This window comes from Peromyscus leucopus, chromosome 16_21 (genome assembly GCF_004664715.2).
Source record: "Peromyscus leucopus breed LL Stock chromosome 16_21, UCI_PerLeu_2.1, whole genome shotgun sequence".
NCBI lineage: Eukaryota > Metazoa > Chordata > Mammalia > Rodentia > Cricetidae > Peromyscus > Peromyscus leucopus.
Genome location: NC_051084.1, coordinates 31,928,251 through 32,071,779, shown reverse-complemented (window position 1 = coordinate 32,071,779; position 143,529 = coordinate 31,928,251). Strand labels below are relative to the sequence as shown.

Here is a 143,529-nt window from a genome sequence, read left to right as displayed (position 1 = left end):
GGGGAGGGGAAGAGTCAGTCTGCTACAGTGACCTGAGACCCCTGGTAGGTACACACCACTGTCCAGGGCAAGCCCCTCTCCAAGAGTAGTTGAAGTGGTGGTGGTGGCGGCGGCGGCGGCGGTGGCGGCGGCGCACGCCTTTAATCCCAGCACTCAAGAGGCAGGCGGATCTCTGTGAGTTCGAGGCCAGCCTGGGCTACCAAGTGAGTTCCAGGAAAGGCGCAAAGCTACACAGAGAAACCCTGTCTGGAAAAAAAAACAAAAAACAAAAAAGAAACAAACAAAAAAAGAGTAGTTGAGCCACCACAAACCGAACTCCGTAGTGGGAAAATGAAAACTCAAAGTTGGGTGCGTAGGGAGGTGATGGGGGATGGGGTAGATCTAGGAGGAGCTAGACAAAGGTGTGTGGGGGGGGTGAATGGTCAAACTACATTGTATGAAATTCTCAAGGAGTAAAAATATTTTTAAAGTATTCTGTGAGTAACACTGAGTTACAAAACTCCGAAATAACTAGTATCAGGTATATAATCTCAAAGATATTCACTTGCCATTTGGGTAAAAACAAGTTAGCATTCCTGGGCTATGCACTAGAAACTTTCCTGACAGCTTCAAGTAGGTTGTGCTCTTCTTTATGCATTCTTTCAGCACGTGAGAATCTGGGGCCTCAAAAGAGGCTAAAATCACGTTCTACATGTTTGAGCCAAAATTAAACATATGCTCCTAACCTTTGCAAATAATTAAGCGTTCCCACGTTCAACATTTTTGCTAAAGGACTAAGGGTTTAAAATGAATATGAAACACGCCTTTTCTTTTAGCAAATACCCTAAAGAGATTCCATGTAAAACTTGAAGTTGTTTAGTTCTGATTGACATGCACTCTGGAATCCTTCGGGATGATAAAACAAACAAAACGAAGGAGAAAATTCAGGGGGTGGGGAATGGAGATGCTTTCGCATATTCTCTATGGCCAGATTATGGCCAGCAATGTGGCTTCCTTTGCAGACAGGCATGGGAACGGATGCTCGGAGGAAGGGCACTGACAGGCAGGCAGAAGGCTTCCCAGGATCTTTTCTAGTTTCTATTCATGACAGCAATTTGCTGAAACAATTTAAGAGCATTGTTCATTGGCAACGACATTTAAATGTTTTAAATGTTATTTCTGAACACTTTCACACAAGTCAATAGTTTTCTATTTTTTGCAAGAGCCGGATAGAAAAATGGGTTTGAGTTCTCCCTGTAGATAGAATGTTAGCGTGGAACGTGCTTGTATGTCAGGCTCTGGACGATCCCACTCAGAGGCTATTTTTGGGCTACAAGGTCATCTCAGAATCAAAGTTCAGTGCTCTTCTTCAAGATATATGAGTAATCACATTAACCCTAATGACGGGCGGGAAGAAATGGGAACCAATGTTTCTAACTCCGAGAGTTACTCTCCTTTAATTTCCGGCAGCCCCAAAGCTGAATATTATCTGTGTATACTGGGGCGATTAAGGGCAGTTAAGAAGTGTGGCTTTCCAGTGGCGTGCACAGCTGGGAGCATTCCAACACTGGTCTTCTAGTTTAGAATGTATGCTCTTTTCATTGCTTCCCACTGTCTACTCATGAAGGATAATTATTCAGGTTAGTACAAAGCCAAAAGAGGTTGTTCATCTTGACTTTTATGTTTTGATGGGCAAAGAAGTTGTGAAAACTATTACTTTGCTCTTATGGAGATGGTGATTATTTTACAGAAGTAGGAAGAGAACAGAAAGGATAGTTTAACACACCACACACACACACACACACACACACATTAATAAAATTAACTGGAGCCAGAGCAGTGGTGGTACACACCTTTAATCCCAACACTTGAGAGGCAGAGGCAGGTGGATCTCTGTGAGTTCCAAGCCAGCCTGGTCTACAGAGCGAGTTCCAGCACAGCCAGAGCTATTCACAGAGAAACCTTGTCTTGGGGGAAAAAAAAAAGACTGAAATAGCAAAGAATCAGACACGTTTCTGAGAAACTATCATCTTACTACAAGTAGTTTATCATGGAATCAGTGAATGTATCAAATGGGATGAGCTTGTTGTCAAAAAGGGAAGAGTATAAAGACAAAGTGTGGAGAACCTAAGCTGTGAAGAATGCAAAAGGAACCTGTCTTTTCTGTCTTTATCTAACCAGTGGTCTCCCCCTCCCTAATGCTGCGAACCTTTAACACGGTTCCTCATGAGGTTATTTTCGTTGCAACTTCACAATGATAATTTTGCTGTTGTTATGAATTGTGATGTAAATATCTGATATGCAGATATCTGATCTGTGACCCCTGTGAAAGGGGTCGTTCGGCCCCCAAAAGGGTCACCACACACAGGCTGAGTGAGAAACACTGGTCTAAGGTCCTATTTTTATTTGCATCTGGATCTATCCATTTGGCTTTTTCTTCTGGGGGGTGGGGTGAGGTGGGGGTGTTCGAGACAAGGTTTCACTGTGTAACTGCCCTGGCTGTCCTGGAACGCTGTTTGTAGACCGGTCTGGCCTCCAGCTCACTGAGATCTGCCTTCCTCTGCCTGCCAAGGGCTGGGATTAAAGGAATGAGCCACCTATCACTACCCAACGCCATTTGGTGTTTTCCGGACATGGTAAACTCCCTGTCAGGTAAAGACAGCACACCTGAATGGAGGGAGACCTAAAAAAGCCACTTCGTTCTGCTTTCTCATCCATCCAGCTCATCTCCAAATTACTCAATTCAATTCAAGAATGGGTTATTTAAAGCCTAGTCTAAACAGTCTCCTGGTCCAAGGTAATCACCATGTGTGTTCCGTCATCTGGAGCTCCTTCCCTTCATCTGCTAGCCTAGGTGGCAAACTTCAACTCAAAATGTGGCCACTGACGGTGTCACTAACAGGGACGTGAAAACAGATGATGTTGTAGAGAGCTTTAGACACAGAAACGTAGGGCATTGTTCAGTGACCCGGAAATAAATCTATTTGTCTGACCTGCCTGACAATATTTTAGATTTGTGATCAAGAGTAAGAAAAAAACAACAAAAAAAACCACATCTTGAAATAGCCACACTGTGTCCCACATGCATGTGCAATTGTTTCATGTTTGTTCTAAGGCCTTGGGATAATTGGAAATGTGGTCATCCTGGTCCTGTGACATCAGGTCCCACCAATCACTCTTCTGCACAAATCTTGTCTTCCGCCGACATTTCCCTGTCTCCTTTCCCTATCGCTTTGCTCACGGTTTCTTTTACTTACGATGTAATAAAACAATGAGTGGTTGCCCATCTCTTTGAAATCCTCAACTCCCTACCTCCGGCTCCTAAGCACTAGGATAACAGGCATGTGCTGCCATGCCCTGCACTTCTTATATTGCTGAATTAGACTTTCATTTATACACCCAGGTAAATACCTTGAGAATCAGACCCATAAAAATGTTTTTTAAGCGTTTATTTGTATGTGTGCATGGGTGTGTGTGTGTGTGTGTGTGTGTGTGTGTGTGTGTGTGTGCATGCTGAAAAGGCCGGAAGAGGGCATTGGATTCCCCTGAAGCTAGAGTAACATGTGATTCTAAGCCACTCAGTGTGGGTGCTGGGAACAGTCCTCTAGTCCTCTGGAAGAACAGTAAACCCTCTTAACAGCTAAACCATGTTTGTATTTTTCTCCTCCCCATTTTTTTTTTTTTTTTAAGGCAGAGTCTCACTGTGTAGCCCTGGCTGTCCTGGATCTCACTCTGTAGACCAGGCTGGCCTTGAATTCAGAGATCTGCCTGGCCCTGCCTCCTGAGTACTGGGATTTAAGGCGTGCGCCACTACGCCTGGCTTCCCCATAAAAAATGTTTAACCACACAATTAAATTGTCAGGACATAGCACAAAACAGCCAGGTGACAAACGTTTGCCCGTGGCCTGTCATGAAAACGAAGTATACATTATTTAGTTGTCCTAAATGATTCTCTTAATTCAATACATATTTGCTTACCATTTCCTATGTGTTACAAGAGATCAAATGGCCTAAAATCTCTTCAATGGTGGCTAAGTTATCACTCAGGGTTATGATATGTAATCCATAAATGCCCTGAAGAATTAAGTCAAATGAAGTAGAGAGCTAAAAATGATTGGATATTAGCGGTATACAGGTCACAAAGTGGGGAGCCATATGTGTCATTGGCTCGGTGATTGCTCGGTTTCTGGCATAATTTGAGGAGGAGAACCCTTTCTTTTGGAGATGGTTTGGTGCTAATAGATGTCCATCATGCCCAAGGACTTGTTCAGAGGTGCCTCATACGAGGTCCTTCAGACCTTTGCAGTCTTCTCCAGTCACTACTGATTTCCCTGAACACCTTTCCGAAGACTGTTTTCTATTTGTCCTTAATTTCACTCTACCCCACAAAGGTAAGCCTGGTTTTCTGTTGGTTTTTTGTTTTTTTTTTTTGTTTTTTGTTTTTTTTTTTTTTTTTTTTACTTCCACAGCCTGCTTCTCTTGGGTTTTTGCACTTCCTGAACCTAAGAGAGCAATTCTGTCCTTTCCCATGCCTCATTTTTGGGGAGTCCAACTCTAGGTCCCAGCCAAGCTCTCTATTTGTCCAGAAGTAAAGAATATATTTAAAATGCTGGGCAGCGGTGGCGCACGCCTTTAATCCCAGAGGCAGGCAGAGCTCTGAGTTGAAGCCATCCTGGTCTACAGAATGAGCTCCAGAACAGCCAGGGCTGTTACACAGAGAAATCCTGTCTCAAGAAACCAAACCCAAACCCAAACAAAAGAACATGTTTAAAACTTACATTATATAATATACACTAATTTATATCAAGATTTTAATTATTTGTTTCTGACTCCCGATTGTATTTACTCTCTAAAACGCAGATCAGAAGACCGAGTGTCTTAGCTCTGTAAGTGACGCTGTGATCCCAGCGCTACAGCGAAGCTTTGTGTTTGTTGCTCTAGTTAATATAATGGCTTAATACGACTCAGGAAGTACAGGTCGTTATCCCCATTTTATGGAGGATGAACCTGAAAAAAAATTACATGCCTCCATGTTTTTTGCAGATTCAAGGGTCTGAAAAAGATTACTTCAGACGAACTATGTCATTACCTTCTTTTTATAGAGGAAGAAACTAAAGATCAGAGAAGAAATCTGCACAAAGCCACTCAGGGCTGTGATTCACACCCAAGTCTATTCCACGCCAAAGCCCAAGCTGTTCTCTATGCCAGCAAGCCACCTTTCAGAGGCATTCACACTTGTTAGTAATACATTGAGGAACCCGTTTGGGATTGGGGGAACCTTGGCAGAGATAGGATAACAAGGAGACATCTGGTAGGGTTGGCTCATGATGGTTACTAACTCCCTCCAAAGTTCTCCCAAGTCCTTTGAAATCTGGATGCTTTAGACGCTCGTGCTGGTCAAAGAATCGTCTTGAACGGATTGAAGTGACTCAGTAATAAACAGTTCTCTCTGTATCTGTCTGCAGACCAGGAGGCACAGGACGCTGGAGCGTGAGAGGCTGTCACTCTATCTACAGTCTTTTTCAGTAGACACAGCCTTAGCATTTCACCTTTTTAAGTTATTTCCAGCCACAGTGCCAATAAAAGCAAGGAGCTGGGTGCCATGCTCAAAAAAAATGTAGTCCCAACTACTTGGGAAGCTGAGGCAGGAAGGGTGCTCGGGGTCAGGGTTGGAAAGCGGCCTGGGCGATGTGGTAAGGTCCATCCCGTGCACAAATGAATAAAAATAAAAGTAACAGAGGTGTACTGGCCTTGAAGTTGGTCTTTCTTGTGTTATTTTGTGGGAAAGTTGTGATGACCAGAGCTGTGTGTGAGGACACACTAGCAGTAAAATACAGATTCTCACCGGGCAGTGGTGGAACAACCTCCCAGCACTTGGGAGGCAGAGGCTGGCAGATCTCTGTGAGTTCGAGGCCAGCCTGGTCTGCAGAGCGAGTTCCAACATAGCCAGGGCTGTTACACAGAGAAACCTTATCTTGAAAAAACAAAAAATAAAACACACAGCTTCCCAAGGCTACTGCTCATGGGACTAAGGAGAGCACCTCTGAGGGAACACCCTGGACCTCACCTACAGCAGAACCAAGCGATAAATGAGCGCCAGTGAGATCTGGAACAACACTGAGCAGATAGAACAAGCAACTAAAAGAAACACTGAAAGATTATTTTGTATCTCAAGATAGCGATTGCTATAAACATTATTTTACTGTGTTGTGAAAACTGTGAGAATTAGACTGATTTTATCCATTGAAGTAAGTAAAACTGCTTCGTGAACTGTACTTTAAAGATCATTTATTCCATCAAAAATATATTCTCTAGCTGCTATAGGAAAGTTTCATCTCTAAAGAGAGAATCAGATTTTTTTAAACTCTATTTGCTTCTCCTTTTTTGGACAGGGTCTTGCTATGTAGCCCCTGCTTAATTGGAACTCACTACGCAGACTAGGCCTGCCCAGCTTGTTAGTTTTGGAGGCCAGGCGTCCTGGCTCACATCTGCAATCCCAGCACTTAGCCTGAGGCAGACAGTTCTAGGTTTCAAGGCCAGCCTGGGCTACATAGTGGGCTCCAGGCCCTGTGAGTTATATAGTAAGACCTTGTCTCAAACAATAAACTAAACGACAACCAAAATTTTAAAGCAGAGAGTCAGTGGAAAGAGTTAAATCCCTATGATGAAAAAAGAAGGTGCTGGGGTGCCCATTTGATGGCTAGTCCCTGCGTTTGTGTCGGAATGGAGTAGAAGAGGGTTTTTATTTTAATTTAATGTTATTTTCTCTTCCTAGAAAGTGAAGAACAGAGAATATTTTCTAAGCCTGGGTAATATTTAAAACTCAGAAAGAAAAAAAAACAAGAACAAAATAGATAAGCTAAAGATCATTGTAAAATTCTGGAGCGTTTTGTTTGCTGTCTTAGAGACAGGGTCTCACTGTACAGCCCAGGCTGGAACAATCAGTCTCCCTGTCTCGACCTCCCAAGCACTGGGTTGACCGGTGTCTGCCACTGCACATGGCTTAAGACAGAGATCTTTAAGGACTCAAAAGTCTAGAATGATAAACAAGAACAGAATGTAGGAAATGCACATAATCTCTTTTGGGAACAAATATTAAAAAATAGTACAGGAAACAGAACACTGTAATAAAGTTGGGCTGTTGGCATGGACTATATTTGCTATGGGCATAGCATTTTAAAAATGTATCAACTGGGGTACCTGAGTTCAATTCCCAGAAACCAGTTTTTAAAAAGCTGAGTGTGGGCCAGGCGGTGGTGGCGCACGCCTTTAATCCCAGCACTCGGGAGGCAGAGCCAGGCGGATCTCTGTGAGTTTGAGGCCAGCCTGGGCTACCAAGTGAGTTCCAGGAAAGGCGCAAAGCTACACAGAGAAACCCTGTCCCCTGTCTCGAAAAACCAAAAAAAAAAAAAAAAAAAAAGGCTGAGTGTGAGGGCCTGGAGAGATGGCTCAGCGGTTAAGAGCACTTGCTGCTCTTTCAGAGGACCAAGGTTCAATTCCCAGCACCTACATGGCAGCTCACAACCATCTGTAGCATCTGTAACAACAGTTGCCAGATATCTGATGCCTTCTTCTGGTCTTCACAAGCACCAAGTGTGCACATGGTGCACATGGATACATGCAGGCAAGCACTCATACACATTAAAAAAAAAGAGTGTGAGAGTGTGAGTTTGTAATCCCAGTGCTGGGAGACAGAGACAAGCCGATCCCTGGGACTCCCTGGTCAGCACAGCCTACTTGGCAAGTCCCAGGTCAGGGAGACAACCTGTCTCAAAAATAAGGTTGTGGGCAGTGCTAAGGAACACCACCTGAAGTTGTCCACTGGCCTCCACGTGAACGTGCACACACAGGAACTCACACCTGTACAGTCGTACATCCCACACATACACACGCAGACACCAGGTCCATAGCAAGATGGTCAAAGAAGAAACCAAGTCAGTGCTATAATTGGGCCGAATGTAATTGTATTTAGAGTCAGATTCTAACTCCATCACTTACTATCCAAGAAACCCCTAGCAAGTTATGAGGTCTCTTGACGTTTCTGTTTGCTCATTTCTAAAAAGGGGAAGCCAGGTACAGTGATGGGCTCCTCAAGTCCCAACCTTCTGGAGGCTGAGGTGGGACAATTATTTGAACCCAGAGTTTGAGACCAGTCTGGGCAACACATTGAGACCCTGGGTAAACAGATAAGTAAATGGCTGGGTGGTGGTGGCACACGCACCTTTAATCCCAGCACTTGAGAGGCAGAGGCGGGTGGATCTCTGTGAGTTCGAGACCAGCCTGGTCTACGGAGTGAGTTCCAGGACAGCCAGGGTTGTTGCACAGAGAAACCCTGTCTCGAAAAACAAAACAAAACAAACAAAACAAAACAAAAAGTTAATAAATAAATAAATAAATAAACTTCAAAGGGGAAATGATGGGAACTATTGCCATAGGAGTTCTGTGAAAATTATTGGTACTCAGATCAATGCCTGGTTCCTCACATGTGAGCAACAAATGTTAAGTATGACTATTATTATAGAAGTGTCTCTTAAGCCAGCTGTTAGCAGTTAAGCCAGCTGTTAGCAGCACGTGTCTGTCATCCCAGCACTCCGGAAGCAGAGGCAAGAGGATTGCCACAAGTCCTGGGGCAGTCCAGACCACGATGTGAGCTCGAGGCTAGCCATGCCTATACAGCAAGACTCTACCATTAAAATTACTAAGGTAAAAATAGAACAAAAAGTGAGATAAACATCATCTGGTCCGCTGTGTAAAGTCACAGGTAGTGAAGTTCTCACAGCTGTGCTGAGCCATAAACTTAAAGAAAGGCCAAAGGCTGAATGGGCCACTGAGACTGTTGACTCAGGCAGGCTCGGCCGCAGTTCGGGTTTCCAGACTGACTCAGGCCTTGGCGTCTTTCCTGAGGCTGACAACAAGAATGCCAATTAGTGCCGGAGAGTGATGAGTTTTTGTAACAAGTCTGTGAAAGCATGTGAATCAGGTCACTTAAACCTCGTGCCGAACACCAGTCGTGATCAACGGAGCTCAGACTCATGCCAAAGACACGCAGAAAAATGCTCCTATCTAGTTACTGTGCTCCGGAAACATCTGCTTCTGAGTTCTGGATTGTCAACTGACCCACTGCCAAGGGGCTAAACATAGCTAAAGCCTTTAAATTATAACTTGATCCGACAGGCCAGGTATCAAACAAGACCTGAGCAGCCAAATCGAGTGGTGACAAATATCAGAGCAATATATCAGTCTATGGTATGTGTTTTATGACAAGAAAATAATGGACAGTATTAGTGCGTATCTTTTTGTTTTGTTTGTTTGTTTTTTGAGACAGGGTTTCTCTGTGTAACTTTTGGAGCCTGTCCTGGATCTCGCTCTGTAGACCAGGCTGGCCTCGTACCCACAGAGATCTACCTGCCTCTGTCTCCTGAGTGCTGGGATCAAAGGCATGCGCCACCGATGCCTGGCGAATATATATATTCGTGTATACACGTGTATATATATATATTTTTTTTCATTTAATCTAAATAAAGGATGTCTGTCTAAGTGCAGCGGTCAACACAGGCTCACGAAACTATTCTTCAGTTTAAATGATCTACAGGGGAGAACCCTGGGAACGTAGGGAAATTGCTTCATCTTTTCATGGTCCTGAAAAGATGTCCAAAAGACTAATGTGGATGCATATTAATGCCTCCTGTAAACGAGAGGCCCCACGAGACAACGGCAGTCAACTGGACAGGTGTCAGGTACAATACAGTAGTGTTTTAAGACTATTACGAGAGCAGCAAGAGGGCACAGCAGGTAGACACTGGCGGTGCAAGCCTGGGCACCTGGGTTCGTCCCCAGCCCCCGGGGCCCCCTTTAAAAGATCAAATGTGCTGACACAAATCTATAATCCCCGCACTCCTACATCCAAGTGGGAGGTGGAGACAGGAGAACCATCTGGAAGCTCACGAGCCAGCTAGTCTGTAGTAAATGTGCCGCAGAGCAGACACCAGAGAAACCCTTGAAAAGGGTGGCAGGACATTTACTCCAGAAAATTGTCCTCTGACCTCTACATGTGTGTGCATTTGCCCACACACTAATAATAAAAATTAAATAACAAAAGAAGCAGAGAGACCCTGATTCAAAAAGACAGGAGGCAAGAACTGAGTGACTCCTGAAAGTTGGCCTCTGATTTCCACAGTATGCATGTATGCACAGGCATGCACACACATAATAATAACAAACAAAAATAAAACAGGAAGACCCATTATTTAAAGGCTGCAGTGCTGGCACTACAGTTATTGTTTGTTTATTTGTGGTGCTGGGGATAGAAACCACGGCCTTAGTGCATGCTAGGCAAGTTCCCTAGCATTGAGGCAGTCTCAGTCCCAATAAGACATTTTATTTGCCAGGCGGTGGTGGCGCACGCCTTTGATCCTAGCACTTGGGGGGCAGAGGCAGGTGGATCTCTGTGAGACTGAGGCCAGCCTGATCTACAGAGTGAGTTCTAGGACAGACTCCAAAGCTACACGGTGAAACCCTGTCTCGAAAATACAAAAAAACAAAAAGAAAGAAAGAAGAAAGAAAGGAAAATTATTCCTTATTCTTATCTTTTTCTCATCCTGTCAGTGGTTCTGACATATTTTATATACATGTTTTACATGTTTAGTGTACATGTTTTTACCATGGCAAACTGTCATATAGAAAGGATAATTAGCTTACATCTACATGACATCTCAGTACCAGAAACCATCTGAGCATGAAGTTATTTGCATAGCCTATGTTTATCTTCAAGTTTCAGTGAACTATGTCCACATGCATTCAGTGCCATGCTTCAGTTATCATTGGGAGTACCGCTTGATCTGTGGGCAGCATTTACCCATCTCTGGACCAAAGTCACACAAAAACAGAACTGTCTTAGCAAAATTCTTCTATTTTATTTCAATTTGGGGAGTAGATGTTCTATATCAAAATCTGTTTCGATTTTGATTCCTCAGTCACCTACTCTCTCTTTAAAAAAAAAAAAAAATGGAGCTGAGGGTATATGTAGCTCAGTAACCAAGCCATGCTTAGTATGTATATGGGTCCTAGGTTTGGTCCCCAGAATCACATTTTCTCATATAGTAAGATATAAGTAACAGAATTTTACCATTTAAAGCATTGGGGTTTGTTTGTTTTTTTGTTTGTTCATTTGTTTTGAGACAGAGTCTTATTATGTAGCCCTGGCTAACCTAGAATTCATGAGTTAGATGAGGTTAGCTTTTATAGAGAAATCTGTCTGTCTCTCTCTACCTCCTGAGTACTGAGATTAAAGATGTGTACCACCACACCTGGAAACCTCTATTTTATTTTTAAAAATTCTGGAGTTCAATATTTTAAAGTATTGGCTGGTGTTTGTGTGTGTGTGTGTGTGTGTGTGTGTGTGTGTGTGTGTGTGTGTGTGTGTATGCATGCATGCATGCATGCGTGCGCGCGTGCTCTTCTATATTAAGATGTCTATTCAGGGGCCAGGCCAGGCCAGAAGTCAATATAAGGGTCTCTTTTGCTATTACTGCCCACCTCATTCTCTCATTGAACCTGCAGCTCACTGATTGTCTAGACTGGCTGGCAGGAAGCCCCAAGGGACCTCCTGTCTCCACAACCCCACCAACTCCCACCATACTCACTGGGTTTCAGGGACCACGATGCATCTGGTTTTACATGTGGCTGTATCATTTATGTGGTTGTTCATGTTGTTTTTGTGTAGCTGTGTATCAGAACTCAAGTCTCTGTGCTTGCACAACAGACACTTTATCAAGCCAGCTCCTCGATCCTGCTGTGCTTTTTAAAGCTTCTAAAGCCAGGAGTGGGGCAATGGATGTACTCTCAAAACTTGAAAGGCTGAGACAGGAGGATTTTTGTGTTCAAGGCAGCCTGAGCTATATAGTGAGACCCTATCATAAATACATATTTCTATTATTTATTAGTAATAATACTTCTCATTTGGGTATAGGATTTTGGTTTTTGTTTTGGTATGGTTTTGTTTTTGGGTTTTGGAAACAGGGTTTTTCAGTGTAACAGCCCTGGCTTTCTTAGAACTGTAGACCAGACTGGCTTTGAACTCAGAGATCTTCCTGCCTCTGCCTCCTGAGTACTGGGACTAAAGGCGTGCGCCACCACACCAGTTGTGGGTGTAGGATTTTTATAAAGAGTTTAAAAAAATCTTCCTAATCCCCTCCTAAAGTCTCAAGGACACAAGAAAAAAAAAGAGCAATGTTTGGTTGTAGCCTGAATGATGGGATATATATCCATTCATTTAATGAGTGCATATGTCCTCAGCTCTGTGCTGCTAAATCATAGGAGGCACCTGCTCCAGACAGGGGAGCTGAGAGCCCAAAGTCAATAGCACTGAACCATAGGCCAGAGTCAGTGATTTGTCTGTGCCTGCCCAGCAGCACCCTGGCTTTGGGTTCCTTTATAAAGAAAAAAATAAGTTGGTAAGAAAACATGCCATTTGGCTTACTTTAAAGCCTTTTTGTCTCTTTGTAAATCAGCAAATTGGGATGTGGTGGCACTTGCCTTTAATTCTAGCATTCAGGAGGCAGAGGTAGGAGGATCTCTTGTGAATTTAAGGCTAGCCTGGTCTACATAGTGAGTTCAGGCCAACCAGGGATACATAGTGAGATCTTGTCTCCAAAAACAAACAAACAGGAAAGTAAATTAACAAATTTTAGTTTTGGCTGGAGGAATACACATGAATAAGGCCCTGGGTTCAATCTTTAGTAATGAAAAAGAATTACTTTGAGATTTTTTTTTTTTTGGAGGAAAAACAATGTTTGTGAGTCTGAGCTTGGAAAGCTAAATGCCAGACGGTGGAACCTGCTAATTTCATCATGGTAATTATAAGCTACAAGATCTATGACAGTCAACCAAGTAGACTTCTCTAAAACTCCACCCTGTAATTCAGTGTGTCATATTTAGCATGAAATAAACACCTCCGAGGCAGGTGTGTCTGGGAGACCTTGCCATAAAATAACTCCACAGTACCAACAACGGACATGGCATTTTACCCACAATCCTGTATGATTTCCTCTCTCTCTTTCTGTCTGTGTGTGTGTGTTTTGCATATGCAGCTGTGAGTGAGGGTGAGCATGACCGTGTTGAGTGTGTGCAGAAGCCAGAGAAGGACACTGGGTGTTCCCCTCTGTCACTTTTTGCCTTATTTCTTTGAAACAGGGTCTCTCGCTAAAATGGGAGCTGGCTGGTGGCCAGCAAGCTCCAATCATCCTCCTGCCTCTACCCCCACAGTGCTAGGGTTACGGGCATTCATACACAGCCTTTTACAAGCGCTGGGGTCTACACTCATGACCTCATGCTTATACATAAGCACTCTTAGCCACGGGGCCGTCTCTCCAGCCCTGACACCATACTATTCCTAATCCAGAACTGCAGATAAATTGAGGACCCAAGAAAGTAAGTCAGTTATACCAGATGGCAGTTGATGTTAGTTCAAACTTGATGTTACAATTGGTGCTCCTGGTCCGGAACAAGAAACTATTTCCACGGTTTTTATGAAACAATGTCGCAGCTGTATTATGTGCATATCTATAACTGTATCTCCCTTTCCTGTTTTAATAAACACTTACTTATTGAGTAGTCTGTTTAAAGCACCCTGCTGTGTTAATGTTGTCTTCTAATCTGCTCTGTAGGTTTTTTATTATGATTAGATGTCTAACATTGAAAGGAGAAGCTGGGCCGTGGTGGGCACATCTTTAACCCCAAGCATTGGGGAGGCAGAGGCAGGAGGATCTCTGTGAGTTTTGGGCCAGTCTGGTCTACAAAGAGAGTTCCAGGACAGTCAGGGCTACACAGAGAAACCCTGTCTCAAAACACAAACAAACAGAACGCATAACCTTAGAATATATACCTATGTGCCCTCCCAGGATGTCCTAATTAGATAGGTGTCATTATATCAGGTCTTATCTGAGACTGTCATTAAATATAAATCATCACTGGGACTGGAAGCTGGCTCAGTAGTTAAGAGCACTGACTGCTCTTCTAGAGAACCTGGGTTTGATTCCCAGCACCCACATGGCAGCTCACAACCATCTGTAACTTCAGTTCCAAGGGATTTGATACTCTCTCCTGGCTTCTGCAGACACTGCAAAAATGTGATGCAAAGATATACATGCTGGCAAAGTGCACACACACACACACACACACACACACACATACACACACACACAGTTATAGTTATATATAGTTATATATCTCTTATAAGTTATTGTTGTAGTTCTGAATTTCTGTTATTGCTTTGTACCATCCCTTTAGATTAAACCTAGGAAGATCCTTTTCATTTGCCCTGGAAAGTTTTAACACCACCGAAGATTTGTAACTTTTAAAAAAGAAATAAGACATATGAAAATAAATGCTAGAAATGAAGACAGAAAGCTGTGGACTCACAGAGGGGCTGTGAAAGACCATCTGCCTAAGGTGCTTGAGACCTGGCCTAGAGCTCTGCCGCCATCAGCACAGCTGGAATAAAAAAGAGTGGAAACTAGGGTTGGGGCCTGTTTGTTCCCGGGCTTGGGAGACTGAGGCAGAAGGATCAAGAGTTTGAGGACAACATGAGCCACACAGTGAGACTGTGTCCCGAAACCAGCCAACCAGCCAATGAAGAGTCAATGGTTAGTAACCTGACTGAGAATGGTTCGCTCTCTTTCCTTCCTTCCTTTTTCCTTCCTTCCTCCCTCCCTCCCTCCCTCCCTCCCTTCCTTCCCTCCGTTGACAGGGTCCAAGAGCTGGAGCTCTCAGCATCCGCAGCTATCCTTGCCTGACTACTGGTTCTTTATGAAATAGTACCAGATAAAACCCGAGAGCTCTCGGCAGGATTCTGTCATCCATCCTCAAGCAGCTCAACTTATTCTGTATTTCAACCATGGAAAAAGCCCCCGTTGCCTGACTGGTTTTGTCTGCATCCTGTTGAACCTTTCCGGCTCTGCCTTATCTCACTCCTTCTCTACAGCATCAATGGCACCCTCCTCAGTTCTCTTTCCTGATTTCCTAAGGCATCTGTAACACTTGAGAAAGCAGTGTACCACATGCTAGAGATCCCCAATTCAAAAAGTGAAGTGGGTGGTTTGGGTGAATACGCTGGGTAAGGATGGATGTGAGATTTCTATTATGAAGCTCTTTTTTTTTTTTTTTTTTTGGTTTTTTTGAGACAGGGTTTCTCTGTGTAGCTTTGGATTATGAAGCTCTTAATAGCTAGATTGTTGGAAGCGTCATTCATAGATAATAGCAAATCTTTTAATTCTCTGGATGGCCTCCTAAGAAATCAGTCTCTCTGTCTCTATCTCTGTCTGTCTCTGTATCTCTCTCACTGGATATGGTAGCCCACACCTATAATCCCGGCACTTAGGAGGCCGAGGCAAGCAGATGGCAAGTTTGAGGTCAGCCTGGGCTACATAGTGAGACCCTGTCTCAAAAAACAAAACAAAGAAGCCACCAGAAGGAAGAATGGAAGTGGGGGAGGGGGAGAGGGAGGGAGTGAGGAAGAGAGGTTGAGAGGAAGGGAGGGAGGGAGGGAGGGAGGGAGGGAGGGAGGGATTGCTTTACCCCCCAGTGGGGCCCCTACCTGTCACCAGCAGAGGCTGCAGAGGCTAAGGGGGTTCCTCTGGGAACTCCTCACCAGTTGAGGGCTGAGAGGGCTGGTTGGCTTTCCCTCCTGGGCTTGCCCATCCTGCTAATTTTAGGCTGCTTCCTCATGCGGCTGCCATGGGTATCAAGGCATGTGGCTCCCCTCGGAGGAGCTATTTTCTCCTCGGAGTCTCACTTGTTTGCTTCCAACTTGTCTCCTCCCCCACCCCATATCTGTGGAACTGAGTTATTTCACTTTAATATTAATACACACACACACACACACACACACACACACACACACACACACATAATGTCTTAATATATGTCTTTCAGGGGCTTGTTAGCATATGCAAATCCCCAGGTTCAAGCCCAGCACTAAAACAAAACAAATAACAAAACCAAGCAAAAACCCTTTCGGAATTATGCTCACTCTGATCCAAATTTAATCCTAAACCCGAGACTAAAGCCAACTTTTCACACTGGATTTTAGCTGTACCCGCCACTGGCCGGGTTTCTGAGTCATGTTTGTCGAACAAATATTTACTAGACTGCGCGGAGTCACTGAAACACACTGATGAACCAGGCCAACCTGTGTTTACTGGTGAAATCTCGGTAACAGGACGTTTATCAAATTTCCACTATGTTCTGTGGCAGTAAGTGAAACTCCCGTTCCTCAGAAGGCACACAGGTATTTCACAAAGACCCAAAGGCAAACCTAAGAAATTCCTGCTTCGACTCGGATTTTAGATAATGAAAGGATTTGCTTGCTCAGTTTGTCAGGAAACAGTGCTCAGACGACAAACACATAAAAAATACTGATTATGTTCGGTCTTCTCTAAGGTCTTATCGTTTCCGCTAAAGACGTTACGTCAAAACATCTTCGTGGGCTTGATAAAGTTTTCTAACAATTTATTTCTCATTTTTAAAATAACTGGTTTGGGCTGTTGATCTGCCTCAGCAGTTAAAGGTGCTTGCTGCCCAGCCTGATGACCCGAGTTTGATCCTCAGAACCCTCTCAAGTGGAAGGAGAAAATCGACTTCCCAAAGCTGTCCTTGGACCTCCACACGCATGTCGCATGCTGTGGGCATGTGCGCACACCCATACAACTGGATCTCTGTGAGTTAGGAGCCAGCCTGGTCTTCATAGAGAGTTCCAGGTCATTCAGGGCTACATAATGATGTATGCCCTCTGCTGCCCTCAAAAAGGTTGAATAGATGAAGTTGGTTGTGGGGGAACACACAGCATCTTCATTTGCTTCCATGTGTACAGAATATTTTTTCTTTGATTTCTTAGTATGTACATAGATTTTTTACAAAGCAATGTGGACAGTGTTGCCTTTTTCTTGGTCTAACATTTTTGTTATTTTAATATGGTTAAACTGTATTAGGCAAAGTGAAAGTGGCAAGTGTTAATATTCTGATCCCGCCCCTTGGCGCCACCCTATGCCCTGATGTAAAAGCCTATTCTTGGCTGAGTGGCAGGGGCACACGCCTTTAATCCCAGCACTCAGGAGGCAAAGTCAGGCGGAACTCTGTGAGTTTGAGGCCAGCCTGGTCTACAAAGTGAGTTCCAGGATAGGTTCCAAAGCTTCAGAGAAACCCTGTCTCGAAAAACCAAAAAAAAAAAAAAAAAAAAAAAAAAAAAAAGAGCCTATTCTTAAGGGAAAGCTCCACCCATTTCTCTCTCTTCTCCTCTCCTCCCATGAGGTGCACACCCCTTGAACCCCTCGTGTCCCCCCCCCCCCGTCTCACTCCTTCTCACCCCTCTTTTTCTTCCCACCAAATAAAACTCTTCATTGAGCGCTGTCTGCATGGCATCTCTGTCTCTCACCTGCCGTGGGGCACCTTGGCTCTACCCGCTAGCACACAGGAAATCCTAACAGCAACTATAATTAATCAGCTAGAACACCGTGTCCTTCTGGTCACTCCTGCTCGGTCCCTATCAGTGCTTCTGTGAAGTTTATAAGAGTCGTTTTCAAACTCTAATAAATATCTGCCCATAAACATATCAGCTGGGCGGCACACGCCTTTAATTCCAGCACTCGGGAGGCAGAGCCAGGCGGATCTCTGTGAGTTCGAGGCCAGCCTGGGCTACCAAGTGAGCTCCAGGAAAGGCGCAAAGCTACGCAGAGAAACTCTGTCTCGAAAAACCAAAAAAAAAAAAAAAAATCAATGCTGTGTTGTGGGATGGCTCAGTGGGGAACTAACTAGCTGCTAAGTCTGAAGACCTGAGTTCAATCCCCAGGTCCTTCATGGTAGAAGGCAAGAACCAGTTCCTGAAAAGTGTCCTCTGATTTACACACACACACACACACACACACACACACACACACACACACACACACACACTTGTGTACCTTCCCACCACCACACCACTCCTGACACTAATAAACATGTTCTAAAGTTTAAAAGAATGTCAGTGCTTTATTTATTTCTGGATATTAGTCTTCCTTCCTTCCTTCCTTCCTTCCTTCCTTCCTTCCTTCCTTCCTTCCTTCCTTCCTTCCTTCCTCCCTCCCTCCCTCCCTCCCTCCTTCTCTCTCTCTCTCTCTCTCTCTCTCTCTCTCTCTCTCTCTCTCTCTCTTTCTTTCTGAGATAGGATCTCATTATGCATTCCCAGCTAAGAACTCTTTATGATGAAAATAGTCTCTCTTATGTTCCACCATGTCCTCCCCTCCTGGCAACACCTGGTTTTAGGACAATCCTTTTTGCTTTTCCAAAAGAAGCTGAGCTGGGTCTGCTGGTACAAGAGGATAATCCCAGCACTCAGGAAGCTACAGCAGGAGGCCCAGCACTTCAAGGTCAACCTTAGTTAGCTACAATAGCAAGTTTGAGACCAGCTTGGGCTATACAAGACCTTGTCTCAAAAAAATTCAAAAGATTAAACTAGGCAAAACATAAACCCAGCCAACCAATCAAGCACCACCACTAACTCCGAAAACAAAAAGTATATGTAGACATTGAAAAAGATTTCCAATCCATTATCTGTGTGTATGGGTACCACTAACTCTGAAAACAAAAAGTATATGAAGACATTGAAAAAGATTTCCAATCCATTATCTGTGTGTACGGGTATGTCTGTGGCAGCATACATGCCACAGTCATGAACGTGGAAGTCAAGGGACAACTTTTTGCAGCCAGGTGTAGGTCCTGGGTCCTGAAATTAGGTCCTTTGGCTTAGCCGAAAGCGCCGTTGGCACTGAGCCATCTCACACCTACTCCAGATCCCACACTTGTAGTATTTGGTGATGTTCATTATTTACACTCCCAGAAATTCCATCTCGTGACTATTGTGAGATCAAGCTGAGGGCAAAACATGGTTTAGCATGTACTTAAGTCTTTGGGGTTTTTGTTGTTGTTGACTGTTGTGAACAACAAAACAAAGTAAAAAACCAAACCAACAAGGCAATTTGAGAATGCTGTCTGATCAGACGGTATAGAGGCAGTCGGAGTAATTTCAAGCACATGGCCACATCCCCACATACTGGTCGAGGGCCACATTACATGCCATCCTTCGGGGTTACATCTGCTTGACGGTCAAGGGAGTTTCGGCAACTAGATCATGGGACACAGAGAGTCACACCGTTAGAGAGAGAGAACATTTAGAGGCGGCTCTGGCTTTCACAGCGCAAAGGTTATTGCTGTTTCACACAGAGACCGTGAGAAGAAAATGGAAGTCAGAAATCTGGAGAGACAGTGGAGGCTGGGATAATTGTGAAGCAAAAATTGAGAAGGTTCTTGCAATAAACACTGTTTTTTTTTTTTTTAAATGTTATTGACTAAGTGAAATATTTCATAACATATCAATAAAATTGCTTTTAGTGTGGTAGGAGTTATTTCTCCCATCTCTCTTTTTAAAGTACAGGTTCATATCCACCTGTTATATAAAGAATTTTCCATTTATTTTTTTTGAGATATGTTTTTATGTAGCCCAGGCTAGCCCTGAACTTGGTAGGTAGCTAGCGACAACCTTGATCAGATTGTCCTGCCTCTATTTCTCAAGTCCTGGGAATCCTGGCATGTGGCACCATACCTGGTTTATTCAGTTATGGATGCTAGGTAGGCACTATACCAATTGCAGAACTTTCCCAGTTCAAAAGATTTTTTAAAAATAATAATTAAAAAGAAAGAAAAACAGCCAGGCAGTGGTGGCACACGCCTTTAATCCCAGCACTTGGGAGGCGGAGGCAGGCAGATCTCTGTGAATTTGAGGCCAGCCTGGTCTACAGAGCGAGATCCAGAAAAGGTGCAAAGCTACACAGAGAAACCCTGTCTTGAAAAATTAAAAAAATAGAAAGAAAGGAAGGAAGGAAGAAAGGAAGGAAGAAAGAAAGAAAGGAAGGAAGGAAGAAAGAAAGAAAGAAAGAAAGAAAGAAGAAAGAAAGAAAGAAAGAAAGAAAGAAAGAAAGAAAGAAAGAAAGAAAGAAAGAAAGAAAGAAAGAAAGAAAGAAAGAAAGAAAGAAAGAAAGAAAGAAATACTGTTATGGGCTGGGCATGATTCCTAACACCTGCAATCCCAGCATGAGCAGGCTGAGGCAGGTCCAGTGTCAGGAAGAGGAGGATCACCCAGGCTACAGCAGGAAGTTTCAGGACAGCTCGAGTTCTAGAGCTAGACTGCTTGTGGTGGTTTGAATAAGAATGGCCCCATAGGCTGAGTAGCTGAACGCTTAGTCATCAGGGAGTGGTTCCATTTGGAAAGAACGAGGTGTGTGGCCTGGCTGGAGGAAGTGTGTCACTGCAGGTGGGCTCTGAGGTTACAAAAGCCAACCAGAACGGGCTCTGTGTCTTCCTCTCTCGCTCCCTCCTTCCTAGCTCTCTGTCTCGCAACTACTTTTCCAGTCTCTGCCTATGCCACCATGCTCCCCGCCATGGTGATAATGAACTAATCTCTGAAACTGTAAGCTGGCCCACAATGAAACTGCTTTTTTTTTTTAAAGAAGAGTTGTCACGGTCATGGTGTCTCTTCACAGCAACAGAACAGTGACTAAGACGCTGACTTGGGAAAATGAAACGCGGGGCTGGAGCCATGACTCAGCAGTTGAGGGCACTGGCTGCTCTCGCCGAGGATCTGAATTTGGTACCCAACACCCACACAGTGGCTCAGTTTTCACGGGATCAGACACCTTATCTGGCCTCTGTGGGCACCACACAATCACATGGTGCACCGGCGTACATGTAAGCGAAACACCTGGACACATAAACTAGAAACGAGTCAAAAAGAAACACTACTGTGCATCACGTTGTACCCTTCCCTGATAAACTCCTGTGTTGAGATCCTTTCACTCAACGTGCCAGAGAGTGGCCATAGGTTCTTTGAGGAGGTCATGAAGGTGCAATGAGGTCACAAGGATAGACCCTAACCCATTATGAGTCATCTCTTTACAGGAACAAAGATAGGACCAGGATACAGGAAGCAAACCCGAGGCCATAGGAACACATAGCATGGAGGTGGCTATTTGCAAGCCTAGGAAAAAACAAAACACAAAAAAACTGCTGACACTTTCATCATGGACTTTCAGCTTCCACAGCTGTGAGAAAATAAGTTATTTAGGTTATGTTTTTTTTTTTTTCTTCTTTCACGGTAATAGGGATGAAATCCAGATTCTTTTTCATGCCAAGCAATCACTATACCAGTGAGCTACACCCCAACCCAGTTATGTAAGTTATTAATAAGTTACATAAGCTACTGAAGAAATTCTGTTACTTAGATTTGTGGTATTGTGGTAGTCCTAGAAAATTAATACAAAAACATTCAAGATTTTTTTTTTTTCTCTTGCCAAAACTTATCTTCCAGCTGGGCTTTGTAGCATACACCTATAATCTCAGGGCCCCACAGGCAGAAGCTGAAGGCTTGCTGTAAGTTGGAGGCCAGGCAGGTCTACTTGGTGAGCTCCAGACTAGCCAAGGCTGCATACATAGTGAGACCCTGTCCAAAAAAAAAGCTTAAGCTGCTGGGCGGTGGTGCGCATCTTTGATCCCAGCAGAGGTAGGTAAGGAAGATCTCTGAGTTCGAGGCCAGCCTGGTCTACAAAGAGAGTTCCAAGACAGCCAAGGCTACACAAAAACCCTGTCTTGGAAAACAAAAACAACAACAGAAAACCTCTAAAGCAAAGCGAAACCTCGATCTCCCGTGTCCTTCAATAGTCATTTTTATAAATGGCATTAGTTACCCAGTCAGTTGCTAAGCCAAAAAGCCACAATCTCCTGTTAACCACCTAGTCCAACCCTGTTAAATTTATCCACAGAGTACGTTTTTAGCTTGCTTGTATTTGTTTTGTTTTTGATATCCATTTTATTGTATGAAGAAATACTTTACAGGATTCAGAAAGTAAAAAGAGGTGAAGGGTTTAGGCTGGACCTCTCGACTCAGAGGCCTTCAGTTCTGTTGTTAAGTTTTATTTTTTAAACTCATGTTATATGTGTGCCTCTGTGTGAGTGTATGTCGTGTGTGTGTGTGTGTGTGGGGGGGGGTGCTGGCAGAGACCAACGGCATTGGAACCCCTGGAACTGGAGTTGTGAGCCGCCTAACATGAGTGCTGGGAATCGAACTCCAGTCCTCTGGAAGAATGAAAACACTTTTAACTGCTAAGCCATCCCTCTAGCTCAAGCTCTGGAATTACTAATGGAGTTGTGTGTCTAATGCATCTGATAACTTGATGTCTTGTTCTCAGCTTCTTTCTCAGATCACATTCCGAGAACTGGACTGGAATCTACTTCTAAAATATTTTCTTGGTCTGAGTTCTGAATCTGTGGTCTCCTTGGCTTCTTCCAGGAAACTGAAGGTAGCTGGTCTCATCCCTAGTAAAGGATGCAGAAGCCTGTGTGCTCTCCTAGAATGTAGGTACTGTTGCCTCTGAGTCTAGGTCAGTGGTTGATTCTTGGTCCACGGTTACCTCTAAACTAGTGGTTAACACCACCTCATCACAAACGCCTGGATCACTAGTCAACTTTATGTCAATTGTGGGTCACAATTTGATTCCAATAGGTTACTGGTTGAGTCTCATAGGTCTTCACAGGTTGATTCTAGCAGTTCACTAGTAGATTCTAATTAGCCATTGATTGATAGAAGGGTGGATTGAGGAAGTCCAGCATTATACTGAACAGGTATCAGAACTTTGCGGGGTATGGTGCTTTGGTGAGGTCAGGGGCAACAGGTGAGCAGGTAGAAAGCACACCATCTGTTACTACTGCTCCAGCCTCCACCACTATTAACTCCCATTTGGATCATTGCAAAAGTCTGGTAACTTAACCTCTCCCACCTTTCACTAATTCAGCAACCCTGTTCTGTCCCACACCAAAAGTTAGCTTTCCCCCCTTAGCTCATGTGGTAGGTACACTCCTTTCCTTCCTTGGCATCAATTTCTTGTTCATGCCCTCCTTGATTTTGTCTGAATTTTACCCTCTCCCTACTTCCAAACATGTGCTTGACCGACACCAATTTTCATTCAGTTCCTTGGAAATGTCATGTTCTTTTCTGCCTCAGCGGCTTCATTTTGGTCTCCTAAGCTTGAATGTTCTCATTTCTTCCTAGGCTTGAGATCTACTTTATCTACCTACCTGCCTATCTATTTCGCCTACACACCCAGACCCTGAGAGTCATGCATACTCACTGTGTAGCTGAGGATGACCTTGAACTCCTTATCCGACTGCCTCTACCTCACAAGTCTATTCTTTTAATTTTCCTTTTTCAGATTTTATGTGTGTGCTTTGTCTCCCCACTCCCCCACATGCCTGGTGCTCAAGGAAGTCAAAAGAAAGCATCAGATTCCCTAGAACTGGAGTTATAGATGCTTGTGAGGCACCATGTGGGTGCCAGGAACTGCAAAGTTGTCTGCTAGAGCAGTCAGTGCTCTTAACCACTAAGCCAACTCTCCATCCCCTATAGGTTTCAGGTTTTTTTTTTTTTTAGACTTATTTATTTATTATGTATACAGAAGAAAGTGCCAGATCTCATTACAGATGGCTGTGAGCCACCATGTGGGTGCTGGGAATTGAACTCAGGACCTCTGGAAGAGCAGTCAGTGCTCTTAACCTCTGAGCCATCTCTCCAGCCCCTAGGTTTCATTTTTAATGGCAACTCCTCCAAGGAGACTTTCACTGACCATTCTATTTCAAGGATTCACTCTATTATTCTCGACTCTGTTCTTTATTACAGCTTGCAATGTACTTCTGTTTGACAGGAGTCCTGGCAAAATAGATCTTGTCTCAAAAAACAAAACAACAACAAAAATGACAATACGAAAGATGAAACAGTGAAAAATGAGAATGTTTGTGAGCACTCTCACATCTAACGTTGAAATTATGCTTTCTTAACTATTTTACCATTTTATACTGCTCCAACATACTGTGGTAGGCTGAAATCTTAACCTCGGGTAGGTACCCTATGCAATCTTACTGGGAAATAGGATCTTTGTAGATACAATTCAGCTATGATGATGAGCTCATAATGGATAAGAGTGGGGCCGGATCCAATCACTGGTGTTCTTATAGGAAGGGAAACTTTAATCCAGACACCCAGGGAAAACATCAAATAAAGGTAGGAGCAGAAATCAGGGTGCTTGCTCGAGGCTTAACGAGGACTATTGGCAATCACCAGAAGCCAGGAGAGAAGCATGGAAAAAAATTCTCCCCTTGAAACCAGGGGAACCAACTTGCTGCCTTCACCTTTCGGGCTTCTGACCTCTATATCTGATACAGATTTCTATTGTTTTTAGAGACTTGATTTGTGGTCATTTGTTATAGTCCAGGAAATTAACACACATATGCCAAACTGAATGTTTCCTAATCTAAAATATACTTTTCAAATAAAACGAACAAAAAAGCCTACTGAGGAATTGATTATAAATGATTCACATTCATGCCAAAATAACAGGTCTTAGTGTGGTGTAAGCTAGGTAATATGGCCTACACCTCCAATCTCAGCTACTATTCAGGAAGAAGGATCCACAAGTTTAAAGACAACATTACTTAGTTTTGGTGATGTGCATAGTTGGTTAAAACAGCTAGTAAAGACATAACTAAATGCTGTGTAAAAGTCAGTCCTATACAATTTTTAAAAGGCCTGGTTTTAAGTTCTCTAATTTTTAAATGAGACTGATTTTGTTTATAGCTATCCTCTGCTGGAAAGGGCTTATGCCTCCTTAGTTGTGGAGCTCCCCACCTCCCCGCCCCCCGCGCCCCCAAGCTAGCGGCACAGTTGGTTTGCACAGGATTTCCATGTTGTTTTTTCCCTCCTTCAAGATTGACACAGCCCCACAGATCGTTAGCTACCGGGTTTCCTCAGTCATTTCCTTCTAAGGATAAAGGGAGCTTTGAACCTGTGTTAAGAAGGTTAAAATGTCAGTAAGCTACTCCACATTCTTGGTCTTGGCGTCTTACTGAATACATCTTTTTTTCTTGCCCCAACAATGTGCCCTCCATTCATTCACTGGTTTCTTTTTTGAGACTCAACAGACAGATTTGGTATCAAGATGATGTTAACATTGGCCTGTGAAACCTGGATTTCGTTTTCATGAAGCAGGAGCTGCAGCCACACGCTCTAATTTTTTTCCCCCCTTCTGAGTGAGAGAGGCCGGACAATTTAACCTTATTTTCCAATGAGTTAGCTGAAAATGTGAGCCAACACGGTTCCAAGAACCCGAACAAAGATTAGGCTAAGCCATCGCTCCATTGCTATCAATATACCTCACATGTTTAGATTAAGTTCAGGTGAGTTTAAGGGTAGGCATCTGCTTTTCTAACCGTATTGCTGATTGTTTCGCCGGCGACTTCAAAAATCACCTTAGGAAAGGTAGAATAAAATTTAGGAAAAGGCTAAAAACCTACAAGCAGAAAGGCACACCAAAAAAAGAAAATTCCATCAAGCAGCCCTTGGGAACGCCGAAGCCCTTGTGAACACACCGACCGAAAAAGAAAAAGAAAGTATACTGACAGCTTCTAAAGCTCTCATTTCTCCATTACTCTGCTAGGAGCAGGGACTGGCGAACCCACCGCGCAGGCGCCCGGCTCCGAAGACCCCTGGGAAGACTTCCCCGCGCAGGCGCGCGAACAGGGAAGTGGGCGGGGCCGCGCGCGCGCGGCGGCCACTTCCGGCAGGCCGTGCCGCCCCCCCTCCCCCACGCCCCAGCCCCCGCGAAACCACCGCCCCTCTCTCCCTCGCCGCCAGCCTCGCCCTCGGCTTCTCTCCACCCCTCGTGCTCTCCGCCCTGCTCGCCGCCAGCCAGCCCTTCCCCTCCCGCTCCATCCGGGTCGCGGACGGCTGCCTCTCGGTCCGGAGAGTGCGGGACGGCAGCTTTCCCTCGGAGGAGCCTGGGAAAGTTTCACCCGGAGAGCGAGCGAGCGAGCGAGCGAGCCGGGCAGCGGAGCCGGCTGAGCGGCGCCTGGGGTTCTTCCGAAGGAGGAGTCGTGGTCACCGAGCCGTGGCCGGCTGGAAGAGGAAGAAGATCCCGGAGCCGGAGAGCCGTCCAGAGGTCCGGGGGCGGGCAGCGGCCGCCCTCCATCGCCTAGGGCTCTCCCGGCCCGGAGGGACCCGGTGAGTCGTTGCCCCTGTGGGTTCGGGGTCGTGTGACGGAGGTGGTGGCCTCCGCTGGGGCCTTGGCGAAGGGCGCCGGCGTGCTCCGCGCTTGCCGGGGCGCTCCGCGCTTGCCGGGGCCGGGATGGTGCACCTCTCCCGTGGGCAAGGGCCTCCCCGGGGCCGAGGCCGCTGGGGCCGAGCCCTCTGGGGCGGTCTGGGCGGCGCAAGCCGGTAGCTGCGGGAGTTTGGCTGGTCGGCACGCGAGGCTGGGTTGTGTTGCAGACCCTTCCCCTGCCCCGGGCCGCGTGAGCCGATCCCGGTGCATGGTCAGGCAGCGGAAACTGAACTGCTTCCCCTTCTACCTGTTGCTGGCGAGAGAACGCCTTTCCAATACCGGTTCTGACTTGTGGAGGGAGAGAAAAAAAAAAAAGAAAGAAAGAAAAAAGGGTGCCCAAACGAAGCGCGCTGAAATCGGAGATATGTGTCTGTCTTCCGCTAGCCGTACGGAAAAGATACGGAAGGACAATGCAGAACTCTCTGGAACTTTCGAGTTTTGCTGTCCCAAAGGGCGGACATCAGATTTCTGGTTATGCGAGTGTAGTGGGATAGCTTCGGCACTTTCTAAATAAACGTAAGTGCGGGAAAATTATGTTTTGAAATCTCAGATTCAGTGTAAGGAATTTAGGTGACTTTGGACAGCAAGGAGGAAGACTAACTCCCAATAAGGGTGCTATTTAATAACGCACTGTTGTTTTTGAAAAAAAGAAGCGGAGGTTTAGATGAGAAAGACCCATGTCCTTTTTTTTTTTTTTTTTTGGTATAATGTTTATGGATGTTTTGCTTAGGTGTTGTGCACCTTGTGTGTGCCTGGTGTTGGTGGAGACCGGAAGAGGGCGTAGGATTCCCTGGGACTAGTTACATAGCGAGCCGCGATGTGGGTGCTGGGAATTGAATCCGGATCCTTTAAAAGAACAGCCAGTGCCCTTAACATCCGAGAGGTCTCTCAGCCCCTCATGGTATGTCTTTCAAGTGAAGAAGTTATATAGATTTCTCTATCAAACTATCAATGCCTTACCCCCACCCCCCACCCCATTCCTATTTTTGGGGAAAAAAAAGTTCTGGGATTGTTTACAGTTTGTTTTTCGTCTTCAGGTAATTGTCCTAGAGGTATATATAAATTAATATTATTTTTACTTGTAGGAACCATTCATAATAAAAAATTTTGAATTGAAAGAACCTAGATATTTAAACTGAATATTTTTATGTGTTATAATCACATCGATTTAGTTTTAAAATTAAATTAGTAGAGAGGGGTTGCTGCTAATATTTTGACTTGTAAAATGGAGTTGATTGTTTTAAAATTACGACTTGATAGATTCTAACTTTGTATATTGCCTATTATTAGTATAAGTAATGAGAATTAGTATAAGTAATGTCTAAATTGTGACAATTTTAAGTTCCATTATTGGTTTAATTTCTGTTACAGATAAGAACTTCAGTTTTCTGTTGATGTGGAGGTAGGTATCAGATTGTTGACTTGGGTGAGTTGAGGGAGACTTCAAGGTTATGTTCCTGTGGTTGGCTGGCTTCTTGCTTGTTTGGGCATTAGACACATGACTTATTTACTGTTCTCACTAAACTTATTTAAAGAAAAAAAGAATTTCATAAGAGTACTTATTACTGAGTTATATAAGTCAAAGCCAGTTACGGTTTTAAGTTTTGAAAGAGTAGTAGAAAGTGATGTCATTTCCTAAACATTTGTATATGATGCTTTAAAAAAAGAAAGAACTGATTGGTTCTTGGAACCGACTGATAACTCTGAAGCATGTTTTAAATGTGTAACAATTGCAGTTCTGATCGTCACGTAACACTTGATGAAAGAGCAGTTACACATCACGATTTCTTTGAAATCCTATTAACTTTGTTTGTCTCCTCAGACATAAGGTACCTCCAAGTTTCCAGTGTTTCAGAAGGGACTTTTATATTGAAACTGGAAGACCAAAGTCATTACAAGCATGTTGTGCTGGGGAAATGCATCCTATGGACAACTAGGTTTGGGTGGAATCGATGAAGAGATTGTACTAGAGCCCAGGAAAAGTGACTTTTTTGTAAATAAAAAGGTCCGAGATGTTGGCTGTGGACTCAGACATACTGTATTTGTTCTTGATGACGGAACTGTGTACACGTGTGGATGTAATGATCTGGGACAGCTTGGTCACGAAAAATCCAGAAAGAAACCAGGTAAGTGAAAAGGTCTCTATTTCTAGTCATTGATAGCATTTTATATTTGAAATGATGGTTTTTATGACCTCTGTAAACCTAAACTTACAGGCTTTATTAAGCTTTGAAATCAAAGTAAGAGTTAAACATTCTTGAGTTTTGCACACTTCTGAGTACTTTGGTTTGTGGTTCTTTTTTCTTGTATTATTATTACTACTAGTATGACCCCTAATTGATTGTGGTTAAAAAGAGCAACAACAAAAACTAGCCTTCAGTATATGTTTCTTTTGTATAAAATATAAAGGTATCAAAATCTTCAATAAGTTCAGCCACCTTGAACAGATTTTGAATTCCTAACTTGCTCTGTGATGTTTCTGTACACATGGGGGGTATGATAAAAGCTTTTTACTTTGGTTTACTTGTTTAAATCATATCCGAGTTCTTCGGTTTCTCCCCGTTAACTTTAGATATGTAATTTTTGTTTTGCTTAGTTAGAAATACTGTTCAGCCCCACCCCCCCATTTTCTGCTTTCACGTGGTCAGTGCTAGCTTTTAAAGAGGTTGTGAATGTGAGGTGGTCTGACTGTGGAGAGTAGTATAAGCAAAATGTAATTCATCAGGTAGTGAGAATTGGAAGTCTTTGGTCGATTTCATGTCTGTTTCCCTGGATGTTGTGTTTAATTGGCAGTGACTTGCCTGAGGTGGTCTTGTTAGGCACTTTGCTTTCAGCTGTGATAACCAAGAACTACTACATGAAGGTAGTAGATTCAGGTGAGCCTGCTGCTGTGCTTAGTTTCATAGCAGTGACACTTGGGTATTCCCGATGGCAATCCTTTTTTTCTCCATCAGCTCATTGTACAGTGCTTGTTTGGTTTCTGTTTTTTGAGAGATCAATGGAGGTGTAAAAACTCAGGCATTAAATTGAAATATCTTTTATACCATCTCAGCACCATTGCTACACTTTGCTCCTAATTTGCAAGATCCTGGAAGTTTAAGTCTTGTATGTGGGTAGGGTCTTTTTTTTTTTTTTTTAAACATTTATTATGTATACAGCATGTATGCCTGCAGGCCAGAAGAGGGCACCAGATCTCATTACAGATGGTTGTGAGCCACCATATGGTTGCTGGGAATTGAACTCAGGACCTCTGGGAGAGCTGTCAGTGCTCTTAACCTCTGAGCCATCTCTCCAGCCTGTGGGTAGGGTCTTAATCCCACCTTCTGAGGCATAATATGTAACTTGGTTTTATTGAATGAATGAGAGCGAGTCCTTAATATAGTAGGTCTAATTATTGTAGAACTCAAAGTAAATGATAGTTTTCTTGTATTACACTTCACAAAGGCATCTTTTACAGACTCTTACCAGATTTTCATAGTCTCTTGGGCATTGAGGTGGTTGTGGGTGGTAATTTACTATCTGTACATTTTGCTTAGTGTAGTATTGGGATTACTTACTAGATGTAGGAATTGCCAGAACACTTGCTGTAACTTACTGAGGTTTAGAAATGTTTAATGTTACTAAACACTGTTTGGTGTTCAGAACAAGGGTGAACACATACATCAGTGCTTAGAATGTCAAGCTGCACAGATGAGGTTTGGGGACAGCCAGCTGCTGTTCGGTCTTGTTGTTGACTTTGTGATGGTTGTATTGTGACATCTCTGTCTTCCTGTTAACTCATCCTGGAAACATTATTTAGTAATACAAAGTTGAAGAATGTGCTTCCACTTTCAGATCAGCTCATTTATGTCCAGGGCATATAAAATAGACGAGAGAAAAGGAAGAAGAAAAAAAGAGCTTTGTCTTTCCAGAGATTTAGAGCTAGAGTTGGAAGTTCAGACATATATAAATGAAGTAAGTAAAGAGAGTTGAAATTCTGTTTGCTGTATATTTCAAGCCTAGGGAATTTAAATGATGAGAAAGATATTGTGGGATTGAATTAAAGGAATAAAAGTTTAAGTTAAATTCTGTCAGTAGTCACATAAATAGCCAAAAAGTAAGTCTGGAGTTAGAATTGCTTTTATAAACAGGGTTGGGGAGCTCCGAGCCTAAGCAAAAGCCCTGGTTCTCTGATATTTTGAAGTGTAACTAGGCTATAGAGATAGAAAAATGTAGAAATTAAAGGAGGTGTGATGGCTGTGATAGGAAAGATTCCAGCTTTCAGCCTCATTTTTTTGTTTAAAGTACATGAGTGGTAAATTTTAATAATTTTTTTTTAAAGATTTATTTATTTATTTATTATGTATACAGAAGAGGGCGCCAGATCTCATTACAGATGGTTGTGAGCCACCATGTGGTTGCTGGGAATTGAACTCAGGACCTCTGGAAGAGCAGTCGGTGCTCAACCTCTGCACCATCTCTCCAGTCCAATTTTAATAATGTTTTAACTAAAATTATTTCTCTTTGGAATGGTTCATCAATGTTTTAAACATGCCCTATCTCTCCCCCTTTTATAAATTGTTGAATTTGAGATATGAGTGTAAAGATAATTGTTAGAGCTTACTTAATTGGTTTTCAAGTCTTGTAATTGAGCAGTCTGGTTATATCTGTGTCATAGACAATTCCTTTATCAGAACTTTACTTAAGTCACAAAGGAAGTAGAGAAAAACTAAGAATTATTTCTTTGCATAGACTGCTTTATAACCATAACAAATACATTGTAACGAAGAAATGGAACTTAACATCATTAAGGTTACTTGAGTCACATTTAGGTTGGCCTTATTGTGTAGTAGTTTGAACATATGACCTATGGGGAGAGTTTTCCATTTTGGATATTTTATTTATATCTGGAATCACATAAAACGTTTTTTTGACTTTTATTATACCAAGAGTATTAGGTTAAGTCCATATCCATCTGTGTTCTCTTACATAGGTATGACCTCACTACTAGCTCTTTCTGAATTAGTGCAAGAAAAAATGGAATGTCTCTTCCACCTTCATGTATTTTTTTTCCTACATAGAGACTACTAGATACCTAAAGCTAGTTTCTCAATGTCTTTTTTTAAACCTTTTTTTTCCTTTTTTAAAATTTATTTATTTTGAGTGCTCTATCTGTATGTATACCTTTATGCCAGAAGAGGGCATCAGATCCCACTAGAGATGGTTGTGAGCCACCATGTGGGTGCTGGGAATTGAACTCGGGATCTCTAGAAGAGCAGCCAGTGCTTTTAACCTCTGAGCCATCTCTCCAGCCCCGTTCATCAATTTCTTAATTCTTAGCTTACAAATAAATACATTTATTCAGTATATCTGTCTACTTAAATGAATTGTTAGCTTTATTTGTATACTTCTAGATTTACTTATGAGATTTAAAAGTAATTTGTTAGAAGTAAACTTCCTAACAGGTTTCTTTACTCACAATATATCCAGTCTTAACTTGTTGACTTTAAGTGTATGTTTCCTACATCTCTTTTTGGTCTCATATAGTAGCCGTACTAAGCCGTTTTAGGATTGTAAATAATGGTATCATTCTGTTAAATGGAGTATTTTGGTAGCTTTCTGTGGTTTTCCCAGTTCTTTCACATGGAGTATCTCATCTGAGCCCACAACACTCTTCTTAGTCATTCCCGTGAAAGCAGTTTGGTCATAGCGGTAGCTGCTTGCTTGCCTTTCTTGAGTCCTCACTTTCCGACCTATTCTTTCTGTTCGTAAAACATAAATCTACAAATGAAATGTCCTTTTATATACAATTCATTTTTAAAAATAGTGTAGGAAATATGTAAATACGGTAAATTATTTCTAGATTAAAAAATACCAAATTGTTCCACATATTTCTTATTTTACCAAAACATACAAGATTGCAGCTCACTGGATTTTGTAAGTCTTAATTTTCATAATACCTTCTAAGGAAGAGAAAGATGTAGATGATAAACGACTTGTAAAAAGAATGACCGAGGTCATCAGGACTTGAGGCTTGGCTTTGAGTACTGTGAGAAGGGTCAGTGCCCAGGAATCACAGTTTCAGGTGTGGGGAAGTCATAATGCAAACAGATGCTGCTAGAGAGATGTATAATAATACTTTACTTTGTGTAGGACCCACATCTGAGGAGTTTCAAGAGCATTACACAATAACTCATGGTTCCTTTCAAAATGCTTGTGACACAAATTGCAAGAATTATCCTCATCTTAGGGGATAAATTTGGAGAAATGGCAGCACAAGTTGGTAAGTAACTTGTCCAACAGCAGGTGGCCTGTAAATTGAGTCTAAAAGCTTAAGCCTACCAGTCTCCTACTGGAGTCACTAAAGTGTGCTTATGTTTAGTGGTATTTACAGTAATAGCTTCTGTTTGAGGCAGGCCAGATACTGATGCACAGATTGTTTCCTTGCCATTTGATTTGATGGCCTGTTGAAATCAATCAGGAATTGACCAAGATGATTGCATTATATCACTGTGTGGTAGGAACAATTTTTTTTTTTTTTGTTTTACTGTAGATCAAACACAGGGCCTCATGCACGAGAAGCAAACACTGTGACACTCAACGACGCCCCAGCCCAAGAATAGTTAGGCAAACAATGCTTACTTTTCTTGTGTCTGTTTTGTACTCTCATATCTTTCTTTATTGTCTTGACTGCTGTGCTGGTCTATCAGAAGTCTGTAGTAATTGTCATACAGGCTTGATTGAATGGCTAGCTAGCATTAGAACAAGGTTACTTAATTTATGTTGTATCAAGACTATCTGGGATGCATTGGTTTGCTTGTGTTATAAACAACTCACGCAAAAAAATGCAGTTGGCTTCTTTCAGGATTTTCTTTGTATTTGGTGTATACTGTGCTTAGAGGAGTGTTGCTCAGAAGGTTGCTTTGGTGACTGTGTTTAGAAGGTTGAGGCAGAAGGATCATTTAGTTGGAGGCTTTCCTAGGCTTCAAGACCTTCCATCAAAAATAGAAAATGAAAACCAAAATACTGCTTCTATCACCAGAAAAAGGGAGGGGGGTGCATGGTATACTTCAGTTTCATAATTTGGGCAGTTGCCAAGGATTAACATTGTAAAATGGCAGCCCAGTCAGTTTGCATCATCTGCTCAGAGATTTTGTTCTTGTACTTTTTGAGACAGGGTCTCACACTATGTTACTCTGGCTGGCCTGAATTTACTTTATAGACTAGGCTGTCCTCCAGTTTAGTAGAGATCATCCTGTTTCTGCCTCCTAAGTGATGGAACCAAAGGTTTGCACCACCACACGTTGTTATTATTACTATTTTGGGTATGAGTGCTTTGTATGTATGCCTGCATACCAGCAGAAGAGGGCATCAAATCCCATTATAAATGGTTGTGAGCCACCATGTGGTTGTTAGTTGAACTCAGGACCTCTGAAGAGCAGCCAGTTCTCTTAACCTCTGAGCCATCTCTCCAGCCCATCCCACACCTATTCATGCTTAGAGACTTCTTAAGGATTCTTAGTTTCCATTGTTCTCAGTATGCTATATAAATATAGCATGCTTCTCTCACATTCCATGTATTTTTTTTTTTGGTTTTTTGAGACAGGGTTTCTCTGTGTAGCTTTGCGCCTTTCCTGGAACTTACTTGGTAGCCCAAGCTGGCCTTGAACTCACAGTGATCCGCCTGGCTCTGCCTCCCGAGTGCTGGGATTAAAGGTGTGCGCCACCACTGCCCGGCCTCGATGTAATAAAAATATGAATAAGAACGACTTCCATTTTCCTAAACTGTAAAGTGTATTATTGAATGTTGAGATGTTTTTTAAACTCTTGATACAAAAGGTGTCCTTAAACATTGTTGCAAGGATTTATTTGGGTGAGATAGTGTAGGAAAATAAGTAGTAAAAGGAGCCATATGCAAGCCTCTTTCTCTTTCCCTGGACTTATTCTTTGTCCATAGAAAACAAGGTGGTGATACATGCAAGGAAAATGGTGCTAGATGTGGTGGTTCCTCCCTCTAATTTTAGCACTTTTGGAGGTTGCAGCAGAAGGATCAAGAATTGGAAGGCAGACTGGGTTATGTAGAGATACACTATCACCAATTTGTTGTAGTTATAAAGGGGAATTTCTTTTCTTTACTTTTTTTTTGGTTTTTGAGACAGGGTTTCTCTGTAGCTTTGGATCCTGTCCTGGAACTCACTCTGTAGCCCAGGCTGGCCTTGAACTCAAAGAGATCCACCTGCCTCTGCCTCCCGAATGCTGGGATTAAAGGCATGTGCCGCCGCCGCCGCCGCCGCCACCACCACCACCACCACCACCACCACCACCCGGCAAAGGGGAATTTCTTGACCATTAGTGCTTCCAAAATTTTATTTACCTGGACTTACTCTTCTGTCTTATTTTCTAGCTTGGTGTAATTTATATTTGCATTTTTAAGACTCGTTAGTAACACGTTTTCCACATATTACTCAACGAATGCTTCTTTTTTGTTATTTGAAGTGCTGGAGAAAGAGCCCAGGGTCTTATGTATAATATACTAGACCAGCACTGCCACGATGCTGTACCCCCGGTTCCTTGCTTCTTTATTCATACACAAGTTTAGACTGATTTTTTTCCCCTTTGTTATCATACAATTCTGAACACAGTTTTAGTTTTTCATATTTTTTTCTGGTTATAAAAGTATTACACATTCTTGGTGGAAAATTTGGCAATTCTAAGAAGGTAAAAAATCAAGTGTAATGACATCATACAAAAGTATTCTCATTTGAATCCTTTCTTGACTCATATTTCTGACTACAAACTGGCAATGTATTTTTCTCAACCTGTTTTCAGTGACATGAATAATCAACTGATTCTTCATATTAAAAAAATATTGAGGGGCTGGAGTGATAGCTCACCCTTTAAGTGCACCTCTTCCAGAGGACCAGGGTTTGACTTCTAGCAACTGCATGGTGGCTTACAATCATCCGTGACTCCAGTTCCCTGGGGAAATGAGACAGCCTCCTTGGGTGGTCACTCCCCATGGCATGCATGTGGTGTCCAGCCATACATGTAGGCAAAACACTTATACATATGGACAAAATAAAATATTTAAAAAATTTTTAGAATGTTAACTAGTGATAATTTAGCATTCAAGATTTAAAAAAATTATTTCCATCTCTCTCCATATATATTTATCTGCCATGACTGTGCATAATAAGTGTAGTCCTTGTTTACATCTCCTCCTCCTTAGAAAAAACCAGAACCTTTAATTTTAACATATCTACAACAGACAGCTAACTTATTTTTTAAATGTTAAACACAGCTGTAGTTTTACAAATGCATATGCTCAGAATGTCTGTGCATGAAAGTTCCAGAATACATTCATTTGATAGGCTTCTGGGTACAATATAATGAACAGTGTTTGAAAGCCATGTAAGGAAAATAAAACAAGACACAAATCATAGGAGGAGTACACATAAAGATGCAGCAGTGTTGTTTACAGATGAATGATTGTATAAAATAGGTGAGCATGGTAGCTCACATCTGTAATCCTAGGACTCACGAGGAATGCTACAATCCTGAGTCCAGACTGATCTGTTTTGGAAATTCTGTACTAGTTAAGATTCACAGTTAGATCCTGTCTCAGAAAATCCCCAAATACAAAAATGGGTAATAGAACCTTGTAAAACAGCATGGCTTGGGGCTGGAGAGATGGCTCAGAGGTCTTCCAGATAAGCATAGTTTAATTCCCAGAAACCACATAATGGCTCAGAGCCATCTATAAAAGAGATCTGGTGCCCTCTTCTGGCATGAAGGTGTACATGCAGGCAGAACGCTATACATAATATTAGTAAATCTTAAAAACAACAAGATTTAAAATTTAATTTAAAAAGAACAAGATTTGATGCCTTGTTAGGAATGGAATGGTAATCCATTTAGCTGGAATGCCTGAGAATAGGGAACATAAGATCCCATCCAGTGCTCACTATATCAGAAGCTTGTCAAGTGAATGTATTTTGGAACTTTGACTTACAGAAAACATTCTTGTGAGCACATGTACTTGTAAGATGATAGACAACTGTGTTTACAGCAGGTTGAACTATAAAAATTTTAGATGTTCTGATTTTAACTTGGTTAGTGGGCAAATAGTTTTTATAAAGGAAGAATTGAAGAGAGGAGAATTGGGAAAGTAATTAGTTTAACTGTGGTTATAGTTCTTTAAATGAAGGAACAGATAGATCAGGAGAGATTTGGCAGAACAAAGATGGACAGACATTGTTAACTTGATGGAAGTGAATTGTAGGTCAGAAATGATAAAGAGCCAGCTATGGTCCCAGGTGGAGTCATTGATTGGAAATAGAGGATGCAGCATGATTAGGACTGTTACCTCTTCTGTTTAAAGAGAGCTGATTCTGGTGAGGTAAATTTTGTTGTAACTGTGATAGCATTATTCAGTGGGCAGTAAGGAATAAAAAAAAATGGGTGAAAATCGTGACTAAAAGCATCAGGTGTTTATTTCTAGTTTTGCTTTCCCCTAGGTGTATTAGGTAGGCTGTAAATTTTTCTATTATTCCAGTTTACTAAGTAATTAATAACATAGCTATTATTTTGTGGTTGAGTCAACCTTTGGAAACTGTTAAAAGTACCTAGTGAATTTAAAGTAACTTGTAAATTTAAAGTGTCATAAATGACTCTACTTGATCTGTTCTCTATTTTATTATTATTTTTGTTTGTTTGTTTTGAGATGCCTGGTACTCATGGCTACCTTCCTGTCTCAGATTACCAAATTCTGAGATTACAGGTTTGAGCCACAGGCATAGTTTTATCTGTTTTTATAAAGTGATAAAATGAAAATGTCTATTGCTGTGAAGAGACACCATGTCCACTGCAACTCTTCTAAAGGAAAACATTTGATTGTGGTGACTTGCTTACAGTTCTGAGGTTTCGTCTGTTACTGTCATGGTGGGAAACAAGGCAGCATGCAGGTAGACATGGTGCCAGAGAAGGAGCTGAGAGTTCTTACATCTCGACTCACAGGCAACAGGAAGTGGTCTGTCTCACTGGGAGTGGCTTGAGCATAGATGAGGCCTCAAAGCCCACTTCCACAGTGACATACTTCCTCCAAGGCCACACCTCCTAATAGTGCAACTCCCTTTGGGGACCATTTTCTTTCAAACCACCACATTCAGGTACCATCTTATGGGAGTCCTGCTCCCACCTTTTGAAGGTTTCTTAGGAGGAGGAGAGAGGGATAAGAAAATATCAGATAGAAAGAGAGACCTAGACAACGAGGAGAAAAGAACACAGGGTAGCTTCAGGAGGGCCAGAGTCAATACCCAGCAGCCTCATCCAGAAGGGCTTTTTATAACTTGGCAAGGGGAGGAGCAAAAGACCTCCCCCTTGTTAGATCAAAGCACACCATACAGCCAAGTGTAGACCCTTCCAAACACCTGGGAACCACTCCTGTTACCAGATCATCTCCTTATGCAGCCCTGCTGGGTAAAGCAAGCTCAGATTCTCAGACCTTGAGTAAGATCTCGGAAGCCACTGTGGGCTCCCACACCATCTGATACCTTGATCATTTGAATTTTGTTAATAGGCTTATTTGCTTATTGTTGAACAAATGCAGCCCTATCAAGTTAATTACTGTGTTTGGCTTGATGCTTCTTTCTGAGTTGTTAGTAGTTGAAGTAATCATAATTATAAACTGTGTATTGTTGGAGTGGGCAAGAGTTCCTTTGATCTGACACTTGTTTTGTGACATGCAAATAGAAGGGGGAAGGCATTAGAGCAAGATGAAAAGAGGTCCTTACCAACAGAGTTGGGAGCATCTGAAAACAGCTTGAGGAGAATTTGGCTGCTTTGCTTACTGTAATTAGTAGAAATTGGTGGTTTTATTTCTTTATAAGACTCACGCTAGCCCAGTGGTGGTGGTGCACGCCTTTAGTCTTTAATCCCAGCACTTGGGTGGGAGAGGCAGGCGGATCTCTGAGTTCGAGGCCAGCCTGGGCTACAGAGTGAGATCCACAACAGCCAGAGCAACTCAGAAACCCTGACTGGAAAACACCACAGAGACTGTCTTGAGTGTATAACTCAGATTGTTTCCCTGAATTGATTCCAAGTACTTACAGATTACTATATACATACTTTGTGATCGAGTATTTGCTATTCATTACATCCTAACAGTAATGAAACTATAATTACCTTTTTAAATAGTTTTTTTTAAAATTTTATTCATTTATTTTATTTTGGTTTTTCGAGACAGGGTTTCTCTGTGTAGCTTTGGTGCCTGTCCTGGAACTCACTTGGTAGCCCAGGCTGGCCTTGAACTCACAGAGATCCACCTGCCTCTGCCTCCCATTGCTGGGATTAAAGGCGTGCGCCACTGCCACCTGGCCTACACTTATTTTTGAAGAGTAGTCATGTAAAACGCTAATTGGTTATCTTTGCATGAACATAGGTTCACACGTATACATGGGTGAGCAGTTGAGTAAGCCTGCAAATAGAATAAGGAAGAAAGCATACATTTAGAAATTGGTATGTCCGTGTATAGGAAGGGAAAAACATATGGGAAACTTTATGAACTATTATTCTAAAAATACAGTGCTGGTATTTAAACAAATCAGCTTTCACCCCTTTTTATTGTTTGAGATGGGTCTTGCTGTTTGGCCTGGATTGACCTTGAATTAACTGTGATGGGATCACAGGTTTGTGACAGTTCAGCCCTGTTTGTTTTTGTGGGTGAGTAAAATAAGAATGCCAGGATGGGACTTGAGAGATGGCTCAGGGCTGAAAGAGCATTCGTTGCTCTTCCAAAGTAACCCCAGCTCTTGGGAGTCTCAGTGACCTCTTTTGGTCTCCATAGGTACCTACACACCTGTGGCATATTCATTCATTCATTCATTACCCCGCCCCCAACACACACAACACAGTGAAATAATAGAAGATGCCCTTTATAATAACAATAAAAAGAGTAATAACTGAGGGTCAGTGTAAAAAAGTGTATGACCTAGATGAAGAATTGACAGCACTGTGTTGCTGGAAGGCTTCTCTCCAGCTTCCACCAAGCCCCGTAGCCCCTACAATCCACATATAAAATAATCACTCAGACGCTTATATCACTTATAAACTGTATGGTCGTGGCAGGCTTCTTGCTAACTGTTCTTTTATCTTAAATTAACCCATTTTTATAAATCTATACCTTGCCACGTGGCTGGTGGCTTACCCGGCGTCTTTACATGCTGCTTGTCCTGGAGGTGGCTGCAGTGTCTCTCTCCTCAGCCTTCCGCTTCCCAGAATTCTCTTCTCTCCTTGTCCCACCTACTTCCTGCCTGGCAACCTACTTCCTGCCTGGTCACTGGCCATCAGTGTTTTATTTATATAGAGCAATATCCACAGCAGCACTGTGCTTTTTATCTGAGAAGTCCAGTTTCTGGGCTGCTACCCAATAGCTACATTTGTATTGCAACAGCGTTTTATGGAGATTAGAAATAACCTTAATCTTTCTTTTGGAAACTGGCAAAATTATAATTTATCCAACCATTGTAATGTAATGCAGTGCTATGTGATTGAGGACCAGAATGGGAAGACATCTAATATACTAAGGAAAGAAATAAGATATAGAAGAATGTAGTGTAGAAAGTTAGGTAAATCCATCTATGTTGACTTAGAGATGTATTGAAACAAGTAATAACAGTAGTTATTGTAGGTTCAGAGGTGGGTGGAGAATAAGTAGGTTGATGAAGGACATGAGTGATAGGCTTCACTTTATATCTTTTTCGACACTAAACCAGTGCAAATGTATTTATTATCTGTCTGTCTATCTGTCTATCTACCTACCTACCTACCTACCTATCTATCTACCTACCTACTTACCTATATTTTTCCTTCCTTCCTTCCTTCCTTCCATCCATCCATCTATCAATCTATCAGTTTTTTGAGACATGGTTTCTCTGTGTAACAGCTCTGGCTGTCCTGGAACTCACTTTGCAGACCAGGCTGGCCTTGAACCACCTTGTCTCTTGAGTGCTGGGATCAAAGGCATGCACCACCATGCCCAGCTTTCTTCCCTCCCCCTCCTTTTAAAAAATTTTATTTATTATGTATACAGTGTTCTCTCTGCATGTATGCCTGCAGGCCAGAAGAGGCCACCAGATCTCATTACAGATGGTTGTGAGCCACCATGTGGTTGCTGGGAATTGGATTCAGGACCTTTGGAAGAGCAGCCAGTGCTCTTAACCTCTGAGCCATCTCTCCAGCCTGCAATATATAAATATAAAAATATATATTATTTTATTTTATTTTTTTGGTTTTTCGAGACAGTGTTTCTTTGTGTAGATTTGTGCCTTTCCTGGAACTCGCTTTGTAAACTCACAGAGATCCACCTTCCTCTGCCTCCTGAGTGCTGGGATTAAAGGTGTGCACCACCACCGCCTGGCAAAATATATTTTTTAAAAGGTAGGACTTTAAGAACTTAGGTATAGTCCTGGTCTGTTGCTTGTAGGTATATTTTCTTGGGCACATTGCTTATCCTCTGTGTATCTGAGTGTTCTGTTCTGTTCTATGAAAGTAGTATAATCATGGTAAGCTCTTTCGGGGTGGGGGGGAGGGGAGTAAGGATTAAGTGAGATAACACATGCAGTGCTAAGAACAATGGCCTGGCATGTGGTTAGTACTCAGATGTTTGCTTTTTTAAAAAGCTGCTAATGTTGGAGTTGAGGGGGGTACATAAATAGGTCTGACTAATAATAATTTGGGTATTAGGCTCTTTTCATATTTACCTGATACCTATTATTTGGTCTTGTTAGAAGCCATGGTATTCACATATTTGTCTCCAGATTGCCAGTGTCTATCTCTTCATTATAGCTGAAGTTTAGGCATTTATTCAACAGTTATTGTTTTGTGTCTTGGTTGTACTAGGCACAAAAGTACTTCTTTCCCTTTAGTCTTTAAAGGCCTTGTTGTAACTTTTATTCAAGAACTATGCTAAAATACTAGAAAACCAAAACATTGTGATGCTTGGAGGTATGCTATATTGGAACAAGACACAATGGATGATGGGATTCTTTTATCTTCAGATGTTAAAAGATGACACAGGACAGGAAAACAGTGATGCTTCCTCCCATAGGAAGCATGGGAATATCAGAAGTTATAGTTGGCTATTGATTTTATTTTTATTTATTTTTACTTAAAAAATTGTGTGGTGGAGTTGAGTGCACACGTGTGTGCTGTAGTTTACATGTGGGGCCAGAGACAACTACAGAAGGTGACTGTTCACCTCCCCTTGTGTGGTCCTGGGAGGAAGGAATTCAGGCAGACTTGGTGGCAGGCCCTTTACATGGAGGTATCTTCAGAGCCTCCAGCTTGATTGATTTTAAAAATTATTTAATGAGAATTATAAGACGTCATATCTTGATACTTTGAAAAATAAATACATTATTTATTCAGGTTTTTAAACACGGCTGAACTGAAAATGATGAACTGACCCGTAAATAATGAACTGACTGTAAGATGTTAAGAATTTTTTTTTATTCTGCCTCTTGTTTCTGTGTTTTGTAGTTATTTTCACATCAACTTGAGTATATTTTTTACTTAGCATATAAGCAGTTATTATTTTGGCAATTGAATAGAGGAGAAATTTAGACATTGGTCTAAACCTCACCCCTCCTCCCAAGAGTCTTCCTGTGTAACTCTGACTGTCCTAAAATTCACAGGGATCTGCCTGTTTCTGCCTCCTGAGTGCTGGCATTAAACCCATGCACCATGCCTGACGTATTTTGTCCATCTGTCAAGATTGCCTCCTGTTAATGACCTCTAGTTTCATGCTGCTCATGATCAAAAAATTATACTGGATAAGATTTCTGTCTTTTTTGAATTGCTAAGACTTGTGGCTAAACAAGAGTGTTTTATGTGCATTACACATTAGGACCATTTGGTCTAGATTACTGTTCAGTCCAGTATTTCCTTGTGAGTTTTCAGTCCGAAAGGGGGGATTAAGTCCCCTACTGCTTTTGGAGTATGTTTTCTTACTTATGTCCCTTAATGCTTGCTTTATATTTAGGTACTTTGGTGTTAGGTGAATGTATACTTACATTCATTATGTTCTGTGTAATTGACCCTTTATTATTAAATAACGACGATCCTAGTCTCCTAATAGGTTTTGGTTTGAGGTCTGTTTTATCTAATGTAAGCATAGCCTTGCGTGCTCGGGGTGTTAGTTGACTGGCAGTCTCCGATGTTCCTGACATAACCTGTCCTCCCAGCACAGTAGATAAAATCCGTGGGGAAGCTTAGCTCATGCAGACAAATGTTATTTCTATTTCTCTTGAAGTACAGTTTGAATTTGCCTTTTTTCTTCTTGAAATTGAGCATCTCTGATATGATTAAAAGCTATTTGTTTTTCTATGAATGAAGAAGTCTTTAAGAATTGGAATGGGCTTGGTGGTACCCACAATACTCAGAAAACTAAAGTTGGAAGATTATGAGTGTAAGGTTAACCTAAGCTATATGGTGAGACCCTGCCTCAAGAATGAATGAATGAATGAATGAATGAATTAGGAAAGTTATTCCTTCTGAGGCATAAATGTTTTCCCCATCAGTCTTTTCACTTTTGATTTATCTTTGTTTTGTTCTAGTAGTTTGAATTTTCCTAATGGATGCATGGATCCTCTTTTGCTTTCCTAAGCTTATGACTTAAGTATCACTGTCTTGTAGAATCCTTCCTAATGTATTTCAAAACCCAAATAAACATTCGTGTTCACATAGTATCTTTTTCATATCTTTAGTTTAACCTTTAATCACAATCCTTATTTCTACTGTTTTTTCTCAAACTTTTATTTTTATATTTTCAGTGCTTAGAGCACAAAAATGTATATTTTATTACTAATGTCTAATATTTTACATTAGATATTTATATTACACATTAGAGTCTGATGCCTTTGGTTTCATAGCCATTGGAATGCAATTTAAGTGCTCAAAATTTGTTAAATGGAGAACCAAGGAGTCTTAACTCATTCCTGTACTGTTTTCTTTTGCTGTTTCCCTTGGGATTGTTTTAGTGAGATATTGACTTACTTGAGGGAGCCTCTGCTATTTTTAATTAATTTTTTTTTTTTAGTTTTTCAAGACAGGGTTTCTCTGTGTAGCTTTGGAGCCTGGCCTGGAACTCATTTTGTAGACCAGGCTGGCCTCGAACTCACAGAGATCTACCTGTCTCTGCCTCCTGAGTGTTGAGATTGAAGGGATTCAAGGTGTGCGCCACTATGGGTGAGAGCTTCTGTTATTGGTAATAGATTTCAATTTCCTTAGTAATTGAGATTTGTGGCCAGGCTGTGGTAGGGCACGCCTTTAATCCCAGCAGAGGCAGATGGATCTCTGTGAGTTTGAGGCCAACCTGGTCTACAAAGCAAATTCCAGGACAGGCTCCAAAGCTACACAGAGAAACCCTGTCGAAAAACCAGAAACCAAAACAAACAAACAAACAAAAAGATTTGTGAGACTGTTTGTGTAGGCTAATGATTCTTAGTTTTCTTGACCTTTAGAGGAAGGTCATGTTATAACCTGTTTTGTTTGTTGTGTGTGTTTCTATAATATAATTTTATTAAAACACGTACAGAATAATGCAAAGAGTAAGAGATTGGTGTAATAAACTTAAGTGTGCTGGGCACTATCTTGAAGAGTTATCAACTTGCTGGGCATGGTTGTACACACCTGTAATCTTAGTACTTGTGAGGCAGAGGCAGAGGCAGGAGGATTGCTGCAGCCTTAAGCTGGCCTGATCTATGTAGTAAGGCCAAGTACACATGCCTCAAGTATACATCAACTCGGATACTTTTAAGGTAAGTGCTTAGTGTATCAATGGAGTCGTATAGATTCCTGGAGATTATCTAGCACTAGCCTCCTGCTTAAAGAAAAGCAAAATCTTAATCCAGATATAATATCAATTGCTTCATATGTGAGAATGTCAGTTTTTTGGGTGTAGTCAATTTCATTATTGAATAGCATTATTTACAAATTAGTATGCCAACAAACCCTGGTTGACAGAGTTTTAATTGCTTTCATCATGAGGCTTCTGTTGTGTTGAAGATAATAAATGTAGCATTCTTATTAAGCTTATAAAGTTAATTTCAAATGGCATGTAAAAACTTACTGGTGAAACACTAACATTGTATATATTTTTTTTAAAAGATTTATGTGTATGAGTGTTTTCTCTGAATGTTTAAATGTATACCATGTGCCTTTGTATACCTTCGGAGATCAGAACAGGGCATCAGATTCCCTGGACCTGGAGTTACAGGTGTTTGCCAGCCACTGTGTGGATGCTGGGAATTGAGTCCAGGTCCTCTGTAAGAGCAGCAAGTGCTCTTACCCACTGAGCTTTCTCTGCAGCCCCAGCACGGCCTATCTTAAGGGAAACTTGCGGTGTCACTGGCTGGCTACTTTTGATTTAAAACTTGAGCATATTTTAACCACATGAGGGGGTTTATAGCTGTTGATGCTAAAGTAGGAGTCCATAAAATAAAACCTACTATTTATAGTGGACATACTACCTTTTACTTCTCTATTCAGCATATCCAATAGATTTTATATTTTAAAACTCTGAGCCTGGAGTGATGGTGCATGCCTGTAGTAATCCCAGCAGTTGGGCAGCAGAGGCAGGAGGATTCCAAGTTCAGGCCACCCTGGGCTGCAATATTGAGATTCTGTCTCAAACTTAACAACAATAAAGATCTGTAAATAAATTGCCAGTTGAGATTGTTTCATTAAGAATACTACACTGTAGTGTTTGTATGATAAAGTAAGTCTGAATTATAATTACACTGCTAAAGTTCCAATAATAGCCCAGGTTATTGTTAATTGGTTTCTTTTTTATTGGTGGTTTTGAATAGAGTATTGTCTTCTGAGATCATCTTGATGAGCCCTGAATTTCTCTACAATGTTCAGGTCATTTATACCTTATGGTGTTATCACAATGAGAATTGTATATGGAGCATATTTGTTAATTTTTTTCAAAACAACTGGTTGTATTTTATGTTTAAGCATCTCCTTGCTTTTGATAGACAGTGAGAATTGAATGTATTCTTATTTCAAGCTCAAAACTAGAATGTAATGTTTCTCTTCTTGACTTCTGTTAGAGCAGGTTGTTGCCCTGGATGCCCAAAATATCGTAGCTGTTTCATGTGGAGAAGCTCATACAGTAGCACTTAATGACAAGGGCCAGATGTTTGCTTGGGGTCTTGACTCTGATGGACAACTTGGCCTACTAGGATCAGAGGAATGTATCAGAGTACCCAGGTAACAAAGGTGACCACAAAGAGGTCCTTAAGCTTTTATAATAAATTTGTTTATCTAAATCATTTTACTTATGGTGAGCACTCTGCTTACTGTGAGCATGTAAATATTGTTGCCTAATTATTTCTCCCCTTTGAATCTTTTAAGAATTTATTAAGTTGGTTCTTGTTATTGATTTGGGTTGAGGTATTTGGTTGACTATTTTTTATATAACTGATATTTTTTTCCATAATGGATAAAATTTCTGTTTGTAAAGAAAAGAAGTAGGATGGCAGGTATGGTAGCACATGTCTTTTAATCCTAGCTCTTGGGAAGCAAGATCTCTGTGAGTTGGAGACCAGCCTGGTCTTTAGAGTGAGTTCCAGGACAGCCAAGGCTACACATAAAAACCCTGTCTCAGAAAAAAGAAAAAGAAAAGTAGGAATTGTTTTCTTCTAGAATGGGATAGATTGATTTAAGCTACTGGTTCCACTCTGTCAAGTGTCCCAGCAATTGAAATACTGATTTAATACTGATTGGTTGCTGGGCATGATGGCATACACCTTTAATCCCAGCACTCAGGTAGAGGCAGACGGATCTCTGAGTTGGACACAGCAAATTCCAGGACAGCCAGGGCTACATAGAGAAGCCCTGTCTCAAAAAACAAACAAGCAAACAAAAATATCTATTGGTTGCATGTTTCTCTGACCTTTTTTTTAAGGCTTTGTTGATTTTTGTTTGTTTGTTCAATTTATTGTAGACGTCCATTAGAAATGGATGCCCCCCCCCACCCCACTCACCCACCCAATACTGGGACTTAAGATACACACCACCATTCCCAGCTCTTGTTTTAGATCTTGGAGAGAGCATTTAGCTTTTATCTAGTATGTTATTAAATTCTTGCTTTTTTTGTTAAGATTTTCTTTTTTTTATGTGTATGAATGTTTTGCCTGCATGTATATATGTGTATGTACCACGTGAGTGCCCTGAGAGGCAAAAGACGGCATCAGATCTTATGGAACTAGAGCAGTGGTTCTCAACCTTCCTAATGCTGCAACCCTTTAATACAATTCCTTATGTCATGGTGACCCCCAACCTAAAATTATTTCATTGCTACTTCTTAACTGTAATTTTGCTGTTGTGAATCATAATGTAAATGTCCGATATGCAGGGTATCTGATATACAACCCCTGTGAAAGGGCCACCTGACCCCCAAAGGGGTTGTGACCCATAGGTTGAGAGCCACTGAACGAGAGCAACATGTAGGCTGACACATGTGGGTGCTGAAAAAAACAAATAGGGGTCTTTGCAAGAGCAGCAAGTGCTCTTAATCACTGAGTCATCTCTCCAGCTCCCTAGTTGTTGGCCTTTCCTATAACATCTTTATTATGTAGAGATACGCTCCTTTTATACCTGTTTCTTCAGCCACTAGTTGTTTATGTTGTGTCCTTATTTGTTACTATTATCAGAGTAGATGAATTCATTTCTCTTGAGTTTTTTGAAATAATGTGAGAATCAGTATCAGTTCTGTGTTTTTTTTTTTATTTTTTTTTTTTGGTTTTTTCGAGACAGGGTTTCTCTGTGTAGCTTTGCGCCTTTCCTGGAACTCACTTGGTAGCCCAGACTGGCCTCGAACTCACAGAGATCCGCCTGGCTCTGCCTCCCAAGTGCTGGGATTAAAGGCGTGCGCCACCACTGCCCGGCTCAGTTCTGTGTTTTTTTGTTTGGGTTTTTTTGTTTGTTTTTTGGTTTTTTGAGACAGGGTTTCCCTGTGTAGCTTTGGTGCCTGTCCTGGAACTCACTCTATAGACCAATCTGGCCTCAGTCCTCCTCCTGAGTGCTGGGATTAAAGGTGTGTACCACCACTGCTTGGCCAGTATCAGTTCTTTAGATGTTATTAGGCTTGAGCCATCCTCAGGTCCTGTGCTTTCTTTGATGGACACATTGGTACTGAGTCTGTCTTACTCCTTGTTGCTGGTCTGTTGAATTTTTTGTTTCTCCGTGGTTCGGTTTTGTAAATGCTTATGTTCAGGAATCGGTCTGTTCCTTCTAGGTTATGGAGTTTGTTGGCAATAATCTCTAGTGATCTTCTATTTCTGTATCAGTTACAATGTCTCCCTTTTATCTCTGAGATTATTTAAAATGACTTTAGCATTTGCTTATTTTGCATGTATGTTCATATGTGGGTGTACATGTGCAACGGTTTGAATATGTGGAAATCCGAAAGCAACTTGCAGAAAGTAGTTGGTTCTTCATCATGTGGGTTCCAGTAATTGAACTCAGCTTGTCAGGCTTGGCAGTAAGTGCTTTGGTACTGAACCATCTACATGCTAAGAAAGCAAGCCTATGACTGCTTTTTTAGTCTGGTCAGGGGGGTGCCAATTTTCATCTGCTGAAGAACTTTTTTTAAAATTAAAAAAAATCTATTTCTTTATTTCTGCTGTGGTCTTTATTTTTTTTTTCCATCTATTAATGTTGGATACCTTTTGGTTTGCTTTTTTCCCCCTCCTTGGGTCCTTTGAGACAGGGTTCCTCTCTTGTGACTCACTGTGTATAGGCTGGCCTTGAACTCAGAGATCCACCTGACTCTGCCTCCCAAGTGCGGGGACTAAAGGTGTGCGCCGCCACTGCCTGATTTGTTTTGCTCTTCTTTATCTTTGGGATAAGAATGAGTGTTGAGATTTTCTGTCTTATAATGTAGGTGCTGATTGCGGAAAACTTCTCAGTACCGCTTTTGCTGTAGCCCATACGTTGGCTATATGGTGTCTTCATTACCCTTTTTCAAGAAGGTTTTCCTCTGTGACCCATTTGGCTATTTAAAGCTAAGCTGTTTCAGTTCTGTGTTACTGTGTAGTCTCCAGTTGTTTCTTGTTACTTACTGACTGCCAGTTTTATTATATTGTGACTGAGAAAGACACTCAGTAAGATTCTGTTCTTTACTTTTTTTTTTTTTTTTTTTTTTTGTTTTTTCGAGACAGGGTTTCTCTTTGCGCCTTTCCTGGAACTCACTTGGTAGCCCAGGCTGGCCTCGAACTCACAGAGATCCGCCTGGCTCTGCCTCCCTAGTGCTGGGATTAAAGGCGTGCGCCACCACCGCCCGGCCTGTTCTTTACATTTTTATTGAGGGCTAGGGATGGAGCTCATTTGATAGAGATGACTTGTTGCTAGCAACAGTGCAGCCCGAATGTGATGGGCACACTCTTAAAATCCCCACATGGGGTGGTGGCCCAGGGCTCAGAAAGGGCATCCTCAGCTTCATAACAAGGTTGAAGACAGCTCAGAATAAGTGAGACTTTGTATCAGACAAAGAAAAAAGGGAGGAAATGTTACTGAGATTTGTTTAGTGGCCTGTTAAGACTTACCCTGGAGAATGTTTTGTGTGCTGTTGTATAGCAGGTTCTGTAGTTGGTTTTAAGCCCATTTGGTCTTTTGACTGCTGATTCTTTGTCCACTTTGTCAGCCTCGGAAAGGGGCATTAAAGTCCTCTGTTACTGTGTTGGAGTTGACGTCTACCTTAGGTCTAGAATACCAAGAGTATTTTCCATATGTGGATGCTCTAATATTCTATACCTTATATTGAGAATTGTTTGTTGAATTGACCTCTTTAGCATTACATAATGCTCTTTTTTTTGAAGATTTATTTATTGATTTAATGTGAGTGCTCTATCTGCATATACACCTTTACACACAGAAGAGAGCCACCATGTGGTTGTTGGGAATTGAACTCAGGACCTCTGGAAGAGCAGCCAGTGCTCTTAACCTCTGAGCCATCTCTCCAGCCCTGTTTAAGTTCATTTTATCTGACAGGAGTATTGCCACTGTTTTCTTACAGTTCTGTTTGCATGGAGTACCTTTTCCATTGCTGCTTCTTGTGTTTGTGTCCTTAGAGGTAAATTGAGTTTCTTAGAAGCAGCTTATACGATTTGGTTGTGGTGATCCACACCTTCAGTCCCAGCAGTGAAGAGGTTGAACCAGAGGAATTGTCATTTGCAGGCTAGCTTGGGCTACAAAGTGAGTCTTGTCTCAAACAAATCAAAGAAGAAGTAGCAGTCATTTGCTTTTGGATTTTGTAATTCACTCAGTTACTCTTTTGTTTACATAGCCCTGGCTGTCCTGAAACTATGCTATGTAGACGAAACTGACCTGGAACTCGAATCTGCTTTCTTTTCCAGAGATTTTCACCAGGGCCGACTCATTGTCTATGGCCCCCCCCCCCCCCCCCCCCCGTTTCTCTGTGTAATCTTGGCTGTCCTGGAACTCCCTCTGTAGACCAGGCTGACCTTGAAATTACAGACATCCCCCTGCCTCTATCTGAAAGGCATGTGCTACCACATGCCTGGCTTTAGTTGCTCTTTTTTTTTTTTTTTTGGTTTTTCGAGACAGGGTTTCTCTGTGTAGCTTTGCGCCTTTCCTGGAGCTCACTTGGTAGCCCAGGATGGCCTCGAACTCACAGAGATCCGCCTGGCTCTGCCTCCCGAGTGCTGGGATTAAAGGCGTGCGCCACCAACGCCCGGCTAGTTGCTCATTTTTAATTCGACAGGAAGACAGGAAAACGTAGTGTTCTGTGAGAATGTAGTATTTTGAAATATTTTACTTGAACTTGCAAATTAATAACTGGAAAAGGCTTTTTTCCTGATGAGTAATTTAATATGGTGAAAAGATCAATGTGTGATGTGGGTGGTATCCATAAGCAGTAACAGTAAATACTAACTTCAACACAATTGTACACATCCATGAATTTTTGTTTCTAGCTCTTTTGCATTTATTTTGCTATGACATTCTGTCATGCTCTTAAAAACTGAAGGTACATTGGAACCTGCTGATTGGAAGCAGCACAGCTCTCAGGTTCTGTAGTTCAGAACATATATCCAGGGGGCTAGAGAGATGGTTCAGTGGTTAAGAGCACTTGTGGCTCTTCCAGAGGACCCAGGTTCAATTCCCTGCACCCACATGGCAGCTCACAACTGTCTGTAACTCCAGTTCCAGAAGATCCAACACTCACACACAGACATACATGCAGGCAAAACACCAGTGCACATGAAAGAAAAATTAATTAAATACAATATGGAGTTAGAGTGACTCACTTTTTTCCTGTTCACAGTTTGATTCACTAAAGCAGCCTCCTGAAAATCATAAGTATCAAAACTCTGTTCAGAAGTTTTGCTCCTTCCTGACTTTGAGTTGGCAGAATCAGGTCTGATGGCAATATCAGAAAAAGACAGATAAGAGAACCTCTTCTTCCCTCTTTCTTGAAAACATTCATTCAGAAAAGTAGTAGAAGGCTGTCAGGCAAAAGGGAAGTACAATGCATTGCAGTTAGATAAATTTAGAAGTGTGAAGACAGAATACAAGAGAGCAAAAAATAAGAAACATCATTGATTATCATAAATGTGAATGGACTAAAATTCCCTAGTTGAGACACAGATGCCACTGCTGTGGGTGTCAATTGAGAGGGTACATTAGGGGGGGGAAATAGGGTCCACAGTTCTGAGTCATGAGAACACCAGTTTTAGAATAATTAGTATTCCAAATAAACTGCCAAGTTTCACACTGTAAGGATTAAGAAAAGTATTGGATAATGGAAGAATATGTTTAAATGATAAGTGCATCTTGAAGCATGGTGCACTTCGCTTCTGTTGTTTTTGGTTTGTTTGTTTTTTTGGTTTTGCGTCCTGTCCCTGTCCCCCCATGCGCCCTTCCCCTCCAGCTGAGGACCTAATCCAGGGCCTTGCACTTGCTAGGCAAGTGCTCTACCACTGTGCTAAATTCACAAACCCCTATTTTGTCTTTTAAGGTGTTTTCTCAGCCCATCTTTTGCTTTTTTTAAATGCTTATATTCTGGTTACTGGTTTTAACCTGAAGTTTTGATGATTAGCCTGACTGAAAAAGATAGTGCATCCTGAAAAGACAATTTCGCACAGAGTAAGTGGCCAGTGACTAGCACCTAAGTAGCATACAAGATTCACTTGTTACAGGGAATTGATTCTGCTCTCCTTCTTTTCTAGAAATATTAAAAGTCTTTCGGATATCCAAATAGTACAGGTTGCATGTGGTTACTATCATTCACTTGCACTTTCTAAAGGTAAGCAATTGGCCTTTTGTTTTCTTCCTAAAGATGATTGCTCGGTGCTTTGAACAAAAAGGCCTCTAGCTTTCTTCTTTCTACAAGATGTGTCCTGATTCTGGATTCCTTTCATTTCTATATGTATTTTAAACCAGCTGTTAGTTTCCATACATACAGAACTGCTAAAATATTGATTGAGATTGCGTTGTTTATAAATCAGTTTCAGAGTAATCTCTACAGTGTTAAGTTTTTTGCTCATGAACATGACATTTCTCCATTTAATTCTCTAAGTTTTTCTTACTAGTTTTTTCATTTGTTTGTTTGTTTAAGATGGGATCTCACTATGTAGCTCTTGCTGTCCTTGAACTCACTATGTAGACAGACCAGGCTGGCCTCCAACTCAGAGATTTGCCTATCTCTGCCTCCTGGGTGCCGGGATTAAAGGAGTACGCCACCACTGCCTGACACTATGGTTTTCACTGGGTATTTTTGTTCATTACATAATTTTTGTTTACTATATAGGCCCCATATTGGGTTGTATGTCTTAATTACTAAATATTTAAAAGCCATTACTTCAAAGCAGAGGAAGCTTGCCTTCCCGCATCTCATTAAATTTTATATCTAAGCTTTTTAGGAATTAAGCACAGAGGAGGATAAATACCTATTAGTTTTGTTTGCATTCTTCTTTCTGGTTTAACTTATTCATATGCGGCTGAGGATTGGAAAGTGAATTAGAGAATCTCCCCTAGTTTTTGTGTTATCACTTAAAAAGACAAACTTGAACAGGAGAAATGGCTCTTCCAGAGGACCTGAGCTCAGTTCCCAGCACCCATTTCAGGCAGCTCTGTGACTCCAGCTCTAGAGGACTCTGTGGGTGTGCACACGCACAGAGACACTTACACACAAATAAAAATTCAATGATAAATTCAGCCCAGCATGTTGGTACTTATCTATAATAATCCCAGCATTTTGGGAGGTGAAGCAGGAAGATTCAGCTTAGGCTATCTCAAAAAATAAGTGCCAGTGCCTCTGTTACTTACTGTTTTAGTAAATGCCTAATGGGGTCTACTGTGAACAAAATACTAGATTTTAATTTAGTAAAAACTTATACATTAAGACAGTTTTCCGAGTTCGAGGCCAATCTGGTGGTCTACAGACCTAGTTCAAGGACAGCCAGGGTTACACAAAAAAATCCTGTCTCAGAAAAAAACAAACAAATTTTTACATCTGGAGCTGGTTTTTTTTTTTTTTTCTTTTTTGCATTTAGCTTTAGGTAGTATCATAGTCAGATAACAAGCTTTCTGATCATGTAGTGTGAACTGTACGCACTCAAGTATATAGTGCGTGATCAACTAGACTACTAGACCTCATAGGATCACACAAATTACAGGTAATTATATACTGTGAAAGGGTCTGTAGAGGAAGAGTTTGCAGTTTATAGAACATTACATGGGAATGGGATTTATGTGGACTCTCCAAGAATGAAGACTAGAGGTGAGCTAAACAAAGAGTTAGGAGGAGATTAGGACAGTGAAAACATGGCACCTGAGTGCAAAGGAATGTAAGTGTGGCTGGAGTACAGTGAGTGAGGAAATGGTTGTCCTAAGAGCATGAGAATGCACTAGATTTCTCCCCTCAAATCTACCCTGTGTGGTGTTCGTTTGTTTGTTTTTTTAATAAATTTTGTTTTTGAGGCACAGTCTTACTCTGTAGCCCAGGCTGCCCTTAAACTAGGCGCAATCTGTTTTAGCCTCTCAAGTACTGGGATTATAGACATTTGCCACCACACCTGTCTGAAGTTTCTTTATGCATATATATGTACATGTTTGAAGAAGAGTCAGGGACCTAATATTTTAAAAGTTGGAGGGAAGCTAACTTCAAAGTTAGTTATTTAATCATGTGTGCATAGGTTTGGATCCAAAGAACAGCTTTGGGAGTTATACCTCTGGTGCTATATACCCCTTTGTTCCCCCCCCTTTTCTTTCTTTCTTTTTTTTGGTTTTTAGTGTTTCTTTTTGAGACAGGTTGTCACTAGCTTGGTGCTTACCAGCTGAGTTAGGATAAGCTGACTAGCCAGTGAAGCTGAGCGCCATCACTGGCTCTTCTTCCCCAGTGCTGGGGATTGCAAAAGCGTGCCACCCTACCTGGCTTCCCTCCTCCCACATGGTTCCTGGGAGCCTATTGAACTCCTGTACACGTTACCAACAGAGCCGTCTCCCCGAGCTAGGAGCTTACTTTGAAATGCATACAATTTTGTCGTATGAACTTTTAAATTTACTCATTATATTGCTTACTAGATTATTGCTAGTTGTTTTTAATAAAAAATGCCTGAAGTTGTGAAATGGTCTGGCAGATCAATCAAGTGATAAGCAGAGAAAATGATTAAGGGAATGAAGAAGGATGCTAAAAATAGGTCTATTTACTAGAAAGAAAACTGTATGTATGTAACTTGGTAATACTTGGTAGATTTAGATTTGGCGATGTCTGAGAAGGGACATGGCATCCCTGGGTATGTGACCGCTGATGAAGGGCAACATTGGGAAAAGAAGTATGGGAATTGGAAATAGGGCAGAAGCCATATTCAGTGTGGGTGTACTGAATTAGAAGTGGTTTTGAAACATCCATATGTGTGTGTCAGATAAGCAATGGATTACAAGGTGTTTCTTACTGTTTACATTTGTATATGTGAGTTGATAGCTGAAGCCTTGAGTTAGAAGAGTACTTGGAGAAGTTAGAGAATAAGAGTGAAAAGTGAGGAATGTTAGAAAGAGACAGTCCTTTGTTGTAGAGCATAAGGCACTGAGTTTGTCCTTAGTTTTCATCAGTATTTACTAGTGTTTTGCTGAAACTTAAAAGTATACTGATAAGGAATATTCTTCTAGGTAGTAGTATGTTTTCCTGTAAAAAACAAACTTCATTGTTAGGAAGCATGTGATTTCATTTAATGAGAGGGAGGATGTCTCAAAAGAGTAGTTGATCTGCAATGATATTGTATGTGTGTAAAATAATTTTATGGTTTTTGTCTTACAGCAAGTGAAGTTTTCTGTTGGGGACAGAATAAATATGGCCAACTGGGTCTAGGCATTGACTGTAAAAAGCAAACTTCACCACAGCTGATCAAGTCTTTACTTGGAATTCCGTTCATGCAAGTTGCAGCAGGAGGAGCCCATAGTTTTGTACTCACCCTTTCTGGGGCTATCTTTGGATGGGGACGTAACAAATTTGGTCAGCTAGGTCTTAATGATGAAAATGGTAGGTTCTCGTTATAGTTCAAGTATGTTTTTTAAAAGATCATCATCTGTGATGAATGAGTGATTCTTAGAGTATTGGAGAAATGTATACCCAAATCTTCCTAGGACCAATAGAGGTGGAGCTGAGGATGTTAATTTAAAATTTTAATGTGACAATGTTTTGAGAAGATCATGGGGAGGCTAAAAATTAGCATATAATAAATTGGGAAGTTTATTGAGGCTGGAGATATAGCTCAGTGGAAAAGCTCTTGCCTAGTATGCACAAGGCCCCTGGGTTCAATCCCCAGCACCTTTTCCCCCTCAAGAAAGAAAAACATTCTTTCAATCATTTGGACTGAGATTATAGATAGCTCCATGGTAGAATGCTTGCCTCTCACACAGGAGGCTATGGTTTTAATCCCCAGTACTGAAAGAAAAGAAAAAGTTTATGCTTTTCTTCATTATTGGGTGTTTACAAATACTACTTTAAGTTGGTAGCCAGTGTTGTTCCAGTATTGGCCACCATTAATGGGAAGAAGCTATAAAATTAATTAGTGAAGAAGCTGCGCATATGGCTTTCTGGTAGAGCATGCATGCAGTGCTCTAGGAAAGTAACATGATGTATTCAGTCGATGTGTTTCAAGTTGGATTTATGTGATCTGGGGTTATTAGATTAATTTTTGGTTGAATTTCTTTTTATACTGATGATACTCTTGAAAATAAACATTTTGAATTTTAAAAAAGGACACTTTTTTAAAGTTACGATCTTGTATCTGCCAGTATTTTGAATACTAATATTTGGCATACAAATCACAGTTTGTAAAGTTCAGCATACTCTTAATGACTGAGATGGCCAAAGTGAGTTTTTAGCTAATAACAACTTATAATGATAAGTAAATAATTCCCTCACAGAATTAGATAATTTTTATTCTGCATAAAAAATATGTTCATATTATGCTGTGTATATGTTTTGCCACAAAAAGCAGAAAATACGACAGGCTATTGTGTAGGATCTGAGCATAGTCATTACAGAATAAATAATGATACACATGTAGAAAATCTGAAACGCTGAACTGGATTGCTCAGGCCTATGCACATTGGCATAGGGTGATTGAATTCTCATCTTTGAATCCTTCTTTATCATAGGAGTAGAGATTGGTAGCCCTGGAAACCCAATTTTATAAACTTTTTTCTTTACAAAGTCTTTGATTGATAGTCACAATTAGTATTATGTCTACTGAGTTTGGAAATCTGTAGAGGAAGCACATTTTAGAAGAATTTTAGTTAAAAAAATATCATTAACATCTTTTATTGGAATTTTCAGATAGGTATGTTCCTAATTTACTAAAGTCACTAAGATCTCAGAAAATAGTTTATATTTGTTGCGGAGAAGATCATACTGCTGCATTAACCAAGGTATTGTATTATAAAACTTTTTATTATTCACAGTAATTTTCTCATAGTAAATGCTTTCATGATCTTTCTATTAAACTTGAGCAGTGTTTGTGTTTCAGAAATAGTTTATCTTAAAATAGACCTAAATGATTCTTGAAAATAACTTGTCTTAATGTTCGGTTTTGTTTAGGGTTATGAAGTGTGTGTTTTGATATGCTGTCACATGCAATTGCAGCAAGGTTTAAGTGATTATGTCGTCCAAACTCACCTTCAACTGTAGCTATTGCTATTCCCCTTTCTGAGAGTCCCGAGTGCTGGGGCTGCAGTCACTCAGTACCGTGCCTGGCACTCTTTGGAGAGGTGTTTGTCTGTGTGTTGATACTAGAATTTAAAACCCAAGACCTTGCGTATACTAGGTCACGTGTCTACCACTGAGCCACATCTCCAGCTCTTTTTTAATGGTGAGATAGGAGCTTGCCAAATTGCTCAGGATGACCTTGGGTTTGTAATCCTGTTAGCCTCCTGAGTAGCTGGGATTATTAAAAATTTTGAATGAAATGACTTCATTTGGTTCATTGGGCTTGCAGTGCTGTGTATCAATCCCATTGTACTTTATCACTCTACCTAATTTGCGTGAAACTTCCATTTGTTTTATAAATATTTTATAATAAGTAAAAATAAGCCACTGAATTTCTGTTATCTATAGGCTGAGTGTTATGCTGGCAGTTACAGTGTATGTGTTTTCAGTACAGTCTTGTCGGTTGCTTTAACATTTACCTTTCATCAAACACATCTGGGGTGTGTCTGTGGTGACTAGATGTCAAATGAACACATTCAGACAATGGATGTGGCTCAATAAACAGTTACGTAGGGACCTCAGTTTGATCTTCAACAATACACAAACAGAACAAAATACTGCTAATCTTTACTGTAAAAAATATTGTTGTGTTCATTCACATTAACTTAAAGATTATTGTTCTTTGGCCAAATTAGAAATTGATGTTTCAGAAGGGCTGGGGATGTGGTTAGTTGGTAGAGTGCTTGCCTGACGTCCAGGAGGTCATGGGTTCTAGCCCCAGTACCAGCTGAGTGCAGTGGTGGGGAATGGAGGGAGGCAGGAAGTTCAGACATTGAAGGCTGTCTTTGCACGGTTTCGGTTTGTTGTTGTTGCTTCTAAAACGCACTGCCCCCTCCCCATTTAGTGTTGTTTACTTTTGAGAGAGGGTTTCTCTGTGTAGCTACGGCTGTCCTGGAATTTACTCTAGAGCAGGCTGCCTCAAACTCACAGAGAGAAGCCTGCCTCTTCCTCACCAACTGGCTTCATTATTATTATTTGTCTTGTATAATTGGTAAAAGATAATAACTTCCTTATTTACTTACTTATTTTCAAGGGTCTCACTGTGTAGCCCTGGCTGGGCTAAGAATTTATGTAAATCAGTGTCCTCAGATTCACAGAATTCTTTTTGCCCACCTCTCCCCTCTGAGTGTTGGGGTCAAAGGCATATGCCACCAAATTTGGAAGAAATTAATTTCTAGTCATACTTTAAAAAATTGGGGGCTGAAGAGATGGTTCAGCAGTTTAAGAGCATTTGCCTCTTTCCCAGAGGACCAAGGTTGGTTCCCTGCACCTACATGGCAACTCACAACCATCTGTAATTTCAGTTTCAGGGGGTCAGATGGCTCCATATTGCCTCTGTGGTGCACTGCACTCACATGGTGCACTTATTGTACATGCAGGTAAAACACTCACGTCAAAATTAAATTAAAATTGTATTAGATTGGGAAATAGAGATCAGGTGCAGAGTATGTGCTGATTTGCATAAGACCACAAAAGGAGGGAAAGAAAAAATTCTGCGCTGTTTTTACCTTTTTCCTTTGCTCAGAATGACATTTTTAGTTTTATTATTTTAGACAAAAATCTTTATTTGATTTGTGTTTGGGTTTTTTTTTTTTTCTTCTTCGAGATAGGGTTTCTCTGTGTGACCCTGGCTGTCCTGGAACTCACTATGTAGTGGATCAAGCTGGCCTCAAACTCACAGAGATCCGCCTGGCTCTGCCTTCCAAGTGCTGGGATTAAAGGTGTGCACCACCACCGCCCGGCTTAGACAAAATCTTAATATAGCTGAGCCTGTCCTCAACTCTGTCATCAGTCCAGGCTCCCTGGTACTGGGCTTACAGGTTTCCTTTGAACTCCAAAAGTAGCTGAAGATGACTTCAAATTTCTGATCCTCCTATTCCTACCTTTTGAGTGCTAAGGTCACAGATGTGCACCATCACGCCCACACTGCAGTGTTCAGAGGCAAGCGCTCTACCAACTAAGCTGTGTCCCCAGCCTCTTTCCGACTCTGTATTTGATGTGGAAAGTTCCTTCCTTCTTTCCTCCCTCCCTCCCTCCCTCCCTCCTCCCTCCCTCCTCTCTTTCTTTCTTTCAGATTTATTTATTACATATACAGTATTCAGTCTACACGTATCCCTGCAGGACAGAAGAGAGCTCCAGATCTCATTACAGATGGTTGTAAGCCACCATGTGGTTGCTGGGAATTGAACTCAAGACCAGTGTTCTTAACCTCTGAGCTATCTCTCCAGCCCTGGAAAGTTTCTTAAAGCATGTCCTTATATAAAAAATTATGCTGTTAGATGTTGAAAGCAGGATGTAAAATTGCATACACATAACTACAGTTAGGAAGAAAAGTGTCAAATTGAAAAATACTGTGGTTGTGTTAGGTTGTTGTGTGTCATATCTCTTGTAAAATACATAGCCTCAGCTGGGCGGTGGTGGCACACGTCTTTAATCCCAGCACTTAGGAGACAGAGACAGGTGGATCTGTGAGTTCCAGGACAGCCTGGTCTATAGAGCGAGTTCCCGGACAGCCAAGACTACACAGAGGAACCCTGTCTCAAAAAACCAATTTTAAAAAAAAGCATAGCCTTTAATTGACTCATGAGTATTAATAACAAGAAATTAAAGATTATCTCTCATAGCAACTGTGTATGCTTCAAACCGTATCTGTGCACTCTGCTTACATGTACTCTGCATGTTTGTTTTTGACAGAATTTCTCTGTGTAGCTTGGGCTGCCTTAAACTCATTGTCTTTTTGCCCCCAACTTCCTGAGGAGAGAACATCACATTCAATTTAGGTCGAGCATTTATGTTCAAGACATAATTAGCTTTCTAACTAAAGATAGTAGCATTTTAAAGTTTTTGTGAAACGTTAGAAATGTGTCCTTTGAATTAAAAAAAGAAAGCAAAAGCAACACAGTTAAGTAGTTCCTGGCTCTTTGGGTGGTTTAGTAGTAGTTACTATTTGGGGGTGAGGTGTCTCATGTAGTCAAACTCTTGGACAGCTTTTAACCTCATCTTCTCAAGTGCTGAGATTACAGTTGTGTAACACCATGCCCAGCAGTAATTCCTTCTGTAATGAACACTTCAAATTGTGTTTTATCATAATATAAACATCATTTAGTACTTTAAAAATCTGTGGAAGCCTGCCTGGTGCTTCAACCCATATTCACAACTACTTGAGATGCTGAAGCAGGAGGCCATAAGTTCAGGGCCAACCTGAATGTCTCAGTGAGATTCTATTTCAAAGCAAAAGGAAGAGTGGTGTGATAGCTCAGCAGATGAAGGTGCTTTGCAGGCATTCCTGGAAACCTGAGTTGATTCACCAGAACTCAAGGAAAGGTGGAAGGAGAGAACCAACTTCATGGAACTGTCCTCTGAGTCCGTGTGTTCACAGGTGTGCAGCATGCACACTCATACCAATAATAAGATTTTAAGATGTTTTAAGTAAAAAAGATATGAAGATGTAGCCTGAGTGATAGTGTTGCCTCTCATGCACTGAATGGTAAGGTTAGTCCCAACAATCATAATCAAATTGCCTGAGTTTTAAGACAATTTGACCTTCAAAGACAGGAAAGAAAACACTGAGTCCATATTAAAAGGTCAACTCATATTTCTGAACATTAGTTTATTTTCTTTCGTTAAGCTTCCTCATAAGTTAGTTGTTTGTTCTTTTCCAGGAAGGTGGAGTGTTTACCTTTGGAGCCGGAGGGTATGGCCAGTTGGGTCATAATTCCACCAGTCATGAAATAAACCCAAGGAAAGTTTTTGAACTTATGGGAAGCATTGTTACTCAGATTGCTTGTGGAAGGTAAGCTGTGGTAAAGAAGTGTGGTGATACTGTGTTCCCCAAAATATTGTGCACCCTAATAAACTTATCTGGGGTCAGAGAACAGAACAACCACTAGTTAGACATAGAGGCCAGAAAATGGTGGCGCACACACCTTTAATCCTAACATTCCGAAGGCAGAGATCCCTCTGGAACTCTGTGAGTTCAGTGTCACACTGGAAATAGCCAGACATGGTGACACACGCCTTTAATCCCAGGAAGTGATGGCAGGAAGCAAAAAGGTATATAAGTCATGAAAACCAGCAGCAGTTCAGCTGAGATCCATTTGGATGAGGACTCAGAAGCTTCCAGTCCGAGGAAACAGGGTCAGCTGAGGAATTGGCAAGGTGTGGTGGCTGTGGCTTGTTCTGCTTCTCTGATCTTCTGGCATTCACCCCAATACCCAGCTCCAGGTTTGTTTTTATTAATAAGACCTTTTAAGATTCATGCTACAAAGAAGAGAGAATTTTGGTCTCTAGACTGATTAGTGAGCTGGTAAGCATGATGACATGCCTGTAATTCTAGCACTTGGGAGGCCACATAGGGAGTCCCTGTTTCAAACAAAACAACCTGCTCCCCTGTCCCCACCCCAAGAAAAATTCCACATTTCCCCCCCTTTGTTTCAAGACAGGGTTTCTCTCTGTGTAGCTCTGACTAGCCTGGAACTTATTCTGTAGACCAGGCTTGCCTCTGCCTCCCAAGAGCTGGGATTAAAGGTGTATACCATCACCGCCCAGCAAAATTTACCTTTTTTTTAAATGGTTGTGTAATAAATTGTCTTAGGGTTCTAATAGTCTGAGGTAAACCATTTCTCCTGAATGTCTAATTAGCTGCTGAGGAGTCAAAGTAACAGAGCCATCTTATGGTGATTCTGTTTGCAGTTTCTTCAAAACTACCTCATGTTCCATTGTAATGGCGTCATTTTTAATTATTCACCAACACTAATTAGTTCTCCTTTTTCAGACAGCCATCCTGATAGGTGTATCTTGTTTACATTTATATTTCCCCACTGCTTAGTGAACTCAGCATCTTTTTGAAATCTATTTTTGTTTTGTTGACTACTATATTCTTGATGTAATCTCTTTATCAGATAGCTAATCTGCAGATATTTTTTTGCATCTTATAGATTGCCCTTGTGTAAATATTTTGTGTCTGGAGAGATGTGAATAAACACACTCATATTCATCCAAACTCGGAGCATAAAGAAACAATTCCCCCATCTAAGTCTAGAATGGTGAACCATTGAGTTTAATTATAGTTTCTTAAAGGACCTTGGGTATGGTGATTGCAGGAGCATGGACTGATTCTGGGTGGCTAAAGAAAATTCTCTCCCCTTGTAATTGTTAACCATTCATATATGACTTACCTCTGAAACCCTCTACCTCCTGAACCTTCCCAACACAAAGGAATATTTCATTACCAGCTTTCAAGAATACTGTGTTTTTACATGCTGAGCTATTCTTCTAAAACCAAAATCGGGATCGGGTGAAAATAATCTATAGGCTGACTGTGAGACAAGCCATGGCAGGCATTTGGCTCAATTTTAGGTTTTGGCTTTTGATCATGTAGTTGCTTTTGGAAGACTCCTAAATACAGTGTGTTTTCTGAAGCAGTTTTGCAAGAAATGTTCTCAAATAAGTAGCAAGCTTTAATTCACCTTATAATAAAATTCTAAGTGCAAAATGTGATTCTGGTGGTGGCTGAAAAAAATTGCTCATAACATGCCAATTGGGAAGGCTAAAGATACTGCTCAGTGGGTAAGATCACTTCTGCTCTTCCAGAGGACCTGGGTTTGAATCCCAGCACTCACATGGCAGTTCATAACTGTAGATCATAACTATAACTACAGTTTTTTTTTCCTTTCATTTTATTTTCCAATACCATTCAGTTCTACATATCAGCCATGGGTTCCCCTGTTCTCCCCCCTCCCACCCCTCCCCTTACCCCCAGCCCACACCACCTCCTCCAAGGCAAAGCCCCCCCCCCCCCCCCCGCCCTGTGATTAACCTGGTAGACTCAGTCCAGGCAGGTCCAGTCCTCTCCTTCCAGACTGAGCCAAGTGTCCCTGCATAAGCTCCAGGTTTCAAGCAGCTAACTCATGCACTGAGCACAGGACTCGGTCCCACTGCCTAGTTGCCTCCCAAACAGATCAAGCCAATCAACTGTCTCACCTATTCAGAGGGCCTGATCCAGCTGGGGGCCCCTCAGCCTTTGGTTCATAGTTCATGTGTTTCCAGTCATTTGGCTATTTTTTTTTTCCCAATAATTGAGTAAAACCGAAATTTATTATAAGCCACAGTCGTCCTAGGGACCTCCATGCTATATATATAACCTCCATGGTTCTATGGGTTGTGGTCTGATTGTTCTTTATTTTATATCTAGAATCCACTTATGAGTGAGTACATACCATGACTGTCTTTCTGGGTTTGGGTTACCTCACTCAGGATGATTTTTTTCTAGTTCCATCCATTTGCCTGCAAATTTCATGCTTTCATTGTTTTTCTCTGCTGAGTAGTACTCCATTGTGTATATGTACCACATTTTTTTCATCCATTCTTCTGTTGATGGGCATCTAGGTTATTTCCAGGTTCTGGCTATTACAAATAGTGCTGCTATGAACATAGCTGAGCATGTATCTTTATGGTATGAATCAGCATTCCTTGGGTATATGCCCAAGAGTGGGATGACTAGGTCTTGAGGTAGTTCGATTTCTAATTTTCTGAGAACCCGCCATACTGATTTCCACAGTGGTTGTACAAGTTTACATTCCCACCAACAGTGGAGGAGTGTTCCCTTTGCTCCACATCCTCTCCAACATTGACTGTCATTGGTGTTTTTGATCGTAGCCATTCTGACAGGTGTAAGGTGGTATCTCAGAGTCGTTTTGATTTGCATTTCTCTGATGATTACGGATGATGAGCATTTCGTTAAATGTCTTTCAGCCATTTGTGATTCTTGTTTTGTGAATTTTCTGTTTAGCTCTTTAGCCCATTTTTTAATTGGACTGATCAGTATTTTGATGTCTAGTTTCTTGAGTTCTTTATATACTGTGGAGATCAATCCTCTGTCAGATGTGGGGTTGGTGAAGATCTTTTCCCATTCTGTTTTCTGTCTTTTTGTCTTATTGACTGTGTCTTTTGCCCTGCAAAAGCTTCTCAATTTCGAGAGGTCCCATTTATTAATTGTGCTCAGAGTCTGTGCTGTTGGTATTTTATTTAGGAAATGGTCTCCGGTGCCAATGCGTTCAAGAGTGCTTCCTACTTTCTTTTCTATTAAGTTTAGTGTAACTGGATTTATGTTCAGGTCTTTGATCCACTTGGACTTGATTTTTGTACATGGTGACAGATATGGATCTATTTGCAATCTTTTACATATTGAGATCCAGTTATGCCAGTACCATTTGTTGGAGATACTTTCTTTTTTCCATTGTATAGTTTTGGCTCCTTTGTCAAAAACCAGGTGTTCATATGTGCATGGATTAATGTCAGGGTCTTCAATTCGATTCCATTGGTCCGTATGTCAGTTTTTATACCAGTACCAAGCTGTTTTTATTACTATAGCTCTATAGTAGAGTTTGAGGTCAGGGATGGTGATGCCTCCAAAGGTTGCTTTATCATATAAGATTCTTGTAGCTGTCCTGGGTCTTTTGTTTTTCCATGTGAAGTTGAGTATTTTTCTTTCCAAGTCTGTGAAGAATTGTGTTGGGATTTTGATGGGGATTGCATTGAATCTGTAGATTGCTTTTGGTAAGATTGCCATTTTTACTATGTTAACCCTGCCTATCCATGAGCATGGGAGATCCTTCCATTTTCTGATATCTTCTTCAATTTCTTTCTTTAGAGATTTAAAGTTCTTATCAAAAAGGTCCTTCACTTGTTTAGTTAGTGTTATCCCAAGGTATTTTATATTATTTGTGGCTATTGTAAAGGGTGATGTTTCTCTGACTTCTTTCTCAGCCCTTTTATCATTTGTGTATAGGAGGGCTACTGATTTTTTTGAGTTGATCTTGTATCCTGCCACTTTACTGAAGGAGTTTATCAGCTGTAGGAGTTCCCTGGTAGAGTTTTTGGGGTCACTTATGTATACTATCATATCATCTGCAAATAGTGAAAGTTTGACTTCTTCCTTGCCAATTTGTATCCCTTTGATCTCCTTTTGTTGTCTTATTGCTCTAGCTAGAACTTCTAGTACTATATTGAATAAATATGGGGAGAGTGGACAGCCTTGTCTTGTTCCTGAATTTAGTGGTATCGTTTTGAGTTTCTCTCCGTTTAATTTGATGTTTGCTGTTGGCTTGCTATAAATTGCCTTTATTATGTTTAGAAATGTTCCTTGTATTCCTGATGTTTCTAAGACCTTTATCAGGAAGGGGTGTTGGATTTTGTCAAAGGCTTTTTCAGCATCTAAGGAGATGATCATGTGGGTTTTTTTTTCAGTTTGTTTATATGGTGTATTACATTGACTGATTTTCGTATGTTGAACCATCCTTGCATCCCTGGGATGAATCCTACTTGGTCGTGATGGATAATTGTTTTGATGTATTTTTGGATTCAGTTTGCCAATATTTTGTTGAGTATTTTTGCATCAATGTGTAACTACAGTTTTAAGGAATCTTTTGTGGCTTCCTTGGTCATTGCACACATGTACCAGATACACATGGAGACAAAACACATTTATTTTAACAAATGGGATCCTGGCACTGACTGCTTTTCCAGGGGACCCAAGTTCTATTCCAGGCACCATTATGGTATCTTAGCCATCTCTGAGTCCAGATCCAATACCCTTTCCTCGCTTCTGTGGACACCAGTACACGCATGTTGTGCACAGACGTACCTATAGGCAGAACACCCCTAGAGATCAAGTAAAAATTGATTTCAAAATAGAAAGAAAGGAAGAGAGGAATAATGGCATCCTGGACTGGGGGTGGGGGGGAATATCTCTTAGGAATGTGCTTGCCCTTAGTAGCACAAGGGCCGTGTAAATGTTGGACGTGCTGCTATCTGCTCATAAGCCTGACATTGATGAGACAGAAACACAAGAGTTCCTGGGGCTTGCTGGCCAGCCATTCTAGCCTAATTGATGAGTTCCAGACTAGTGAGAGACCTTGTGTCAGAAGAGATGATGCCTGAGATTGTCCTACACACACACACACACACACACACACACACACACACACACACACACACACACACACACACACACACAAGCACACAGCACCTGTTCCACTTACTTTCTTCATAAGATCATATTAACTGGGCCGGAGAGAATGCCCAGTGGTTAAGGGCACTTGCCTTGTGGAGGACCAGCGTCAGTTCTCATATAACTAACTGTAACTCCAGTTCCAGGGCATCTGATTCTCCCTTCTGTCCTCTCTGGACACTGCACACACTTGGTGCATACACATATATGCAAGCAAAACAATCATATGCATAAAATACAAATAAAATCTTTTCAGAAAAATTATATTTACTGTTTGACATCTGTTGAGATGCCTAATGAGTTTTAGTTTTCCTGAAAAATACATTGCTTAGATTATTATAGAGATTATGTAGAATTTGTACATAATTTTACTTTGCTTAGGGTAACATTGATACTCTAATATCAAATCTTTTAGTCAGTGCTTGAGCATAGGTGAGCCCTCCATTTATTTACATATTTAATTTTTATGTGTTTGTGGACATCCACTTGCATGGAGGCCAGAAATGCCTTCCTTGGTCTCTCTTCTCTTTATCTCTTTGAGACAGGCTTTTTCTCTGAACCTGGACTTTACTGGTTGCCTTGATTGGCTTGCCAGCAAGGCCCATTTCATTCTCGTGTCTCTGCACCCCAGTTCTAAGTTTATAGGTGTACAGACACACATCACCAACCTTGCTTCTTTATATGGGTTCTGGGGTCTGAACTGAGTCCTCGTGCTTACACAGCAAGCATCTCTTTGTTTTTGTTTGTTTTGTTTTGTTTTTCAAAACAAGGTTTCTCTGTGTAGCTTTGGAGCCTATCCTGGAACTCACTCTGTAGCCCAGGCTGTCTTTGAACTCACAGAGCTCCACCTGCCTCTGCCTCCCAAGTGCTGGGATCAAAGGCATGTGCCACTATGCCCAGCTATTTTTGTAGATAATCTTTATCAGATTAAGTAATTTTTCTTTTATTTCTAGTTTTATTTTCTGTGTGTTTGTTTTTAGTACTAGGGATTGATTCCAGGGTCTTAGCCCCATTCCTACTTATTAATTGTTGCTCCTTGTGTGTTTGTTGAGATGATTTGTGATGTTTATTGTGTGTGGGGGTGCATATTCACAGGCCAGAATAAAGCATTGAGTGTCTGTCTCTGTCACTCTCAGCTGCATCATCCTGAGATAGAGACTGTCCGTGAGCTGCAAGGTCGCCATTTCTGCAAAGCTGGCTGGTCAGTAAGCTCTCAGGACCAGCATGTCCCTGCTCCACATGCTGCGTTTACAAACACACAGCTGTCCATTCCTGGCTCTTTACGTGGTGGTGGACATTCGGGTCAGTTTCCCATGCTTGTAGAGCAGACACTCACTCCTACTGAGCCATCTTCCCAGGCCAGTTGATTTTTTTTTTTTTTTTTTTTTTGCTTTTCGAGACAGGGTTTCTCTGTGTAGTTTTGCGCCTTCCCTGGAGCTCACTTGGTAGCCCAGGCTGGCCTCGAACTCACAGCGATCCGCCTGGCTCTGCCTCCCGAGTGCAGGGATTAAAGGTATGCGCCACCACCGCCCGGCAACCAGTTGATTTTTTTAAGAGAAGATTATGTTGGTTCATTTTTATTTTTCTAAGTATGTTGTTTGGAATTTAATCTTAAGTCAGAGGTTTTCTGTCATTTTATTCTAGGCAGCATACCTCTGCATTTGTTCCTTCTTCAGGACGAATTTACTCCTTTGGTCTTGGTGGTAATGGGCAGTTGGGAACTGGTTCAACAAGCAACAGAAAAAGTCCTTTCACTGTAAAAGGAAATTGGTTTTCTTATAATGGGCAGTGTCCACAAGATATTGGTAAGTGCTAATGTATTTAACCTCTGCTACATGTATTAAAGCTCTTTAAAATGCTGGTCTTCTGGGGCTGGAGAGATGGCTTGGTGCTTAAGAGCATTCAGCAACCACATGGTGGCTCACAACCATCTATAATAGGATCTGATGCCTTCTGGTGTATGGGTATACATGGAGACACTCATACATAAAATATAAGTAAATAAAATGTTGGTCTTCTGTGATGAAGGCTTCTGTGGTTATAGAAACTCCAAGACAAAACATCAAATTTCTTTTTTTTTTAAACAAATGTGGTGGCAATAGGAGGAACATTGGATTTGGTGTAGCCCGGACTTGTGGCAAGACCCAAAACACATGAGCCTTTTCCTGTCCCACCAGCCAGTCCCCAAATAACGACACAGAGACTGGTTGCATCCGGGTTCTTTTCAGTAGTGGTTCCAGGCGTACAGCCGGTCCTCACACTCGCAGAGCTAGCACTTTCCAACGCTGAGTCACCTCTCCAGTCCCTGTCACCTTCTATAGCAGTGTTCTCAATTTTACTACTGTTGTGACCCTTAATACCGCTAGCTCCTCATGTTGTGGGGACCCCCAAACTTAAAATGATTGTTGTGGCTACTTCATAACTGTAATATTTGCTACTGTTATGAATGTAATGCAAATATCTGTGTTTTTTAATGGTCTTAGGTGACTCCTATGAAAAGGTCATTCGACCCTCAAATGGGTCGTGACTCACAGGTTGAGAAACCATATTTTCCATTAATGGAAATGGTTATGCATTATGAAGTATTTACTCAAAATTGTTTAAATTTCCCCATGTTCTTTTTTTAAAATGAATCTCTGTTTGCTGTTTATTTTGAGGTATAGTCTTGATATGTAACCCAGGCTAGTCTCACAGTCAACAGTCTTGTCTACCAAATGCTGAGATTTCAAGTGTGCCCCCTTTCATTTTTTTCCTTGTAACTTTTGTAACAATTATTCCAATTTTACATTATGTTTAAAACAAAATATTAGATACAGACTAGAAAACAGATTTGTGCATGGATACAGGTCAGAAGAAAATCTTAGGAGTTTTCCAAATGGTGCTTAGGCTTGTTGGGGTCATTTCATGTTCATCATTTGGTCCATCTCATTCCAAGTCATTCAGAGCATTTCAAGCCATTTCATGTTATGGAGTCTCCTAGAATGAATGAGAAGCCTAGTTAGATGATCAAGACAAGTCTTGTTTCACATTTAATGTTCTGGAATTTAATGTTTTACATTTTATTTTTATTGTAGATTCTGAAGACTATTTCTGTGTCAAAAGAATTTTCTCAGGTGGAGATCAAAGCTTTTCACATTACACTAGTCCTCAGGTACTAATATAATCATAAATAATCAGCGTCAAAGAAGTTGGAGTAATTTAGAAACATACCTCCCAACTTTCTACTATTTTTAACAAAAATATCAGTTCTTCATCTCGTGTTGTGACATCTCTTCCTCTGCCTGATCTCTTTGATTGTAATGTAGAGCTGTGGCCCAGCAGATGACTTCAGATGCCCTGACCCTTCAAAGCAGATCTGGACAGTGAACGAAGCTCTGATTCAGAAATGGCTCAGCTACCCTTCTGGAAGGTTTCCTGTGGAGATAGCCAAGTATGCGAGACATTTCACTCTTACGTACACAGCCCAAACCTGTGTGGTAGAGCAACATTTGTGGAACATTTTCTTTTTTTCAATCTGCGTGTCTTTTGCATCATATATCTTGATCCCATTCATTTCCCTGTCTCTTCTCATCCACCACCCCCCCCAGAATTTTCATTTAAATAATTCATTGAATTGCCTTTCTCTGCATAGTTTGTATATAAAAGTTTTAAGTACTTACAGCTTCCGTAGTGGGTTTTTAAGATCTCATTTAAAAATAAGTGTGGAACAGAGCTGTTTTCAGATTGCATTTAAGTTGTGCTCCTTTGTTTCCTTAATCTTCTCTTGGTTTTTGTTTTTATTTTAATTAGTATTTATTGATTTTGCTTATGTGTGCATGGGTGCACACAGTGCTGTTGTACACATGTGGCGTTCAGAGAACTTGGAGAAGTGAGTTCTCTTCCACTTACATAAAAAATATTTGAAGATTGGGCCTGGTTTGGGGGTACATGCCTTTAATCCCAGTACTTGGGAGTCAGAGGCAGGTGATTCTCTGAGTTCAGGGCCAGCCTGGTCTGCATAGCAAATTCCAGCGCCAGTCAAGGCTGCATAGTGATACCTTGTCCTGAGTAGGTAGGTAGGTAGGTAGAATGAAAGTTTGTTTTCTTGAATTTATCTTGTGTGTGGGGGTGCACAGATGTCTGCAGACGTGCATTCACTTGTTTCCATGTACATGTGGAAGCCGGGAGTCTTTGTTGAATGTTCTTCCCATCACTCAGTGTTTTAGTTTTTGAGACACGGTCTTGGGCTGGCTGTTTAGTCAGCTCTAGAATCCCCTTTTGTCCACTCTGATAACACGACCACCACTGAAGTTACAGGCACATGCCATATGTAGCTTTTTCATGTGGGTACTAGGGAATTGGAGGTTGCATCTTTGATCATGCTGTAGACACTTTACCAACTGAACCATCTGTGTGACTGCTGAAGATGAATGTACTTAAGCTTAAGTTAAACAGTTAATTCCTATATCGAGTGTTATGTAATCTGTCTCTAGTGATTTATATAGTTCTGATTAGTTGAGTAGTGAGAGAAGTACTCTGTAGCATTAAATATTCATGTGTGTACATACATGTTGGGGAGTATATATGGAGGCCATAGGTCAACACTGAAAATCGTCCTCAGTTGTTCTCTCCCCTCTCCCTCTCTCTCCCTTCTCCTCTTCTCCCCTCTCCCCTCTCTCCCCTCTCTCCCCTCTCCCTCTCTCTCCCCCTCTCCCCTCTCTTCCTTCTCCTCTCCCCCTCTCCCCCCTCTCCCCCCTCTTCCCCCTCTCTCCCCCTCTTCCCTCTCCCTCCTCTCTTCCCTCTTCCTCTCTTCTCTCTCCTCCCCCTCTCTTCTCTCCCTCTCTCTCAAGACCAGGTCCTTGAAATTGCTGTGATTAGGCTAGACTTGGTGGGCCTTAGGGGTCTTCCCTCGACCTCCCCAGCTCTGATATTGTAAACACCCTGCCGGACACAGACCCTAGGGTGTCAGCCTTGAGTCTTCCTGCTTACACAGCAAGCAATTGCCAAGTCACTTCTGGTCTCTCTCTGTTTCTTTAATAGGGCAGTCTCTTGTAGAGTCTCCTGCCTCAGCTTCCCAAATGATCAGATTCTACCCATGTGTCACCATACCTAGGTCTAAATTGTCATTTAAATTTTTATTGAAAACAAAAGGCAAATAGTTATATGTGTCTCATTTATTTTATTTTTAGTGAGATAGATGGAACATTTTCTTCATCTGGTTGCCTAAATGGAAGTTTTTTAGCTGTTAGGTAAGTGGTAATTCCTTGATTGCCTGAACCTTTGAAATGTATTGAATTGAGTGATAGATTAAAGAATTGAGTAATTAATACATACTTGTAGGAATCTATATTCAAGAAATGAAAACACTAACATTTTAATTGGTAGAGTTTTTCTGTTTTTAAAAGTTAATTCTTTGACAGCTTCATACATGTATATAATGTGCTTCGATGTTCTAACCCCTGGTTGCCCTCTATCTCCTCCTTACTCACTTTTAACCCATTCCTCTCAAAATATTCCCTAACTATTTCATGTCCTCCGTTGGGTGCTGATGTGATGTCCATTGAGTTTATTAAGAATCATTGTGTGAGGCCGGGCGTTGGTGGCGCACGCCTTTAATCCCAGCACTCGGGAGGCAGAGCCAGGCGGATCTCTGTGAGTTCGAGGCCAGCCTGGGCTACCAAGTGAGCTCCAGGAAAGGCGCAAAGCTACACAGAGAAACCCTGTCTCGAAAAACCAAAAAAAAAAAAAAAAAAAGAATCATTGCGTGAGCACAGCTTGGGTTAATTCACTGCAGCCTGGGAACAGCTAACGGGTACAGCCCTGAAGAAAATGACTTTGTTCCCTTCTTTCTTTTTTAGCAATGATGATCACTATAGAACAGGTACCAGATTTTCAGGGGTTGATATGAATGCTGCTCGACTCTTGTTCCACAAACTCATACAGCCTGACCATCCTCAGATATCTCAGCAGGTTTGTTCTCACATGATTACTTTAGTGAACTTCTGGATTCTTACATGTTATTTTTACAGATCTTTTATGTCTGTAAACGAATTAATCTTGTATTTCATAGACTGACATTATACTTCATGATAAATTCAAGGTTTATTTTAAAGCATTTGTAATTTAGGTGTTAAAGATACATTAAATTTTTCAGATGTTTGTAGCAGACTTTAAATACTTAATGCTACTGTTTGGTTAAGTCTGTTACTAGCTAACAGGTCACTGGTAGTGTTTACATTGATATTACCCTTGCTTTTTGAAATTTCTTAGCAGTACTTAGGCAGTAGTTTTCATCGTGCTTCAGTTGTTGTCTTTTTGGTTCAGTCATCAGTTCGCGTGTGTTAGTGCTTGATTTTCTTTTTACTCTTCTGTTATATGTGCATAACGTGTATGTGCATCTCTGTGAAGTGCATTCACTTTAAATGAAGTAGCTTTTGCTTTTTGTCACAATATAGGTGGCAGCTAGTTTGGAAAAGAATCTTATCCCTAAACTGACTAGCTCCTTACCTGATGTTGAAGCCTTGAGGTTTTATCTTACTCTACCTGAATGTCCCCTGATGAGTGACTCCAACAATTTCACAACAATAGCAATTCCCTTTGGTACAGCTCTTGTGAACCTAGAAAAAGCACCACTGAAAGTCCTCGGTAAGAATTTCAGTATTTTTCTTCTGAGTGGTTTCTCTTTAAATGAGAATGTTAATGACTTCTTTTGTTTGTTGCCTTGTTTATTTGACATTGTCTAGATGGAATAGATTTTTCTCTTTTGTTGGCTTTTTCCCCTGGGTATTTGATTCTAATTGTTGGAGTTGCTGAAGGCAAATGATGTTAAATATAGAATTTTAATCCAATATAACAGAGATATAGTATCAAGAACAATTAAAAACCCCTATTTTTCTCCCCCATCGTCTTGAGTGATCTTGCTGGTAAAGAACTGGAAGAGCCATTGAAACTGAACAACATTGGTTTTAAATCATCCTTGAGCCTCAAGATCAACCATTTTCCTTAGTTCCTTCCCTTGCTAATTTCCTTTAATTTTGTACCTCTGCTTATGCACAAGATTCCTGAGTTCACAGTTCAGCCTCTGTTTTTCTCTGGGCTTTGGTCTAACTTTGCTCACATTAATTCTTCTAACGGTGTGGATTCATCGCTAACTCCTGGCCTTTATACTTGGCTTGCTGTGGATAATCCAGTGTTTTGCTTTCTAAGAGTGTTTGCTAGGTATGTGGAACTGAAATATACTGAAGTAATAAAATGACTATAAGAAATTAAATGCTGAAGGTTGGTAGAAAAAGCAGTAAGTGAGGAATCGAATGCTGGCATCTGAAGGAGTGAACCAGCCTGGAGAAGTCAAGCCAAGTGCTGCTTCCCCACTTAGAAGGTTTTCCATTCTTCTCACTCCATTTCCTACGATTGTGGGGTTTGTAGTTAGAGACTATACATAATAACATGAATAAGGCAGTATAGGTTACAACTGTACATTAAGTTTCTTGTTTCTGATTTCCCAGAGTTCCTTGGATTTGTAAAGTTGTTGCTTCATAGTATTTCAGTTTTATATATTAAGTTGAATAATAAAACTTAGATTTTTAAATATTTGAACAATACGATTTTAAAGTGTATTTTGTTTAAAAAGAATTCTGATTTCTGTAACATTTTAATAACTGACTTTAATATTAGCTATGTTGATTTTTAATTATAATTTATGAATTTAAATATAACTTAGGGTACCAAGAATGTGAATTCAGTAGGTCTTTCATACTTTACTTTTGAGAGGTTTTAAGAACATTATTCCATGAATTGGTAGTGAGGAAAAGCGATCTGTAAGCCCTAGAGATTTTATATAAATCATTGCTGTGTTCATCTTCCGGAAATGTTCAAAAGGTTAAACCACTGCTCTAGAAGAAAAGTTAGTGTGTTTTTTTAAATTCTGATTTTTTTTATTCATTTTATTTGCATGTTCACCCTTTAATAACAGAAAACTGGTGGTCAATACTTGAACCTCCACTATTCCTCAAGATAGTAGAACTTTTTAAGGAAGTTGTGGTACATCTTTTGAAACTCTACAAGATCGGCATTCCCCCTTCTGAAAGAAGAATTTTCAACAGTTTTCTTCATACCGCATTAAAGGTTTTAGAAATATTACATAGGGTATGTCCATTATTAGTCCTTTATTTTCCTCTTTCCCCATTCCTACTAACAGATTGATAATGTTCATTTTAACATTAATATTAGAATGGCATAAAAGATACATATTAAAGAAATTTGAAAGTTATTCATAGTTTCTCATTTCCTTTACAAGTAATATATTTATACTTTGTAGCTTTGGATTTGTAACTTGACTTTGTTAGGCATCTATAGCCTACTGTTGGGCAGAACAATAGCATATTAATGAATTAGAATTCTTATGTTTTCTTGTAAGGAACCTAATGTGTTGATTTAATGATACATTATTTTTAGTTATAAGTGGTTATCATATACATACAAGTGACTGGGCCCTTGTAATTATGAACATTTAAAGTTCTATTCTTTTGGTGTAGGTACTAATGGCCTCAATCAAAGTAGAATGTTTCATTTGAAACAATTGACTAATTTGAAAATGAAACCATATATAATTCATTAATTTGCCTATTGTTCTTTCCTGCCCTTTTTCCCAGTGTAAGAAATAGTACACTTTACACTGTAGAAGTGCAAAGTTACATGAAGAAATAGAGCTCAGCTGTCTCATTAAAGATGGATTTGAGTCATCCCTGACAGTTGGTAGGTATATCTCTGTTATGCCATTTGGTATTCTAGAGTTGCTACTTAGATGAGACATGACCTAAGGGAGAAGCATGTGTTCATAGTCCGTAATAGCCTGAAAACCCCATATGAATATAGTTTCTTTTCCATAACAACTTCTTTACGCTTTCAGATTCTTCTTGCTCAGTACTAAAGTAAATAATAAAGGGGACAGAGGAGATAAGCCCTTTTTCTCTGTATCAAAGAAACCCTGTGGATCGTTTATTTTACTTTTTTTTTTTTTTTTTTTTTAAGTGAAGCTCCTGGGTGTTTTTCTCAACTTCTTAACTTCCTTGAACTTTTCTTTTTCCTTTTGTATTTAGTATGTCCAAGATTCTTAGGCAGTTAATTTCTGTTCTCATTGTCATAATTAAAGAGATGATAGCGATTTCTTTCCTAGGAAAACTTGTCATTCCCCACAACAAGACTTTCTTGCAGCCTGTCAGGGCCTGGGTGTGCAGCGTGCTGCAATTACGAAGATCTTTTGACATCATAGCATGGTCTCCACCTTTCTGTATACTTTTTGTTTAGGATTCAAATGATTAATTGTGTTTTTCTTTCCTCGGATGAACTTTCCCCTAATATTTCATGAACCATCATTCTTCAGCTGGACCGTATTTCTACATGATTACTCTTTTTGACTCCATTGTCTGCTTATTTATTTATTTATTTATTTATTTATTTATTTATTTAGTTCCTCTTAAAGAATACTTAGCCCTGTCTTTTATCTCGAGAAAGGGCTGCCTGTAATTCCAGGAGTCTGGAAGCTGAAGCAAGAGGATCACCAAAATTCCAGGCCACTGTGAACTGCAGAGGGCATCTCTGTCTCAAAGAAAGGGAGTGGGAAGAGGAGCTTTTATAGTCCCAGCTAGGACGCCTTAGCCCTCACTAAGATCAAAGTTTTAGAGTTAGGCAATACTTCAGTCTGTCGGGTGTTATGTTCCTGAAAGATTTTGTGGGTTTTTTTAATTCCCCCCCCCTTTTTTTAACCCCTTCTCTCTGGGTCTGTAGATTGAACTGCACATGGAAGGCAGATACTTCATCTGAGCTGCAGTCTAACCCTCAGGTTTTTGGGATTAGATTTTGTGCTATAGCCCCAGCTGCCCTTAAAACTCATGATATTCCTACCTCAGCTTCCTGGATGCTGGGATTTTAGTATTGTCTACCAAGCTTGGCTCCAGAGACCATTTTGAAGGAGCCATGCCAGATACTAGGGTCCTCCTTTTTACTCGTTCAAGGTTGGGGTGGCAGTCGAGTCTTAGCATGTCTTGTTTGTCAGCAGTATCCAGCATTAGAAGCCTCTGTGTATAGTAACTATGAGCATTGTGTATATAGTCATTTTTTAAAAGATTTTTAAGAAATAGACTTGTATAGTTGGTATCTTTTTCCTTTTTATAAATTAAGACACTGAAGAAACAAACAAACGAACTTTTACCAGGTGGTGGTGGCACATGCCTACTTGGGAGGCAGGTGAATCTCTGATTTCGAGGCCTGGTCTACAGAGAGTGTTCCAAAACAGCCAAGGCTACACAGAGAAATCCTGGCTCAAAAAACCAAAGAAATTGAAAACAGCTCAGTGTTAATGGTTAGTAAATTGCAGAATTGAAAGCAGTTCAGATCTCCTTCTTAAACCCCTGGTGTTTTCCTTTTCCTTCTACATTAATGAGTATGCTAACATGTACTTAGGGGCTGGAAAAATGGCTTAACGATTAAGCACATACTGCTCTTCCAGAGAACCCACAACCTCTTGCAGCTCCAGGTACAAGGATTCATTCTAACACCCTAATCCTCTAGGGCTTAGAGCAGGTTTTACTTTTATTACGCCTTTAGAAATCGTGATGCAAACTCTAGAGAGTATGTTATGTATACTATCTTGTGTTTAGGCTGCTTTGTGTGTTTTTTTATGTATGTATATGTATGTGCAGTACTAAGGATTGAGCTTAGGGCTTCTTTAGTAATGCTAGGCCTTACTCTTATCACTGAGCTATGCCTTTTTGTCCATATCAGCACTATTCTTGGACTGGAAATCAGTAGAACACATTTTGATTTCTTTTGTGCTATTTCCTATCAGTGTAATTTTGAACAAAGTCTCTTTATCATATGTAAATGAACAATTACCAATAAAATATCAGCCCTGATAGTTTAAGATTAATGTATTATTTACATTATGTAACTTAAACATTTATTTTAGTATGTTTGTGTGCCGGCAAGCATGTACCCTGGTGTACATGAGGAAATCAGAGGACACCTTGTAGGAAGGAGTCAGTTCTCTCCACCATGTTGGCCCCAGGTGTTGACCACTGGGTGTCAGGCTTGGCGGCAAGTGCCGTTTCCTGCTAAGCTGTCTTGCTGGCCCTAAGGTACATACTTTTTAAATGGTTGCGCATTCTGAAGGCAGAGACTTGAGTATCACACCGTTTGGATGGGAAGAAAACACTACCTTTGATTTATTGGGTTAGACAGAAGCTAGGTTCTCAGTTGAAGTTGTTACGTACTTGAAAGCACACCAGTACACATATACATTTATTCCTTCTCTGCTCAGTGACTGAGAGTTCGGGGAGTTTCCTCAGTCTGCTCTTCACCTAACCTGGGAGCAGGACTAGGAGCAAGGAAACATTGTGTCTGTCCACTGTCCGTCTCAGGATGTGCTTGTTCCTCCCGTATGTCATGTCCTTTGGAAACTTGGTAACAGAGATCTCCAGTGCTCTCAATGGCATCCTGAGGAAAATACCTTTGGTACCTGCTGTCAGGGATGGAGCTGTAGTGAGATAAAGAAGTTTGTTGGGTAGTCATTGGGTTGATTTTGAGTTCTTACACAGTACATGGCAGCAATCCTAGTGTGCCAAAAGGCTTCCTTGGTATGTCTACCTTAGTCGCTCTATACAGTACCGGTTTTCAAATATTTGGGGTGGGGGCACGGAACCCTCAAACCGAGTGGATAGAACATACATTTATTCAGCATAGTCACTCCTTAACCAGAATACTAAATTATAGTGTAAAATAAAAGCATTGTGAACAGAATTTAGATTTTATTTTGAACATTTTTATTTTTAGTAAAAATTATATACAGATTTTTTTTAACTTACATGTGATTTCCGTTTTTCCTTTGCAAATATTTATTGAGTGCCTACTGTATGCTTGTTATACTAGATGTTAGGGATTTGGTGATAGGAAATCATGTAATTTCACCTTGGATCTGACAATCTAGAAAGTTATCTATGTACAAACAAATGATTATTTATGATATAGCATAAGTTCTAGATAAGGAAAAATGTACTAAATGAAGAATTAAAGACTTTTTTTTTTTTTTAGCTTTTCGAGACAGTTTCTTTATGTATCAGCCCTGGCTGTTCTGAAACTTGCTTTGTAGACCAGGCTGGCCTCAAACTCAGAGATCTGCCTGTCTCTACCTCCCAATTGCTGGGATTAAAGGCATGTGCCACCACACTCAGCTGGATTAAAGACTTGTTAAAGAAAAGGTAGCTTTGTAAGATAGCTTGTAAGTATGCACATTATACAGAATGGTAGGTAGGTGTATGTGTGTATATTTTGTTTGTAAATTTGTATGCACGTCTTTTGGGTAATTTTCAGCCAGGCATGGTGATGAGCACACCTTTAATTTCAGCCCTTGGGAGGCAAAGGCAGGTCAGTCTCTGAGGCCAGTGTGGTCTACTTAGTTCCAGTGTGTAGAGAGATTCTGTCTCAAAAAACCAAAACATATAAAACCCTTGGATTAATCTTCAATACTCAATTTCTTTATTTACACTTTTTATGGATGTGTTTATTTTATTGTTTTATGTGCATAAGTATTACCTGTATATGTATGTAAGTATATATTTATATGCATGTATATATGTGTGTGTATGTGTGTGTGTATATATATATATATATATATATATATGCATGTGTATATGTGTGTTTGCCCCACATATGTGCCCAGTGTCTACAGTGGTCAGAAGATAGTATTGGATCCCTTGGAATTGGAACTACAGAGGACTGTGGCCCCCATGTGGGGAGCTGGGAACCCAACCCTGTTCTTCTGCAAGAGCAACAAATGCTGCTAACTGCTGGAGCCATCTCTCCAGCTCAGTTCATTTTTAAATGCTATAGTACCTATTTTTTTCTCTTTAGTTATCAAATCATATTTGAATTAACTACTAGTCATAATTCCCCCCAAGTCAACATTTCACTGATTTTAAATTTTTATTATTTTGACGTGTTACATCTATTGATATATGTGCATACCTTAAAAAAAGTGTGTGTGACTGTGTGCACTTTAGTGCAGTGCCCATGCAGGCCAGAAAGGAGCATTCGAATTCCTGGACCTTGAGTTACAGCTCTTTGTGAGCAGTCAGATGGGTCTGGGAACCAAACTTGTGTCCTCTGGAAGAGCCGTGCGCACTTTTACTTGCTGAGCCATCTCTCCTGAACTGATATTTCTCATAGTTACAAAATAGTCAGGTTGCAAACACTGTTTGGGGAGAGGGGGGAAACTATGGTTTGTTTTTTAATGTTTTAAAAGTATTTACATTCGACAGAAATGCTTATTTTAAAGAATAATCAAAACTGAATTACTTTCAACAAGAGTCATTAAATTTAGACTGAAAAATATTAAAGTATGATGTTAGCTGGGTGTGGTTGTGCACACGTTTAATCCCAGAATTGGAGGCAGAGGCTGGTGAATCTCTGTGAGTTCAAAGCCAGCCTGTTCTACATAGCTAGAGACCCTGTCTCAAACCAAAAGCAAAAAGGGAAGAAAAGAGGAGAAAATATTATATGAGCCTGGCCAGTGGCATAGCTGTACTTGGGGTGTTGAGGCAAGAAGATTGTGAGTTGAAGGGTTATGTTATATGCACAGATCTTATTGTTTTTGTAGTTTGTATTTATACTTATAAATATGAGTATCTGAGGAAAAGCCGTTGTGAATTTGTGTGTGTGCAGGTGTGATATTGTGTGTGTTTTTAGTAAATAGTGCAGCTAATGATATTACTATTAAAAGACTGTAGGGCAGGACACACAGCTTCTATTAAAAGACTAGGCAGTATTTCACACTTTGCATCTCCATTAATAAGTAAGTCTTCTGTATTAATTGCTCAAATGAGAACAGTGGAAAAATGGCGAGGCATGGTATCACACACCTTCAGTCCCAGTCTTCCAGAAACAGAAATGGGCAGATCTTTCGAGTTTGAGGCCAGCCTGTCTGCATAGCTAGTTTCAAGGAAACCAGTAGTCAGGCACTGTCTCCCTCCACCTCACTCCAAAAAAAGCAGGAGAGCTCAAAATGTTTTTTTCAGTCAGTAAAATAAAGGAATTAAAAACATAACTTGGAAAATAAAAGCATTACTGTTTATAAAGATCGTGAAATAAATAATGTACACAAGTAGTACAAAATCTAAAGATGGCGGTGGTGGTACAGTCTCAGCACTCGAGAGGCAGAGCCAATGGTCTACAGAGCGAGATGCAGATCCAGGACAGGCACCAAAACAACACAGAGAAACCCTGTCTTGAACAAACCAAAAAAAAAAAAAAAAAAATTGGAAAAAAAAAAGTTCTGATCTTGTTCTTTGTAGAAGTGATAGGCAGTGTTTGTTCTAATTTCTCTTTAAAGCAAAAGTTTGGAATTCGTAAAAATTAACAGTAGCTGTCTGTTCATTACTACACATCCCTCTAAAGGTACAGCAGATAGAGATGGTTTGTGTTAAAGTCTCATTGCAATCTGAACTGTATGCTTATCTTTGTACCTTTTACTTCTCATCTGTTCATTTCTTCTTTCTGGAGGTTTGTGATTGATGTTTTATTAAATTGATATTAAAATACCAGAATTGTCCAGTTAGATTTATACCTCTGATGATTTTGTCCCTCTTTTGCTTTCTTAGAAGTTCAGGTTTATTAGGAATAGCTGTTTATTTCATTGATACATTGGCTTTTGTTTTGTGACATGGTCCTACTGCAGCCCTGGCTGGCCCAGAATTTACTATTCAGACCAGGGTTGAGCTCATGGACACTCTTTTTGTTGGGGTTAGGAGGCCTGGGCCACCATGCCATGCCAGTTAAATGATTTCTGTCCCATTTCTTTAGTTTGTGTACATGAACTGCAGCACACCCGTGAAGATCTGAGGACAGCTTGGGGGAGTCAGTCCTTTCCTCTCCTTTACATCCCCAGGGTCAAACTTACCAGGCAGGCTTGGAGGCCTCTCTGGGTGAGCCATCTGGCCTCCCTAAGAACTGGGTTCTTTGTTGGGATGTTTTGCTTTGTTTTGAGACTAGGTCTCACTCCGTATCCCTTGTTGACCTGGAACTCCTAGAGATCTGCCTGCCTCAGTCTGCTGAATGCTGGGATTAAAGGTACCATGCTCTGCTCAAGAAAAGCTTTTAATGTAGATTTACTCACTGTGCTTAAAGAGGAGCCATTAACAAAGTTACTTTTGTTGTTTCCCTTAGGAAGTTAGTTTTATTTAGTATATATGTTGAATTAACTATTACCACTGCTTTAGCATTTTTCTTTAAAGGAAACAATTCTCAATTATATCACAGTCTTTCCATTGCTCTTTTTTTTTTTTGGACATCGTCTTAAGTATCTCATATTGGCTTCCCTCCTGAGTACTGTAATCACACCCCTTCTCCTTACGTTTGAACTTACAAAGACCCTCTCATCCTCCCCAGCTCCCACTTCCTGCCATGCCAAGGATGTCTTCTGATTTCTAGGTGTTACTACTGACATTTTTTTGTTGTTGTTCACCAGATCTGAAGTATTGGGAAAAAAAACAACAGACAAACTAACTTTGTCCGTTTAGCTGTCGTGGTCTCTGAGTGTCTTCTTATTGGGAAATTTGGATCTCATTGTGACTCTGCTTCATTTCCTAGCTAGCCTCTCATTCTTCTGTATCTTACTGAGCCAACAGAATAATTTTCAAAATTTCACTGATTTTATAACTCGTTGGCTCCAAATTATTTCCTCATCGGTCAGTTCTTGTCAGTTCCTTAATAAAACAGTCCAGACTTTCTCCAACAGTGGTAAGCATTTATTCTAATCTCAGAGTGGGCAGTTTCCACTTAGGTTGGCTTCCCTAGACAGTTTAACCCAGCTTTCTCTGAGCTGTGTCTTCTGTCCAGTTTTATTTCATGTGTCTTTCTTGTTGGAATAGATGTTAGAGCCAGGATATATTAATTTTGTCTCCTTTATTTAACTCATGCTCCTTTGCCTACAAGTCTAGTCTCTCCTTTCTCAGGCTTTTTTTTTTGTTTTTTCCCCTGAGATGGTTTCTCTGTGTAGCCCAGGCTGTCCTGGAACTTGCTCTGTAGAACAGGCTGGCCTTGAACTGCTAGGAGTAAAGGTGTGCACCACTACCACCCAGCCTGTTTTTGTTTTTTTTTTTGTTTTTTTTTTTTTAATCTTTACACTTCTGAATTTTGTCTTCCTTATGAATGTGTCTGTGTGTCTGTAATGTAATAAGTATGTTACTGAACCCAGAACCTCCTGTATGCTAAGCGGGCCTCTACCATTGTGCTACATGCTTGGCCTCATCCCTTTTCCATTTTTATTTTAACTGTTTTCATACATACTGCAACATTGTAAGACAAATATAATGAATACCTATATTCCCCAGCTTAGATTTATCAGTTGTTAACCTATGCTGTTTGTTCTTTATCGGTTAGTATCTGTACATTTCAGTGAAACATTTGTGACTATACTACATATCACTCTTTCTTTTTAATTTTTATTTTATGTATATGGGTGTGTTCTCTGCATGTATGTCTGCGTACCATGTACCTAGATATATGCATGCATGCATGGTGCCCTTTGAGGCCAGAAGAGGGCATTTAGATCTCCTGGAGCTGGAGTTACAGATGGGGGTTAGACTCCATGTGGGTGCTAGGAGCAGAATCCAGGTCCCTCTGCAGGAACAGCAAATGACCTTAACCACTGAGCCATCTCTGTCACCCCATGCATAGATCACTTTTTATATTCCAGTTCCGAGATAAGTCATTGTCTACAGAAAAGCAATATCATTATTTTCTTAAGGAAATTTATTATAATCCCACAGTGTCCAGGCATATTTAGGTTGCCTCAGTTACAGCAGTTTATTCTTTAAATCACTGTTTCTTTAAAACAGAATCCAGTTAGATTTTGTTGTTTACATGTTTGTCAAGGCTTGTTATTTTCCTTTGCAGTCTGTGGTCATAGTCTTCCTCTTGGTTTATCTGGGTCTCTTTGTTCTCTAATGTTTTGTAGTTTTCATGGGTCTTATACATCCTTTTAGAAATACTCCTAGGCAGCTAGAGAGCTTCCTTAATAGTTAAAAGCACTTGTTGATCTTGAAGAGAACCTGGTTCAATTTCCAGTACCCACATGGTGGCTCATAACCATTTGTAACTCAGTTCCAGGAAATCCAACACCCACTTCTGGATGTCCATCGGCAGCAGGCGTGCACATGGTCCAGACATACATGTAGGCAAAATACTCATACACATAAAGTAATAAAGTAAATCTTTAAAAATAGTCCTCCATATTTCATATTTTTAATTGTATACAGTTTAAATGTTTCATTTTCAAAGCTTTCTTGATAGAGAAATTAAGCTGAAAATTTTAACTGTTAAACTTTTACTCCATAACTTTGGCAACTTATTAGTTATGATAATTCTCTTATAGGAGACATTAGAAGTTTGTGTTTGTACCTCTCTGACTGACTTTTAGTTTAATTCTTTTATTAGGGAAAGAAAACATATTATCTATAGTCAAGAATTTGCCATTGTTACCATCAGGAGGATGACTTTGTAAGCTTCTTCTGTACCTACCACTAGAACTTCTCTGGTCTCTTAAAAAAAAAAAACTGTGTGTCTGTGTCTGTGTCTTTGTGTGTGTGTGTCTGTTGCCCAGGTACTATGGAATGGTCAGAAGACAAATTCCAAGAATTGGTTCTCTTCTTCTACCACATGGGTTCCAGAAACCCAAATCAGGTTGTCTGGCATAGCAGCAGGCTCCTTTACCCCCCTCCCCCAAACGATCTTACAGGACCTAGTACAAGACCCCCCCCCCACTTTTCATTTTAGAACCCCTACCCCTTTTCCCCCCTTAATTTCTTTCCTTGTCTTTTTGAAGAACTGTGGTGAGTGTTGTGGAAGTTCCACGGTGGGGCTTTTTGTGATTGTGTCCTTAGTAAGGTGCTTGTCTGCCCTTTGTGTTGTCTGCAAACCAGAAGTTAGATGTAAGTCTTGATCAGATTTGGGTTAGTTTGCCTGATAAAAAGGTTCTCAGTTGTTGCATACATCAGCAGAAGACATGTCACTGTCCCAGTATTGGTTATGGTGTGCTCTTCACTAGGGACTAGCTTTTTTGTGTACTTGCTTATCTGTTCAGTGAATCTGCAGCCTTGGTTTGTTGGTTTCATCCTGTTCAGACATCACCTTACATAATCGGGCACTGGAGAGATGCTCACTGCCTGAGCACAGGCACTGCTCTTTTCAAGGACCCGAGTTCAGTTCCCAGCACACATGTCAGGTTGCTCTTCATTGCATTTTACTGCAGATCCAGGGGATCCGACCACTCATTCTGTCTGGCCTTCAAAGGTACCCCACATGTGTGGTGTACAGTCATTTAAACAAACTGAAAGTAGAAGAATAATTAAAACCTTGTTTAATTAAATATTAAATAGCATAACATTTATCAGGCATTAGCCATTACAGTTCAGGTCCTGTTTGCCAACTTGAAGTCCATAGAGTTTCTGATTTCTACATTTTATAGTGTGTTGTGGTTGTTCTAGACTTGGGGTACTGTATATAGGTAGATATCACATCCTATAAAGATTTTTTTGTCTCTCATAGCACTTATAAGGAATTTGCATATATAGTAGGCACTCAGTAATTGTTTTTTTCCATAGAATATTAGCAAAGAAATCTCCAAAGCCTTTTTTCAGTTTAAGAGCTGTTTACTCTCTGCTTTAAGTACTTTCTAAATTTAATGTTAATTACACTTCTTTCTTTTTTCTTTTTTAGGTAAATGAGAAATCAGGACAGCTTATACAGTATGACAAATTTTATATACATGAAGTACAAGAATTGATAGACATAAGGAATGACTATATCAACTGGGTCCAACAGCAAGCCTATGGAGTGGTACGTCTCTGCACTGGGAGATGGAACTTACGTGCCAAACAAGTATTTTCATAGCTTTTATTCCAAGTGGTGCATTCTTTTGCAATAATGCATTGCATATATGCAGATATTCTCCCAACACCAAACCAGCAGTAAAGATTGTGTTTTTCTAGAGAAAATGCAGATGTGGCTTGGACTTTGCACTCTTCTTATTTTCTATAAGGTTACCTACTTCTTCGCTAATGTTCAGAATAATAGATATCGGGTCTTTTAGTAATACTGTGAGATGTTTGCTTCAGGAGCAGGAGAGAGCCCTGGGACCACTGAGTCTGTGTTTTAATTTAATTCAGATTGTTGATATTGTCCACATATGGATGAACTTCTTGGCATGTGACTGAAGGTCTTTAGTAACCAGATACTTACTGTCCCTTGAGAACCAAACAGTGGCACATTCCTGTCATCTCAGTATTCACTGGCTGAGGCAGTGAGTTCTGGGCCAGCCTGATGGAAAAGGAAAACCATCTTAATAGGCTCTCTCTCCCTTCCTGTCTTTCAATATTTGCATGAAATTTGGTAGTCATGTCATCCAAACGAATCTTAGTACAAAACCATGATGAATCAAACTAAATCTCATTAAGGAGCTATTTTGTTCATTATTTTCTGATAAGAATGAGGTCATAGAGCGCTATAGTTTTTTAGGGTTTTTGTTTGTTTTGTTTCTCATTCTTTATGATCTATACTATAGTTCTTACCTCTCCATTTTTTAATGATTGTGATATTATTGCAGGAAGCTGGCGCTTTTTTGGTTTTTGTTTTTTTCCTTTGAGACAGCCCTGCTTGGCCTGGAACCTGCCATGTAGACCAAACTGGCCTTGAACTCAACAGAGATCACCTCCCTCTGCCTCCAGAGTTCTGGGATTAAAGGCCATGCCACTATATCTAGTTCTTTGTTTTTTGTTTTTTTTTTTTCTTTCTTTCACTTTTTTTGTTGTTGTTTTTCAAGACAGTGTTTCTCTGTGTAGCTTTGCGCCTTTCCTGGAACTAGCTTTGTAGACCAGGCTGGCCTCAAATTAAAAAAGATCCGCCTGCCTCTGCCTCCCGAGTGCTGGGATTAGAGGTGTGCGCCACCACCAACCGGTTCTTCCTTTGTTTTAAAGAGAGTTCATCACACTTTTGCATTTACACAGTACTTTTAAAGACGTCTCTCTGAAATTAAAAAAAAAAAAATCCCAGTTTCATTGCTAGTCTTAATACTGAGTTGCGTTCACACAGTATTAGTAAAGTTTTAAAGACTATCCTAGCCAGGCCGTGGTGTCGCACGCTTTTAATCCCAGCACTCGGGAGGCAGAGGCAGGCGGATCTCTGTGAGTTTGAGGCCATCCTGGTCTACAAAGCGAGTTCCAGGACAGCTAGGAGAAACCCTGTCTCGAAAAACAAAAACAGTATCCTAAAGATATTTGTGTTATTTTGTGATGATATGTATATTCGTGTGGAACTACAATTATGCATATGCAAAAATATATGTATTTATATATCACAAACATGAATGCCAGTTTGGTTTATAGGGTAAGGGAGTAGTTGTTTTTCTGAAGACAAATTCTTGCTCCAGGCCTGATTCAACCTTGGAAAAATGTTGTGCGTCAGCTTCTCAGTGTTGGGATTAGAGGCCTGTGTCATCATTGCAGGTTACATATAGTTACCTATCACGAGTTATGATAAGGGGCTGGAGAGGTGGCTTAGCAAGTTAGAGTACTGGCTGCTCTTCCAGAGTACTTGTGTTCAGGTCCTAGCCACCTATAACTCCAGCTCCGGAGGATCTAATGTCCTTTTCTGTGCCCACACTCAGACACCCACACACAGTTTAAAAATAATAAAATGCAATTTAAAACATACTTTTATTATATATATGGGTGTTTTGCTTTTTATGTATATCTGGGCTCCACTTGTGCACCTAGTACCTACTGTGGTCAGAAGATGGTGTTTGGGTCCTCAGGAACTGGAGTTGTGAGCTGCCATGCGGATGCTTGGAATTGAACCTAGTTCTCTGGAAGAGCTCTTACCTGTTGCACCATCTTTCCCCTTCTTCCTCCTTTCCTTTTTTTTTTTTGGAAAAGTTATGACCTGTGCCAGTGAGGTGGCTCAGCTGGTAAAGGGACTTAAAGGGACTTGCCACCAAGTCTGGTGACCTGATTGGACTCCTGGGAACCCATGTGGTGGAAGAAACTGACTCCTACAAGTTATTCTCTGATCTTCACACATATGCTGTGGCATGCATGCACCCCGACACACACACACACACACACACACACACACACACACACACACACACATTCAAATAAATGCATTAAAAGTAAAACTTAAAGTTATGATCTGTGTGTGGTGGGACATACTTATAATACCAGCACTCAGGAATTGGAGGCAGAAAATGATCAGAAGTTCGCTTTCCTAGTTCTATTTCAAAAGAAAAGAAAGGTCCATGTTGGATTTGTCATGTTTGAAGTACATAGAGATTTGAGTTAAGTGACTTTTTGGGGGTGGGATTTGTGGGGTTTTTTTTCTTTGATGTTGTATATTTGTAAGTTATAAATTTTGTTCATACAGTATTGTACTGTGTGTCTAAATTTGTCCTAGGGAATTTATGGATAGTGATTGATCTAGCAACCTGGCATGCTCATTAGTATGATAGATGGGCAGGTGTAACATCAGGATAGACCAGCATTGGGAGGACACACTGATATTTAACTTCCCCAGGTAGGGAGTTCTTCTCAATTATCAAAGCATGTTAGAATTTAGCCACCTACAAAATTGGAGGAAAAACACATGTGACTGTCTTTATTTCTTATAACCATTTGCCAAGTTGGGAGGGGGTATGTCCCACTCCATTCTCTGGTTTTATCATTTGTTGTAAGTTTTCAGAGAACTCAAAGAACTACTACACAACCAAGTGCAGTTTATTACAGACTAAGAATACAAATTAAAACTGGTCAGGTTAAGACTTTAAAGAACGGTTTCAGTAGCTCCTGTCCTTTCCTCATGGAAAGTCATAAATAGTTACTGGTATTGCTATTTGATAGTGCTCAGAAGATTGCTAAGCAATGGGGCTGACTTGTGCCCAGTGTTTTTATTGGGTGTCCATCAGTTCTCATAATGTGGCTAACTGTTTTAAATTTTGTGTATATGAGTATTTTTGCCTGCATGTATGTACGTATTGTGTGTGTGTGTGCTAGTGCGCCTGTGGTGCCTATAGAGGTCAGATTTTGCCTTCATGTATGTATGTACACCGTGTGTGTGTGTGTGTGTGTGTGTGTGCGCGTGTGCGTGCGCGTACATGCTACGGGGGTGCCTGTAGAGGTCAGATTAGGGGGCCCCAGAGCCCTAAGTGACAGACCGTTATGAGGCTCCATGTGGGTGCTGGGAACTGAACCCCTGTCCTCTGTTCGAGTGTTAAGAGCAGTTAAGTGCCCTTAACTGCTGAGCCATCTCTCCAGCTCCATGTCTGAACGTCCTAAAGGCAGAACTATCAGATGGCCGAAGTCTGCATCATGAGTCATATTATTTACATTGTCAGCAGCTAAAGATCGCTGTCATTCCAAAGACCCATAATAGCCCAGGGCAAATGCCTTCTGTTTGGATAAAGTTAATTCATTACTGTAGTCACCAGGTGCAGATTTAGTAGCATATTTTTGAAGATTTTAGTACTTAGACGTGTAAACCCTGAGCATGTGTGCAAGCACTCAGTAAGAAAGCACGTAACTCAGTTGGTGGAAGCCCTGGGTTTGGTACTCAATACCAAATAAAACAACATGGTAGTACATATCTACAATCCCAGGAGGCAGGAAGAGAAGAGTTCAAGGCCAGCATGAGATACATGAGACCCCTCCTAAAACAAGTTTGTCCAGATGTGGCTGTGGCTGTGGCTCACTGTTGAAGCACTGACTTAGTGTGTGCAAAGCCCTGGGTTTGATTCCTGGATTTGGAAGGAAAAAGGTATACATTTCTTTCTATCCTCTTAAGTAAACTTGCATTATTTTTCCTTCATAAATACTGTGTTTTTACAATTTAGCAACCTGTATCTTTGTGTTGTGTTTTTTATTTTAAGTTCATGTTGTTTTCAGAAACACTAAGAGCTGGCACGCTGGCTCAGAGTTGGGTAAAGCACTTGCTATGCAAACGTGAGGACCCACAACGCTGGGAAGAGAACCGCTGTACAGCCAATCTCTTAACCCCCGTGGGCACACCTGCGCTCTCTTACACCTCGATAACAATAAACAAATAATGCAAGGACACAGACTGAGCATGATGATACTTTAACACAGGAGCCGGAGGCATGCCGATCGATCTCTGAGTTTGAGGCTTTCCTGGCTTATATAGGAAGTTTCATTCCAGCCAGAGCTATACAGTGAAACCCTGTTTCATAAAGAAATTTGAAGGGGAAAAAAGCCAACCACCATAAGATACCTTATATCTTTATGGTTGTCTGTCCCATAACAATTTATGGCAGCTTATCTCTCATTTTGCTTCGTGTAATATTTTAATGTAGTAAGCATTTTTACTTCATTGAGATCAGACAAATCTGAGAAACATTTCTTCCCTTTTCCAGGTAAAGAAACAGCCATAAAGAAGTATCAGGCTAAGAATTAGTTTGCTAGTGTATGTAAATTCTGCAAGCATGGAAATTTAGTTGCTGAAATCAGATCTCATTATGTTCAGACTTACTAGTTTCACGGTACAGAGTACCCAAACATCTTAAATATATAGATACAGAGGTGGGAAGGTCTTGTGGAATGGTGAACTTTTTTGTTGATTTCTTTCCTGCCTCATTAGATCAATGTTTGGCTGTAACGATATATAAATTACTTGTTGACTAGAACTAGAACACTAACATTGCTCTTTCCTCATTCTGCATTGCTGTCTTAGGATGTCAGCCATGGACTAACCGAGGTAAGTTGGGTGCAATCAAGTCTCTTTTTCATGAAGCATGTTCTGTTTTTTCCTTTGTAAAGAGTCAAATTGGTCTTTTGGTGATTTTTGTATTTTAATGTGCATGTAAAACTAAGCCGGGTGGTGGTGGCATTCGCCTTTAATCCAAGCAGAGGCAGAGGCAGGCAGATCTCTGAGTTTGAGGCCAGCCTGGTCTACAGAGCAAGTTCTAGGGCTATTGCACCCAGAAACCCTGTCTCAAAAAAGCAAGGGAAAAAAGGTCTATAGAAGTTATTCTGTCTATTATTATTTCACAAACGTTTTCTAAATGAAAAGCTGTTGCTGGGCATGATTGCTTGCTTCTTTAATCCCAGCACTTGAGATGCAGAGGCAGGCAGATTAACTGAGTTTGAGGCCCGCCTGGGCTACATAGTGTGAGCTCAGTGAGACTCTATCTTAGGAAAAAACAACAGCAACAACAAAAAAGTCATGTTGTTTAGCATTACACCTATATGATACCTCCTAACAAGATTAACTCTCCTTGTCTTCCAATATAAAATGTGGTATGTTCTCCAGAATACAATTTTATCTTAAAATTTTATAAATGCTTACCTAATAGAGTTAAGTATTAGAGAAGTAAAATTACCTATTTTTTAAAATTGTTTTTATCCTGTGTGTTACCTTACTATGTAAATTAAGGTACTAGTTCTAGTACTTGGACCTGAGTAATGCATGGCCCTAAGCTTTCTTTTAAGAATGGGGGGTATTGTTTTACTTCTTTTATGTTATGTGTTATGTTTTGCTTTAGGCATTGTTTGGTGTGGTTTTCCCGAACTTAGGAAGTGTTAGTTAGCTTAAATTATAAACTATATATAGTTATATAAACTATATATAAACTTCTTCAGACGAGTGTCACATAACTATGAAAAGATAGGGCTGGTATCAGGGATGGCTCAGTGCACAAGGCTCCATGCACAGTCCCAGCATAAGAGTGTGTATTGGGGAAGGGGAGGTCAAAACAGCTTGAAAACATGATTAGGATTTGAAATATTACAAGCACATAGACTTCCCTGTAGGAGCTAAACCAGCAATTTTCAACCTGTAGGTCGCTATCCCTTTGGGGGGTCGAATGACCATCTCATGGGGGTCGCCTAAGACCATCGGAATTATCAGGTATTTACAATTCCAAGGTTATCGAAATTACAGTTATGAAGTAGCAACGAAAATACTTTTATGGTTGGGGGTCACCACAACATGAGGAACTGTATTAAATGGTCACATCATGAGGAACATTAAGAACCACTGAGCCTAACAGAGATCCATAGTGATGTATAGAAATGAAGACTCAGAAACATGGAGATGGGTTCAGTGGGTGAAGATACCTGCATTGGACCCACGTAGTGGGAGGAGAGAACCAACTATTGCTGGTTGTCCTCTGACCTCCATACACACATTATGGCATGCATGCACAAACAAGCACAAAATAAAAATTTTAAAATGTGATTTTTGTAAAAGTTTCAGCAATTGGTTTAGCAAATAAAGGTACCTACTACCAAACATGACAGCCTGGGATCAGTCCATAGGACCCACCTGATGGAAAGAACTCACATCTGACCTTCACAAGCATGCCACGAATGACATCAGTATGCCTTCATACATACCTACACAAAATAATGTTTTAGGCCAAGCCTGGTGGCACACGCCTTTAATCCCAGCACTTGGGAGGAAGAGACAAGATGGATCTGTGAGTTCGAGGACAACCTAGTCTACAGAGTGAATTCCCAGACAGCCAGGGCTATACCGAGAAACCCTACCTCAGAGAGCGAGAGAATATGCCCTTTTTAATAATTTCTAACCATACCAGTGAATGAACAAAGAGTATGATGATCATCTTTACCAAAATTGACAGCGCCCACATACCATAACCAGCTTGAACTAATAAGTTAATTTCTTTCTTTCCAGTTGGCAGATATCCCTGTGACAATTTGTACATATCCATTTGTATTTGATGCCCAAGCAAAAACTACTCTGTTACAAACAGATGCAGTCTTACAGATGCAGGTAAATACTATACAGTGCTAATTTGATTTGGGGATGCTTCCAGAAGTTGTCTCTGGCTATTCGTTCATTCGAGTATTAGAAGCACGCGTAGTAATGGATGGGGACAGGATTGTAGACTGTCTTTTGCCTAGTGCCTTGTGTAACTGTGAAGACTGCTATAACACACAGGAATGTGAAAGCTGCTTATTTTACAAAAGGAACTCTGTTAAGGTTCTGCTCCAGGTTCCTACCTCAAGCTTCTGTCCCAGCTTCCCTTCATGAAGGACTGTAAGCTGTAGGATAAAATAAACCTTCCCCCACCTCCTAATTAGGAACTGTAATAAAAATAGAGTAATGTAGCCTTTATTCACGTTACTTGAGAAAAGATGGAGGGAATGAAAGTCGAGATAATATCAGACTTGGAAGCACTTCATCACTTTAATGGGAGAGAGTTTGAAATTGCCTGTGGCCTGGCATGGTGACACACACACACACTTAATCTCAGCTCTGCGAATTCAGAGGCCAATCTGGTCTGTGTAGCCAGGTCAGAACAGCCAGGACTACATAGAGAGACTGTCTCAAAAAAGGAAGGAAGGAAAAAATTTGCTTGAGGTTGGTCATAGTTTTGTCGTTGTTTTTTATTTCTTTTTTGGTGTTTGGGGGCCAGGGGGAGGTAGGGGAGACAGGATCTCACTGCACAGCCCTGACTGGCTTCAGTCGCTGAGCTCTGCCTTCAGAATGCCTCCTTTCCTTTCTGTTTCCCTTTTACAGTGAGCTTTTTTATTCATAATGAAGATTTTAAAAAACGAGTTCATGAAAGAGGCTGGGCAGAGTGGCACGTGCCTTTAATCTAGCACTTGAGAGGCAGAAGCAGGTCGATGTCTGTGAGTTCCAGGCCACATAAAGCTACAGCTTTGAGACCCTGCCTCAAAAAAAATGTGTGTGTGTGTGGATTGAGGCTATCACAATGAAGCTTTATGCTAACTAAAATAAAATAGCTGAGCATGGTTGTACTTACATGTGATCCCGCCCCTAATCTGGCATTTGGAAAGTGGAGCAAAGCAGGAGTTCATGGCCATCCTCCCTCTTATTGCTATTGAAGAAACGCCAGGACTAAGGCAACTTATTAAGGAAAGCTTTTAATTGGGGGCTTGCTTACAGTTTTAGAGTTAGTCGTCATGACGGAGGCATGGCATTGAAGCAGTAGCTGAGAGTTTTATATTCTAATCTGTAGGCAGGACGCCCACCCCCTAGTGACACACCTCCTCCAACAAGGCCACCCTTCTAATCCTTCCTGAATAGCCTGCCACTGGGAACTAAATACTCATATACATGAATGAGCCTATGGGAACGATACATGCTCAAACCTCCATAGTCAACTACATAGCAAATTCAAGGCCAGCCTAGGTTAAATGAAACTATCTCAAAGTAAAGCAAAGATGATTTTGTTGTTGTTTTTTGTTTTCTAGATGGCTATTGACCAGGCCCACAGACAGAATGTCTCCTCTCTCTTTCTTCCGGTGATTGAATCTGTGAATCCCTGCTTAATTCTAGTGGTTCGCAGAGAGAATATTGTAGGAGATGCAATGGAAGTCCTCAGGAAAACCAAGAACATAGATTACAAAAAGCCACTCAAAGTAAGTGAGCGCCGCTTCACATGCATTGAGGCTTCTATTTAAAATCTGTTTCAGGTCTTTTTAGGCTTTTTGTGTGTATTGGAAAGTGTTTGTGGGTTTGGTTTTTTTTTTAATTATATAATTGATTATATAATAATCAAGACTTACTTGGTTCTATATGTTTTGCCTCCATGTATGTGCATCGTGTGTGGCCTGACACCTGCAGAGGTCAGACTAGAGAATTGGATAGATCCTGGGAAACTGTAGTTAACAGATAGTTGTGAGCCAAGTAGGTGCTGGGAAAGCAACCTGAGTTTTCTGCAAGAACAGCAACTGCTGAGCCAGCTCTCGAGCCCCAGGAAAGTTAACAATCAAATCACATGTTTAATGTTTGAAAGTATAAAGTGCTAAGATTTATTTATTTATTTTCTTTTTTTTTCCCCCCCTGGAGCTGAGGACCAAACCCAGGACCTTGTGCTTACTAGGCAAGCGCTTTACCACTGAGCTAAATCCCCAACCCTGTGCTTTCTTTTCTTTTCTTTTTTTTTTTCTTTCTTTCTTTTTTTTTTTTTTTTTTGCTAAGATTTATTAGCAATAAAGAGAATGTTCCAGGGTCTCTGAAATGCACTTTGATTTCTTTACCGTCCATTCAATGTTCACATTGCCCTGTTTTAGGTTATATTTGTTGGAGAAGATGCTGTTGATGCAGGAGGTGTACGCAAAGAGTTTTTCTTGCTCATCATGAGGGAATTATTGGATCCTAAATATGGCATGTTTCGGTATTACGAAGATTCCAGGCTCATTTGGTTTTCAGATAAGGTAAAATGCCCATCTACCACAATTATTTCTTTATATCTTTGTTTCTATACCCTATGTATCAAATTCACTCAGGAAGACTAGATTCCTAACATATTTTCGTCAGAAGTTTGCTTTATTACAAGTTGAAGTTATGAACTTTTAGACTTATTGTCAAAACAGAACCCTGATTTTTATATATTTAAAACTAAGAAAATAGGGCTGGAGAGATGGCTCAGAGGTTGAGAGCACTGACTGCTCCTCCAGAGGCCCTGAGTTCAATTCCCAGTAACCACATGGTGGCTCACAACCATCTGTAATGAGATCTGGTGCCCTCTTCTGGCCTGCAGTCATACATGCTGTATACATAATAAATAAATAAATCTTTAAAAAAAAAAAAAAACAAAAAACAAAAAACTAAGAAAATAAATTGAGGAACAATCAGCTTAAAAATGCTGATGAGCGGGGCTGGAGAGATGGCTCAGAGGTTAAGAGCACCAACTGCTCTTCCAGAGGTCCTGAGTTCAATTCCCAGCACCCACATGGTGGCTCACAACCATCTGTAATGAGATCTGGCACCCTCTTCTGTGTACATAATAAATAAATAAATCTTTAAAAAAAAAAAAAAAGAATCATCATTGATCATTTAAAAAAAAAATGCTGATGAGCAGTTGTGGCTTATGCCTTTAATCCTGGCACTTGAGAGGTAGAAGCAGGTGGATCTCTATGAGTTCCAGGACAGCCAGGGCTACACAGAGAAACCCCGTCTCCAAAAAAGCAAAAAAAGCCGAATTTTCCTTCTCTGTATTTCAGTTTGGATAATTGAATAGTAATCGCTATATTAGCTTCTCTCCTAGGGTAAACTCATTTAGCGTTAGGGATTATTGATGTCTCTTACAATTTAGATTAAGGGCCAGTATTGTAGTATGTGAAGCAGATCTTCACACCTCACATTTTCATATAGGAAGCCACCTGTTGGCTATGACTGCTTTTGACACATTTGTGTCAAAGGCAGAGTTAGTTACTAGTACCCTGTGTCCAACAAAGACTTAAGGTCTTTACCAGCTCTCGCTCTCGCTCTCTCTCTCTCTCTCTCTCTCTCTCTCTCTCTCTCTCTCTCGCTCTCGCTCTCGCTCTCGCTCTCGCTCTCGCTCTCGCTCTCGCTCTCGCTCTCGCTCTCGCTCTGTGTGTGTGTGTGTGTGTGTGTGTGTGTGTGTGTGTGTGTGTGTAGACTTTGTTGCAGGAGGCTGGCTGTCTTGTGTGAGGGTAGCAGTTACTGATGTTCAGTGCCGAGGATAATTCCTGAGGGGTAACAAAATAATGCCACTATAATTACACTGTCTTGGATGTTTTTATAGAGAACTACCCTCTGCATTATGTGATAAGTGTCTAGTTTACCAGGAAAGGGGTCAGCCTGTTCAGTACCTGTTCTTGAATAGACTCACTGTTCTCTAGCACCCTCCAGTGGTTACAGTGTAGTGTTTGATCTTGTGTTTCTCAGTTTGCCGCAGTTGTTATCTTTACTGAGGCCACCCCACATTGTCTCATCTTGTCTACTGACAGCTTTGAGGTGTTGCCTAGAGCCTTGTCACACACCCTGAGCACTCTGCTAGTTCCACTAAATGTTCTAGGCTTTAAAAACATAGCCAAACGGTGGCACCAATGTTACATTAGTGAAAATACAATTTTAAGTTGTTGAGTCATTTATTTCATTTTTAGGATATAACCATGTTAGATATACAACCAATGGTGTATGAATAAATCTTTATTTTTAAAAAAAGCTTGGCAAAAACAGGTATAGTGGCTCACACCTGCAATCCCCGTGCTCGAGAGGTGAGCTTGAGGGCAGCTTGACTACATCTAGACTTGTAGTTCTAGGCCAGACCCTGTCTCAAAAAATGACAACTAACCAAAAGCAAGGCTTGGTGGTGTGAGACCCCAGCACTAGGTAGAAGGCAGATGCAGGAGGGTCTCTAGCTCATGGGACAGACAAGCTAGGCCAGCTGTTGACCCCCAGCCTTTCCTCAGAGCAGGTGGACAGCTTTCTTGAGGGTGACACATCGGGTTGTCATCAGCCACCACACATGGGCATGCACACACAGACACATGGGCATGCACACACAGACACATGTACACATTTTTAAGTGTTTGCTTTTATTATCTGTCAATCATCCTCTTGTTTCGTCCCGTGCTCGGGATCAGACTTGGGGCCGTACCCAACATAGGCAAGCCTAGCAGTCCACGGGTTATGTTTAATGACATGGAAGTGCTTAACGTTTCTGGAAAAAAAGTCAGCTGTGAAGCCATATGCCTGTCTGTAGTCCTGACTGTCCTGGATCTCACTTTGTAGACTAGGCTGGCCTTGAATTTAGAGAGCCACCTGCCTCTGCCTCCCAAATGTTAGAATTAACCATCACTGCTGGCTAATAAGCAAGTTTTTTTTTTGTTTGTTTGTTTTTTTAATTATGTATACAGTGTTCTGTCTGCATGTATGTCTGCACGCCAGAAGAGGGCACCAGATGTCATTACAGATGGTTGTGAGCCACCATGTGGTTGCTGGGAATTGAACTCAGGACCTCTGGAAGAACAGCCGGTGTTCTTAACCACTGAGCCATCTCTCCAGCCCCCTAAGCAAGTTTTTAAAAACAGTATCAAATGGAAATGTACCCAGTGATGGCCATGAGCTGTTTTTGTTAATTTTGTGTCGTCAGAATTTTCCTACTATGGAGATTGTGTTTTTGTACTAAAAATCTAGATTTTTAACTTGGAAGAGATGTCTTTTATTATTTCTTCTTTGTATTTTTAGACATTTGAAGACAGTGATTTGTTCCATTTAATTGGTGTTATCTGTGGATTAGCAATTTATAACTTTACTATTGTGGACCTCCATTTTCCTTTGGCTTTATATAAGAAACTACTGAAACGGAAGCCATCCCTGGATGATCTGAAAGAGTTGATGCCCGATGTTGGGAGGTTAGTGGTTCAGAAAGCTTAGGGTGGGTTGGGGCTAAGAGGAGAGGAATGTCCAGAGAAAGCTTTTTTTCTAGAAATAATCATGTTTTGTTGTTCTGTTAACATTTTTAAGTAAACAAACACTGTTTCAATAATGGAAAGTCTGACATATTGATAAGCATAATTGTCAAAATCACCTGTTTTACTTTAAATAAGCACTTTTTTTTTTTTTTTTTTTGCAGAAGCATGCAGCAGTTGCTGGACTATCCAGAAGATGACATAGAGGAAACGTTTTGTCTGAATTTCACAGTAAGATGAACAGAAAGCGGGTGGCCTTTTCTAACAGCTGTGCTTTAGGATTTCTCTTTTCCAGTGTGTGTGTGTATAAGGGTGTTTAGTCTGCTTGTATACCTGCACATCATGTATGCCTGCTGCCCATGGAGGTCAGAAGAGGGTGCCCTGAGATTGGAGTTACAGAGGTTCTGAGCTGCTGTGTGGATTCTGGGAATTGAATCCAGGTCCTCTGGAAGATCAGCCAGTGTTCTTAACCACTAAGCCATCTCTCTAGCCCCATAAATGGAATTCTTAACCCTGCAGCTAACATTTATTGAACATTTGCTGTATGCCAGCCACAATGCATGCACAATTTATTTTATTCTCAACAATCCTGTGAGATTGTTTTGTGAGATTGTTTTAATCCTTAATATACAGATAAACTGAATTAATTGCATGTCAGTCATTATTCACCAGCTGTGTGATTTCAGTAATTATATACTTTGCTAATTATAATAATAAGGGATCTTAAATTCAGGAGACTTATTCATTTCTGAGCCTGTAGATATAGGAATGATTAGAGATGGAAAGATTAACAAAAGAGTATTACTAGTGAACTTAAACTACTCAGTAGATTGATTCCTCCATTATGTCTGTTTGCTTCTCATTGAGTCCATCCTTGTCTGTCTGTCTGTCTGTCTGTCTCTCTCTTTCTCTCTCTCTTTCTCTTGTCGGCTCTGTCCTTTGACCATGGATCCAAGAATTGAACTTAGGCTCTCAGGTTTGCACAGCAAGCAGCTTTTCCTAATGAGCCGTCTGCCAGACATCTTAGGTCCTTACAGGATTGGCATGTGGATGGTGTATTTGTAAGGAAATTTGATACATGTTTAAGCTGAAGTAAAATTACTGTGTATTTTTTTCTCACAAGAGAAACCTTCCTGGGGCTGGAGCACTTCCTGTTCTTGCAGCAGTTTCCAGCCCTCCGTTTGGGAAACTCCCAGTTGCCGTTGACTTAGCTGAGTGGGCCCATGCCTCTGTCCTCCACAGGCACCCACACTCACAGGCACATACACACACTCAGACCTGCACACCTAACTTGGTGGCTTCTGTTTGAAGGGAGGTCAGATTTCTTTACAGGATGACTCTTGGTAGGTTCACCGTACTCCATAGTGGATGATCCCATACACGGGAGTACTTTATGTTTGGGTGCCGTATGACAACTTTTCCTGGCAAGGTGTACCGATACAACAAAGTCTAACTTGGTGAGCTGGTGAGTTTTGTTAGGGTTACTTACAGGAATATGGGTAGCGAGTTACAGGCACAGCGGTGACAGCAGTATCACCAAGGCCACCCCAGCATGACTGACAGTTCACAGAGCTGGGAACCTGGAGCACACTGCACAGCCTGCAGGCAGCTCAGCAGTTGGAGAGCGTCCCTTCCAAGTGATTGGTCTAGACATCTTCCAGACAGCTCTCGTGGTTTCTACTTCTTTGAGGCAGCTGGTCTGCTTTCAAGTCTTCTCTGCAGCTCAGATGCCTTCTGTCTGAGAGGTTCTCCTAGCTTTCATTGCTTTGGCAGAAGGATCCTAGTGAATCTGATTAGTCTCAGGGACTTCCTGAAGCTAAGTTGTTTGCCTTCTTTATTATTATTATTATTATTATTATTATTATCATTTTGAGACAGTGTTTGTCTGTAGCTCTGGCAGTTCTAGATCAGGCTGGCCTCAGACTCAGAGATCCACTTGCCTCTGCCCAGTGCTGGGGTTAAAGGTTGTACCTAACACCACCGCCCAGCTGGTGTTTACCTTCTTGCTCAAGGAACTTCCCCTGAGGGATGAAGTATTTTGATCTCAGAGGAAAGTGTTACACAGCAGTGGGCAGAATTAGATTATAGGTTCCTTTAAAAAATAAAAACCTCACAAAAGTCAGGGACAGTATGTGAGGTAAGAGTGAATCTGGGAGGAAGTTCAAGAAAAAGTAAACTAACCATTAAAAATAATAAAGATAATAGTAAATAATAGCCAGGTCTCGTGGTACATACTTTTAACCCCCAGAGGCAGATCTCTTTGAGTTCAGAGCCAGTCTGGTCTACATATTGAGTTCTAGGATAGCCAGAACTATACAGTGAGATCTGTTTTGGGGTGGGGTGGGGGGACGAATGTTGAGGAGGAAGAGGAAGAATGGGGAAGGAACCTTAGAATGCTTTCTAATTTCTGTAGATTCACTTGTGTCAATTTAAGATTCCTTGACTTTTTTAATGATTCATTTATTGTATGTGCATTGGTGTTTTGCCTGTGTGTATGTCTGTATGAGGGTGTTGGATCCCCTAGAATTGGAATTACAGACAGTTGGGAGCTGCCGTGTGAATGCTGGGAATTGAAGTGCTCCTAACCACTGAGCCATCTCTCCAGCCTGATTCCTTGACTCTTTGTTAGTATTATAGTTGACTAAAATATTGAGGTTTGTGAAGTTTAAGTCCTAATTTATTTATCAATACATACACTTGTATATATTCAGGAATATTGATTTATCAAACATTTCTTCCAGCTCCTTTTATTGCTTGTACAATAAAAGCTATGAGAACATAAAAGACATCATTTCTCTTTTTAAAAAAGTGGTGTGTGTGTACAGATGCATGCACAGGCAGATGCATACATTGACCATGTAGAGCTCCAAGGACAGCTTAGGGAGTCAGCCTTCCTTCAGTGTATGGGTCTTAGGGTGAACTCAAGTTCCAGATTTGGCAGCAGGTGCTGAGCCATCTCAACACCTCCTGAAGTTTATTGTTTCTAATTTGTATGTGTATGAGGTGTGCTGTATGTGTGTGTGTACAATGATTGGCTTGCCCATGTGGGGCAAGTGGAGGCTGGAGGGTGACATTGGGCTGTCGTCCTCGTTTTCTTTTTAGTTTTTAAGACTGTAGCTTGAGGTCGCTGCCTCTGCTGGCCTGGCTGGCCTGATGTGCCCAGTGGTGCTGAGGATCCAGCTCAGTTCCTCAGTTTTGCAAAGCAAGCACTTTATCCACTGAGTCATTGCTGTAGCTGCTATGGTTTCCCTTCGCACAGTTACTCCACTGTTCATATCATTGCATCATGCAATATTCTTTCGTATACTCTGCCCTTTTGTTAGAGCCACTTGCCATACACTTTCAGAACTTTCTTGTCTACTTTCTTACTTGTCCTTTCGTTGGGTTGATGTATTGTGTATGGAATAGTATAATTGTGTTGAGATGACTTCTGTGTGGTGTGGTAAAATTGTGTTCTTATCCTTTTGACAAAGTATTTATCCCTTACAAGATAGTTCACTGAAAGCAAGAATGTATTCCCATAGCTCTCTGTGGATACAAAAAATGGACTATTAGGAGAAAGAAAAGGTTTTGGAATAATGTATCACCTTATAAACCCAATGAATATGTAACTGATAAGTCCCTGTCAAGTAAACACGACAGGGAAGATGGGAGAGTTGTTGTCACGTGGAAGGCTGTGCTGCTGGTGTGAATGCAGAGATGGGGTTCGCTCAGTCTTCCAAGGAAAACGTACTTCCTGCGATTTTGTTGCATTCTGAAGTGGTTGGTTTGCCTGTTGGGTTGGGAGAAGTGCTCAGGTTGCCTGTGTTCAGCTGGCCAAGTACTTGGGGATGTGTCCGGGTAGCAGTAGAGTATCAGCCTACTAGAAAAGGCGGGGCCTAGTTGAGGCGCTAATGCCTAGTTTTAAGTAGGCTCTTTTTAGCATAGATTTGTTAGTTTGCACATTTAAGGAGAGAAAAGAATGTTACATTTAAAAGTATTGCAGGTTTGGGTCTGACATCGACCTTCTAATTGTTTGTTAATTAATAGATCACAGTTGAAAACTTCGGTGCAACCGAAGTAAAAGAGCTGGTTCCGAATGGTGCAGACACAGCCGTGAACAGACAGAACCGGTGAGTGGATGGCATGGCCTCAGGGGCAGGGTAAGGGTTGGTGGGCATTGCCTAGTGTGCCTAGAAACCTGTCGCTGCTTAAAGAAGACAGTACGGTAGGTTGTGTGTGGTGGGGATGCCTTTATTCCCAGCACCTCAGCCTCTCGTCCAGCCAGGACTCCATGAGACCATGTCTCAAAACAGTCCGAAAACAAACAAACAGAACTGAGTGTTTATTGGGAAAGTAATATATATGCCTTTGCTACTGAAATCCCCTTTAAGCTGTAAAGGAATAAAAAGATGATGAATGAAGAAACAAAGACAAATGACAGAGGAAATGGTGGCAGCTAATGAGCCAAAGGGTGGGAAATCACCTTCAGGAGTACTTCTTAACAGTTCTCAGTGATTTGGATATATTTTGAAATTATTGATAGCCAGTTTTTTCCCCTCTCACTACAAATAGCCGAGGAATAATCATGCCTCTTTTTTTTTTTTTTTTGAGACAGGTTCTTTCTACATAGCCATGACTGTCCTGGGTTTGGTGTGGTTTTGGTTTAGTTTTCTCCCTAATGATAGTGTCCCTTTGAACTCTTAACTTTTCTGATTTTAGTTGAAAAATAGCAAGAAGTGGAGGAGCAAAAATTTAATTGGACAGTATTGGGTATTCTCCATAAATGTGTGTGTAATCTGTGTATCTGTGCCTTGGTTTCATTTCTAGGCAAGAGTTCGTCGATGCCTATGTGGATTACATATTCAATAAATCAGTGGCGTCTTTATTTGATGCATTCCATGCAGGCTTTCATAAGGTCTGTGGAGGAAAAGTCCTTCTACTTTTTCAGCCTAATGAATTACAAGCTATGGTTATTGGGAATACAAACTATGACTGGAAAGAACTGGAGAAGGTAAGGAAAAACCAGGCTTTACTTGTCAGAGTAAAACATGGCTTGTTGTTGGAAATCTGGCCTGTGTGCTGTTGCCCTTTGTATAGCTCGTTGCTGTGGCTCTGAAGACACCCCTGCCCCTCCTACCCACAGTGCATTGAGTGTTGGATGGCACTGGTGGGGTGCTCAGCAAAGTGCTATAGGAGCCCCCAACCAGTGTTTGAGGAAGACTTTGGGTTCCGTTTCCCTAGCAAATCTAGTGTTAAATTGGTGTGATAAGGTCGGCCCATCCCTGTAGGGAAGGGTCTACAAAAAAGACTTGTAGGAGACTGTAACGGGCCATCTCAGAAACTGTCACACAACATTGCCACTGTTGCTCTTAGCATTTTCATTTAAAAAAGAAAAAAAAGTACAAACTGATTGATTTCTCTTCCTGGAAATAGTAAAAGAAACTTGTCTAAAATTCCATGTTGGTATTTTAATAATCCTTTCACACTGTTTGAATCCTTATTGATAGTGTTGCACAAACATTTCTGGCGATTTTAGATCTGTTCTTCCCTTTTCCTGGGAACTAGTAGCTTCAGATTATAAATACAGGATCACAGTAGTTCCTACTCTTCAACCATGATAGGGTTTATAGGAGCCACTTTACTAGTTTAATGTATATTTCTTGTTGCTAAAAAATGGTTGTGTTCTTTTTAGAATACAGAATACAAAGGGGAGTATTGGGCAGAACATCCCACGATAAAAATTTTTTGGGAAGTGTTTCATGAATTACCACTGGAAAAGAAGAAACAATTTCTATGTAAGTATTTCCAACCAGCTGCATATTCTGAGACAAGAATCTAATCATTACAAATTGCAAAATATTAGCCCAGTTTTTAAAATTAGTTTTTGCAATTTTTTTAAAGATTGTTGTATCTGTGTGTTATGTATGCAAGTGTCCTCAGAGGCCAGAAGAGGATGTTGGATCCCCTGGAGCTGTTGTTACAGGTGGTTGTGAACAGCCACCATATGGGTGCTGGGAACCTAACTTGGGTCCTATGCTACAGGGCAAGGCTTGATGTCTTTTCCTATTTCTTCCCATTCATAAAAATGGTCTAGGGTATTCCTCTCTGGAAACACTCCCCACTTACCCACTTAAGAATGTGTACCGCTTTTGCAAAGGCCCCTAAGACTCAAGTTCAAGGTCTGCTGGAAATACAGTTGCCAAGATCCTGTTTCAAAGTAAAAAGTAGAACCTGGGATCCATATGGCAGGAGATAACTTCTGAAAGTTTTCATTTACACACACAAAAACAAAACACTAATTTAACCAGTTCTCTAAATGGCTTTTTCAAAAAGGATTTATAAATGCTTTTGTCAATTCCAACATTGTTCACCAAGTATCTGTTGAGTACTTCCTGTAAAAATAATTAGGGTCATATGGTGGGTGGATGTTCATGCAAAGCTGGGCTGTGGTCACTGGACTATTGTCTAAATCGTTTTTTTCTTGGCAGTATTTTTGACAGGTAGTGATCGCATTCCCATTCTTGGTATGAAGAGTCTGAAACTAGTCATCCAGTCAACAGGAGGTGGTGAGAGCTATCTCCCGGTTTCCCATACCTGTTTTAATCTTTTAGATCTCCCAAAATATACAGAAAAAGAAACTCTACGATGTAAACTGATTCAAGCTATTGATCACAATGAAGGCTTCAGTTTAATATAAACTTGGAGTTCTGACTGTTCTGTTTAGTGCAAAGGTATCAAACCACTTGTCTTATGAATTCAGCATAGTGAGAAGCATTTGCAGTTCTTACTTGCAAATTGTTCACTACTGTATTGATGAAAGCCAAATATTAAAGAAAAATTGAGCAACTGTTAATATTAAACTTACTGTACATAACCATGAATTGTCCCTATCCTCATAAATATACAAGTATTGTGAATACATTAAAGTTTTACTAACAGGAATTTTAAGAGTTTGCATATCCTGATGTGTGAGTGCATGTTGCTTAATGTTTCTTCAATCACTGGGTAAAAAACAAAAAAACAAAAAAACATTTAACTATGGCCTGCCTTTAGTCATTTATTTTTCCATTTTGTAAATAAAAGTTTTGTAATAAAATAGTAACATTCAGATACCAGTAGTTTCTATGGTTGTAATTGAACTGAGCTGAAGTTTAAGGGTTAAAAATTATGATTGTCTGACTCTATAAAAGCATGGTGGAAACAAATCTTTTTGCTACATTATATGTCCCTGCAGACCTAAATTTCAAGTATTAACTTGTAGCTGTGCTGGCTGGTGGGGTTGTCAAAATGTGTTGACAGTAAAAGTTGCCAGAAACAGAGCCAGTGGCCACAGAGAACCAATCACAGTCACAGCTTCAAAACTAGATGTCTTAATGGTGCTGTTTAGTTATCTGTTAATAAGTTGTGAAACTGAGTTGATGCAATACATGTAACTCTGCTAGCTACAATGCAAATATTTATTTTTTAAATTTAAAAAATGCCTTGAAGAGCTTAAATAAAGACTTTAATAGCTTAATATTTCAACTTCCAGTGGTTCTCATCAGATTCAAACTTAAGGAGTTTGTATTTTTATGTGCACTATATGGATGCAGGGAACTCCCAACCCTCCAGGCTACAAGCAGGCTGTGGAGTCACAAGCTACTGATGAACAGTCTCCTGTAAGTTACAAATCCATCTCATTTTTCGGCCAACACTATTCAGTTGTTGAGGCTGTTCAAGCTATTCATTATATGGGAATCCCTCCCTAATGTTTGGATGGAGGGGCTGGGGATTTAGCTCAGTGGTAGAGCGCTTGCCTAGCAAGCACAAGGCAAGGATTCGATCCTCAGCTCCCCCCCCCCCAAAAAAAAAGTTTAGATGGATCCTTGGTGTCTTCACATTGTCATGGTTCACTCTTCCCTGTAATGATGACATTTCCCTTTGAAGTTACTTAAAACTTCAGTATTGTTAAGAGTTGCATTGAAGGCCAGCATGCTTACCTCCTGTGGTCTCAGCAGCCCTTGACATGCAGTGACCATATTGTCTCAGGCATGCCCACCACACCTGGCAGAGTTCATTTCTTGCTTACATCTTTGTCTCTATGCCTTGTCTTGTTACTACAAAGTGAGGCTCTGGCTGTTTCTGCGGTCATCTGACAGCCTTTCCAAATTGAGGAAGGAGGGAAACCACATTCCAGCCATTAAACAAACCATTTCTCCACTTTAGCTCTGTCATCATTTGGTCCACACAGCCCTTCTAGGGCTGTCATCCCACACTCCAGCTCATCTGCATGGCCAGCTTGAAACTCACTCTCAACCGTAAGTTGGTAACAGAGGTGGAAGGCATTCTGGTCAGATACCACCACCATCTTAACACAAGGTTATGTCCCCTAAGAACCATCTGCTACAACCAGTGTTAACAAGAGTAACCCTTATTGGGCTGGTAAGTTAACAGGAAGGAAAAAAGGTCAAATGACAATTTTAATATAAGACTTTAAAACAAGATACAAGTATAAAACACTGTATTTCAAAAGTTGGAGGAAGATAATCCAGTCATTAAACAGTCTACAAAACATATGCCGGATTACATAAAAGTCTATTTACAATATAAAAAGAGCTGAAAACAGTCTTCACTGTAAAAATAATTTAAAACAAATTTTTCAATTTAAAATATTGTCTATAGCACAAACACATCATGCAAATGGAAAACTAAATATACGGCATTCTTTAGTTAAGCCAAATTCAGATTGAGAGAGCTTTTTTTAGGTAAGGAAATGAGCTACTTAATTAGTTTTCTCCTCTGGCAGTAACGGTCCTAGCTGGGTATTTTATGCAGAAAGAACAGCTATATTTCAAAACTTTTTTTGGGGGGGAGGGTAATAAATACTAAACCAAACATGAATATCTTAAGTTTGGGAATAATGTTTCAAAGTCATCTGTAAAATAAGTACTGACTGCAGTTTCTTTGAGGTGTGAACTGTTTGAAAGGCTAAAAGCTTCTGCAGTTCAGAAAACTCATCACTAGTTTTAAGGCAAGCTAAGCTTTTAAATAAATAAGAACTAGTTTCATTGACTATCTGATTTGTATTCATCTCCATAATACAAGGCTAACACTTTGGAATACATTACACCAAATCCTCTCAACAGGAAACAATGTACTTTCTGGGTGAGTTACAGTTTATTACTTTGGAACTTATAATTAAGAGACTCGTTGCTTTCCTCATTAGTGGAAAAACAGCAGTTCAAAATATTACTCTCTCCCCAGTCTAAGTACCATTATTAGATTCAGAAAGGCTTTGCATGTTCACATCTTGGCAGTTTAATACTTGTGGTGAAGATCTACACAGGCTCTACCACAGTGATAGTTTAAATATTCGCTATTGTTCAACCTAAGGGGACCTATAGACAGGCACTATTGTTTCTAGAGCAACTGAAACATTTTCAAATCATTTATCAGGTTAGTCTCAGGGGCTTGTTTTGACATTACATCTGCAGCAGGTACAAAAGCCATCTGAAGCACTAAATATGCTTCAAACTCTGAGCACCAAATTTTGAGTGCTCCCCACACATGGTGATTTCCTTCTCACATTATAAGTCATCTGTGATTTTAAAAAGTTAGCTGCCACAAGTTTTTGAAAATGCCAGTGTTTTCAAAGGTAACTGCTAAAAATAAAAAGTTCAGCCGAACAGAATATGAGGATTTCAAACTATTCAATGTTACAAACAAAAGTGTGAAATACCATTCTTTGGTCTAGATAAGCTGTTCCCTTTACATTAACATTCCAATGGCTTTTTGAAAACTTTAAAATGTTGAAAATTAATAGGCAAAAACAAAATTATATATACATAGGGATGTATCATACAAATGAACCTTTAAAGGAAACTGAAGTCAACTAACAACTGATTAAAGATACCTAGTACCTTTAAAAAGTTAGTGTTGAATGTACAAGTACAGAAATAATGGAACTTTAAAAATTATGACAATTATTATCCAGTCTATAAATATTACATCTTTCTGATTTCCTTGTTCAAGTTCACAAGTAAACATTCATTTTGACATGCTGAAGTTCCCAATGCTGGTGGAGCAATTCCTGTACCTGGACAACTGTAATAATGTTATAATTTGTCTGATGGACAGTTTACACCTGTCACCTCCTGTCTCATGGCTGTAGCTTCATTAACTCCCTCTTGATCCCCTCCATCAGCTCCAAATCCAGATCCTCCAGCACCTTCAGGTCTATCATTATCATCTTCCAAGCCATTATAGAACTCTTCAATCTCACTTTCATCTTCCATGGGTTCTCCTAAACTTGGACTCGGGCATGTGCCACTGTCACTGTTAGTGCCACAGGAACTAGAGGATAAGACATCGTCTTCAGAGTCTGAGTACACCTCCGCACCATGGAATATGTAACGATTTGGTGGTACAAAAAGGTACTGATTACCTGAAATACAGCAGTAAGAAATGTTACCTTTAGTTTGGCAGGAGAACCATTCTAGAAGTGTCCATTGGGTACACCCTGGAAGACTCACAAACTTTCTAGTTTGTGGTTTGTTGCATTATTACCTGTTAGACACAGATCTGCCTTGAACTCGCTGTCTTCATTCTACCTCCTGAATGCTGAGACTTACAAAGATATGTATTGTAGGCTTACATGTTAGTTGATACACGCAAGTACAATTCACAGCTAAGAGCTAAGTCTCCTACTCTGTATGTGTGCGCGTGCGCGCGCATACCTGAGGGAGTATGCCGAATAACTAAATCACCTCTACTATAATTTCCAAACAAATGTTGGGCTCTATTATCAGGGTATTTTGTGGAGTGGTGTTTAGTTCAAAACAAAGTATTATTCTGCTTTGCAAGTATTAAAAGATTTTATCACCTGTTTTTAGTTATACAGACAGAAGTAGATAGTGCCTCTAGAATTCAGTATACTGCCAAAGGTCAAAGATTTATTCCGCTCACTAGAGTTTGAGTTCATACACAGCATTACATAAGCCAGGTGGCACATATTTTTAAATCCTAGCACTGGGGAGATGGAAGCAGGAAGTTAACCGTTAATAATTATATAATTGCTCTGTGATGGCTCATGGCCACAATTCTAGCACCTAAAAGGGAAAGATCTGTACTACGTTCTTCAGAAACTAAAATTTTTTAATTTCAAAGCTGAGCATCACTTTTAATCCCAGCTATCAGGGTAGGAAAGCAGGTCTCTGTTGTTGAGGGCAGCCAAAGCTACATATAAAATGTCTGGTGATGTTTTAATTACAATGCTCTGCTGTTGTCTAGATGCTCACCAAGGGTCAAGGCTGCACACGTTTAAACACCAGCTTGCAGCCGGGCGGTGGTGGTATGCACCTTTAATCTGGGGGTGGGGGTGGTAGTTAGAGTCAGGCAGATCTCTGAGTTCGAGGCCAGCCTGGGCTACAAAGTGAGTTCCAAGGAAAGGTGCCAAAACTACACAGAGAAACCCTGTCTCGAAAAACCAAAAACAATAAAGGCCAGCTTGCTCTTCAAGTGTGAGGCCTGATCTAACAAAGACCAAAATTAGTTCCTACCAAGTATTGTAGAGGTTGTGCCATAACTTAAGTTTGGATTTACCTATTATATAGTATCTTCCAAAAAGTAAACTATTCCACCTATGTTAACAGTTGATAGGATAAAACAGATGTCCAGTAAGATCTGAAACAAGGCAGCCTCTAGAAGAGGGTACATCCTCAAGGCAGACCTAGAATTTTACCTGGCAGTACCTGTTCCTTCAATCCTGAGTTTTCTCACCTAGAACATGATTGTGTGTGTAAGCTGACCCACAGTTAAAAAAAATAAATAAAATCTCAGTCATTTATTAAGTCATGCCTACCAGCACAGTAACGTAATTTAAAACCCACTCTAGGAGCTGAATTTATAACTCGGTAGATCTTGCCTAGCCATTTGAAGCCCTGGGTTTTATCAGAGTACTGACTACAAAAATATCACCCTTCTCTAACTCAACAACACACAAACACAGCACTACCCTAGTCAACTAATGTCAAAACAATTATTCAGGTTTTCATGGTATATGTGTTTAAGCCCAAATCTGACACTGGGTGTCATCTACTTGGAACACAAGACTTTGAAAGTGGTTGACCAAACAGCATTCCTTACCATCAAGACGCTTACTAATTTGCTCCTTTGCAAGTCTGTTGGGCCAACATTTTCTCACTGCTTCCACAACTGAAGGTCTTTCGTTTTTCTCTCCAGTACTGGAACCAACAGCCTTGAAATCTGGATTTTCCACATTAATGCCCTCCACATTCCTACAAGTCTGTACTACTTGTGATTTTTCTTCCACACCACCTTTTGATTCAGATACTTCTAAATCATCAACTTTGTTCTTTGTTGCTTGGTCTACAAGTGTAGAAATCACAGAAGAGTCTTGGGGTACAGTTCTTTCAGGTGAACTTGAGTCTTCTGAAATATGAAGAGGTGTTGGTGGCAATTCTGATAAATGAACCAATTCCTTTTGTGTTCGTGGAGGTTTTTCAGTAATTTCTGAAAGCTTTACAGGGTTACAACAAAGTTTGGCATATTCACCACCTAACCTATGACACAACTCATTAATTATGACATCACAGTCTCCAAGAAGCTCTACATCAAAATGCAGATGAGGCAATGGTTCCCTATTTATTAATATTTGAGGCACTTCATGGGGTATGGAACCTAAAAACAATGGAAAAGGGAGTTAGAAAAAGAGAAAGAACGCAGTTATAACCCAAACAAATGGATATGCATGCCCACCCCTTTAATCCCAGCACCAGGGAGAGCTCAAGGGAAGCAGCCAGAACCACAGTGAGAGGACCCCCCCACACACACACACACACACACAGTACGGCATACAAATCTATGAACATTTTACATTTTCAAAATCAATTTCCTATCAATGACAAATAATTTACTTTTCTCCCACTGGGGCTGTGCCTTACTCTCTCTGGCCTTAAACTCACGGCAATCCTGTCCCAGCTTCAGAGAGCTCCAGCTCAGAAAGCTTACAACTTTAAAATAACATTTCTTTGAATTAGCTTAACATATAGCTATAGGTATTTGGAAGGCTAAGATGTCTCTTATCCTCTAACAAAAGGACACTTCCAATGTAACAGAAATAAATGTTCTTGGCTTGGGGGTTTAGCTCAGTGAGTGGTAGAGCGCTTGTCTAGCAAGTGCAAGGCCCTGGGTTCAATCCTCAGCTCCAGAAGAAAAGTAAAAAGAAAAAGAGAGAGAAAGAGAGATGTTCTTAGCTGCTTCACACGGTGGAGGTAGCAACAGAAATATGAAAAAAAATTCAAGAATGACAGAAACGAATTGGACATAAGCTTTTTTTCTGGGGGGGGGGGGGGGGTGTCAGGGTCTCACCATTGTAACTCTTGCTGTCCTGGAACACACTATGTATATAGACCAGGCTTGCCCTTAAACCTGGAGGTCTGCCTGACAGGATTAAATGTTCTAGCTGCTATGCCCAGCTCCTGGACACAAGCACATAGATTTGTGGAACTACAATCATTATGGAATGGAACTTTATTTTTTCATCTATGCTAGGCTGGCCTCAAACTTGCCGTGTAGTAGAAGCTGCTATCCTTGGGACTCCTGACCCTCCTGCCTTCGGCCCACCACCACATGGTTTACAAGCGTGTGCCACCATTCCTAGCTATGAAAGATTTACTAGCTGGGAGTGGTAGCACATGCCTTTTCTCTCAGCACTGAGCAGACTGGGGCAGACACATCTCTGAGTGTGACTCCAGCCTGGTCTGCAGAACCTCCTAGTCCGAGGCTAGAGAGATCTTGTCTCAAGAACTGAGGTTAGAGGTTGTTATGTGCCTACCTACATGTAAGTGTACAGTGAGTACTTGTGACCACTTTGGCCAAATGAGGGTGCCAGATCCCATATAAACTGGAGCTACAACAAACTTGTAAGCTGTCATGTGGGTGCTGTCATGTGGGAACTCACAGTGGGTCCTCTGCAAGAGTGGTGCTGCACACCTTCACTCCCAGCACTCAGGAGGCAGAGGCAGGTAGATCTGAGTTCAAGGCCAGCCTGGTCTACAAAGTGAGTTCCAGGACAGCCAGGGCTATTATACAGAGAAACACTTTCTTGAACACGCCTCCCCACCCCGCCAAAATAGCCTTCTTCACTGCTGATTAATTCATTTCTCTGGTTTGCACGCTCGTGTACACACACACGTGAGCTAAATATAAATAATAAAATTGCCTCATACACAGACCCACAACACATGGCACGCAGAACTGCCCCCTAACCCATCAACTTACTTGGAATTAGTGCTACTGGTCTTACTTTCAGAGAAGACCCAATAACAATGAGGAGGTCAACTTCATCTTTGTCATACTTCATGGCTCTATGAAATTGTTCTGGTAAATTTTCACCAAAGAAGACAATCTCCGGCTTCATGATAGCAAGTGGCTCATCAGCCGGGCACCTAGGACAACGAGGAACTACCTGCACAAAATGGGAAAGCGAAGGGAGCCCCAGTTAGAAGCAGTCAACATTCCCAGGAAACAGCAGCCGTGCACAGGTAAACCTGACAGTGTCTACTGTGGAGCAGCCAGGTGACCACAGCTCAGCAGGTAAAGACAATTCCTGCCAAGCCTGACAACCAATTTCAACTCCCAGAGTCCATAGGGTGGACTGAGGACTGACCCCCAACACCCTCATCTCCTTTATCCTCTGCCTTCACACATGTGCTGTCCTTCCCCCATGCACACATGTGCACACAGAAAATACTAAATATGCAAAAAATGAGCACAGGGAAAAAAATGCAAACTTGACCTTTTAAAAATGTTTGTGAAAATAACTCCATTTCAATATACTCTGTTTCCTGATTATACATGACTGTGCAGGCAGGACACATTTCTGGGTGTGTGTTGCTGTATTTTCCTGGAGTAACTACTTCGCTATCATTTTGAAAATGTTTGAAATCGTACACAACTAATGTAAGAAAGGCTCCAAATATGATCAAAGCTGAGAAGGAAGGACAATGGCGGAATTCCCTCCAAGTTGTGACCAGGCCCCTACTTTAGACTTCGTAAGGAGGTACTTAGGAGATGTAAACTAAAGAGGACTTAGATTTGTTGGTGAAGGGATTTATGTAACCTGGGCTAACCCAAGCTTGCTTATAGCTGAGCATGACCTTCAGCTTAAGTCTCCAGCCTCCAAAGTGCTGGGATTACAGGCATGTGACCAAACACTAGATTTACTGGTGCTGGAGAGCAAACCCAGGACTCTAAATGTTAAGTAGGCATCCTAGCAACATTCCAACTTTTATTTGGAGACAGGGTTTCTGAGTTATTGTCCTGGAACCTCGCTCTGTAGGCCAGACTTGCCTCTGCCTCCTGAGAGCTTTACTAGAGTAAAGGTGCATGCCACCACTCCCTGGCCCAACATTTTTTTCTTAAGGCCTCTTCACCTTACAGACCCGAATTTATCAGAAGTCCAGCACTCTTTCTGTGTGACACATACTCTGAAGGGGAAATGATGAAGGCAGAAGCAGCAAACATCAAGTTCACACAGTTCCTACAACGAGCAGATGAATTCAATTACCTGATTAAAAATGTCTCCTCGAACAGCTTCACAATCAACTTTGTATTTGCAAATCAGGCAAGATGCTGTTGCAAAGGAACCTAAAACAACAAAATACACCTACATTATTGAAATATTTGTGGTTTACACCATAAAGACTTTATAAAGAGTTCTCCTGAAGTCTTACAAGGAATATAATCTATGTGATATATATTTTATATATTAAGAATACGTGTGTATGTTTTTGTACATATATGTATATATGTATGTATATATTCCATATCCTCTAAAGCTATTGCAATAAATAACTTTGCAAGGGCTAAAACTCTACAACTGGAAGGTTCCAACCTTAGCACAGTTGTGTCTTGTATAGTCAAAGATAGCCTTGAACTTCCTATCACTAGGCATACACCACCACATCTAAGGCCTTATTTCTGCTTTTTTGTGTGTGTTTTTTTCAGTTATGTGCACTCAAGATTATCAAATAATGCTTAATCACGAAACTAGATAGCATCTTCTTTCCAAGCCTGATGTTTCTATTAAACTAAGCACACTACAGAAAACTACTGTTGACGTTTACTAACCATGACACTGGATGATCCTTTGGATTCCTGCAACCTGCTCCAAGGTATCTATATTTTGAGTATAGTTTCGAAGTAGTTTTCCTTCCTTATCTGACAAAGCTATGAATTTGTGACACAGAGATGGCTGGAACTGTCCGGGATATATTTCCTATATAGTGCAAAAGGCAGAAAGATTGACATTGACTAATGAAATAAGCATAACAGAAATGCTGCTTACATTTAGTCAAAAAATGTCCTAATGGTAACCCCCATGTATATACTTTAATAAACAAAATCCATGAGCATTTTTAAGCATACAGATGGATGGCACACCTAGAAAAAGGCTTGTTACTATATGAAAACTCAGCAACTTGTGAACTTGGCCCCTTGAACAAGATAAGGTGACCCAGAAACACACCTTAATGGATGTTTAATGTAAGTCAGAAGAAATACATACCTTAGGTACATCAAAATTTTGTTGTCTGTAAATTCAGATTTTTTTTTCTTTAAGGAAAAAGAGGGGAGCTTTACACTGATTACAGCTATCAAAGGTATGGTGACTTCACAACTAAAAAAAGGCTGTCAATGTATTATTGAAAACTTTCTTTTTGATTCATCATTCATAAATATCAACCTGCTGGAGTTTAAAGCTGAAGTTTTATTAATTCCTTACCACAATTGCTTTCCTTCCACTGCACAGGCATACTGGGATAGAACAGAGCTGCTCATGAATGCTGAGTTGCTGGATTTTGTGTGTGTGTTTTTCCCCCCAAATAATGCTTCAATGCTGTTTCTTCTTTAAAAACAAAGAATTCAGATATACACATGGCAAAAAGATCAGAGAAAAAGTATCAATTTTGGTCCTCTCAACTTTTGACAGTGTTTTTATCCAATTTCATTTAGTAAGTGACTACGGCAAAGGAAGTTTCTTCTTTTTTCTTTAAAGTAGTTGTACTTTCTACTTCCTTACATTGTAGGCCCTAACCCATCACAATGATAGCAAAAAAGAAATACAACCATATATTCATCAATAGGGAGACTGGTTGTATAATAATGTACATCCATACAGTGCTATTTCAGCCACTGAGACAATGAGAGGGCTCTCATGCACTGACCTGAAAAATAGTCCATGACATACATTTAAAAAAAAAAATTAGTCACCAGGGAGTAATCTTTTTGGTTTTAAGCAAAAAACTGAAATTGTGTGCACATATGGATGGTTCTGTTTGCATGAACACTTGGCAAGAACACACAGCAACTGTAAACAGGGCTGAGGCTTCTGTAGGATTAGAGGACTTGACTTTTAACCTATTTAGTAACTCACAAGTTTAGAATTTCCACTCAGTAACTGTACATAAAACCTAATAAGCTTTTTTGGGGGGGGATTTGGGGAGGAGACAGGGTCTGTGTCTACATAGCCCTGGCTCTCCTGGAACTCACTCTGTAGGCCAGGCTGGCCTTCAACTCAAAAGATCCGCCTGCCTCTGCCTCCTCAGTGCTGGAATTAAAGGCAGTGCCACCACACCCAGCAATGAACTAGTTCTATAGGAAGTCATGAATGTGGTGGTCCATTACACAAAAATCCAAGATTTTTGCTTTCCATTCCAATGTATACTGCAAACACTTATCAGCTGAACTGAATGGCACATCCTGTAAGTTTTCAAACTAAGGGACAGCTAGAAATTATAGAATTCTAACGAACTTTAAATCAGAACTTCCAAATCTTAAAAAGACAGGTCGCCTCAGGTCTGAACATCCTGAAGCCTTTTGAGAAACCAGTGGCAGGTTGTAGGGTGCAAGCCTTTAATCCCAGCACTCAGGAGGCAGAGGCTGTCGGAACTCTATAAATCCAAGGCCATCCTGGTCTCAGGGCTGTTACAGAGAAACCTTGTCTTGAAAAACCAAAAAGAAAAAAAAAAAAAAGGAAAGAAACCATTCAAGCCAGGCATGCTGGCACATACCTTTTTAATCCCAGCATTTGGGAGGCAGAGGCAGGCACCACCTGGTCTACTGGTCTACGAAGCAAGTTCCAGGACAGCCAAAGCTATTACACAAAGGAACCCAGTTTCAAGGGAAAAAAAAACCAATCATGAGTGTTGGGCCATGCTACTGAGATTAAGTTTAAAAGAAATATTTTTAAAAGCTAACACTCTGCAGGGGACTGATGGTGCACACCTTTAATCCCAACACTCAGGAGGCAGAGACAAGAAGATCTCTAAATTGAAGCCAGCCTGGTCTATAAATCTTCTAGGGCAGCCAGGGCTACAGAGAGAAACCCTGTCTCAGAAAAATAACAAGCTAACACTCAGGAGAGCTTCCACGTAAATGGCTTCCCCTCCAGTGATGCTAGCTGCTTTCTGCCTCTAAGTTTCTAGCAGTATAAACAAAGATCCTAAAAGGCAGGGTATTATTGCAGCCCCTAAAAAACTAAAAGCTTCATCCAATTTTAGAGTTTGTAGTTTGGTAACAAACAACTTAAATCAATTCTCCACTCTATGAAGAATGAAGGCTGGCACCAAATGCAGGGGCAGCTCTTACCCAGCATGTGGGAGGCAAAGTGCTCACTCCCTAGCACCACACAAAAAAGTGAAGGGCTGGAGAGGTGGGTCAGTGGGTAAGCATTTGCACTGCAAACTTGAGGACCAGCGTTGTAATTCCTGCATGCAGGAAGCAGAAACAGGGACCCCAATGAAGAGTCTACAGGAGAACCTGCTTTCATACATAATGTGGAGAGTAATGGAGAAAGACACCCAAAGTCAACTTCTGGCCACCACCTGTGACATGCATACTCATACCCTGGACACTACATAAACATCACACACATGCCCACAAAGGGAAAACAGGAACAGGAACAAAAATTCCAGGAAGAACCCTCCTCACACTCATTTCATTCACAAAACTCCAGTAGAGTTAATTTTTACTCTACTGATCAAAACTTTTTGCCAGTTACCTCTTGGAGGATATTTAACCTTAACAAAACACATTTCATTTTGTATACAAGGTCATAATAAGTGAATATTAGTCTTTATGGACCATACATTTTGCCATATGGTTTCATATAGCAAAAGTAGAGATGATCTATTTCAGTGGACTTGGCTGTTACTGAACTGACTTAGGGACAGTACAGTAGAATTTTATAGTATTCGTGTTATGAAAACAGCCTGACAACTCCCAGGCATTAACAACTAACTCTCAAGTTAATGGGATGGGTAAGATGGGAAGAAGCTGGTAAGCAGACAGAATCTGACAGAGAATGATGTTTAGATGATCTATTATACAGCATAGATTACAATTAATAACACTGTGTACCTGAAATGTCTGAATATAAGTGTAGAAATGAGTATGTGAAGTAATGGATGTTACTAATTTGCTATAGCCATTCCATAATGTATATACAGCAGCATAATGTGTATCATATAAACATATGCACTTATATGTCTATTTAAATAAATTCATAGCTCACAGTCAGCCATACTTGGAATTATATATTATATCACATCAGAAAACAGAACAAGCTTTTTTTCTGATAGTATGCCAATCTGTCTATTCAAATCTAAGTATTCCAGTTAGTGAAGCTAAAAATTAATCCCTACTAAACTTGAGCATGTACAGGCAAAACCCATACACTTGTATTTCACCTTTTAATGGTGTAGAGCATTATACATTCTTCACGTGCTATACATATTTATACATATTTCACATGTATAAGGCTCAATTAAAGAAAGGGTCTCATTATGTAACTCTAGGTGATCTGGAACCCAGAGATCCACTTGCATCTCACTCCAGAGTACTGAGATAAAGACCTGGACTACCATACCTAATCCTTTTTTTTAATATTAAAAAGAAATTTTGTATGTATGAGTGTTTTGCCTGAAGGTAATATGAACATGTACCACATGCTTGCCTGGTCCCCAGGGATGTCAGAAAAGGACACTGGACTCCCTTGGAGAATTGGAGTTATGGATGGTTGTGAGCCACCACATGGGTGGTAGGAACTAAACCCAGGTCCTCTGTGCAAGAACAAGTGCTCTTAACTGCTGAACCTTCTCTCCAGCTCCTACGTAAAAACTTTTCATTATATCATGTCTGGGGTGGGGGGTAGGGGTGAGTGCAGGTGCCATGGAGGTGGAGGCCGGAGGGCCAGCAGTACAGGCTTGGACTGGGACTGGTGACAGCTGGCAGTTGTAGAGACATAGATGCTGGAAACTGACCTCTGACCTTTGCAAGTAGTGTGCACTCATTAGCACTGGCTCATCTCTCCAGTCTTTGTTGTCAGAGGTGACTTTTTCACCCAGATTTCCTTCCCAGCCATGTTTGTAGAATGGTATGAAAGGAGTTTTCTGGCGGAGCTGTTAAGGTCTATGCACAGAATATCATGCGTAAGCTGAGGGCTCTTTGATTCCCCCATTTCTGTCTTTTTTGTTTGTTTGTTTGTTTTGTTTTTGAGACAGGGTTTCTCTGTGTAGCTTTGCGCCTTTCCTGGAACTCACTTGGTAGCCCAGGCTGGCCTTGAACTCACAGAGATTCGCCTGGCTCTGCCTCCCGAGTGCTGGGATTAAAGGCGTGCGCCACCACCGCCCGGCCTCCATTTCTGTCTTTTTATGAAGGCTAAATTTTTAGGCTCTCCACCTGCCCCATAAACCCAATTAAAACCTAAGAACAAAACCACATTTTAGAATGTGTGTCCATTGCTGGGGCCTAAATCCAGGGCCTTATGTTCAGTTAAGCTCTACCACTGTATCCCAGGCTGGCCTGGAACTCAAGTGTTTAGCAGAGACTGGCCTTTTAACTCTTGAGATCCTCCCGCCTCCACCACCTGAACCCTGGGATCAGGGACATATACAGCTGGCTTGTTACACATTAGAGAGCATTTTGTGCCAGGGTTACTGGAATTCCAGCCTTTATAAACCCCTGGAGAAGAGCAAAATAATGTTTGTCCGTACACAGACACACAAAATAAGTAAATGTAATTTTAAAAATTATGGAACTCTTAATTTTAGATACGTATCTGTAAGATAGTGGAAAAATTACTATTTCTGGCAATGCGGTTTCTCCACTCACAACACAGAATTTACAGTAAAGAAAAATCTTGGGGATATTAACATAGATACACTAACCAGCCATGCTTGTATAAGACATGAAAGTAACTTGTAGTTACCTGCTGACCTTTCTAAGCCTGTATCTACTTACTGAAGTCATAAAGCATCAGTGTCCTGCATCCATCAAGAAATCTTTGTCATCTCACAGTTCTGTAAATCTCCCATGTGTGTTGTCTGTGAGGTCCCTAAACTACCTTGTCTTGTCACCTCCACAGGAGCACTCTGGCATGTCCACCACCACTCACCGCTCCATCCTTCCTGAAAGGAAACTTCTAAGATCCTGTTTAATTTCTCCATTCTCTAAAATGTCGCTTTAATACAAAAGAGCCTTTCAAATTCATTTACAAGTTCCATAACAATGAACTAACAGGAGGAGGAATGGTGATAGATGGAGACCAGAGGATCAGGAGGCTCAAAAGCTATCCATGGCTGTTCAAAGTTCAAGACCAGCCTGGCCTACATCAGACTGTCTCAAAAAATACATACATATAAATAAAAATTTTAAATTGAAGAAAAATCAAAAATTTTCTAGTGACTAAAATTTTGGGACAATATATGAACTTTATACTCTACAGCAGAGCTGCACAGCATACATGGAGCCAGGTGTACAATTTTCAACTTTCTAGTTCACATGAAAATGAAAATTTCCAATGCCTAATAAACCATTTTGTTACTGCTTTGTTTTTGAAGCTGAGCCTCACAATGTAGCCCTGGCTGATCATGAAGTCACGAGTCTTGTGTCTGCCTCTTGCATCCTGGGACTGCAGGAATACACCACTATGCCTGGCTCCTAAACATATTACCAAACAAATATTTCTAAATGCAGTTAGTAGAGGATCATTTTTCTTTAGCAAAATCTTTAAAATCCAGTGAGTATGCCCCTCACTTATGTCAGTACACTTCACAAATAGTCAATAGCCACATGCAGCTGCTGACTGACCTATCAACTATAGAGACTAGAAGATGCTACAAGGGTCCTGTCATCTGTTCACAACAAAATGTAACCTTGGGCTGGAGAGATGGCTGAATGCTTAAGAACACTGATTGGTCTTCCAGGACCCGGGTTCAATACCCAGCTCCCATATGGCAGCTCACAACTGTCTGTAACTCCAGTTCCAGGCGACAGGACACCCATGGCAAAACACCAATGCACATAAAATAAAAAATAAAAAGTAACTTCAATCTTTGGTAATTAAAATCAATTTTTCAGATAGATGCACACGTTAAAACTTGTCCACTACGCTGGGTGGTGGCGGCACACGCCTTTAATCCCAGCACTCGGGAGGCAGAGCCAGGCGGATCTCTGTGAGTTCGAGGCCAGCCTGGTCTCCAAAGCGAGTTCCAGGAAAGGCGTAAAGCTACATAGAGAAACCCTGTGTCGAAAAAACAAAACAAAACAAAAAAAAATTGTCCACTACAAAAGATACGCTTATACACTTATGACTCAGAAAAAAATAGATTAAAAGTCACACAAGTCATTTTTTTTATATCTTCTACAAACCTCCACAGGAGAGAAGACAAACACAGTCAAAAAACCAAAAGTACATTATTTTCCATCAGTCCTAAAACAGAAGTTCTGCCTACCACACATAGCATCCAATTCACTGGGTGAGGAATGACAACTTAAGACACCCACCTATACATGACATCAACACTTTTTCATCAAAAACCTGTGATACCTTGGCAAACTTGAAGAATGGTCTTGGATCTTTTCTAAAATACTCAATATCAAACATGGCTTGAGGATCTGGGAGATCTGGGAAGTCCACAGCAAGGCGAGCATAAATACCATCTCGTGATCTGAAGTCAGGTATCCCACAGGAAACAGAAACCTGAAATATACAAGACATAATTTACAACATTCAATTGTCTACCTTCATAATTAGTACCTCTAGTATATACAATTTGGTGGTAAGAACTCAAAAGACAAACTGAGTTTGGGGGACAGCAATACAACCCTCTAATTTTAAATACAGATTAAACAGGCAAGCTAATGTGAGTAATTCATCTGCCACATACTGTTTCCAGTGGTGCGAAGTCTGGCTAATCTTAACCCTTTAAGCAGGGGTGTGACAGGGCCCTGGTTATTCAGTAGTACACAGCTGTCTAACACGCACGGGAAGAAAGTAATTTTTTCTCAAATGCTATTATGTTTTACTGTTTTTGTTTTCTATGTATGTAGGGGAACTAAATGTATATCTGTGCACCTGGTGTCCTCAAGTCAGAAGGAATCAGATCATGCAGGTGTGAAGTGTCATGTGGGTGCTGGGAACTGAACCTGGGCCCCCTGCCTAGCAGCACCAGCAAGAGCTCAGTTCTGAACCATCTCTCCAGTCCAAGAATATAACATTTATTTATAGGTTCTTGGTTTTGTTTTTTTTGTTTGTTTTTTGTCTTTTAACGGAGTATCACTATGCATCCCTGGCTGACCTGAACTCGGAGAGATACACCTGCCTCTGCCTCCACAGTGTTAGCATTAAAGCATGGGCCACCTAGCTTCTTCTCATTCCCCCGCCCCCGAGCTGAGGACCGAACCCAGGGCCTTGTGCTTGCTAGGCAAGCGCTCTACCACTGAGCTAAATCCCCAACCCTGATATTTTTTTAAATAGTGTCTTGCTGAGCCTGAAGCTCACCACGTGGTTAGGCTGGCTAACCACTGAGCTCCAGGGATCTGTCTCTACACCCCAGCGCAGAGAGAGGTCAGGGAAGGCCTTGACAGGTAAATGCTGAGATCAAAGGCATGCATCACAATACCCAGCTAAGGATGTGTTTTCTTGGTTGTGGAATATTATTTTAACTATGTAAAGGTGTGTTACATTTGTTTATGCTGCATTTGTTAATTATGCAAAGATGTGTTGCTGTTTTACCTTGCCTGCCTAAGGCACATGATTGGGCTAATAAGCTAGATGGCCAATAGCTAGGCAGAGGAAGGACAGGTGGGGCTGGAGGGCAGAGAGGATAACTAGGAGGAGGAATGCAGGCTTGAGTGGAAAGAGAACAAGAGAGGGAGACACGGGGGGGGGGGGGGGGGGCACCTACCCAGGCAGCCAGACACAGAGGAAACTATGAATGTAGGACATACAGAAAGGTAAAAAGCCCTGAGGCAAATGTAGATGAAGAGAAACAGGTTAAAGTAAGTTGTAAGAGCCAGTGGGACAAGCCTAAGCAAAGGCCAAGCATTCATACCTAATAAAGTCTCCTGGTCATGATTGGGAGCTGGTTGGTGGCCCAAAAGCAAGGCTGCTACATTTTTTAAAATACAAACACAACCCAGAACAGTGGTACAAATCTACAGTCAGAGCTAAAATAACCAAGGCAGGATCACCTATCTGAGTTCAGGTAGCCACCCTGTGCAACACAGTGACAACCTATCTCAATAGAAATAAAACAGTGCTAAGGACCAATCAGTTGTGTGTTTGTGCCCATGTTCAAATCCCCAGCAGCACAAATAATTACAATAAAGGGCCAGGGAGATGGCTCTGCAGCTAAAGGTTACCGAGCTGGATGACTTGTTTGATACAGGAACCACAGGGAAGGAAGGAAAGAATGCTTCCCAGTTGTCCTCGGACACCCTCTGTGTGTATACACACACAATTTGTTCTTGCTGTTGTTGGGTTTTGTTTTTTTTTTAAAGAAAGAATTTCTCTATGCAACAGCCCTGGCTGTTCTGGAACTCTCTTTGGATATCAGGCTGGCCTTGAACTCAGAGATTCGCCTGCCTCTGCCTCCTGAGTGCTGGGATTAAAGGCCTGCACGGCCTGCACGGCCACCACCACCACCCAGCTACACAAACTTTTTCTTAAATAACCATATGTAGTGGCACCTGCCTTGAATCTTAATTATCTGCAAGTTTGAGGACAGCCTGTTCTACAAAGGAAAGTTCTAGTTCAGCCAGAGCTACACAACAAGATACTGTTTCTAAATGAATAAAAGGTATAAAAGGTTTTAGACACAATACTTTTCCTCAGATAAACCCTGGCAGTCCAAATAGGAGAATCAACAAGTTTCATTTTGCTCCAGCTTTACAGTGAAAGAAAACTGTCTCTGGACCACACTTGACTGGAAGAGAAGGACTGCTGCAAGGCTGAGACCATTCTAGCTACAGGGACCATCTCAAAAAAACCAAAACCATCAGCCAGGCATGCTAGTACTTTAGTACTTGCTTTAACAATCCCAGCACTTGGGACGATCCCTGGGAAGTTCTAGGCTAGCCAGGGCTATAAGTAAGACCCTATCTCAAAAATAAACCTGGGAGCCTGCAGAATGGCTCAGCCAGTTAAGGTGCTTCTGACTAAGCCTGAAGCAAGACTCACACAGAGGAAGGAGATAACTCAAGCTGTACTGACTCCCACAGGTGCCATAGCATACTTGCTGCCACACACCCAAACACAAGACAAACCATATGTTTTGTTTTGAAAAAAACAAAAATGGGGGCGGAGGCCTTTAATCCCAGCACTCAGGAGGCAGAGGTGGGTGAATCTGAGGCCAGCCTGGTCTACATAGCTGATCCAGGATAGCCAAGGCTGTTACACAATGAAACCCTGTCTCAAACCAAAAAACAAAAAACAAAAAAACCCAACCTTTGCCTAAATCATACCTATACGCAAAACTAATTCTATTCTGGGGTTGAGGGGCTAGTGCACACTGACATGCTTTGGCATGCTCACCTCCCTCTGCCTCCCAGAACTGGAATTCTTAATGATCACATAATACCTTTTCACTTTGCTAGATATGTTTCTTGCTGCTAACATACTACACAACACAGAATATGACTTGGTCTTAGGCCAAGTCTACAATCTTACCAAGTTAAAATGAAGAAAAGGTAAGAATGTTACCTTCCCAATACTACCTATTTTAACCATGAATTAAGTTTCTGCTTTCTCCATGAAAACTGTCTCCACTAAAGCCTTGCTACCATACATTGCAAAAGAATCTAATTTCTCTAAATCTCCTTTGGAAGCCAGGATACATTGTGTTAAAACTCCAGGAGCTGGAGAGAGATAGCTTGATGCTCTTATAGAGGACCTGGAGGCTCACAACCATCCTCACTCCAATTTCAAGGGATCTGATGCCTTCTGGACTCCTCAGGCACATCACACAAGAGAACACAAAACATACATGCAGGTAAAACACCCTGCACATCAAATCAAAAACAAACTGAACTACAGGAACTAGAGAGATGACCTAGCCACTAAAGACAACTTGCTGCTCCTTGAAGCGAGGCTACATTTGGTTGCTAGCAGCCACATGGGGGCCCACAACTGACTAGAACTCCAATTATAACCCAATACCCAATTCTGGCCTCTGCTGGCACCAGGCACACATGGTACACATACATGCATGCAAGCAAAACCACACACACACACACACACACACACACACACACACACACACAGAGAATAAGATCTTTAAAAAGAAAAAAGCCATAATTCCACTTACCAATTCTGCTACAAACAGACAAACATTTAAAGTTGTCAGACTTTTCAAAACAATGAACTAATTCAGCAACTGCTGTTACACCTCAGGTTTTGGCAATTTCTAAACACCTATATTATGAACGAAGGCTACAATTAGAGCAGAAAAAGTTAACTGGCCAAGGAATCAAACATACACCAGGCCTCTCTCTCCTGTCCTTCTGCCCCGTACATACCCCGGCTCCAGTTAACACGACTATCTTCTTGCACTCTTGTAGTAATCTCACAGCATCTTCAATTGTATTAATGTCTTTCCTTTTTTTCCGTTTTGGTGGTTCTGAAAGGATATTAATAACAATCTGCCACAGTGTCATGTCATCCAGCTCAGGTGGAGGAATCGTTTCTGGTAGTAAATCTTTAAGGATTGTTCGAGGATCGGTGCCAATCATGAGATGCTGCTGAACGAAAGTATATGGACCTACAGGAAGGGAAGAGAGACTCAGATCAATTCCACTTCTAATGAAAACCTCATTTATTTGTCAAGTAAATAAGTCAGCAATATATAAAATTTTTATATAAACAAAATACAATTTAGAGCCAGGAGGTAGAGGCAAAGGCAGGTGATCTCTGTGAGTTAGAAACCCAGTCTGGTCTGAGTGAGTTCCAGGACAGCCAGGGCTACAGAGAATCTCTGTCTCCAAAAGCCTGGGGGGGAAAAAGTACACTTTAAAGGTATAGATCTGACTGAGCAAGAGCTTGGGGATGGTGTGTGTGTGTGTGTGTGTGTGTGTGTGTGTGTGTGTGTGTGTGTGATGCTTAGGTCTAAGGTTTTGTTTTTCAAGACAGCATTTCTCTTTGTAGCCCTGGCTGACCCAGAACTGCTATGTAGACCAGGCTAGCTTTGAGCTCACTCAGATTTGCATGCCTCTGACTCCCTAATGCTGGGATTAAGGGTATGTGCCACCACTGCCTGGCAGGTCTCAGGTCTAAGTATTTTGATTGTATTTTAAGGGTCAAATGGGTGGAAGATGAAGAAAACAACTCAGAAATCAGCATGCAGGAGGCCAAGAAAAAAAAAATCTTACCAATACCTGAGGAACTAGATCTAAATGGTAAAGATGACAGAATTAAAAGTTGGTACAAAAACAGCTGGAATTAACTATAATACCCAGCATTTCACACAAGACAATCGGAAATTCAAGTTCAATGGGGGCTACACAGTGAGTTCAAGCCAGTCTAGGCTACAAGTGATCCTGTCTCAACAAGCAAGCAGATAAATTTTAAAAAATACTGGTACATACAGAGCAAAAGAGGAAAAGCTGATATAAAAGAAAAAGGACAGCGATGAGGAACATCCTCAGCCCCAAAGGGAAATAGTGTAGCACACCTAAAAGCCCAGCACCTGAGCTGCTGGAAAAGGCAGGAAGATCAGAAATTCAAGACATCATCCTTACATCCTAGACTCCAGGAGTTTAAAGCCAGCTTGGGATACATGGACCTGTCAAAGGAGTCAAGAAAAAGGAAAAGACGGGAAGGAGAAAGAAGAAGAAAAGGTGTAAAGAAGAAAAAGATAGCACTGGTTATGGTATGCTCCAGAGGCTGGTGCAATAGACTGCACAACAAGTGAGCTAGCCTGGGCTACAAAACACCTTGTTTGGAAAAGAGAGGCGTACCTATCCTGGGCCGTGGAGTCCAGTCGCTAGAGCTTGCGTGGGAAGTCCTGTCCTCTTCGTCACTTTCACAGGAGTGAAAGCCATTAGTGATGATCTCATCAGTGAACAGGAGGTTGTCTGTGAGAGGAAACAAGAGGCTGCGGCTCAAACAACCTGCATCTGGACCTGGGGTACACACCTGAAAGAACGCACTGTGTGGATGGACCACATGGGGAGACTCAGGTGAGAGACAAAAAGGAAAACCAGAAAAGGCACAGGAACGTACATCTGTGATGCCAGAACGAGGGAGGCGCACAAGTTCAGAGCAACCTGACCTCTATAAAATAGTGAAAGCCAGACCAGCTTGGGCTAAAGTGGGATCCTATCTCAAAAAAAAAAAAATCTGTGTAACTCAGGGGGAAGCATGCCTTCAAACAGGATCAGGGTTCCACATCTAGGACTTAAAAAAAAACTACACCTTCATGAAATGCATGAAATAGAAGTTACCTCAAACCAGGCAGTGGTGGTGCACGCCTTTAAAATGCCAGCACTTGGGAGGCAGAGGCAGAGGCAGGTGGACCTTGGTGAGTTTGAGAGTTCCAGGACAGCCAGGACTGTTACACAGAGAAACCCTGTCTCGAAAAGAATTTTTAAAAAGTATTATATACTTTGTAATACGCTTGTCTCCCTTTAATAGCTGAAATCAAGGGCTATTTACTATTCCGGTCCCTATAAAGCCCTTTTTTTTCTTTTCTAAGTACATGGCCAATGAATGCCCCATTAAATGGTCCACAAATACAGACTCCGATAAATTCTGGACAAAAGCAGTTCAGATGACATTATTACATATACAGCCCCTTTACTGTCAATATGGCAAACACAGCCGGTTTGTTTCAGAACTAGATATGTAAAAAACTAAAAAAAAAAAAAAAAAAAGTTAGAAGCACATAATTTCAGAAGAAAAAGTACAGTAAAATTACCACTCCGATATACCTAGGCGCTAAATGCAACCTCAGAAAATTAATGTTTTCAGGTACAGTCATTTCCTTACATTTTTAAGACCATGCCTCACGAAACAGCTTTTGGTCTATTAGAATTCCTAACTTAAAAAAAAAAAAGACATCGGTCCAAAAAAAAAAAAAAAAAAAAAAACACAAAAAAAAAAAAAAAACCCACCACACAGGTGTCAGATTGCAAACGCAATCGCAGGTCGATCCACGGAGGGGGAGGGAGGACAGTCCAAAGTGTGCTGCGAGGCAAATACAACTTTAATACAGGCGCTTTGGGGTAAGTCAAAAAGAATACGAGGGAGGGAAAAGAAAAAAAAACAAAAACAAAAAAAAACAAAAAAACTTCTCCAACGCCAACTGCGAGCGAGAGCCGGGCGCCCGGGCGACTGCGCGCAGCGCAAAGCGGCCCAGGCGAGCGGCGAGTCCGCGCGCGGCCGGCTCCGCTGCAGGGCCGGCGAGCTCGGCGGCGCGCGGCCGAGCCAGGGCCGAGCCGAGCTGCGCCGCCGCCGCCGCCGTCACCGCCGAGCCCTCGAGGGCCCCGGCCAGCCCGGGACCGGGGCCCAGGCGGGGAGACGCGGAGGGGACGCGACTGCGCGGCCGCGGCCCCGGCGCGCGACTCACCCCGGTAGCCGATCGCTGCCGCTGCCGCTGCCGCCGCCGCCGCCGCCGCCTCGTCGTCCTCCTCCTCCTCGCCCTCGTCGTCGTCGAAGTCGTCGGCAGCCCTCGGCTCCCGCCGCAGGCCCGACCCATTGTCTCCGTCCCCGGCCGCGGCGGTCGCCGGGGCCTCCCGCTCCGCGCCCGCCGCCGCCGTCACCACCGCCGCCGCCGCCCCGACCGCCTCCCGCCACAGCGCCGCCGGGGCCGCGGCGCTCGGCGTCTCACACCCCGCGGCGGCGGCTACCGCCGCGGAGCTCGGCTCGCCGGGGCTGTGCCCGAGGCCGGGCCCGTCTCGGCGCGGCCTCTTACGGAGCGGCTCCTCGGCGGGCTGCGCCGCCGCGGCCTCCATGGCGATGGCGGCCGCCGCTGCCGCCGCCGCCGCCGCCGCGGAAGGGGAGCCGCCGGCCTGAAGGGCGAGCGCCGCCTCGTCCGCCATCTTCCAACTGCCTCTCTGGCCCTCCGCCCTCGCCTCCTCTGCTCCGCTCGACGCGCGGCACTGGCGCCCCCGCGGCTCGGCTGCGGGAGATTTAAACCCCGTCACGTGACCCGGCCCCTCGGCCGTCGCCCCCGCCCCCCCCCCCCAGTCCCGGCCCCGGCCCCCGGCCCCGCCCCTCCCGGCCCCCGGCCCCGCCCCCGCGCCGCTCCCGCCACCCACGCGGGCCGGACCACAACACGCCGGGTCACGTGTCCGGGCGCCGCCCGCGGCCTCGGCCCTCCCCGGCCCCACCCAAGGCGGGCGGCCCGGCTCCCCCTCTCGGCGGCCTCTCTCTCTCTCCTTCTCCCTCGGGCCTCCCGCTCGCCCGCTCGCCCGGGGATCGCCGCCGCGGCCGCTCAAGTTTGCCATTGCGCCGCGAGTTCCCACCTGGGCCTCCCGCGTGCACCTGGCCCGCCGCCGCCTCGGCCGGCATTGACCTCGGGGGTGGGGTGGGGTGGTGGGGTGGGGTGGGGTGGTGGGGTTCCAAAGCCCCGGAAGGCAGAAAGGAGTCCCACCTGCCCACCCCCCCCCCACTCACCCACCGGACTCGCGCTTTGTGACAGCTCTGCCTCAGTTTCCCCCGCACCGTGGTCCCCTCTGCAGATGGTGCTTTCTCCCCGCACCTCCCTGGTCCTGTACGATGGAAGGTCAAATCCCAAAGCCCGGAAGGACCTGGGCCTAGCTGCTCGCGCGCGGGGTGGGGGTGGGTGCCCCAAAAATGTTCAGCCTCAGTGCCCCGGACCTCGCTTTTGTAAAATTCATTATCTCTTGGCTCCGGAGGGCAGAGCGAGAGAGAGGGACTGGAACGAGAGGAGCACTTGGTTCTTACTCAGTGTGGGAGTCAGATTTTGGGGCCCGGCTCTTGTGACTTCAGCATATGGATCGAGCCTTTTCTAAACCCAATTTTTTTGTTATTGTTTGGTTTTCCGAGACAGGGTTTCTCTGTGTAGCCCTGGCTGTCCTCGATCTCGCTCTGTAGCCCAAGCTGGCCTCGAACGCACAGAGATCCGCCTGCCTCTGCCTCCCGAGTGCTGGGATTGAAGGTGTGCACTGCCACCACTCACCGGAAGTCTTCTAAACCCAGTTTCTAAGCATCTCTTAAAATGGCAAGACCAGGACTGAGGCTGCAGCTCAGTTGTGAAGTCACGCTTGCCTAACGCGCATGAAGCTCTAGGGAGAGGGGCACAGGAGGTCATCTTCAGCTACATAGGAAGTTCAAAACAGGCCTGGAAACGTAAACCCTTGTCTCAAAATGAAATTTAAAAACAACGGGCAGTGGGTTTTGTTTTGTTTTGTTTTGTTTTGTTTTTCTTTTGCAGTGTTATGATGAGAAATCAGCTAGATAGGTGTAAAGTAATGACCCATACTAACTTAAAAAAACTCTTAGTTCTAGCCGGGCGTGGTGGCGCACGCCTTTAATCCCAGCACTTGGGAGGCAGAGGCAGGCGGATCTCTGCAAGTTCAAGGCCAGCCTGGTCTGCAGAGCGAGATACAGGACAGGCTCTAAAACTAAAAAAATCTTAGTTCTAGGATTGGAGAAGGGGCTCGGGGGTTAAGAGCACTTGTTCTTGCAGAGGCCATGGGTTTGACTCTCACCATGCACAGGGAGTCACACCCGCGGATCTGACACCCTCTTTCTGTAAACCCAGGCATGCATGCAGCCGAAACACCCAGACGCATAAAAAGACATCTTTGTTAGTTTGAACCTGTCAAAAAAATTCTTTTTAATTCTTAGTTCTTTCCCAACTCTCCAGTTACCCTGAAATTCTGGGCCCTTCTGTCCATTTGAGTCATTACAACTCAATTACACTTGGCTCAGTTACAGAGAGACTGGTGTGTAATCCCCCAATCCAAAAATTCGGGAGTTAGAGACAAGAGGAGCAGGAATTTAAGGTGTTTTCACTATGCAGTGAATTTCGGCCCACCCTGTCCCCAAAACAAAACAATAGATGTGGCACACGCCTTTAGTCCCATCACTCGGGGGCAGAGGCAGGAGAATCAAGGCCAGCCTGGCCTACATGTGGAATTCAGGCTAGCCAGGGCTATATAGACCCTGTCTTAAAGACTATGAAAAATATTAACTGAGCAGGGCGGTGGTGGCGCACGTCTTTAATCCCAGCACTCAGGAGGCAGAGGCAGGCGGATCTTTGTGAGTTCGATACCAGCCTGGTCTACAGAGAGAGATCCAGGAAAAGCGCAAAGCTCCACAGAGAAACCCTGTCTCGAAAAACCAAAAAAAAAGAAAAAAGAAAAAGAAAAGAAAAGAAAAAGAAACATATTAACTGAATATTAAGGAGCCAGAGAGATGGCTCAGTGGTTAAGAGGACTGGCTGCTCTCCCAGAGGAGCTGGGTTCAATTCCCAGCACCCACGTGGCAGCTCACAACTGTCTGCAATGCCAGTTGACAGGGGACCTGGCACCCTCACACAGACATAACGAATGCAGGCAAAACACCAATGCAAATCAAAATCTTTAAAATTAAAAAGTAAGCCTGGGAGCTGGCGGTTAGGCACATGGTTAGGCACAATGGTTAGGCACGTGCGCTGCTCTTTGGGAGGTTCCAAGTTTGGTTCCCAGCACCCATTTCAGGGGGCTCACAAACACCTGTGACTCCAGCTCCAGGTGACACTGACCTCCACAGGCACACACACACACACAATTAAAAATAAAAATCTTTAGGCCCAAGATGGTTGTGGTGGCTCACGCTTTTACCCTTAGCACTCAGGAGGGAGAGGCAGAACGGGAATTTGAGGCCAGCCCAGTTTAGATAGTGTCGTTGGGGTTTTCTCTCTTTGGGGGGGGGCCCACCACCAAGCTCCCAAATAAATCACACATGGAGGCTTAGTCTTAATTATGATTGCCCGGCCTTAGCTCGGTTTATTTCTTGCCAGCTTTCCGTGGCTTGCTGTGTGGCTGGGTGGCTGGGTGGCTGGGTGGCTGCATCTGAAGTCCTTCTCCTTCTCTGACTACTTCTTTTCCTCCCAGATTTCTCCTATATATTCTCTCTACCTGCCAGCCCCGCCTATCCTTTCTCCTGCCTCGCTCGCTATTGGCCATTCAGCTCTTTATTAGACCATCAGGTGTTTTAGACAGGCACAGTAACACAGCATCACAGAGTTAAACAAATGCAGCAGAAACAAAAGTAACACACCTTAAAATAATATTCCACAACAGCATGGCAAGTTCCAAGGCAGCCAGAGCTACATAGTGAGTCCCTGTCTCAAAAACACAAATAAATAATAATAATCTCTAAGCCCAGGATGGTGGCGCACGCCTTTAATCCCAGTACTAGGGAGGCAGAAGCAGGTGGATCTCCATGAGTGTGAAGTCAGCCTGGTTTACCTAGCTCTAGGCCATCCAGGACTACTTAGTGAGACCCTGTATATAACAAAATAACAAAAATGGGGCCAGTGAGGTGGATCCCTGGGGAAGAGCCTCATGATAGCCAGATCTCTGGGACCTCCACAGTGGGAAGAGAACTGACTCCTGCAAGTTGTCTTTCAATTTCCACAAGCACGCATGCACGTGCACACACACACACACACACACACACACACACACACACACAGAGAGACAGAGAGAAACTACTTAATAACAGAATCTGGGAATGCGCATCAGTTAGACACAGGTTCAGTCCCCATCACTGCGTAAGGCAAGTGATGATGCAAGTGTGATGATGGTCCAGCCTATACTCCCGGCACTCGGGAGGCAGAGATAGGAAGACCAGGAGTTCACCATCATCCTCTGCTACATAGTGACTTTGAGTTATAACAACGACAACAAACAGGGAAAGGCAGGAAAAAAAAGAAAAAAAGAAAACAACACCTCCCATCTATATTTTTGTTCTCCCAATACTTGGAAAACATTTACCCAAGTGATGTCATTCTCTGGTCCTTCAAGCTCACAAGTTCACATTCATAGTTGCAGCTCTCCCCCAGGACTGGCCTCACAGTTGTGGTTATTCTTAGCATTAGTACACTCTAAACTGTTTCACATTGCTGAACCCATTTTCCCAACCCCAAAGCTCTTAGCTTCTCATAAAGGAAGATCGCTGAGGCACACAGCACAAGGAGGCAGGAGATGTGATAGCATTGAGTGAGCTATTTGTGCACATGTTGAAGGGGAGTTTGTTTGTTTGTTTTTGTTTTCAAGACAGGGTTTCTTTGTGTATCCTTGGCTGTCCTGGATCTGCTCTGTAGACCAGGTTGACCTGGAACTCACAGAGATCCTCCTGTGTCTGCCTCCCAAGTGCTGGGATTCAAGGCGTGTGCCGCCACCGCCCGGCATGTTGAAGGGTTTTTATGAGCTAACCATGGAAGTGGCACTATTTCTTACATCCAGCTTTCTAGAAGTTAGCCGTGTGCTAACAAGATCAAGGGGCTGGGAATATGACGTAGTTAGCAGAGAGCTTGCATAGTATGCCCAAAGCTCTGAGTTCGATCCTAGCACTGCATAAGCCAGACGTGGTGGTGCGTGTCCGGGCACTTGGGCAGTAGAAGCAGGAGGATCAGAAGTCGCAAATCAGCCTTGTTAGGCTGGCTAGGTTTATGTCAACTTGACACAAGCTAGAGTCGTTTTGGGAACAGGGAAACTCAATAGAGAAAATGTCCCCGCTAGATTGCCTGGTCAACAAGTCTGTGGTACATTTTGCATTTTCTTGATTGCTGACTGATGTGGGAGGGCACAACTCACTGTGGACAGCAGTGCCATCCCTGGTCCTGGGTACTATAAGAAAGCAGGCTGAGCAAGCTACGGGGGAAGCCCGTAATGAGCACCCCTCCATGGCCTCTGCATCAGCTCCTGCCTTCAGGTTCCTGCCTCGAGTTCCCATGCTGAAACCCCTCAGCGATGGTGTGACCTGAGAGGTGGAAGCTGAAATAACCCTTTCCTCACCCACTTGTCTACAGCCATAGTTTTTTAACCCAGCAATAGAAACCCCAGGTGAGACACTTGTCTAAGTAGCAAGTTTAAGGTCGGACTGAGCAACGTGAGACTCTGTCTTGAGGTGGAGGAGGAGGAGGAGGCAGAAGGAGCAGGAGGAAGAGAAGAGGCAGTGAGTGTGGGTGATTGCTGGGGTTGTTTTTTTGTTTTGTTTTTTGGGTTTTTTTTGTTTGTTTTTTGTTTTTCGAGACAGGGTTTCTCTGTGTAGCTTGGGGTTTTTTTTGTTTGTTTTTTGTTTTTTGTTTTTCGAGACAGGGTTTCTCTGTGTAGCTTTGCGCCTTTTCCTGGAACTCACTTGGTAGCCCAGACTGGCCTCGAACTCACAGAGATCTGCCTGGCTCTGCCTCCCGAGTGCTGGGATTAAAGGCGTGCGCCACCACCGCCTGGCGATTGGTCACTAATGCCCTGAACCCCAAACAACCAGCCATGCAGAAGTTTGTTGTTTATTACACAAAAATTGTTTTGGGGGTAAAGCAAATTCTTCATACCAAAGCCCCTGACACAGTCTATATGTTTCATGAAGGAAAACATCACACCCCTGAAATTTTAGCCCTTACTGTGCACTGTTTGTGGTACTCAATAATGCAAGGTGTTCCAGGATTGCCAGGACCATCTTGTGACTCAAATCATGCAAAGGCTGGGAAGCTCCTTCAGAAAAACAACTCTATAAAACACAGAGTTTTCTGCAATGATCTCTCTTTTAAAATTTTTTAAATGATTTATTTTTATTTTGGTGTTTTGCCTGCATGTCTGTGTGAAGGTGTCAGATCCCCTGGAACTGGAACTACAGACAGTTGTGAGCTGCCATGGGGGTCCTGGGAATTGAACCCCGGGTCCTCTGGAAGTGTAGCCAGTGCTCTTAACCATTGAGCTATCTCTCCAGCCCCAACAGTGATTTCTTCAAGGTCTAAGTCCTTCCAGAACACAACTGTTTCTCTCTCTCTCTCTCTCTCTCTCTCTCTCTCTACTCCTTATTGACTCTCTGTGGATTTCACATCATGCACCCCAATCTCATTCATCTCCCCATCCCTTCGAATCCACCCTCTGCCCTTGCAACCTCCCCCACAAAATACAATAAAATTTAAAAGGAAAAAAATTTTGTCGTGGAAGCTGTAGTATGTCATAGTGAGTCACACAGTATACTCTTTAGTTCATACGTCTTTACTTGTGAGTGTTCATTTGCAATGAGTCATCGGTCTTGCTCAAGGGCTCTGGCTTCTGCTTCACTTTCAATACTGGGACTCTTTGGATATCCTGTTGTTGCCTTGAGTCATGAAGATCCTACAGATTTGGATCTGCAAGACCAGTCCCTTCATGTAGTTCGTAGATGGAGTGGATGTTGGGGTGGGCCAACTCATAGCCCTGGTATTGGGCCTGGGTGGTACCATTTCATGCTAATGTTTACCCTGGGTATGAAGACTCGACTACATTTCCTACTACAAGATGACTTAGTATGCCCTGGGTCTGAGCCCCACCACAGAAAGAAAATGAAAAAGGTATTGGAGCTGTGTGAATTGTGTTTGTGTTGACCGCTTGATGGCCTATTGTTGTTGTGGTAGTGGTGGTTGTTTTCCAATGCTGGGTATTAAACTAAGAGTGTTGTGAAGTTTAAGGAAACACACTACCTGGCAGTAGCGGAGCACACCTTTAATTCCAGAGGCAGGCCGATCTCTGTGAGTTCGAGGCAATCCTGGTCTACAGAGCTAGTTCCAGGGCCATGAGAGCTGTACAAAGAAACCCTGTCCCAAAAAAACAAAGGGGAAGCCGGACTGTTTTTGTGCATGCCTTTAGTCCCAACACTTGGGAAGCAGAGACAGGCTGATCTCTGTGAGTTCAAGGCCAGTCTGGTCTACAGAGCGAGTTCCAGGACAGGCTCTAAAGCTACACAGAGAAAGGCTATCTCAAAAAAGCAAGCAAGCAAACAAACAAAAACAACCAAGGGTGGGGGTAGAAAAAGAAAAAGAAACACACTGCCACTGAGATACATCCCTCGCTCCCCATTATAACTTCACAAACCATTCCGGGTTAGCCTTTAACTTAGTAGATCCACCTCTTTAATGATATCAAGGACAGAGTGATTTTGTGATATGTTGAAAACCTAACCCCCAAAATAATAGCACTGAGATGTATTTGTGAAATCATTATGAAGATGGGTAGATCAAGAAGGTAGTGTCTTCAGGGATGGAATCAGTGCCCCTATGAGAAGGGATTCCAGTGTGATGCCCTCCTTTAATCTAAGCACTCAGGAGGCAGAGGCAGGCGGATCTCTGTGAGTTCAAGGCCAGCCTGGTCTGCATTGGGAGTCCAAGGACTTCCAGGAGCCATAGTCTCAGATGTCCAGTCCCCAAAGTCTGAGTGCCCAGTTGATGGCCTTTTGAGCTGAGACAAATGATGTTTGTTTTTGGTTGGTTGGTGTACAGGTGACCACGGAGGCCAGTGGTGGGTGTCACACCGCCTGGAGCAGTTGTTACAGGCCATTGTGAGCACCTATAGATTCCATCGCATGTCCTCTGGGAGGGCAGCAACTGCTCTTCACTGCTGAGCCGTCTTTCCAGCTCCCACCCTCACCCTATCCCACCCCCATTTTTTTAAAGGCAGAGTCTTCTTCTTGTGGGCTCAAGAAATCCTTCTGCCGCAGCTTCCTGAGTGGATACACCACCCCACACTTCAGTCTGAAAATTCTTGGAGACTGTTGGAGATGCAGCTCTGTAGCAAAGTACTTGCCTAGCATGTGCTCTACAAAAAAAAAGAATACAAACAAACAAACAAACAAAAAACAAGATCCAAATAGTTTAAGTATCTGTAAATGAATATTATTGTTTTGATGACTTCCATATCAGTTAGATATTTATACACATATATATAAATGAAAATACATTCAAGGAGTTTTAGTATAATACCAAATTCTTTCAAGTTCTGTCTCCTTTGTGCTGAAAAAAAAAAATCACCTAATTTTCTGTTTTCAATAATCTCTCTTCCTCTCCTCCCCCCAGATCTCACTGCATAGCCCAATTTGGCATGGAATTCATTATGTAGTGCAGGCTCAAATCTGAGAGCTGGGCTTTCAGGTATATACGCCTGTGCCCAGCACAAACATCATTTAATGATCTAATAGCTGAGACATTGATTGGTTTCTCCTGTGGTTTGCAGAAGGCAAAAGCCTGGAAACTACCTGACTTTCAGAAAGATGTATCACCAAAGTCATTTGGGGTCTAATTTTGTGATATGTTTACTTAGACCTACGAACTACTAATTACAAATTATACTCTATTTTCTTCTGCTAGAGGCACCTCGTTAGAAAAGTTTGGGGAATATTGAGCACCTTGGAGTGTATCATATGGAGTACCTTGAGTATGTTTTTCTCAAGAATTTGGAAGTTCCAGATTTTCAGTTCTCTCAGGGCATACAATGATGAAATTCAATTCAGTTGTTTGCTTTGTGTTGAGGTTTCCAGAAGCAACCCAAGCTGGCTCATCAGTCTCCCCTCTCAGCCTTCTAAGTGCTGAGATTGTAGTTGTGTGCCTCAGTGCATAGATTACCTGTGTAATGATTTCATTTTTCTCCTCCTCCTCCTCTTCCTCCTCCTCCTCTTCCTCCTTTTCCTTTTGAGACAGAGTTTCACTACGTACGCCTAGCTGGCCTAGAACTCAAAGAGATCTGGAACTCACAGAGACCCATCTGCCTCATCTCTTGAGTGCTGGGCTTAAAGGTGTGGGCCACCCTGTCTCCACCATTTTTCTTCCTTCCTTCCTTCCTTCCTTCCTTCCTTCCTTCCTTCCTTCCTTCCTTCCTTCCTTCCTTCCTTCCTCTCTCTTTCTCTCTTTCTTTCTCTCTTTCTCTCTTTCTTTCTCTCTCTCTTTCTTTCTTTCTTTCTTTCTTTCTTTCTTTCTTTCTTTCTTTCTTTAATGTATACGTTCTCTGTCTGTAGCTATGTGTGCAGGGCAGAGGAGGGCATCAGATCCCACTACAGATGGTTGTGAGCCGCCGTGTGGGTGCCGGAAATTGAACTCAGGTCCTCTGGAAGAGCAGCCAGTGCTCTAACCACTGAGCCATCTCCGTACCCCAGAGGTCTGATTTCTGTTCCCAGCCCCTAAGTCAGTGGCTCACTAATGCCCGTAAGTCCAGCTCCAGGGAGTCCAGTGCCCTCTGGCCTCTAGTGGCACTTGCACACAATGGTGCATATATTCACGAAGATGCATATATACACATAAATAAAAAAAAAAACTCTAGCTGGGCGGTGGTGGCACACACCTTTAATCCCAGCACTCGGGAGGCAGAGGCAGGCGGATCTCTGTGAGTTCGAGGCCAGCCTGGTCTACCAAGTGAGTTCCAGGACAGGCGCAAAGCTACACAAAGAAACCCTGTCTCAAAAAACCAAAATAATAATAATAATAATAACTCTAAAGATATTAAATACATATACTGGAATTGACTTGAGGTACAGCTCCATGGCAGGCTTGCGGAACGTTCAGGAGGCCCCAGGGTTCTCTCTCACAAAGGAAACAAGATGAAATAGAGTTAACCAGAATTCAGCTATGTCTGGGAAAGCTCTTGCCCCTGGTACCCATATCCTCCACTATCACTCTGTAGCACAAATGTGAGACGTCCCTACGGCGTATGTGTTGAACGCCTGGTCCTCAGCAGTCGGTGCTGTTTTGGGAGGTTGTGGGACCTAGTAGGCAAAAGTGGGTCTTTGGAGCAGAACAGAACACAGAAACTGCACAGGAAGTGTGATGCTTTAAATGAGATATTGTAGCTAGAGTTTTCCTGCCTTGCCCACAGTCAGGACAGATCTCTGTCACCTGCCAGTCCCACAGCTGCTCAGACCCAACCAAGTAAACACAGAGACTTATATTGCTTACAAACTGTATGGCCATGGCAGGCTTCTTGCTAACTGTTCTTATATCTTAAATTAATCCATTTCCATAAATCTATACCTTGCCACGTGGGTCATGGCTTACTGTCGTCTTAACAGGCTGCTTATCATGGCAGCGGCTGGCAGTGTCTCTCTCTGCCTTCCTGTCCCTCAATTCTCCTCTCTGTTAGTCCCGCCTATACTTCCTGCCTGGCCACTGGCCAATCAGTGTTTTATTTATTGACCAATCAGAGCAATTTAACATATAGACCATCCCTCAGCAAGATATCCTACATATGCACGGTCCCGGGTTGGACGGTTGTTTGGGGAGGCTTAGGAGGTGTGGTCTTGCTGGAGGAAGTACGTCATGGAGCCGGGCTTTGGGGTTACAAAAGACTGCTACTTGAAGTATCTATTTCCTGCTTGAGGCTTGAGAAGCGAGTTCGCAGCTTTTCTCGTCTGCCATGCCTGGCATTTGCTGCCATAAATCCTTGCTGTGATGGTGACGGACTTTATCCCTGTGGAACCGAAAGCCCCCAATAAGCCCTTCCTTCTATAAATTGCATTGGTCAGCTGGGGAGTGGTGGTACTTGCCTTTAATCCCAGCACTCAGGAGGCAGAGGCAGGTGGATCTCTGTGAGTTCCAGGCCAGCTTGGTTTACAGAGTGAGTTCCAGGACGTGGTAATTTGTTTGTTTGTTTGTTTATTTTGGTTTGTTTGTTTGTTGTTTTTGTTTTTTTTGAGACATAGAATCACTGTGTAGCACAGGCCAGCCTGGAACTTCCTCTATAGACCAGGCTAGCCTTCAACTCAGAGATCCATCTGCAATGAATAGTGTCTGTTTCCCCAGCAAATTCCTTTTCCCAAGGTCAGGCATTTAGACAGAAGCCACCATTCTCTCAGGGGCTTGAAGAAAGTTCCTACTTGCTTGAAAAGGGAGTCATTCTCCTTATCTCCAGCGAGAGGAACTTAACATATGACTCAACATATAACTTAACATATGACTGTGTTCCCCTATGATTGTCAAGGTCAATGCTAGCCTCTAGATTCCCTCCATCCCTGCTCACAAGCTCCACCCCCGCTCACAAGCTCCGTTTCTCCAAGTCCCATTTAACTAACCCTGGAACTATTTCCCCTGGCACTCTTCCTTATTTTCCTGGGATAAAGCCTTGGCAGTTTGATGTCTATTTGGGATGGGTGTGTGTGAGACAAGGTTTCTCCCTTTAAGCCCTGGCTGTCCTAGAACTTGCTATGTAGTCCAGGCTGGCTTGAAACTCAGAGATCCACCTGTGCCTTCTGAGTGGTGAGATTAAAGGCATGTGCCACCACCTCCTGGCCGTGTCTTTTTTGTGTGTGTTCCTGGTAGTTTGCTAAGCAAAAGAGAAAACTAATACAGATGGTTTGTAGTGAGGGAATAAATGTTTTTCATATGACTTAAAACATGCTCCCGCTGCTATATTGAACCCACACATGCTTTAAAAGAAATTTGCTGTAGAATATTATTTTAAGGTGTGTCACTTTTGTTTATGTTGCATTTGTTTAACTCTGTGAAGCTGTGTTACTGTGCCTGTCTAAAACACCTGATGGTTTAATAAAAAGCTGAACGGCCAATAGGTAGGCAGGAGAAAAGATAGGCGGGGCTGGCAGGCAGAGAGAATATATAGAAGGAGAAATCTGGGAAAGAGAAGGAGGAACCAGAAACAGAAGAGGACTCGAGGGGTTAGCCACCCAGGTACATAGCAAGACACAGAGTAAGAGTAAGATTTACAGAAGTAAGAGAACAGGAAAAACCCAGAAGCAAAAGATATATGGGATAAGTTAAAGAAAGCTGGCTAGAAACTAAACCAAGCTAAGGCCAGGCATTTATAAATAAGAATAAGCCTCCATGTGTCATTTATTTGGGAGCTGGGTATCAGGCCCCCCCCAAAAAGAGCAAACACAAACAATATTTTGACACCCAGCATGAGGTATATTTCCATGTAGGGCCTGAGAAAGCTGTACCACACAACAAAAAAAGGGATACAGCTCCTTTAAGAGTTTCAGCTGGACAGTTTCTGCTGGTCACTGAGACCTTAAGCAGCTAGTACGTTAAGTAGGAACAAAAAAAACTAAGTTAAAACACCTGCAACGCCTGCCATAGTGCAAGCATTGGCATTCTAGAGCCCTAGGAAGGTTGAATGCCGTTTCTGGTCAGAGAAACCTCTGTCTGGCCTTGAGTTTCATGCTTGACTTTCATGACCCAAGAAGTGGGCAGGGCCAGCTGAGAGCCGCTCTTTGAAAATGCAGGTGTAGATTAACAGTCTCAGGTATGCTTGTATGGTCAAAAAAGGCTGAAGATATGCAATAAGAGAGGTCCAGACAGAAAAAAAAAAAGCAGGTTACAGTGTGTTTAACGATGTGCATAGGTTTAAAAAAATGAAAAGGGTATAGTCATAGAAAAAAATGAATAGTTTATAAAATAAAGTCTTTAAAGGCAGAGTAAAAGAAAAAAAAAAGCCAAGTAAGATGGGAAATACACAGAGAATCTGGACCCTATATGTTATTGTGTTGATTTTGAATTTTCTTATTAAATCTTTCTTAGCTTTCTCCAGACTTCCCTTCACAGACAACAAACACATTAAGATGCCTGTGAATAAAAGAAGCGGTGGTACCACCATTACCATTTGTGGGGTTCCCCTGACTCCACCAAAGAATTAGGCCCACCATGCGCAGCAGACCTTGACTGAGGAGGGGTAATGCGCCACTGGCCCACCACCCAGCCTCCTGGTACCCGGAGACAATTAGATGCAGTGGGGAGCCGTGTCAAGCAGAAACTCGTTTATTAAACATCAGCACACCCTTTATAAAGCACCAAACCACAAGCCAGCTTTCCGTCTATCTTTTCCCCTTGGAACAATGACCCCCTCCCCGCTTCTTTATTTCTTGTGACTAATTTCTTTCAGACTAGCAGGTTGAATGAAGACTGTGAGATGGGACCCCAAGGAGTGGGGGAAAGACACAGTTACCACCTGAGTTAGAATAAAAACCAAAGGTGCTTCCTCTCTCTATGTTGCCTCTCACGAGCACATCATCTTGGTTAACAGTCAAGTTTGCCCTGTCCAGACACTTCAGTTGGAGTGGTGGTCACTTGTTGTGAAATATTCCTTTACACTGTGTGAAGATATGTCACTATGATTGGTTTAATAAACAGCTAAATCGCCAATAGCTAGGCAGAAAGTATAGGCAGGACTTCTGGACAGAGAGTGCTCTGGGAAGAAGAAAGGTGGAATCATTAGATGGAGACAAAGGGAAGAAGACATGGATGAGGAGAGGTAAAAGCCACAAACCACGTGGCAGCACATAGATGAATAGAAATGGGTGAAAAGAACTGGTTAGAAACAAGCCTAAGCTATAGGCTGAGATTTTATAATTAATAAGTCTCCGTATTGCTCTTTGTGAGCTGGTGGTCCAAAGGGAAGTCCTGCTGACTATAAATGGTGTCCAGCATGGCGTTTGTATTTCCACATAGGGCCTGAGAAAGTGGTCTCTTGGGTAGGCTCAGTATACAGAGGCATGGCACTTTTTTTTTTCTTAACATAAAGACAGGTTATAATTTAAAAGTCCAGGGTTATTTTAAACAGTAAAATATTTTCTCTGTAGAAAACAGTATAAATGATAACATTTCTTAATAAGTCCTTTTAAGCCAAATGATAGCTGAATTATAAATATTGATTAGATTTTGGGATACAGAAGAGACCTATCTTCAAGAGACCTAGCTTCATGTTCAGAGAGCTATGTTTTACTTAAGTTGTGTAAGTGAGATTCCTGTTCATCTTCCCCTTCACTGTTTGATTTACGGCAGACATTTTTCTATAGGCTAATCCACAATCTGAAAAAGCTTTTAGCCTCTCCTCCTGAAAGCACAGCCAGTATTTTCTTTCATCAGCTTGATACAGTACAAATTCTTATCCTAATAGTGAAATGTTTCACTAAAGCTTGCCCAGTAATTGGGTAAAACCAAAACTTATTATAAGCCACAGTCATCCTAGGGTCCCCCCTGCTATGCAGCCTCCCTGGTTCTGTGGGTTGCAGTCTTATTGTCTTTTGCTTTATACCTAGTATCCATTTGTGAGTGAGTACACACCATGTTTGTCCTTCTGAGTCTGGATTACCTCACTCAGGATGATATTTTCTTTCTTTCTTTCTTTCTTTTTTTTTTTTTTTTTTTTTTTTGGTTTTTCGAGACAGGGTTTCTCTGTGTAGCTTTGTGCCTTTCCTGGAACTAGCTTTGTAGACCAGGCTGGCCTCGAACTCACAGAGATCCTCCTGCCTCTGCCTCCTGAGTGCTGGAGTTAAAGGCGTGCGCCACCACTGCCCAGCATTTTCTAGTTCCATCCATTTTCCTGCAAATTTCATGATGTCATTGCTTTTCTCTGCTGAGTAGTACTCCATTGTTTATATGTACCACATTTTATTAATCCATCCTTCAGTTGACAGGCATCTAGGTTATTTCCAGGTTCTGGCTATTATGAATAGTGCTGCTATGAATATAGTTGAGCATGTATCTTTGTGGTATGATTGAGCATTCCTTTGGTATATACCCAAGAGTGGGATGGCTGGGTCTTGAGGTAGATCAATTCCCAATTTTCTGAGAAACCGCCATATTTATTTCCACAGTGGTTGTACAAGTTTGTACTCCCATCAACAGTGGAGGAGTGTTCCCTTTGCTCTGCCTCCTCTCCAACATTGACTGTCATTAGTGTTTTTGATCATAGCCATTCTGACAGGTGTAAGGTGGTATCTCAGAGTCATTTTGATTTGCATTTCTCTGATGACTAAGGATGTTGAGCATTTCCTTAAATGTCTTTCAGCCATTTGAGATTTTTCTTTTGAGAATTCTCTGTTTAGCTCTATAGCCCATTTTTTAATTGGATTGTTCAGTATTTTGATGTCTTGTTTCTTGAGTTCTTTATATACTTTGGAGGTCAGTCTCTGTCAGATGTGGGGTTGGTGAAGATCTTTTCCCATTCTGTAGGCTGTCTTTTTGTCTTATTGACTGTGTCTTTTGCCCTACAAAAGCTTCTCAGTTTCAAGAGGTTGCTGTGGGATGGTCTGTATGTCAAATTGCTTTGATTGGTCAATAAATAAAACAGTGATTGGCCAGTGGCCAGGCAGGAAGTAGGTGGGACAAGGAGAGAGGAGAATTCTGGGAAGCGGAAGGCTAAGGCAGAGAGACACTGCTAGCTGCCGCCATGACAAGAAGCATGTGAAGACACCGGTAAGCCACCAGCCACGTGGCAAGGTATAGATTTATGGAAATGGTTTAATTTAAGATATAAGAACAGTTGGCAAGAAGCCTGCCACGGCCATACAGTTTGTAAGCAATATAAATCTCTGTGTTTACTTGGTTGGGTCTGAGTGGCTGTGGGACTGGCGGGTGACAAAGTGTTGTCCTGACTGTGGGCAAGGCAAGAAAACTCTAGCTACAAGAGGTCCCATTTATTAATTGTTGCTCTCAGTGTCTGTGCTACTGGTGTTATATTTAGGAAGTGATCTCCTGTGCCCATGCGTTCAAGAGTACTTCCTACTTTCTCTTCTATCAAGTTCAGTGTCACTGGATTTACGTTGAGGTCTTTGATCTACTTGGACTTGAGTTTTGTGCATGGTGAAAGATATGGATCTATTTGCAATCTTTTACATGTTGACATCCAGTTAAGGCATGGCACTTTTAAAAGGCCCTACTACCAAGCACTTAAATGGGGTTTCTGAGGGGTGGGCAGCGTGCTGCTTTGTGGTGAGAGACCAGGTAGAAGCACCTGTGGGATCTGAGGTGGATAGACCAGCTCCAGGCCAGACCTGCAGGCATGAAGCTCTGCTCTCACCTACCAGAAGTGGGTGAAGCTGGCCACCAGGCCATGTGCTAGTGCTGGAGGCCTCACTGCCACCGAACAGTTTAAGATTTGGCTCATGTATGCCAGGGAATGCTGGAAGTGCCCAGCGAAGACATTTAGAAAATTGGTCCAGACCAAGAAAAACTTCTGAACAGATACAGTATGTTGAAAAATGGGCCTAGATGCTAGAAAAGAAAATGAGTATGGACTGTCATAGAAAAAATAAATAGTATATAAATAATAAAGTCTTTAAAGAGAAAATAAAATAATGTAAAAAGGATAAGCCATGTAAAGTTGGAAAATATTATAACATAGGGAGTTTGGACCTTATATAGTGCGTTGTTAATTTTGAATTTTTGTTTTGTTTTTCAAGAGAGGGTTTATTTGCGTAGCTTTGGAACCTGTCCTGGAGTTGGCCTTGTAGATCAGGCTGGCCTCGAACTCACAGAGATCCACCTGCCTCTGCCTCCCAAGTGCTGGGATTAAAGGCGTGCATCACTGATGTCCAGCTTGATTTTGAATGCTAATGAGAAGAGAATGATAGCTGCGGAGAGTCATGGGGTTGTGAAAGGGACTGCTGAATTAAACCCGCCTATATACTTTAGGAATGCCTTAGCTTTAAAATGGAAGTCAGAAAATATATTGCTTTGGGGAAGAGGTTCTGCTTTTGTTTCCCCCAGAAAAGGAAAGGCTGTGGATTCATTCAAGGTTGATAAAGCTCAGGTTTGA

General features: G+C 41.7%; 2 protein-coding genes and 1 long non-coding RNA gene across 10 annotated transcripts; 2 read left to right on the top strand and 1 right to left on the bottom strand.

Moving 5' to 3' along the window:
* The first annotated feature begins 25,705 nt into the window (after positions 1 to 25,705).
* On the top strand, positions 25,706 to 103,827 carry Herc4 (HECT and RLD domain containing E3 ubiquitin protein ligase 4). Of its 8 annotated transcripts, XM_028881077.2 has the most exons (27): positions 25,715 to 26,107; positions 26,935 to 27,105; positions 27,576 to 27,606; positions 28,027 to 28,330; positions 45,296 to 45,455; positions 51,437 to 51,513; positions 54,526 to 54,747; positions 56,050 to 56,141; positions 60,141 to 60,271; positions 67,133 to 67,293; positions 68,563 to 68,639; positions 68,794 to 68,918; positions 70,657 to 70,716; positions 71,326 to 71,437; positions 71,923 to 72,112; positions 73,440 to 73,612; positions 84,236 to 84,355; positions 89,252 to 89,275; positions 91,217 to 91,315; positions 92,764 to 92,931; positions 93,586 to 93,729; positions 96,512 to 96,678; positions 96,900 to 96,966; positions 100,765 to 100,847; positions 101,545 to 101,728; positions 102,410 to 102,512; positions 103,206 to 103,827. In XM_028881077.2, the coding sequence occupies exons 4-27, from the start codon at positions 28,105 to 28,107 to the stop codon at positions 103,412 to 103,414; spliced, it is 3,174 nt and encodes a 1,057-aa protein (XP_028736910.1). In that variant the 5' UTR covers positions 25,715 to 26,107; positions 26,935 to 27,105; positions 27,576 to 27,606; positions 28,027 to 28,104; the 3' UTR covers positions 103,415 to 103,827. The 8 variants fall into 8 exon arrangements, 7 of the variants coding, with proteins under 7 accessions (XP_028736918.1, XP_028736910.1, XP_028736909.1 ...); XM_028881076.2 differs by lacking the exon at positions 26,935 to 27,105; XM_028881080.2 differs by lacking the exons at positions 25,715 to 26,107; positions 26,935 to 27,105 and adding an exon at positions 26,645 to 26,720.
* A 1,331-nt stretch (positions 103,828 to 105,158) lies between these two features.
* Sirt1 (sirtuin 1) lies at positions 105,159 to 127,146 on the bottom strand. The gene is made up of 9 exons (XM_028881087.2): positions 126,624 to 127,146; positions 125,014 to 125,130; positions 123,577 to 123,818; positions 119,606 to 119,758; positions 112,849 to 112,996; positions 112,286 to 112,365; positions 110,998 to 111,184; positions 108,841 to 109,395; positions 105,159 to 107,140 (listed from the first exon to the last, which is right to left on the bottom strand). The coding sequence occupies exons 1-9, from the start codon at positions 127,093 to 127,095 to the stop codon at positions 106,812 to 106,814; spliced, it is 2,283 nt and encodes a 760-aa protein (XP_028736920.1). The 5' UTR covers positions 127,096 to 127,146; the 3' UTR covers positions 105,159 to 106,811.
* On the top strand, positions 112,848 to 118,620 carry LOC119086749. The gene is made up of 2 exons (XR_005090094.1): positions 112,848 to 112,892; positions 118,142 to 118,620. It is a non-coding gene; the product is annotated as an uncharacterized LOC119086749 (long non-coding RNA).
* Positions 127,147 to 143,529: the final 16,383 nt, after the last annotated feature.

What these genes read in the sequence shown, in the direction of transcription:
- Herc4 (XM_028881076.2), top strand. Translation starts at nt 28,105, where the DNA reads ATGTTGTGCTGGGGAAATGCATCCTATGGACAACTAGGTTTGGGTGGA. An exon ending in CACATTACACTAGTCCTCAG is followed by an intron (nt 68,640 to 68,793) that starts GTACTAATATAA and finishes ATTGTAATGTAG; the next exon opens with AGCTGTGGCCCAGCAGATGA. An exon ending in ATGCAGTCTTACAGATGCAG is followed by an intron (nt 91,316 to 92,763) that starts GTAAATACTATA and finishes TTTGTTTTCTAG; the next exon opens with ATGGCTATTGACCAGGCCCA.
- Sirt1 (XM_028881087.2), bottom strand. Translation starts at nt 127,095, where the DNA reads ATGGCGGACGAGGCGGCGCTCGCCCTTCAGGCCGGCGGCTCCCCTTCC. An exon ending in AAGGATCATCCAGTGTCATG is followed by an intron (nt 112,366 to 112,848) that starts GTTAGTAAACGT and finishes TTGTTGTTTTAG; the next exon opens with GTTCCTTTGCAACAGCATCT. An exon ending in ACCAGTAGCACTAATTCCAA is followed by an intron (nt 109,396 to 110,997) that starts GTAAGTTGATGG and finishes CATTGTTTTTAG; the next exon opens with GTTCCATACCCCATGAAGTG.